This window comes from Myotis yumanensis, unplaced genomic scaffold, assembly GCF_028538775.1.
Source record: "Myotis yumanensis isolate MYYU_CA2020_CCGP unplaced genomic scaffold, mMyoYum1.0.hap1 SCAF_20, whole genome shotgun sequence".
Classification (NCBI taxonomy): Eukaryota; Metazoa; Chordata; class Mammalia; order Chiroptera; family Vespertilionidae; genus Myotis; species Myotis yumanensis.
The window spans coordinates 13,765,942-13,910,120 of record NW_027223771.1 but is presented as its reverse complement, the minus strand read 5'-3'; the positions used below and the strand labels follow the sequence as shown (position 1 = coordinate 13,910,120).

At 45.1% G+C, this 144,179-nt stretch overlaps 2 non-coding genes and 2 pseudogenes across 2 annotated transcripts; all 4 read left to right on the top strand.

Annotated features, from left to right (window-relative positions):
• The first annotated feature begins 54,663 nt into the window (after positions 1 to 54,663).
• LOC138998580 (ephrin-A2 pseudogene) lies at positions 54,664 to 79,458 on the top strand (annotated as a pseudogene).
• Positions 79,459 to 89,641: 10,183 nt separating this feature from the next.
• Positions 89,642 to 92,858, top strand: LOC138998579 (zinc finger protein 154 pseudogene; annotated as a pseudogene).
• A 21,526-nt stretch (positions 92,859 to 114,384) lies between these two features.
• LOC138998733 (small nucleolar RNA SNORA74) lies at positions 114,385 to 114,587 on the top strand. The gene has a single exon (XR_011469235.1). It is a non-coding gene; the product is annotated as a small nucleolar RNA SNORA74 (small nucleolar RNA).
• A 5,122-nt stretch (positions 114,588 to 119,709) lies between these two features.
• LOC138998671 (U6 spliceosomal RNA) lies at positions 119,710 to 119,819 on the top strand. Its single transcript, XR_011469186.1, has one exon. It is a non-coding gene; the product is annotated as a U6 spliceosomal RNA (small nuclear RNA).
• Positions 119,820 to 144,179: the final 24,360 nt, after the last annotated feature.

Here is a 144,179-nt window from a genome sequence, read left to right as displayed (position 1 = left end):
CTGACGTTACAATGGCTATGACATCACAATGGCTATGATGTTAAATTTGCAATCTTAACTATGTCTGTGTCATTATGGTTCCTGTGACATTACAATGGCTGTGACATTATCGTGGCTATGAAGATGCATTTCCTGTGGCATTGTAGTAGCTATGACTTTTCAATGGCTGTGACATTAAAGTGGGTATGACGTCACAATGGCTATGTGATCACTATAGCTCTGACCTTATAATGGCCATGACATCACAATTGCTATCAAGTCACACTTGATATGACTTCACAATTATATGACGTCACAACGGCTATGATGTTACAATTGCTATGTCACAACTGCTACAACGTCACAATGGCTATGACATTACAATGGCTGTGACATTATCATGACTATGACGTTACAAAAGCTATGACATTATAGTGGGTAGGACGTCACAGTGGGTATGACGTTACAATGGCTCTGATGTTATGATGGCTATGACGTGACGATGGCTATATTGAAAATGGCTATGCCAAAACAATGACTATGATATTACAAATATTATTACTTTACAATGTCTATGACCTTACAAAGGCTACGACGTTTCAATGGCTGTGAGATTAAAGTGGCTATGAGGTTACAGTGGCTATGACGGCACAATGCCTATGACATCACAATCACAATGACGTTAAAATGGCTATGATATTACAGTGGATATGCCTGAAAATGGCTATAAGTTCACAATGTCTATGATGTTATAGTTGCTATGACGTCACAATGGCTATGACAATACAGTGGCAATGACTCTACTATATCGATGACGTTATAGTGCCTATGGTATTACAATGGCTGTGACATTATAGTGGCTATGACGGCACAATGTCTATGACGTCATGATGGCAATGACGTCAATGGAAATGACGTTTCAATGTCTATGATACTACAGTGGCTATGATATTATAATATATATGATAATATAGTCACTGTGATGTCACAATGGCTATGCCATCACAATGGCTATGACATTACAATGGCTATGAAATCACAATGGCTATGACATTGCAAGAGCTACAACATTATAATGGTTATGACATTACAATATCTATGACATCAAACTGGATATGACATCCCAATGGCTATGACGTTGTAACGGCTATGACGTCAAAATGGCTATAACTTTAAATTTTCAGTGACTTAACTATGTCTACGTCATTATGGTGCCAATGATGTTACAATGGCTGTGACATTATAGTGGTTATGACTTCACAAAATCTACAATTTTAGGATGGATATGATGTCAGAAAGGCAACGACGTTACAATGTCTATCACATTATTGTAGCTATGACGGTACAATGCCTGTGGCATTATAGTAGCTGTGACTTTTCATTGGCTGTGACATTAAAGTGGCTGTGAGGTTACAATGGCTATGATGTCACAATGTCTATGGAGGCACAATGGTTATGACACTAGTGTTGCTATGCCATTACTATGGATGTGATGTTTCAATGGCTATGACATTACAATAGCTATGACTTTAAAATAGATATGATGTTATAGTGGCTATGATAACACAATGGCTATGCAATTATGGCTATAACATTCCAATTGCTATGAAGTCACAATAGATATGACTTCACAATGACTATGATATCACAAGGGCTATGATGTTACAATGGCTATGACATCACAATGGCTATGACATCACAATGGCTATGACAAGACAGTGGCAATGACTTTACTGTATCTATGACATTATAGTGCCTATCATGTTACAATGGCTGTGACATTATAGTGGCTATGACGTCACAATATCTATGACGTTATGATTGCTATAGTCAATGGCAATGACGTTACAATGTCTATGAAACTACAGTGGCTATGACATTACAATATATGTGGTGTTATACTCACTGTGATGTCACAATGGTTATGCCATCACAATGGCTATGACATTACAATGTCTACGATATCACAATGGCTATGACATCACAATGGCTATGACGTTTGAATGGCTATGACGTCAAAATGTCTATGGCATTACATTTGCAGTGACCTATGTCTATGTCATTATGGTGCCAAAGATTTTACAATGGCTGTGACATTATAGTTGCTATGACCTCACAATGGCTATGATTTTATGTTGGATATGATGTCACAAAGGAAATGACGTTACAATGTCTATCTCATTATTGTGGCTATGATGGTACAATGCCTGTGGCATTATAGTAGCTGTGACGTTTCATTGGCTGTGACATTAAAGTGGCTGTGAGGTTTCAATGGCTATGATGTCACAATGGCTATGAAGGCACAATGGTATGATACTAGATTTGCTATTTCATTACTATGGATGCGATGTTACACTGGCTAAAACCTTACAATAACTAAGATGTTACAATAGCTATGACTTTACAATAGATGTTATAGTGGCTATGTCACAATGTCTATGCCATTATGGCTATAACATTACAATGGCTATGACATCACAATTGCCATGAAGTCACAATTGATATTACTTCACAATGACCATGATACCACAAGGGCTATGATGTTACAACTGCTATGACGTCATAATGGCTATGCCATCACAGTGGCTATGATGTTACAATTGTTCTGAGGTTACGATGGCTATGACATCACAATGGATACGCCATCACAATGGCTATTACATTACAATGGCTATGACATCAAAATGGCTATGACATCACAATGGCTATGACATTACATTTGCAATGACTTAACTATGTCTTTGCATTTTGTTCCCTATGATGTTACTATTGCTGTGACATTTTTGTCATTATGACGTCACAGTGGTTATGATTTCACTATGGCTATGATGTCACAAAGGCAATGACGTTACAATGTCTATAACATTGTGGCTATGATGGTACAATACCTGTGGCATTATAGTAGCTATGCCGTCTCAATGGCTGTGACATTAAAGTGGCTATGAGTTTACAATGGGTATGAAGGCACATTGGTTATGACACTAGAGTGGCTAGGCCATTACTATGGATACGATGTTTCATTGGCTATGATATTACAGTAGCTATGATATTACAAGAGATATGACTTTACAATAGATATGATGTTATAGTGGCTATGACATCACAATTGCTAGGAAGTCACAATTGATAAGACTTCACAATGACTATGATATCTCAAGGGCTATGATGTTACAGTGGCTATGATGTCACAATGGCTATGAAGACACCATGGCTATGACGTTACAATGTCTGTGACATTATTGTGAACATGACTTTACATTATAGTGGTTATGACGTCACAGTAGCTATGATGTTACCATGGCTCTGATGTTATGATGGCCATGACTTGACGATGGCTATGACAATGACTATGCTGACGGCACAATGCCTATGACATTACAATGGCAATGACGTCACAATGGTTATTACACTGCAGTGGTTATGGTATTTCAACTGCTATGTCATCACAATTGCAATGACGTTAAAATAGCTATGATGTTAGAGTGGATATGTCTTGAAAATGGCTATAAGTTCACAATGTCTATGATGTTACAGTTGCTATGACGTCACAATGGCTATGACAATACAGTGGCAATGACTATACTATATCGATGACATTATATTGACCATGGTATTACAATGGCTGTGACAATATAGTGGCTTTGATGTCACAATGTCTATGACGTCACGATGGCAATGATGTCAATGGAAATGACGTTTCAATATCTATGAAACTACAGTGGCTATGATATTATAATATATATGATAATACAGTCGCTGTAATGCCACAATGGCTATGCCATCACAATGTCTATGACATTGCAATGTCTACGACATTATAATGGCTATGACGTTACAATATCTATGACATCACAATGGCTATGACATTTGAATGGCTATGATGTCAAAATGGCTATAACTCTAAATTTGCACTGACTTAACTATGTCTATGTCATTATGGTGCCAATGATGTAACAATGGCTGTGACATTATTGTGGTTATGACCTCACAATGGCTACTATTTTACGATGGATATGATGTCAGAAAGGCAATGACGTTACAATGTCTATCACATTATTGTAGCTATGACGGTATAATGCCTGTGGCAATATAGTAGCTGTGACTTTTCATTGGCTGTGACATTAAAGTGGCTGTGAGGTTACAATGGCTATGATGTCACAATGGCTATGAAGGCACAATGATTATGACACTAGAGTTGCTATGCCATTACTATGGATGCGATGTTACAATGGCTATGACATTACAATAGCTATGACTCTACAATAGCTATGACTTTAAAATAGATATGATGTTATAGTGGCTATGATGACACAATGGCTATGCTATTATGGCTATAACATTACATTCTCTATGACATCACAATTGCTATGAAGTCACAATTGATATGACTTCACAATGAATATGATACCACAAGTGCTATGATGTTACAATGCCTATGACGTCACAAGGGCTATGATGTCACAATGGCTATGACATCACAACGGTTTTGACAAGACAGTGGCAATGCCTTTACTATACCTAGGACATTATAGTGCCTTTCATGTTACAGTGGCTGTGACATTATAGTGGCTATGACGTCAAAATATCTATGATGTCATGATGGCTATGAAGTCAACGGCAATGACGTTGCAATGTCTATGAAACTACAGTGGGTATGACATTACAATATATAGGATGCTATACTCACTGTGATGTCACAATGGCTATGCCATCACAATGGCTATGACATTATACCAGCTATGATATCACAGTGGCTATGAAATCACAATGGCTATGACGTTTGAATGGCTATGACATCAAAATGTCTATGACATTACATTTGCAGTGGCCAAACAATGTTTATTGCATTATGGTGCCAATGTTTTTCCAATGGATGTGACGTTATAGTTGCTATGACCTCACAATGGTATGATTTTATGATGGATATGATGCCACAAAGGCAATGACGTTACAATGTCTAGCACATTATTGTGGCTATGATGGTACAATGCCTGTGGCATTATAGTAGCTGTGACGTTTCATTGGCTGTGACATTAAAGTGGCTGTGTGGTTACAATGGCTATGATGTCACAATGGCTCTGAAGGCACAATGGTATGACACTAGAGTTGCTATTTCATTACTATGGATGCGATGTTACACTGGCTAAGACATTACAATAGTTAAGATGTTACAATAGCTATGACTCTACAATAGTTGTTATAGTGGCTATGATGTCACAATGTCTATGCCATTATGGCTATAACATTAGAATGGCTATGACATCACAACTGCGATGAAGTCACAATTGATATGACTTCACATTGACTATGATACCACAAGGGCTATGATGTTACAGCTGCTATGATATCACAAACGCTATGACAAGACAGTGACAATGACTTTACTATACCTATGACGTTATAGTGCCCATCATGTTACAATGGCTGTGACATTATAGTGGCTATGACGTCAAAATATCTGTGACGTCATGATGGCTATGAAGTCAACGGCAAAGACTTTACAATGTCTATGAAACTACAGTGGCTATGACATTAAATATATGTGATGTTATACTCACTGTGATGTCACAATGGCTATGCCATCACAAATGCTATGACATTACAATGGCTATGACGTTTGAATGGCTATGATGTCAAAATGTCTATGACATTACATTTGCAGTGACTTAACTATGTCTATGTCTTTATGGTGCCAATGATTTTACAATGGCTGTGACATTATAGTTGCTATGACCTCACAATGGCTACGATTTTATGTTGGATATGATGTCACAAGGGAAATGACGTTACAATGCCTATCACATTATTGTGGCTATGATGGTACAATGCCTGTGGCATTATAGTAGCTGTGACGTTTCATTGGCTGTGACATTAAAGTGGCTGTGAGGTTACAATGGCTATGATGTCACAATGGCTATGAAGGCACAATGATTATGACACTAGAGTTGCTATGCCATTACTATGGATGCGATGTTACAATGGCTATGACATTACAATAGTTAAGATGTTACAATAGCTAAGACTCTACAATGGTTGTTATAGTGGCTATGATGTCACAATAACTATGCCATTATGGCTATGACATTAGAATGGCTATGACATCACAACTGCTATGAAGTCACAATTGATATGACTTCACAATGACTATGATACCACAAGGGCTATGACGTCACAATGCCTATGACATCACAAAGGCTACAAAGTTACAATGGCTATGCCATCACAGTGTTTATGACGTTACAATTGTTCTGAGGTTACGATGGCTACGCCATCACAATGGCTATGACATTGAAATGGCTATGACATCACAATGGCTATGACATCACAATGGCTATGATGTTTCAATGGCTATGACGTCACAATGGCTATGACATTACACTTGCAATGACTTAACTATGTCTTTGCATTATGTTCCCTATGATGTTACAATGGCTGTGACATTTTAGTGGTTATGACGTTACAATGGCTATGATTTCACTATGGCTATGATGTCACAAAGGCAATGATGTTACAATGTCAATAACATTGTGGCTATGACAGTACAATACCTGTGGCTTTATAGTAGCTATGATGTCTCAATGGCTGTGACATTAAAGTGGCTATCAGGTTACAATGACTATGATATCACAATGGGTATGAAGGCACAATGGTTATGACACTAGAGTGGCGAGGCCATTACTATGGATACGATGTTTCATTGGCTATGACATTACAGTAGCTAAGATATTACAGGAGCTATGACTTTACAATAGATATGAGGTTATAGTGGCTATGACATCACAATTGCTATGAAGTCACAATTGATAAGACTTCACACTGACTATGATATCACAAGGGCTATGAAGTTACAATTGCTATGATGTCACAATTGCTACGACGTCACAATGGCTGTAACATCATGATGGCAATGACATCGCAATTGCTATGAAGTCACAATTGATATGACTTCACAATGACTATGATACCACCAGGGCTATGATGTTACAGTGGCTATGATGATACAATGGCTATGAGGACACAATGGCTATGACGTTACAATGTCTGTGACATTATTGTGACTATGACTTTACAAAGGCTATGACATTATAGTGGTTATGATGTCACAGTAGCTATGATGTTACGATGGCTCTGATGTTATGATGGCCATGACTTGAAGATGGCTATGATGACAAAGACTATGCCTACACAATGGCTAGGATATTACATATGCTATGACTTTACAATGTATATGACATTACAAATGTTACGACGTTTCAATGGCTATGACATTAAAGTGGCTATGAGGTTACAATGGCTATGATGTCACAATGCCTATGACATAAAAATGGCTATGACGTCACAATGGCTATTACAAGACAGTGGAAATGACTTTACTATCTCTATGACATTATAGTGCCTATCGTGTTACAATGGCTGTGACGTTATAGTGGCTATGACATCACAATGTCCATGACATCATGATGGTTATGAAGTCAACGGCAATGACGTTACAATGTCTATGAAACTAAAGTGGCTATGACATTACAATATATATGATGTTATAGTCGCTGTGATGTCACAATGGCTATGACATTACAATGGCTATGACATCACAATTTCTATGACATCATAATGGCTATGTCGTTCCAATGGCTATGAGATCACAGTGGCTATCTAGTTACAATGGCCATGCCATCTGAGTGGCAATGATGTTATAATGACTCTGATGTTACAATGGCTATGACATCACAATGACTATGACATTACAATGGCTCTGACATCAAAATGGCTATGATGTTAAATTTGCAATGACTTAACTATGTCTGTGTCATTATGGTGCCTGTGACGTTACAATGGCTGTGACATTATCGTGGCTATGAAGATGCAATTCCTGTGGCATTGTAGTAGCTATGACTTTTCAATGGCTGTGACATTAAAGTAAGATGTCACAATGGCTATGTCATCACTATGGCTATGACCTTATAATGGCCATGACATCACAATTGCTATGAAGTCACACTTGATATGACTTCACAATTATATGATGTCACAAGGGCTATGAAGTTACAATTGCTATGTCACAATTGCTACAACGTCACAATGGCTATGACGTAACAATGCCTGTGACATTATCGTGACTCTGATGTTACAAAAGCTATGACATTATAGTGGGTAGGACGTCATAGTGGCTATGACGTTACAATGTCTCTGATGTTATGATGGCTATGAGGTGACGATGTCTATATTGAAAATGGTATGCCAACACAATGGCTATGATATTACAAATATTATTACTTTACAACGTCTATGACCTTACAAATGCTACGACCTTTCAATGGCTGTGAGATTAAAGTGGCTATGAGGTTACAGTGGCTATGACGGCGCAATGCCTATGACATTACAATGGCAATGACGTCACAATCGTTATTACACTGCAGTGGCTATGACATTTCAACTGCTATGACATCACAATGGCAATGACATTAAAGTGGCTCTGATGTTACAGTGGATATGTCTTGAAAATGTCTACAAGTTCACAATGTCTATGATGTTACAGTTGCTATGCCGTCACAATGGCTATGACAATACAGTGGCAATGACTCTACAATATCGATGACATTATAGTGCCTATGGTATTACAATGGCTGTGACATTATAGTGGCTATGATTTCACAATATCTATGACGTCACGATGGCAATGACGTCAATGGAAATGACGTTTCAATGTCTGAAAATACAGTGGCTATGATATTATAATATATATGATAATATAGTCACTGTGATGTCACAATGGCTATGTCATCACAATGGCTATGACACTACAATGGCTATGAAATCACAATGGTTATGACATTGCAATGGCTATGACATTATAATGGCTATGACGTTACATTATCTATGACATCAAAATGGGTATGACATCACAATGGCTATGACGTTTGAATGGCTATGACATCAAAATGGTTATAAATTTAAATTTGCAGTAACTTAACTATGTCTATGTCATTATGGTGCCAATGATGTTACAATGGCTGTTACATTATAGTGGTTATGATCTCACAATGGCTACGATTTTACGATGGATATGATGTCAGAAAGGCAACGACGTTACATTGTCTATCACATTATTGTAGCTATGATGGTACAATTCCTGTGGCATTATAGTAGCTGTGACTTTTCATTGGCTGTGACATTAAAGTGGCTGTGAGGTTACAATGGCTATGATGTCACAATGGCTATGAAGGCACAATGGTTATGACACTAGAGTTGCTATGCCATTACTATGGATGCGATGTTACAATGGCTATGACTTTACAATAGCTATGACTTTAAAATAGATATGATGTTATAGTGGCTATGATGACACAATGGCTATGCTATTATGGCTATAACATTACAAACGCTATGACATCACAATTGCTATGAAGTCACAATTGATATGACTTCACAATGACCATGATACCACAAGGGCTATGATGTTACAATGCCTATGACATCACAAGGGCTACAACGTCACAATGGCTGTGACATCACAATGGCTATGACAAGACAGTGGCAATGACTTTCCTATGTCTATGACATTATAGTTCCTATCATGTTACAGTTGCTGCGACATTATAATATATGTGGTATTATACTCACTGTGATGTCACAATGGCTATGCCATCACAATGGCTATGACATTACAATGGCTATGATACCACAATGGCAATGACATCACAATGGCTATGACGTTTGAATGGCTATGATGTCAAAATGTCTATGACATTACATTTTAAGTGACCTAACTATGTCTAAGTCATTATGGTGCCAATGATTTTACAATGGCTGTGACATTACAGTTGCTATGACCTCACAATGGCTATGATTTTATGATGGATATTATGTCACAAAGGCAATGACGTTACAATGTCTACCACATTATTGAGGCTATGATGGTACAATGCCTGTGGCATTATAGTAGCTGTGACATTTCATTGGCTGTGACATTAAAGTGGCTGTGAGATTACAATGGCTATGATGTCACAATGGCTATGAAGGCACAATGGTATGACACTAGAGTGGATATTGCATTATTATGGCTGCGATGTTACAATGGTTAAGACATTACAATAGCTATGATATTAAAATAGCTATGACTTTACAATAGATAAGATGTTAGTGGCTATGATGTCACAATGGCTATGCCATTATTGCAAAAACATTACAATGGCTACGATATCACAATTGCTCTGAAGTCATAATTGATATGACTTCACAATGACTGTGATACCACAAGGGCTATGATGTTACAATTGCTATGACGTCACAATGGCTATGGCATCACAAAGGCTATGAAGTTACAATGGCTGTGCCATCACAGTGGCTATGATGTTACAATTGTTCTGAGGTTACGATGGCTATGACTTCACAATGGATACGCCATCACAATGGCTATTACATTACAATGGCTATATCGTTACATTTGCAATGACTTACCTATGTCTTTGGAGTATGTTCCCTATGACGTTACAATGGCTGTGACATTATAGTAGTCATGATGTCACAATGGCTATAATTTCACAATGGTTATGATGTCACAAAGGCAATGACGTTACAATGTCTATAACATTGTGGCTATGACGGTACAATACCTGTGGCATTATAGTAGCTATGACGTCTCAATGGCTGTGACATTAAAGTGACTATGAGGTTACAATGGCTATGATGTCACAATGGGTATGAAGGCACAATGGTTATGACACTAGAGTGGGTAGGCCATTACTATGGATACGATGTCTCATTGGCTATGACATTACAGTAGCTATGATATTACAATAGCTATGACTTTACAATAGATATGATGTTATAGTGGCTATGACATCACAAATGCTATGGTGTCACAATTGATAAGACTTCACAATGACTATGATATCACAAGGGCTATGGCGTCACAATTGCTACGACGTCACAATGGCTATGACAATACAGTGGGAATGACTTTACTATGTCTATTACATTATAATGCCTAAGATATTACAATGACTGTGACATTATAGTGACAATGATGTCACAATGGCTGTAACGTTATGATGGCAATGACATCGCAATTGCTATGGAGTCACAATTGATATGACTTCACAATGACTATGATATCACAAGGGCTATGATGTTACAGTTGCTATGATGTCACAATGGCTATGAGGACACAATGGCTATGACGTTACAATGTCTGTGACATTGTTGTGACTATGACTTTACAAAGGCTATGACATTATATTAGTTATGACGTCACAGTAGCTATGACGTTACAATGGCTTTGATGTTATGATGGCCATGACTTGATGATGGCTATGATGACAATGACTATGCCGACACAATGGCTAGGATATTACAAATGCTATGACTTTACAATGTATATGACATTACAAAGGTTACGACGTTTCAATGGCTATGACATTAAAGTGGCTATGAGGTTACAGTGGCTATGATGTCACAATGCCTATGACATAACAATGGCTATAACGTCACAATGGTTATTACACTACAGTGGCTATAACATTTCAATAGCTATGGCATCAAAACGAATATGACGTGAAAAGGACTATCATGTCACAATGGATATGACGTTTCCATGGCCATGACATTATCATGACTAGGACCTTACAAAGGCTATGACATTTCAAACGCTATGATGTAATAATGGATATGACTTTAAAATGGCTATGACTTCACAATGGCTATGATGTTACAATGGCTCTGACGTCACAATGGCTATGACAAGACAGTGGCAATGACTTTACTATGTCTATGACATTATAGTGCCTAACATGTTACAATGACTTTGACATTATAGTGGTTATGACCTCACAATGTCTATGACGTCACGGTTGCAGTGATGTAAATAGCAATGACTTTATTTTTTTATTTTTTATTTTTTAAAATCTTTATTGTTCAGATTATTACATTTGTTCCTCTTTTTTCCCCCCATAACTCCCCTCCTTCCAGCTCCCACCCGACCCTCCACCCTCACTCCCCACCCACTGTGTTCATCCATAGGTGCATGATTTTTGTCCAGTCACTTCCCGCATCTCCCACACCCTTTTTCCCCCCAAGAATAGTCAGTCCATTCCCTTTCTATGTCCCTGATTCTATTATAATCACCAGTTCATTCTGTACATCAGGTTATTTATTCACTTGATTCTTAGATTCATTTGTTGATAGATGCATATTTGTTGTTCATAATTTGTATCTTTACCTTTTTCTTCTTCTTCCTCTTCTTAAAGGATACCTTTCAGCATTTCATATAATACTGGTTTGGCGGTGGTGAACTCCTTTAGCTTTTCCTTATCTGTGAAGCTCTTTATCTGACCTTCAATTCTGAATGATAGCTTTGCTGGATAAAGTAATCTTGGTTGTAGGTTCTTGGTATTCAGCACTTTGAATATTTCTTGCCATTCCCTTCTGGCCTGCAAAGTTTCTGTTGAGAAATCAGCTGACAGTCGTATGGGTATTCCCTTGTAGGTAATTGAGCCTCTTTCTCTTCCTGCTTTTAAGATTTTCTCTTTGTCTTTTGCTCTTGGCATTTTAATGATGATGTGTCTTGGTGTGGTCCTCTTTGGATTCCTTTTGTTTGGGGTTCTCTGCGCTTCTTGAACCTGTAAGTCCATTTCTTTCTCCAGGTGGGGGAAGTTTTCTGCCATTATTTCTTGAAATAGGTTTTCAATATCTTGCTGTCTCTCATCTTCTGGCACTCCAATAATTCTGATATTAGTCCGCTTAAAGCTGTCCCAGAGGCTCCTTACACTATCTTCACACTTTCGGATTCTTTTTTCATTTTGCTTTTCCAATTGGGTGTTTTTTGTCGAATCTTTGGTTTGATTCTTGTGCTCCTCTGGTCTGCTATTGGGTATAATATTCTTTATTTCAGTCCGTGTATGCTTACTTTCTAATTTCTTTATCGTAGCATCGAGGGTCTCATTAGTTTTCGTAAGGCTCTGCACAAATTTATGGCAAGCCCTCAAAATTGCGATTCTTAGCTCCATATCCTCCATTTCTGTCATGTTTTTTTGTCTCCGCATCTTTTATGCTTTCTTGGTGCACCCCCTTGTGGTCTCTGTGCTCAGTCTTGTTCTAGCCAAGCCTTAATTGTTGTAGTTAACACTAGAGGGGTTTGACCACCAGGCCAACTGGCTGTAGGAATCAGCTGTGCGGAAAACGTCTGTCTTCTGGGGAGGCGCTAATCCAGCCTTTGCCTGAGGCGATCGGCAAATGGCTGTGCGCAGGGCTTGGGCGGGCAGGATCAACAGGGGGGGGGGAGGGAGCCGCTATGGCCGCTCTCAGTCCGTCCCCAGGGGCTCTGCCTCTCTGTCCCAGTAACCGCTGCAAACCTCGGAGGGGCCGTAGCCAGACAGTCCCGCTTCTCCCGTTTGAGTCTGGGTCCCTAGAGACTCGCCCGGATCTGTAGCCCAGAGTCTGAGACTCACTCCTGATTGAAAACAACAACCGCGCCCTCAGCCGCCAGCCCGCTTTGCGCGCGCACCCTCACCACCGCACCACCGTACCTTTAAATTTTCCACACTACGCCTCCTCTGAGCGTCGGAATGCTGTTGTTTTTGCTTCTAGTTGAAGAGTCTCTCCTCAGCCAGCCTTCCTGTGGTTCTGGTTGATGTCCGTTCCGACTTTTAGTTGTATTTTTGAAGTGGTTGTTTACGGCGGCAATCTCCGGTGTTTACCTATGCCGCCATCTTCGATTCTCAATGGCAATGACTTTAAAATGTCTATGAAAATACAGTGGCTATGACATTAGAATATATATGATTTTATAGTCACTGTGATATCACAATGGCTATCTCATCACAATGGCTATGACATTACAATGGTTATGACATCTCAATGGCTATGACATCACAATGGCTATGACATTACAATGGTTATGACATCTCAATGGCTATGACATCACAATGGCTATGACATTATAGTGGCTATGATGTTCCAATGGCTATGATGTCACAATGCCTATGAAGGCACAATGGTTATGACATTGGAATGGCTAGGCCATTACTATGGATGCACTGTTACAATGGCTATGACGTTTCAATAGCTGTGATATTACAATTCCTTTGACCATACAATGGATATGATGTTACTGTGGCTATGATGTTACAATGGCTATGCCATCACTATGGCTATAAGATTACAATGACCATGACATCACAGTTGCTATGAAGTCACAATTGATATGACTTCACAATGACTATGATCTCACAAGGGCTATGATGTTACAATAGCTACGACATCACAATGGCTATGACATTACGATGGCTGTGAGATCATGACTATGATGATACAAAGGCTATGACATTATAGTGGGTAGGATGTCACAGTGGCTATGATGTTACAATGGCTCTGATGTTATGATGGATATAACGTGATGATGGCTATGATGAAAATGGCTAAGCTGACACAATGGCTATGATATTAAAAATGCTATGACTTTACAATGTCTACAACCTTTCAATGGCTGGGCCATTAAAGGGCTATGAGGTTAAAATGGCTATGACGGTACAATGGGTATGACATCATAATGGCTATGACAATACAGCGGCAATGACTTTACTATGTCTATGACATTATAGTGCCTATCATGTTACCATGGCTGTGACATTATAGTGGCTATGACTTCACAATGTCTATGATGTCATGATGGCCATAAATTAAACAACAATGACAATACAACGTTTATGAAACTACATTTGCTATGACATTTTAATATATATTATGTTATAGTCTCTGTGATGTCACAATGGCTCTGCCAGCACAGAGCCTATGATATTACAATGGCTATGACATCACAATGGCTATGACATTATAGTGGCTATGATTTTACAATGGCTCTGAGATCACAATTGCTATCTAATTACAATTTCTATGCCAACAAGGTGGATATGACTTTACAATGGCTCTGATGTTACCATGGCTATGACATCACAATGTCTATGCCATCACAATGGCTATGACATTTAAATGGCTATGACATCAAAATGGCTATGACGTTAAATTTGCAATGACTTAACTCTGTCTGTGTTATTATGGTGCCTATGATGTTACAATGGCTGTGACATTATCGTGGCTATACTGGCACAATGGCAATGAATTTCACGATGGCTATGACATCACAAAGGCAATGACATTACAATGTCTAAAACATTATTGTGGCTATGACGATACAATGCCTGTGGCATTATAGTTGCTATGACTTTTCAATGGCTGTGACATTAAAGTGGCTATGAGGTTACAATGGCTATGAGGTTCTAATGGCTATGAGGTTAGAATTGCTATGATGTCACAATGGTTATGAAGGCACAATGGTCATGACACTAGATTTTCTGTAACATTCCTATGGATATGATGTTATAATGGCAATGACATTACAAATGCTATGATATTACAATAGCTATGACAATACAATGAATATGATGTTATAGTGGCTACGACGTCACAATGGCTATGTCATCACAATGGCTAAGACATCACAATTGCTATAAAGTCACAATTGATATGACTTCACAAAGACTACGATGTCACAAGGGCTATGATGTTACAATTGATATGACATCACAATTGCTAAGACATCACAATGGCTATGATGTAACAATGGCTATGATTTTACAATCGCTATGCCATCACAGTACCTATGATGTTACAATGGTTCTGATGTCACAATGGATATGACATCTCAATTGCTATGCCATCACAATGGCTATGACATTACAATGGCAGTGACACCAAAATGACTATGACATCACAATGGCTATGATGTCACAATGGCTATTACAAGACAGTGGAAATGACTTTACTATCTCTATGACATTATAGTGCCTATCATGTTACAATGGCTGTGACATTATAGTTGCTATGACATCACAATGTCTATGACATCATGATGGTTATGAAGTCAACGGCAATGACGGTACAATGTCTATGGAACTACAGTGGCTATGACATTACAATATATATGATGTTATAGTCGCTGTGATATCACAATGGCTATGGGATCACAATGGCTATGACATTACAATGGCTATGACATCACAATGGCGATGACATTGCAATGGCTATGAAATCACAATGGCGATGACATTACAATGGCTATGACATCACAATGGCTATGACATTACAATGGCTATGACATCACAATGGCGATGACATTGCAATGGCTATGACATTATAATGGCATTGACGTTACAATATCTATGACATCAAACTCTCTATGACATCACAATGGCTATGACGTTTGAAAGGCTATGATGTCAAAATGGCTATAACTTTAAATTTGCAGTGACTTAACTATGTCTATATCATTATGGTGCCAATGATGTTACAACGGCTGTGAGATTATAGTGATTATGACCTCACAATGGATATGATTTTATGATGGATATGATGTCAGGCAACGACGTTACAATGTCTATCACATTATTGTAGCTATGATGGTACAATGCCTGTGGCATTATAGGAGCTGGACTTTTCAATGGCTATGACATTAACGTGGCTATGAGGTTACAATAGCTATGATATCACAATGGGTATGAAGGCACAATGGTTATGACAGTAGAGTTGCTATGCCATTACTATGGATGCGATGTTACAATGCTTATGACATTACAATAGCTGTGACTTTACAATAGCTAAGACTTTAAAATAGATATGATGTTATAGTGGCTATGATGACACAATGGCTATGCTATTATGGCTATAACGTTACAGTCGCTATGACATCACAATTGCTATGAAGTCACAATGGATATGACTTCACAATGACCATGATACCACAAGGGCTATGATGTTACAATGGCTATGACGTTCCAAGGGCTACGGCGTCACAATGGCTATGACATCACAATGGCTATGAAAAAACAGTGGCAATGACTTTACTATCTCTATGACATTATAGTGCCTATCATGTTACAATGGCTGTGACATTGTAGTGGCTATGACGTCACAATATCTATGACGTCATGATGGCAATGAAGTCAATGGCAATGACGTTACAATGTCTATGAAACTACAGTGGCTATGAAATTACAATATTTGTGGTGTTATACTCACTGTGATGTCACAATGGCTATGCCATCACAATGGTTATGACGTTTGAATGGCTATGACGTCAAAATGTCTATGACATTACATTTGCAGTGACCTAACTATGTCTAAGTCATTATGGTGCCAATGATTTTACACTGGCTGTGACATTATAGTTGCTAGGACCTCACAATGGCTACGATTTTATGTTGGAGATGATGTCACAAAGGAAGTGAAGTTACAATGTCTACCACATAATTGAGGCTATGATGGTACAATGCCTATGGCATTATAGTAGCTGTGACGTATCATTAGCTGTGACATTAAAGTGGCTCTGAGGTTACAATGGCTATGATGTCACAATGGCTATTAAGGCACAATGGTATGACACTAGAGTTGCTGTTTTATTACTATGGATGCGATGTTACACTGGCTAAGACATTACAATAGCTAAGATGTTACAATAGTTATGACTCTACAATAGATGTTATAGTGGCTATGATGTCACAATGTCTATGCCATTATGGCTATAACATTACAATGCCTATAACATTACAATGGCTATGACATCACAATTGCTATGAAGTCACAATTGATATGACTGCACAATGACTATGATACCACAAGGGCTATGATGTTATAACTGCTATGACGTCACAATGGCTATGACATCACAAAGGCTATGAAGTTACAATGGCTGTGCCATCACAGTGGCTATGACGTTACAATTGTTCTGAGGTTATGATGGCTATGACACAACAATGGATACACCATCACAAAGGCTATGACATTGCAATGGCTATGACATCAAAATGGCTATGACATCAAAATGGCTATGACATTACATTTGCAATGACTTAACTATGTCTTTGCATTATGTTCCCTATGATGTTACAATGGCTATGACATTTTAGTGGTTATGACGTCACAATGGCTATGATTTCACCATGGCTATGATGTCACATAGGCAATGACGTTACAATGTCTATAACATTGTGGCTATGAAGGTACAATACCTGTGGCATTATAGTAGCTATGATGTCTCAATGGCTATGACATTAAAGTGGCTATGAGGTTACAATGGCTATGATGTCACAAGGGGTATGAAGGCACAATGGTTATGACACTAGAGTGGGTAGGCCATTACTATGGATGCACTGTTACAATGGCTATGACATTACAATAGCTATGATATTACAAGAGCTATGACTTTACAATAGATATGATGTTATAGTGGCTATGACATCAAAATTGCTATGAAGTCACAATTGATAAGACTTCACAATGACTATGATATCACAAGGGCTATGACGTCACAATTGCTACGATGTCACAATGGTTATGACAATAGAGTGAGAATGACTTTACTATGTCTATTACATTATAATACCTAAGATATTACAATGGCTGTGACATTTTAGTGGCTATGACGTCACAATGGTTGTAACGTCATGATGGCAATGATATCGCAATTGCTATGAAGTCACAATTGATATGACTTCACAATGACTATGATATCACCAGGGCTATGATGTTACAGTGGCTATGATGTCACAATGGCTATGACAATAGAGTGAGAATGACTTTACTATGTCTATTACATTATAATACCTAAGATATTACAATGGCTGTGACATTTTAGTGGCTATGACGTCACAATGGCTGTAACGTCATGATGGCAATGATATCGCAATTGCTATGAAGTCACAATTGATATGACTTCACAATGACTATGATATCACCAGGGCTATGATGTTACAGTGGCTATGATGTCACAATGGCTATGAGGACACAATGGCTACGACGTTACAATGTCTGTGACATTATTGTCACTATGACTTTACAAAGGATATGACATTATAGTGGTTATGACGTCACAGTAGCTATGATGTTACCATGGCTCTGATGTTATGATGACCATGACTTGACGGTGGCCATGATGACAGTGACTATGCCGTCACAATGGCTAGGATATTACAAATGCTATGACTTTACAGTGTATATGACATTACAAAGTGCTGGGGTCCAATCCCAGCAGGTCCAGGGGTCCCCAAAGGTGTGGACGGAGTCGGCGAAGAAGGAATGACATGAAGACAGCCTTCAGTTGGTCAGCAGCCTAGTCAGGACCTATAGCCAGGATCTCCAGCCAAAGTTCTGGTCGGAGTTCTGGTCAGGAACTGATGAGGATCTGACGTTTATTGTCTTATTACATCCGTATTTATACCAGCCGATTCCAATCCCATCAATTTCTATTACAAGGGTTAAGGTGTTTCTCATCTCCATTCCAGGGAGTAAAGACCATGTAGCTTAATTACCCGCCTGGCACTTAATTAAGGGGTTGTATCCCCTCCCTAACCTCAGGGAAAGATCCCCACCTGTGGAAACAACCTTTCTCGGAGAGGTGACCTTGGTTAAAACACATGGCGCTAAAGGGAGCAAACATATTAAAAACAGTATGCTACATACACCAGGTCCACTGAAACACATGCTGTGCAGATGCCTCTTTCCTGCAGCGACTGCATCAAGCAGCAAGGATGGACCGGCCTCCGGCAACAAAGGTTACAACGTTTCAATGGCTATGACATTAAAGTGCCAATGAGGTTACAATGGCTATGACGTCACAATGCCTATGACATAACAATGGCTATGACGTCACAATGGCTATTACAAGACAGTGGAAATGACTTTACTATCTCTGACATTATAGTGCCAATCATGTTACAATGGCTGTGACATAATAGTGGCTATGACATCACAATGTCTATGACATCATGATGATTATGAAGTCAACGGCAATGACGTTACAATGTCTATGAAACTACACTGGCTTTGACATTTCAGTATATATTCTATTATAGTCGCTGTGATGTCACAATGGCTATGCCATCACAATGGCTATGACATTACAATGGCTATGACATCACAATGGCTATGACATCATAGTGGCTATGACATTCCAATGGCTATGATATCACAGTGGCTATCTAGTTACAATGGCTATGCCATCAGAGTGGCAATGACGTTATAATGACTCTGACGTTACAATGGCTATGACATCAAAATGGCTATGATGTTAAATTTGCAATGACTTAACTATGTCTGTGTCATTATGGTGCCTGTGACGTTACAATGGCTGTGACATTATCGTGGCTATGACGATGCAATTCCTGTGGCATTGTAGTAGCTATGACTTTTCAATGGCTGTGACATTTAAGTTGGTATGACTATGATATCACAAAGGCTATGTCATCACTATGGCTATGACCTTATAATGGCCATGACATCACAATTGCTATGAAGTCACACTTGATATGACTTCACAATTATATGATGTCACAACAGCTATGATGTTACAATTGCTATGTCTAAACTGACGTGACGATGGCTATATTGAAAATGGCTATGCCGACACAATGGCTATGATATTACAAATATTATTACTTTACAAAGTCTATGACCTTACAAATGCTACGACGTTTCAATGGCTGTGAGATTAAAGTGGCTATGAGGTTACAGTGGCTATGGCAGCACAATGTCTATGACATTACAATGGCAATGATGTCACAATGGTTATTACACTGCAGTGGCTATGGCATTTCAACTGCTATGACATCACAATCGCAATGACGGTTAAATTGGTATGCTATTACAGTGGATTAGTTTTGAAAATGGCTATAAGTTCACAATGTCTATGATGTTACAGTTGCTATGACGTCACAATGGCTATGACAATACAATGGCAATGACTCTACTATATCGATGACATTTTAGTGCCTATGGTATCACAATGGCTGTGACATTATTGTGGCTATGACGTCACAATGTCTATGACGTCACGATGGCAATACCGTCAATGGTAATGACGTTTCAATGTCTATGAAACTACAGTGGCTATGATATTATAATATATATGATAATATAGTCGCTGTGATGTCACAATGGCTATGCCATCACAATGGCTATGACATTACAATGGCTATGATATCACAATGGCTATGACATTGCAATAGCTACGACATCATAATGGCTATGACGTTACAAGATCTATGACATCAAACTCGCTATGCCATCACAATGGATACACCATCACAAGGGCTATGACATTACAATGGCTATGACATCACAATTGTTATGACGTTTCAATGGCTATGACGTCACAATGCCTATGACATTTCATTTGCAATGACTTAACTATGCCTTTGCGTTATGTTCCCTATGATGTTACAATGGCTGTGACATTTTAGTGGTTATGACGTCACAATGGCTATGATTTCACGATGGCTATGATGTCACAAAGGCAATGACGTTACAATGTCTATAACACTGTGGCTATGACGGTACAATACCTGTGGCATTATAGAAGCTATGCCAACTCCATGGGTGTGACATTAAAGTGGCTAAGAGGTTACAATGGCTATGATGTCACAATGGGTATGAAGGCACAATGGTTATGACACTAGAGTGGCTAGGCCATTACTATGGACACGATGTCTCATTGCCTATGACATTACAGTAGCTATGATATTACAAGAGCTATGACTTTACAATAGATATGATGTTATAGTGGCTATGACATCACAATTGCTATGAAATCACAATTGATAAGACTTCATAATGACTATGATATCACAAGGGCTATGATGTTATAATTGCTATGATTTCACAATTGCTACGACATCACAATGGCTATGAATATACAGCGGGAATGACTTTACTATGTCTATTACATTATAGTGCCTAAGATATTGCAATGGCTGTGACATTATAGTGGCTATGACGTCACAATGGCTGTAACGTCATGATGTCAATGACATCGCAATTGCTATGGAGTCACAATTGATATGACTTCACAATGACTATGATATCACAAGGGCTATGATGTCACAGTGGCTATGATGTCACAATGGCTATGAGGATACAATGGCTATGACGTTACAATGTCTGTGACATTATTGTGACTATGACTTTACAAAGGCTATGACATTATAGTGGTTATGACGTCACAGTAGCTATGATGTTACCATGGTTCTGATGTTATGATGGCCATGACTTGATGATGGCTATGATGACAATGACTATGCTGACACAATGGCTAGGATATTACAAATGCTATGACTTTACAATGTATATGACTTTAAAAAGGTTATGACGTTTCAATGTCTATGACATTAAAGTGGCTATGAGGTTTCAATGGCTATGACGTCACAATGCCTATGACATAACAATGGCTATGACATCACAATGGCTATTACAGGGCAGTGGAAATGACTTTACTATCTCTATGACATTATGGTGCCTATCATGTTACAATGGCTGTGACATTATAGTGGCTATGACATCACAATGTCTATGACATCATTATGGTTATGAAGTCAACGGCAATGACATTACAATGTCTATGAAACTGCAGTGGTTATGACATTACAATATATATGATGTTGGGAAAATGGGAGAAAAAATGGTGGAGGTTTAGACGGACGTGTTGGTGCTTTGTCCCGGAGCAGATAAGGGCGAGCAGCTGAAACGGGTAACATACAGCCCGAACAAGCAGAGGAGACTCAGCTGAGAGACAGTCTGCAGCCAGGAGAGACAGAGAACTCCTAGAAAATGGGGATGGTTAGAGATTGAGGCTGAAACCTATCCGTGGGCGCCAGCTCAGCGCGAGACCGTGCCATCTTGAGTAGCTGTTATCTGCATCCAGAGATCGGCTACTAACCTGGAGGCAATGGCTCTCAAGCAGCTCAACTACATGAACTCAGAAGAGACCTGCTTCTCCCCAAGGAAAGGTTAGACTTCCCCCAAACGTGCGGTTTGCAATTCAGGTTGGAGTGAGAAACGCACGTGCGTGTGCGTGCACAGAGGGAAATCTGTGCCCCCCAAAGTCCGCGCCCGTTGAGGCCAGCGTGACCCGCAAGTGGGGAGGGCTCCCGCAGGGCTGCTGGCAGAAGGTAACACTATAAATAAGCCCATAGTTGGACTGGATGCAAAGGGGAAACCTTAGATTTTCCCAACTGGCCGGCTACTTGGTGCCAGGGGCAAGAGCGCGCGCAGACTCCGCGCAGATCTGGAAGGTGGAGCCCTGCGAGTTCGCACAGCTTCCCAGGCTCTTGATTACACACTTCCTCTTAAATCTGTGAGTTTGATTGTTGAACCCAGTGCATGGGATTGCCCAGTTGGGGTCGCTAGCAGAGCTTGTAGGGGAAGATTGTTTTTGGGGAGCCTGGGAAACAGAGCTTGGAGTGGCATCTGGGGAGCCAGCTCTGGGCGGAGCTGGTTCAGGTACAATCGAGAACTCCTGGTCAGAGAAGGCTTATAGCCTCAGAGGTCAATCCAGACACACTGCCACCCAGAGGCAGAGCCACAAACTGACTCTTCTGTAAATACATATAAGGCAGTAAGGGGAACCAATACGGCCTGCCTTAAACTCAGGACTGTGGCTTACAACACGGAGGAACAGTGTATCAGAGGGAAATTCAACATTCTCCTGAATTCCGGGCGTGCCAAAAGAAGAGTAGAAGATCTGAAGCACCTGCATTACTGCAAATTTTTATTTTTATTTTTTTAATTACTTTTACACCTTTTAACTAAGAAAACATTTTTTCTTTTTTTTCTGTTTTTCTTTTCTTTTTTCCCATCACCTGATTTTACCCTTTCAATTACTACATTTTTATTTTTAACTAGTATTATTACCGCTACCATTTTACCATTTTTTAAAGTGTCATTTTATTTTGTCTTTATTTTATTTTGGGACTAATGTTCTCCATTCTATTTTCATAGTTCCTTTAGCAACATTTTTCTCTACCTCAATTTTGCCTCTGTGCTAAACCCTCTTCCCCACTTTTTCCCTTTTGTTGTCCTGATTCTCTTACCCTACTCCAGCTTTAGATTTTCCCTATTTTTTTTACCCCCTGTCAAAATTTCCCCTACTTATATATCCTATGTCTAATCCCCTGATCTAAATCCTTATACACCTTTCCCTTATCTTCCTTCACTATCCAAATTTTTTTTTTCTTCTTCTTCTTTTCTCTCTCTATTGTTTTATTGTTGTTTGCTTGATTGACAAGTATATTGGGGTTTTTTTAGGATTGTTTGTGAGGTTATTCTGCTTATTCTTTTTATTTTTTCTGCCCCCCCCCCCCCCGGTTATTTCTGTGCTTCTGTTTTCCCTTGTGTCGCTTGATATTATTGATTGTTTGTAGTTTGTATTCATCTCCAGGAATCTGTTGCTGTAATTTGTTGGTATTAGTGGCGGTTCTATAGGAGTTTTCTCCTCATATAAATAGTCTCTTCCCCTCTTATACTTCATTCTCTTTTCTATCTTACTTTTTTTTCCTCTTCTTTTTTCCCCTCCCTTTTTCCAATTTCATTTTTGCACTTTTTTTCTTTTCTTTTCTTTTCTTTCTTTCTTTCTTTCTTTCTTTCTTTCTTTCTTTCTTTCTTCTTTCTTTCTTTCTTTTTTCTCTTCTATCTTTTTCTCTTCTTTCTTCCTTATCTCCTAACTCTCTTAACTCAGGTGGCCACCTTTATTTGGGGTTATTAATATTGTAAATACATTCGTGTTCAGTGCCTTGTATGGTGTGCCTTGTTGTGTTGTATTTTGTGCCTTTAAATCAACGCAACAGATCCAAGCAACAATGGCCTCCTGATCACCACATGCTCTGTCTGGGGAACAGTTACTGTGTGTGAAGCCTCCCTCCACCAGCCAGAAGAGCCACCACAGCTGTGAACAGCATCGACCAGAGGCCCTGCTACCAACAGAAGAGCAGCTGCTACCACTACCACCCAAGGAGCAACCACAGCCCGAGGAGCCACTGCCACCCAGGGAGCAGCCACTGAATGACTCAACAACTAGATATGTCAGTGAGATCAAACATGAGTAGACAAAGAAACCCCCAAAGGAAAGAAAAGGAGGACTCGCCAGAAAAGCAGCTAAGTGAGACAGAGGCATGCAACACTATGGAAAGAGAATTCAGAATAAGGGTCCTAGAGTGCATGCACTGGACGGAGAAAAAAATAAATACCATTTTCAAGAAGCTAGAAGAAACAGATGAAAAAATCAACTACCTATGCAAGAAGCAAGAAGAAACATGAAAAAATCAACAACTTAAGTAAGTCCCAAGAAGAAATGAGGAGTGATATAGCTGCAATAAAAAACACCATTGAAAGTATCAACAGTAGACTAGGAGAAGCGGAGGACTAAATTAGTGAATTAGAAGATAAGGAAGCAAAACACACCCAAACTGTACTGCAATTGGAGAAAAAAATTAAAAGACAGGAGGAAAGCCTAAGGGAGCTTTGGGACAACATGAAACGAAACAACATACGAATAATAGGGGTGCCAGAACAACAGAAAGAGGAACAAGGGTTAGAAAACCTACTCGAAGAAATAATATCAGAAAACTTCCCTCAGGTGGGGAAGAAAAAAGTCACACAAGCACAGAGAGTCCCAAACAAAGTGAACCCAAAAAGACCCACACCAAGACACATCATAATTACCATGGCAAAAGATCAGGACAAAGAGAGAATCTTACAGGCTGTAAGAGAGAGACGGAAAGTTACATACAAGGGATCTCCCATTAGATTATCAAATGATTTCTCAACAGAAACACAGCAGGCCAGAAAATAATAAACGGAAATCTACAAAGTGATGCAAAGCAAAGGACTGAATCCAAGAATACTCTATCCAGCAAGGCTATCATTCAAAATTGAAGGGGAAATAAGAAGCTTCACAGACAAAAAAGGGCTAAGGGAGTTTATCACCACCAAGCCAGCCATGCAAGAAATGCTAAAGAAACTGATGTAAAAAGAAGAAATAAAAAGCTCAGAAAGAAAACAGCCACACACAAAAAAAGAAATGGCTACAAACAAGTACCTTTCAATAATAACTTTAAACGTAAACGGACTAAACGCTCCAACCAAAAGACATTGAGTGGCTGAATGAATAAAAAAATATGACCCATTAATCTGCTGTCTACAAGAGACCCTCCTCATTAGAAGGGACTCACACAGACTGAAAGTGAAGGGATGGAAAAATATCTTCCAGGAAAATGGAAAGGAAAAGAAAGCTGGGGTAGCAATACTTATATCGGACAAAATACACCTCAAAGTGAAGGCCATTACAAAAGATAAGGAGGGCCACTTCATAATACTAAATGGATCAATACAACAAGAGGATATAACCCTGATAAACATATATGCACCCAATGCAGGAGCACCCACATACATAAGAAAACTCCTGGAAGATATCAGGGGAGAGTTTGACACCAATACAATCATAGTAGGGGACTTTAATACACCACTGACATCACTGGATAAAACCGCTAGACAAACAATCAGCAAAGAAACAGCAATCCTAAATGACTCACTAGACCAGATGGACTTAATTGACATCTTCAGAACACTCCACCCCAAAGCCATGGAATATACATTCCTCTCAGGAGCTCATGGGACATATTCAAAAATAGACCACATATTGGGTCACAAGCAAAGTCTCCACAAATTCAAGAAGATTGAAATCATAAAAAGTATCTTTTCATACCACGATGGCATAATATTAGAAATAAACTACAATAAAAACAACCCAAAATACTCAAACACTTGGAAGCTGAATAGCAGGTTATTAAATTCTGATTGGGTTACCAATGAGATCAAAGAAGAAATTAAACACATCCTGGACACTAATGACAATGAAAACACAACAATCCAAAACCTATGTGACACAATGAAAGCAGTCCTGAGAGGGAAGTTTATAGCTCTACAGGCCAATCTCAAAAAACAAAAAAAAAATGGTAGTAAAACATCTAACTATTCAACTCAAAGAATTAGAAAGAGAGCAACAAGAAAACCCCAGAGTGAGCAGAAGGAAAGAGATAATAAAGATTAGAGCAGAAATCAATGACATAGTGACCAAAAAAACAATACAGAAAATCAATGAAACCAAGAGCTGGTTCTTTGAAAGGATAAACAAGATTGACAAACCCCTAGCCAGGCTCACCAAGAAGCAAAGAGAGAGGCCCCAAATAAACCAAATAAGAAACGATAGAGGCGAAATAACAACAGACCCCACAGAAATACAAATGATTGTTAAACAATACTATGGACAACTCTACTCCAACAAACTAGACAACCTGGAGGAAATGGACAAATTCCTAGAAAAATACAACATTCCAAAACTCAATCAGGAAGAATCTAAAAATCTCAATAGGACAATAACTATGGAAGAAATTGAAGCAGTCATCAAAAAGCTTCCAGCAAACAAAAGCCCAGGACCAGGCGGCTTCTCAGGGGAGTTTTACCAAACTTTCAAGGAAGAACTAAAACCTATCCTCCTCAGACTATTTCAAAAAGTTCAAGAGGAAGGAACACTACCAAGCACATTCTATGAAGCCAGCATTACCCTAATACCAAAACCAGGTAAAGACAACACAATGAAAGAGAATTACAGGCCAATATCCCTCATGAACATAGATGCCAAAATCCTCAACAATATCTTAGCAAATCGGATCCAGCAGTACATCAGAAGGATCATACACCGTGACCAAGTAGGATTTATCCCAGGGATGCAAGGATGGTACAACATCCGTAAATCAATAAACATAATACATCACATAAACAAATTGAAAGAAAAAAACCACATGGTCATATCAATTGATGCAGAAAAAGCATTCGACAAAATCCAACACCCATTTTTGATAAAAACTCTCAGCAAGGTGGGAAAAGAAGGATCATACCTAAACATAATAAAAGCCATATATGACAGGCCCACAGCCAACATCATACTGAATGGACAAAAACTAACACCATTTCCCCTAAGAACAGGAACAAGACAGGGATGCCCACTCTCACCACTCCTGTTCAACATAGACCTGGAAGTATTAGCCATTGCAATTAGACAAGAAGAAGAAATAAAAGGCATCCAAATTGGAAAAGAAGAAGTAAAACTGTCCTTATTTGCAGACGACATGATATTATACATACAAAACCCTAGAGACTCCATCAAAAAACTACTAGACTTAATACATGAATTTGGCAATGTAGCAGGATACAAAATTAAACCCAAGAAATCTGAGGCATTTCTATACACCAATAGTGAACTTTCAGAAAGAGAGATTATAAAAACAATCCCATTTACAATCGCACCAAAAAAATTAATATACCTAGGAATAAACTTAACTAAAGAGATAAAAGACCTCTACTTAGAAAACTACAGGACGTTGAAAAAAGCGATAGAGGAAGACATAAAGAGATGGAAGAACATACCATGTTCTTGGATTGGTAGAATCAACATCATTAAAATGTCCATACTACCCAAAGCAATCTATAAATTCAACACACTTCCCATTAAAATAGCAATGGCCTACTTCAAAGATCTAGAACAAACTCTCCAAAAATTCATCTGGAATAAGAAAAAGACCCCGAATAGCTGTAGCGATCTTGAGAAAGAACAAAGTAGGTGGGATCTCAATGCCAGACATCAAGCTGTATTACAAAGACATATAGATCAGTGGAATAGAATAGAGAGTCCAGAAATTAGCCCGAACCAATATGCTCAATTAATTTTTGACAAAGGAGGTAAGAACATACAATGGAGCCAAGATAGTCTCTTCAATAAATGGTGTTGGGAAAATTGGACAGATATATGCAAGAAAATGAAACTAGACCACCAACTTACACCATACACAAGAATAAACTCAAAATGGATAAAGGACTTAAATGTACGACAGGAAACCATAAAAATTCTAGAAGAATCCAAAGGCAAAAAAATCTTAGACATATTCCAAAGCAATTTCTTCACTGATACAGCTCCTAGGGCAGTTGAAACTAAAGAGAAAATGAACAAATGGAACTACATCAAAATAAAAAGCTGCACAGCAAAAGAAACCATCAACAAAACAATGAGAAAACCCACTGCGTGGGAAAACATATTTGCCAACGTCATATCTGATAAGGGCCTAATCTCCAAAATTTATAGGGAACTCATACAACTTAACAAAAAGAAGATAAACAATCCAATCAAAAAATGGGCAAAGGATCTAAATAGACACCTTTCAAAAGAGGACATTCAGAAAGCCAAGAGACATATGAAAACATGCTCAAAGTCACTAATCATCCGAGAGATGCAAATCAAAACAACAATGAGGTACCATCTCACACCTGTCAGAATGGCCATCATCAACAAATCAACAAACGACAAGTGCTGGAGAGGATGTGGAGAAAAAGGAACACTTGTGCACTGCAGGTGGGAATGCAGACTGGTGCAGCCACTATGGAAGGCAGTATGGAGGTTCCTCAAAAAATTGGAAATGGAACTCCCATTTGACCCTGTGATCCCACTACTAGGAATATATCCCAAGAAACCAGAAACACGAATCAGAAAGGATATGTGTACCCATATGTTCATAGCAGCACAATTCACCATAGCTAAGATTTGGAAACAGCCTAAGTGCCCATCAGTAGATGAATGAATTAGAAAACTGTTGTACATCTACATGATGGAATATTATGCTGCTGTAACAAAGAAGGAACTCTTACCATTTGTAACAGCATGGATAGAACTGGAGAGCATTATGCTAAGTGAAACAAGCCAGTCAATGAAGGAAAAATACCACATGATCTCACTCATTCATGGATAATAAAGACCATTACAAACTTTTGAACAATAACAGATACAGAGGCAGAACGGCCTCAAACTGATTGTCAAACTGCAGTGGGAAGACCAGGGAGGGTTGGGGGGAAGGAAGGAGGGGGGTAAGAGATCAACTGAAGGACTTGTATGCATGCATATAAGCATAACTAATGGACATAAGACACTGGGAGGTAAGGGAGGGCCGGGGATTGTCAAGGGTGGGGGGGAAAAAAAGGACACATATGTAATATCATTTGTAATACTTTTAGCAAAAAATAAAAATTAAAAAAAAACAATATATATGATGTTAGAGTCGCTGTGATGTCACAATAGCTATGCCATCACAATGGCTATGACATTATAATGGCTATGACATCACAATTTCTATGACATCATAGTCGCTGTGACGTTCCAATGGCTATGAGATCACAGTGGCTATCTAGTTACAATGGCTATGCCATCAGAGTGGCAATGACGTTATAATGACGCTGATGTTACAATGACTATGACATCACAATGGCTATGACATTACAATGGCTATGACATCAAAATGGCTATGATGTTAAATTTTCAATGACTTAACTATGTCTGTGTCATTATGGTGCCTGTGACATTACAATGGCTGTGACATTATTGTGGCTATGACGATGCAATTCCTGTGGCATTGTAGTAGCTATGACTTTTCAATGGCTGTGACATTAAAGTGGGTAGGACGTCACAATGGCTATGTCATCACTATGGCTATGACCTTATAATGGCCATGACATCACAATTACTTTGAAGTCACACTTGATATGACTTCACAATTACTATGATGTCACAAGGACTATGATGTTACAATTGCTATGTCACAAATGCTACAACTTCACAGTGGCTATGTTACAATGGCTGTGACATTATCGTGACTATGATGTTACAAAAGCTATAACATTATAGTGGGTAGGACATCACAGTGGCTATGACGTTACAATGGCTCTGATGTTATGATGGCTAGGACGTGACGATGGCTATATTGAAAATGGCTATGCCGACACAATGGCTATGATATTACAAATATTATTACTTTACAATGTCTATGACCTTACAAAGGCTACGACGTTTCAATGGCTGTGAGATTAAAGTGGCTATGAGGTTACAGTGGCTATGACGGCACAATGCCTATGACATTACAATGGCAATGACGTCACAATGGTTATTACACTGCAGTGGCTACGACATTTCAACTGCTATGACATCACAATCGCAATGACGTTAAAATGGCAATGGTGCTACAGTGGATATGTCTAGAAAATGGCTATAAATTCACAATGTCTATGATGTTAGTTGCTATGACGTCACAATGGCTATGACAATATAGTGGCAATGACTCTACTATATCGATGACATTATAGTGCCTATGGTATTACAATGGCTGTGACATTATAGTGGTTATGACGTCACAATATCTATGACGTCATCATGGCTATGAAGTCAACGGCAAAGACTTTACAATGTCTGTGAAACTACAGTGGCTATGACATTACAATATATGTGGTGTTATACTCACTGTGATGTCACAATGGCTATGCCATCACAATGGTTATGACATTACAATGGCTATGATATCACAATGGCTACGCCATCACAATGGCTATGACTTTACAATGGCTATGATATCACAATGGTTATGACATCACAATGGCTATGACGTTTGAATGGCTTTGACGTCAAAATGTCTATGACATTACATTTGCAGTGACCTAACTATGTCTATGTCATTATGGTGCCAATGATTTTACAATCGCTGTGACATTATAGTTGCTATGACCTCACAATGGCTACGATTTTATGTTGGATATGATATAACAAAGGAAATGACATTATAATGTCTATCACATTATTGTGGCTATGATGGTTCAATGCCTGTGGCATTATAGTAGCTGTGACGATTCATTGGCTGTGACATTAATGTGGCTGTGAGGTTACAATGGCTATGATGTCACAGTGGCTATGAAGGCACAATGGTATGATACTAGAGTTGCTATTTCATTACTATGGATGCGATGTTACACTGGCTAAGACATTACAATAGTTAAGATGTTACAATAGCTAGGACTCTACAATAGATTTTATAGTCGCTATGATGTCACAATGTCTATGCCATTATGGCTATAACATTACAATGGCTATGACATCACAATTGCTATGAAGTCACAATTGATATGACTTCACAATATCTATGATACCACAATGGTTATGATGTTACAACTGCTATGACGTCACAATGGCTATGACATCACAAAGGCTACGAAGTTACAATGGCTATGCCATAACAGGGGCTATGACATTACAATTGTTCTGAGGTTACGATGGCTATGACATCTGACGCAACTCCTGTGGCATTGTAGTAGCTATGACTTTTCAATGGCTGTGACATTAAAGTGGGTATGACTACGAGATCACAATGGCTATGTAATCACTATGGCTATGAACTTATAATGGCCATGACATCACAATGGATACGCCATTACAATGGCTATGACATTACAATGGCTATGACATCAAAATGGCTATGATAGCACAATGGCTATGACGTTTCAATGGCTATGACATCACAATGGCTATGACATTACATTTGCAATGACTTAACTATGTCTTTGCATTATGTTCCCTATGATGTTACAATGGCTGTGACATTTTAGTGGTTATGACGTCACAATGGCTATGATTTCACGATGGCTATGATGTCACAAAGGCAATGATGTTACAATGTCTATAACATTGTGGCTATGACGGTACAATACCTGTGGCATTATAGAAGCTATGCCAACTCCATGGGTGTGACATTAAAGTGGCTAAGAGGTTACAATGGCTATGATGTCACAATGGGTATGAAGGCACAATGGTAATGACATTAGAGTGGCTAGGCCATTACTATGGATACGATGTTTCATTGCCTATGACATTACAGTAGCTATGATATTACAAGAGATATGACTTTACAATAGATATGATGTTATAGTGGCTATGAAATCACAATTGCTATGAAATCACAATTGATAAGACTTCATAATGACTATGATATCACAAGGGCTGTGATGTTATAATTGCTATGATTTCACAATTGCTACGACGTCACAATGGCTATGAATATACAGTGGGAATGACTTTACTATGTCTATTACATTATAGTGCCTAAGATATTGCAATGGCTGTGACATTATAGTGGCTATGACGTCACAATGGCTGTAACGTCATGATGGCAATGACATCGCAATTGCTATGGAGTCACAATTGATATGACTTCAGAATGACTATGATATCACAAGGGCTATGATGTCACAGTGGCTATGATGTCACAATGGCTATGAGGACACAATGGCTATGACGTTACAATGTCTGTGACATTATTGTGACTATGACTTTACAAAGGCTATGACAATATAGTGATTATGACGTCACAGTAGCTATGATGTTACCATGGCTCTGATGTTATCATCGCCATGACTTGACGGTGGCTATGATGACAATGACTATGCCGACACAATGGCTAACATATTACAAATGCTATAACTTTATAAAGTATATGACATTACAAAAGTTACGACGTTTCAATGGCTATGACATTAAAGTGGCTATGAGTTTACAATGGCTCTGATGTTATGATAACTATGAAGTGACGATGGCTATATTGAAAATGGCTATGCCGACACAATGGCTATGATATTACAAATATTATTACTTTACAATGTCTATGACCTTAAAAATGCTACGACGTTTCAATGGCTGCGAGATTAAAGTGGCTATGAGGTTACAGTGGTTATGATGGCACAATGCCCATGACATTACAATGGCAATGACGTCACAATGGTTATTACACTGCAGTGGCTATGACATTTCAACTGCTATGACATCAAAATCGCAATGACGTTAAAATGGCTATGATGTTACAGTGGATATGTCTTGAAAATGGCTATAAGTTCACAATGTCTACGATGTTACAGTTGCTATGACGTCACAATGGCTATGCCATCACAATGGCTATGACATTACAATGGCTACGACATTATAATGGCTATGACGTTACAATATCTATGACATCAAAATGGCTATGACATCACAATGGCTATGACGTTTAAATGGCTATGACGTCAAAATGGCTATAACTTTAAATTTGCAGTGACTTAACTATGTCTATGTCATTATGGTGCCAATGATGTTACAATGGCTGTGACATTATAGTGGTTATGACCTCACAATGGCTACGATTTTACGATGGATATGTTGTCAGAAAGGCAATGACGAGACAATGTCTATCACATTATTGTAGCTAAGACAGTACAATGCCTGTGGCATTATAATAGCTGTGACTTTTCATTGGCTTTGACATTAAAGTGGCTGTGAGGTTACAATGTCTATGATGTCACAATGGCTATGAAGGCACAATGGTTATGACACTAGAATTGGTATGCCATTACTATGGATGCGATGTTACAATGGCTATGACATTACAATACCTATGACTTTACAATAGCTATGACTTTATAATAGACTAGAGGCCCGGTGCACAAAAATTTGTGCACTTGCGGGGGGGGGGGGTCCCTCAGCCCGTCCTGTGCCCTCTCACAGTCTGGGACCCCTCTGGAGATAACGACCTGCTGTCTTAGGCCTGCTCCCGGGTGGCAGAGGGCAGGCCCAATCCCTAAGTGCAGCCCTTGGTCAGGCTCAGAGCAGGGCTGGTTGGGGAGTTGGGACGCTGCCCCGTCATGCACAGAGCAGGGCGGATCGGGAGGTTGCAATGCCACCCTCAGGGTAGACTGATTGGGGGGTTGGGACACAGCCCCCTGTTACACTCAAGGCAGGGTCGATGGGGAGGTTGCGGCACCACCCCCTGTCACTCACAGAGCAGGGCCCATCAGGGGGTTGGGGCGCTGCTCTCTGTCACTCACAGAGCAGGGCCGATCAGGTGGTTGGGGCGCTGCCCCCTGTCACTCACAGAGCAGGGCCAATCAGGCGGTTGGGGCGCTGCCCCCTGTCACTCACAGAGCAGGGCCAATCAGGGGGTTGGGGCGCTGCTCCCTGTCACTAACAGAGCAGGGCCCATCAGGCGGTTGAGGAACTCCCCCCTGTCACTCACAGAGTAGGGCCGATAGGGGAGCTGGGGCACCGTCCCCTGTCACGCACAGAGTAGGGCCCATCAGGGGTGTTGGGGCTCTGTACCTTGTCACGCACAGAGCAGGGCTGATCAGGGGGTTGAGGAGCTCCCCGCTGTCACTCACAGAGTAGGGAAGATAGGGGAGTTGGGGCACCGCCCCCTGTCACACACAGAGCAGGGCGGATCAAGGGGTTGGGGCTCTGCACCCTGTCACACTCAGGGCAGGGCCAATGGGGAGGTTATGGCTCTACCCTGTCACACACAGAGCAAGGCCCGTGGAGGGGGGTTGGGGCGCCACCCTCTATCACCCACAGAGCAGGGCCGATCAGGGGGTTGGGGCACCACCACTGTCACACTCAGGGCAGGGCCGATGGAGAGGTTATGGTTCTACCCTGTCACACACAGAGCAGGGCCAATCAGGGGGTTTGGGCGCTGCCCCCTGTCACGCTGATCCTGGTGCTGGGAGCCTCATTGCTCCGCTGATCCCGGTGCTGGGAGGCATATTACCCTTTTACTATATAGAATAGAGGCCTGGTTCACGGGTAGGGGCTGGCTGGTTTGCCCTGAAGGGTGTCCTGGATCAGGGTGGGGGTCCCCACTGGGGTGCCTGGCTAGTCTGGGTGAGGGGCTGAGGGCTTTTTTCCCACAGGCAGTTGACTAAAAGCTCCCAACCGCTCCTTGTTTTCTTTTTCTTTTTTTTACTCTGGGCCAGCTTTAGCTCTGAGGCCTCGCTGCTGAAAACGTGGATACAATGTTGCGGTCTGGGGCTGACTGAAAGCCGGTTTTGTTTAGCTTCTTATTTGCAACATAGTAATAGTTGCTTAGAGTTGCAGTTGAGAGTCCGGCAAGTGAGGCGGGGAACGTTGGAGTCTGCAGTCCCTGGAGGAAGCAAGCCTCCCTACTCGCTTCAGTGCATGGCTGCCGGCTGCCATCTTGGCTGGCAGTTAATTTGCATAAGGATACGCTGATTAGCCAATGGGAAGGGTAGTGGTCGTACGCCAATTACCATGTTTCTCTTTTATTAGTGTAGATATGATGTTATAGTGGCTATGATGACACAATGGCTATGCTATTATGGCTATAACATTACATCACTATGACATCACAATTGATATGAAGTCACAATTGATATGACTTCACAATGACTAGGATACCACAAAGGCTATGATGTTACAATGGCTATGACGTCACAAGGGCTACGACGTCACAATGGCTATGACATCACAACTGCCATGACAAGACAGTGGCAATAACTTTACTATACCTATGACATTATAGTGCCTATCATGTTACAATGGCTGTGACATCATAGTGGCGAAGACGTTACAATATCTATGACGTCATGATGGTATGAAGTCAACGGCAATGACGTTACAATGTCTATGAAACTACAGTGGCTATGACATTACAATATATGTGATTTTATACTCACTGTGATGTCACAATGGCTATGCCATCACAATGGCTATGACATTACAATGGCTATGATATCACAATGGCGATGACATCACAATGGCTATGACGTTTGAATGTCTATGATGTCAAAATATCTATGACATTACATTTGCAGTGATCTAACTGTCTATGTCATTATGGTGCCAATGATTTTACAATCGCTGTGACATTATAGTTGCTATGACCTCACAATGGCTACGATTTTATGTTGGATATGATGTCACAAATTAAATGACTTTACAATGTCTATCACATTATTGTGGCTATGACGGTACAATGCCTGTGGCATTATAGTAGCTGTGACGTTTCATTAGCTGTGACATTAAAGTGGCTGTGTGGTTACAATGGCTATGATGTCACAATGGCTATGAAGGCACAATGGTATGACACTAGAGTTGCTATTTCATTACTATGGATGCGATGTTACACTGGCTAAGACATTACAATAGCTAAGATGTTACAATAGCTATGACTACAATACATGTTATAGTGGCTATGATGTCACAATGTCTATGCCATTATGGCTATAATATTACAATGGCTATGACTTCACAATTGCTATGAAGTCAGAATTGATATGACTTCACAATGACTATGATACCACAAGGGCTATGATGTTACAACTGCTATGACATCACAATGGCTATGACATCACAAAGGCTACGAAATTACAATGGTTATGCCATCACAGTGGCTATGACGTTACAATTTTTCTGAGGTTACGATGGCTATGACATCACAATGGATATGCCATCACAATGGCTATTACATTACAATGGCTATGAAATCACCATGGCTATGAAGTTTCAATGGCTATGACGTCACAATGGCTATGACATTACATTTGCAATGACTTAACTATGTCTTTTTTTTTTATTAAATCTTTATTGTTCAGATTATTACATTTGTTCCTCTTCCCCCCCCCCATAACTCCCCTCCTTCCAGTTCCCGCCCCACCCACCGCCCTCACTCCCCACCCACTCTCCTCATCCATAGGTGCACGATTTTTGTCCAGTCTCTTCCCGCATCTCCCATTCCCCTTTCCCCCCCAAGAATAGTCAGTCCATTCCCTTTCTATGTCCCTGATTAATTATAATCACCAGTTCATTCTGTACATCAGATTATCTATTCACTTGATTCTTAGATTCACTTGTTGATAGATGCATGTTTGTTGTTCACAATTTGTATCTTTACCTTTTTCTTCTTCTTCCTCTTCTTAAAGGATACCTTTCAGCATTTCATATAATACTGGTTTAGTGGTGATGAACCCCTTTAGCTTTTCCTTATCTGTGAAGCTCTTTATCTGACCTTCAATTCTGAATGATAGCTTTGCTGGATAAAGTAATCTTGGTTGTAGGTTCTTGGTATTCAGCACTTTGAATATTTCTTGCCATTCCCTTCTGGCCTGCAAAGTTTCTGTTGAGAAATCAGCTGACAGCCGTATGGGTATTTCCTTGTAGGTAATTGAGTCTCTTTCTCTTGCTGCTTTTAAGATTCTCTCTTTGTCTTTTGCTCTTGGCATTTTAATGATGATGTGTCTTGGTGTGGTCCTCTTTGGATTCCTTTTGTTTGGGGTTCTCTTCGCTTCTTGGACCTGTAAGTCCATTTCTTTCACCAGGTGGGGGAAGTTTTCTGCCATTATTTCTTCAAATAGGTTTTCAATATCTTGCTGTCTCTCATCTTCTGGCACTCCTATTATTCTGATATTAGTCCGCTTGAAGCTGTCCCAGAGGCTCCTTACACTATCTTCACACTTTCGGATTCTTTTTTCATTTTGCTTTTCCAGTTGGGTGTTTTTTGCTTTCAAATCTTTGGTTTGATTCTTGTGCTCCTCTGGTCTGCTATTGGGTATAATATTCTTTATTTCAGTCTGTGTATGCTTACTTTCTAATTTCTTTATTGTAGCATCGAGGGTCTCATTAGTTTTCGTGAGGCTCTGCTCACGTTTATTGCAAGCCCACAAAATTGCGATTTTTAGCTCCATATCCTCCATTTCTGTCATGTTTTTTTTTGTCTCTGCATCTTTTATGCTTTCTTGGTGCACCCTCTTGTGGTCTTTGTGCACAGTCTTGTTCTAGTTAAGCCTTAATTGTTGTAGTTAATACTAGAGGGATTTGACCACCAGGCCGACTGGCTGTGAGAATCAGCTGTGGGAAAACTTCAGTCCTCTGGGGAGGTGCTAATCTAGCCTTTGCCTGAGGCGATCCGGGAAATGGCTCTGTGCAGGGCTTGGGCGGGGCGGGCTCAACAGGGCGGGTGGAGGGAGCAGCTATGGCTGCTCTCAGTCCGTCCCCAGGGTCTCCGCCTCTCTGTCCCAGCAACCGCTGCAAACCTCGGAGGGACCGTAGCCAGACAGTCCCGCTTCTCCCGTTTGAGTCTGGGTCCCTAGAGACTCGCCCGGATCTGTAGCCCAGAGTCTGGGGCTCCCTCCTGATTGAAAACGAAAACCCCGCCCTCAGCCACCAGCCCGCTTTGCGCGCGCACCACCGTACCTTTAAATTTTCCACACTGCACCTCTTCTGAGCCTCGTAATGCTGTTGTTTTTGCTTCTAGTTGAAGAGTCTCTCCTCAGCCAGCCTTCCTGTGGTTCTGGTTGATGTCCGTTCCGTCTTTTAGTTGTATTTTTGAAGTGGTTGTTTGCGGCAGCAGTCTCCGGTGTTTAGCTATGCCGCCATCTTCGATGTTCCCTATGATGTTACAATGGCTGTGACATTTTAGTGGTTATGACTTCACAATGGCTATGATTTCATGATGGCTATGATATCACAAAGGCAATGACGTTACAATGTCTATAACATTGTGGCTATGACGGTGCAATACCTGTGGCATTATAGTAGCTATGACGTCTCAATGGCTGTGACATTAAAGTGGCTATGAGGTTACAATGCCTATGATGTCACAATGGGTATGAAGGCACAATGGTTATGACACCAGAGTGGCTATGACATTACAGTAGCTATGATATTTTAAGAGCTATGAATTTACCATAGATATGATGTTATAGTGGCTATGACATCATAATTGCTATGAAGTCACAACTGATAAGACTTCACACTGACTATGATATCACGAGGGCTATGATGTTACAATTGCTATGACGTCACAATGGCTATGAGGACACAATGGCTATGACGTTACAATGTCCGTGACATTATTGTGACTATGACTTTACAAAGGCTATGACATTATAGTGGTTATGACGTCCCAGTAGCTATGCTGTTACCATGGCTCTGATGTTATGATGGCCGTGACTTGACGATGGCTATGATGACAATGACTATGCTAACACAATGGCTAGGATATTACAAATGCTATGACTTTACAATGTATATGACATTACAAAGGTTAAGACGTATCAATGGCTATGACATTAAACTGGGTATGAGGTTACAATGGCTATGACGTCACAATGGCTATTACAAGACAGTGGAAATGACTTTACTATCTCTATGACATTATAGTGCCTATCATGTTACAATGGCTGTGACATTATAGTGGCTATGACATCACAATGTGTATGACATCATGATGGTTATGAAGTCAACGGCAATGACATTACAATGTCCATGAAACTACAGTGGCTATGACATTACAATATATATGATGTTATAGTCGCTGTGATGTCACAATGGCTATGCCATCACAATGGCTATGACATTACAATGGCTATGACCTCACAATTTCTATGACATCATAGTGGCTATGACGTTCCAATGGCTATGAGATGACAGTGGCTATGTAGTTACAATGGCTATGCCATCAGAGTGGCAATGACGTTATAATGACTCTGACGTTACCATGGCTATGACATCACAATGGCTATGATGTTAAATTTGCAATGACTTAACTATGTCTGTGTCATTATGGTGCCTGTGACGTTACAATTGCTGTGACATTATCATGGCTATGACGATGCAATTCCTGTGGCATTGTAGTAGCTATGACTTTTCAATGGCTGTGACAATAAAGTGGGTATGACATCACAATGCTATGTCATCACTATGGCTATGACCTTATAATGGCCATGACATCACAATTGCTATGAAGTCACACTTGATATGACTTCACAATGATATGATGTCACAATGGCTATGATGTTACAATTGCTATGTCACAATTGCTACAACGTCACAGTGGCTATGACGTTACAATGGCTGTGACATTATCGTGACTATGACGTTACAAAAGCTATGACATTATAGTGGGTAGGACGTCACAGTGGCTATGACGTTACAATGGCTCTGATGTTATGATGGCTAGGACGTGACGATGGCTATATTGAAAATGGCTATGCCGACACAATGGCTATGATATTAGAAATATTATTACTTTACAATGTCTATGACCTTACAAATGCTACGACAATTCAATGGCAGTGAGATTAAAGTGGCTATGATGTTATAGTGGCTATGACGTCACAATTGCTATGACATCACAAAGGCTACAAAGTTACAATGGCTATGCCATCACAGTGGCTATGAATTTACAATTGTTCTGATGTTACGATGGCTATGACATCACAATGGATATGCCATCACAATGGCTTTGACATTGCAATGGCTATGACATCAAAATGGCTATGACATCACAATGGCTATGACGTTTCAATGGCTGTAATGTTTTGATGGCTATGACATGACGATGCCTATATTGAAAATGGCTATGTCGACATAATTGCTATGATATTACAAATATTATTACTTTACAATGTCTATGACCTTACAAATGCTACGACATTTCAATGGCTGTGAGACTAAAGTGGCTATGAGCTCACAGTGGCTATGACAGCACAATGCCTATGACATTACAATGACAATGACGTCACAATGGTTATTACACTGCAGTGGGTATGGCATTTCAACTGCTATGACATCATAATCGCAATGACGTTAAAATGGCTATGATGTTACAGTGGATATGTCTTGAAAATTGCTATAAGTTCACAATGTCTATGATGTTACAGTTGCTATGGCGTCACAATGGCTATGACAAAACAGTGGCAATGACTCTGCTATATCGATGGCATTATAGTGCCTATGGTATTACAATGGCTGTGACATTATAGTGGCTATGACGTCACAATGTCTATGACGTCATGATGGCAATGACGACAATGGAAATGATGTTTCAATGTCTATGAAACTACAGTGGCTATGATATTATAATATATATGATAATATAGTCGCTGTGATGTCACAATGGCTATGCCATCACAATGGCTATGACATTACAATGGCTATGAAATCACAATGGCTATGACATTGCAATGGCTACGACATTATAATGGCTATGACGTCAAAATGGGTATAATTTTAAATTTGCAGTGACTTAACTATGTCTATGTCATTATGGTGCCAATGATGTTACAGTGGCTGTGACATAATAGTGGTTATGAACTCACAATGGCTACGATTTTACAATGGATTTGATGTCAATAAGGCAACGACGTTACAATGTCTATCATATTATTGTGGCTATGACGATACAATGCCTGTGGCATTATAGCAGCTGTGACTTTTCATTGGCTGTGACATTAAAGTGGCTGTGAGGCTACAATGGCTATGATGTCACAATGGCTATGAAGGCACAATGGTTATGCCACTAGAGTTGCTATGCCATTACTATGGATGCGATGTTACAATGTCTATGACATTACAATAGCTATGACTTTACAATAGCTATGACTTTAAAATAGATATGATATTATAGTGGATATGATGACACAATCACTATGGTATTATGGCTATAACATTACAATCACTATGACATCACAATTGCTATGAAGTCACAATTGATATGACTTCACAATGACTATGATACCATAAGGGCTATGATGTTACAATGGCTATGATGTCACAAGGGCTACGACATCACAATGGCTGTGACATCACAACGGCTATGACAAGACAGTGGCAATGACTTTACTATGTCTATGACATTATAGTGCCTATGACATTATAGTGCCTATCATGTTACAATGGCTGTGACATTATAGTGGCTATGACGTCTCAATGTCTATGATGTCACGATGGCAGTGATGTAAATGGCAATGACTTCACAATGTCTATGAAAATACAGTGGCTATGACATTAAAATATATATGATTTTATAGTCGCTGTGATTTCACAATGGCTATCTCATCACAATGGCTATGACATTACAATGGCTATGACATCTCAATGGCTATGACATCACAATGGCTATGACATTATATTGGCTATGATGTTACAATGGCTATGATGTCACAATGCCTATGAATGCACAATGGTTATGACACTAGAATCACTAGGCCATTACTATGGATGCACTCTTACAATGGCTATGACCTTTCAATAGCTATGATATTACAATTCTTTTGACTATACAATGGATATGATGTTACAGTGTCTATGATGTCACAATGGCTATGCCATCACTATTGTCATAAGATTAGTGACCATGACATCACAATTGCAATGAAGTCACAATTGATATGACTTCACAATGACTATGATCTCACAAGTGCTATGATGTTACAATAGCTACGACGTCACAATGGCTATGACATTACGATGGCTGTGACATTATCGTGATTATGATGTTACAAAGGCTATGACATTATAGTGGGTATGATGTCACAGTGGCTATGATGTTACAATGGCTCTCATGTTAGCATGGCTATAACGTGAGGATGGCTATGATGAAAATGGCTAAGCCGACACAATGGCTATGATATTACAAATGCTATGACTTTACAATGTCTACAACCTTTCAATGGCTGGGCCATTAAAGTGGCTATGAGGTTAAAATGGCTATGATGGTACAATGGGTATGATTTTAAAATGGCTATGACTTCACAATGGCTATGATGTTACAATTGCTATGACATCACAATGGCTATGACAATACAGCGGCAATGACTTTACTATGTCTATGACATTATAGTGCCTATCATGTTACAATGGCTGTGACATTATAGTGGTTATGACGTCACAATGTCTATGACGTCATGATGGCCATAAATTAAACAACAATGACATTACAATGTCTATGAAACTACAGAGGCTATGACATTTCAATATATGTGATGTTATACTCACTGTGATATCACAATGGCTATGCAAGCGCAATGGCTATGACATTACAATGGCTATGACATCACAATGGCTATGACATTATAGTGGCTATGATGTTACAATGGCTCTGATATCAAAATTGCTATCTAGTTACAATTTCTATGCCAACAAGGTGGATATGACATTACAATGGCTCTGATGTTACCATGGCTATGACATCTCAATGTCTATGCCATCACAATGGCTATGACGTTTAAATGGCTATGACATCAAAATGGCTGTGACGTTAAATTTGCAATGACTTAACTCTGTGTCATTATGGTGCCTATGATGTTACAATGGCTGTGACATTATCGTGGCTATATCGGCACAATGGCAATGATTTCATGATGGCTATGACATCACAAAGGCAATGACATTAAAATGTCTATAACATTATTGTGGCTATGACGATACAATGCCTGTGGCATTATAGTTGCTATGACTTTTCAATGGCTGTGACATTAAAGTGGCTATGAGGTTACAATGGCTATGAGGTTACAAGGGCTATGATGTCACAATGGCTATGAAGGCACCATGGTCATGACACTAGAGTTGCTGTGACATTCCTATGGATATGATGTTACAATGGCTATGACATTACAATTGCTATGATATTACAATAGCTATGAGTATACAGTGGATATGATGTTATAGTGGCTATGATGTCACAATGGCTATGTCATCACAATGGCTATGACATCACAATTGCTATGAAGTCACAATTGATATGACTTTACAAAGACTATTATGTCACAAGGGCTATGATGTTATAATTGCTATGACATCGCAATTGCTAAGACGTCACAATGGCTATGACGTAACAATGGCGATGAAGTTACAATGGCTATGCCATCACAGTAGCTATTACGTAACAATGGTTCTGATGTCACAGTGGATATGACATCTCAATTGCTATGCCATCACAATGGCTATGACATTACAATGGCTGTGACATCAAAATGGCTATAACATCGCAATGGCTATTATGTTTCAATAGCTTTGATGTCACAATGGCTATGACATTAAATTTGCAATGACTTGAATATGTCTGACATTATGCTGCCTATGATGTTACAATGGGTGTGACAATATAGTGGCTATGACGTTTTATTGGCTGTGAAATTAAAGTGGCTATGAGGTTACAATAACTATGATGTCACAATGGCTATGAAGGCACAGTGGTTATGACACTAGAGTGGCTATGACATTACAATATCTATGATACTACTATAGCTATGACTTTATAATGGACATGATGTTATATTGGCTATGACATCACAATTGCTATGAAGTCACGATTGATATGACTTCACAATGACTATGATGTCACAAGGGCTATGATGTTACAATGGCTATGACGTCATTAAGGCTATGATGTTACAAAGGCTATGACATTATAGTGGCTATGACGTCACAGTGGTTATGACGTCATGATGGCCATAAAAGTAAACAGCAATGACGTTACAATGTCTATGAAACTATCGTGGCTATGACATTACAATATATATGATGTTATAGTTGCTGTGATGTCACAATGGCTATGCCATCACAATGGCTATGACATTGTAATGGCTATGACATCACAATGGCTATGACATTATAGTGGCTATGATGTTACAATGGCTATGACATCACAATGGCTATGTAGCTACAATGACTATGCCATCACTGTGGCTATGCCGTTACAATGGCTCTGATGTTACAATTGCTATGACATCACAATTGCTATGCCATCACAATGGCTATGACATTACAATAGCTATAACATCAAAGTGGCTATGACATCGCAATGGCTATGACATTTCAATTGCCATGACTTTTCAATGGCTATGATGTCACAATGGCTATGATATTAAATTTGCAATGACTGTCACTTTTAGCAGAAAAATCTGGAAGCACTGAAAGTGCCGCTGTCGCTGTCCATCTCTGATATATGTAGGAGGTATCTACGTGATGGATTCCATTTATACCAGTCCCAGGAGAACCAGGGAGGACATGTAGTATGACCAAGAAAGATACCTTTTTTAATATAATCTACCAAAGCTTTGGGGCTGTTTGTTATCCACAACAATATCTAGCCCATCCTAATGGTTATGCATTACCAACTCTACTCTCTAGGAGGCAGCAGAGCCTAACATTAGAATCCAGAGCTCTGTTGTTGGAGATACAGGGGTTTGACTTCGAGCCCTGCCTTTTATTAACTCTACAAGCATTTGATTTACCTTGAAATAATAATGCATGTGAAGCATTGAATCCAGGGCCTGGCACATGTAGTAAACATTCAATAACTCTTAACTCCATAGCTTGAAGAAATAATATCAGAAAACTTCCCAGAGGTAGGGAAGAAAAAAGTCAGCTGAGCCTCCTTAGCTTGATTGGGCTGATTGTTACCCGTTTCAGCTGCTCGCCCTTATCTGCTCCGGGACAAAGCACCAACACGTCCGTCTAAGCCTCCGCCATTTTTTCCCTCTGACCCAGATCTCATTAGACTCCTTGTGGCTACAGCATGATGAACAATATGCCTGTGAGGTAGGAGATAGAAAGACTAGGAAGGAAGCAGCTGTGATAGACTGGGTGAGTGTGATGGTAATTGGCTCATGATGGTGGCTGTGGAGATGGAAGGAGCAGTGGCATTCCGGATCGGTGATTTAGGTGTGGCCACCTGGATTTTCTAATGTTGGGGTTGAGAGAGACAGAGAGGTAATAGTCAGAGTTGACATTAAGGCTTGGATTTAGCACCTGAATGTATGAAAGCACCATAAACTCAGATGGAGAAATTCATAATAGTGTTATGTTCATAGGAGATACAAAAACTTTTATTTTCTGGCCTCTTAGGGTATTTCAGAGAGCAGTTCAAGAGCATCTAGAATTCTGATGAGCAATTCAATAGGAATACTTCCTTAAATGTAGTGGAAAATGTATAGACCAGATAGGAGGTGTAGATCACCATTTTCTGTTTGTTTGTTTTGAATTGGATGCCAAAGAATATTGTAAGTAAGATGAGACTGTGGTTGGTGTTTTTTTTCTAAACACTTACTGGGGTTTCTGATTACCATTGCTGTGGCTGAGTTGTTGCAGTCAGTTTGGTGGAATTGCTTAGGGCCATGGTCGTCAAACTGAGGCTTGAGAGCCACATGTGGCTTTTTGGCCTCTTGAGTGTGGCTCTTCCTAAGCCTAGGAGTACCCTAATTAAGTTAATAACAATGTACCTACCTATATAGTTTAAGTTTAAAAAAATTGGCTCTCAAAAGAAATTTCAATCATTGTACCATTGATATTTGGCTCTGTTGACTAATGATTTTGCTGACCACTGGCTTAGGGGCATGAGTGATCCTCTCAGAGACTCACTGGGCATGGTTAGAGGGCCATAAGTGATGAAAGGTTGTGACTGGTAAAGAGACATCAAGTGTAGTAACAGTGAAGGTGAGCTCTGAATATCTGAGATCTCATGTGGTTCACATTAGGTGAGGTTGAAGGAAAAAAACAATCAGGGACAGAGGCCTTCATAGCAGGACACAACCCTTCCTCTATGGTTGTGGACTATGATTTGCAGGTAGTACATCACTAAGTTTTAATATTCTAGGCATTCTCTGGGTCACACATACTCAATAATGTGTATGAGGCCAAGGAGATGACATGGGTGCTTAGGATGTGGGAGTGCTGGTGTGAGACAGGTGTGGTAGAAAAAAATGGTGTGCACTTGGAGAGGGTACGTGAATTCAAGGCTGCAAGGCCCTGACATTAAAATAAGAATGAAAGAAGGGTGAGTCCATTTCTGGTGGGGACTGGATGATATATGGGGAATTTTAGGGTAATTCCTGAAAAGAACAGTTGTTGTGGTTCGACATGCCAGATGAAGAGCTTAAACTATATATGCTTAACTGCCGTTTCTTGTTGAGGGCTGCCTCACTGATCAATAGGAATGAGATAGCAGACATCAGTGTCACCTGTGCTTGAAAATCTCCACTGCCACACTAACCGGTTTGGCTCAGTGGATAGAGCATTGGCCTGTGAACTCGAGTCCCAGGTTCGATTCCGGTCATGGGCATGTACCTTGGTTGTGGGCACATCCCCAGTAGGAGGTGTGCAGGAGGCAACTGATCAATGTTTCTCACTCATCGATGTTTCTACCTCTCTGTCCCTCTCCCTTCCTCTCTGTAAAAAAAAAATAAATGAAATATATATTTTTTTTAAAAAAAGAAAATCTCGGGATCACAAATAAGGCCTGCTTTAAAATCAGGACTGTGGTTTACAACACCGAGGAACAGTGTATCGCAGGGAAATTCAACACTCTCCTGGATACCTGGCAGGACTAAGGCGAGCCAGACTGACGAGTACAAGAACCAAAGGACCTTCACTACAGCAATTTTTTTTTTCTTTTTTCACCTTTTAACTAAGAAACCAATTTTTTTCTTCTTCTTCTTCTTTTTCCATCACCTGATTTTACCCTTGTAATTACTACATTTTTATTTTTAACCAGTATTATTACTGCTACCATTTTACCATTTTTTAAAGTGCCATTTTATTTTCTCTTCTGTTGCTGGAATTTGTTGGAATTAGTGGCAGTTCTATACGAGTTTTCTCCTCATATAAACAGTCTCTTCCCCTCTTCTACTTCATTCTCTCTTTTCACTCTTTTTTTTTCTCTTTATTCCCCCTCCTTTTTCCCATTTTCATTTTTGCACTCCTTTTTTTTCCATACATTTCTTTTCTTTTCTTTTTTCTCTTTTATATTTTTCTCTTCTTTCTTCCTTATCCCCTAACTCTCTTAATTCGGGTGGTCACCTTTATCTGAGGTTATTAATATCGTGAATATATTTGTGTTCAGTGCCTGGTACGTGGTGCCTTGTTGTGTTGTATTTTGTGCCTTTAAATCAACGCAGCAGATGCAAGCAACAGCAGCCGCCTGAGCACCACACCCTCTGTCTGAGGAACAGCAGCTGTACGTGAAGCCCCCCCCCAGAAGCCAGAAGAGCCAGAACAGCTGTGAACAGCACCCACCAAAGGAGATGCTGCCAACTGAGGAGCAGCTGCCACCACAACCACCCGAGGAGCAACCACAGCCCAAGGAAGCCACTGCCACCCAGGGAGCAGCCACTGAACAACTCAACATCTAAATATGTCAGTGAGATCAAACATGGGTAGACAAAGAAACCTCCAAAGGAAAGAAAAGGAAGACTTGCCAGAAAAGCAGCTAAGTGAGACAGAGGCATGCAACATGACAGAAAAAGAATTCAGAATAAGGGTCCTAGAGTGCATAAACCGGATGGAGGAAAAAATCAACAACTTATGCAAGAAGCAAGAAGTAACAGATGAAAAAATCAATAACATATGCAAGAAGCTAGAAGAAACAGATGAAAAATCAATAAATTATGTAAGAACCATGAAGAAATGAAGAGCAACATAGCTGCGACAAAACACACCATTGAAAGTATCAACAGTAGACTAGGAGAAGCAGAGGACCGAATTAGTGAATTAGAAGACAAGGAAGCAAAACACACCCAAAATGTACTGCAATTGGAGAAAAAATTTAAAAGACAGGAGGAGAGCCTAAGGGAGCTTTGGAACAACATGAAACGAAACAACATACGAAAAATAGGGGTGCCAGAACAACAGAAAGAGGAACAAGGATTAGAAAACCTACTTGAAGAAATAATATCAGAAAACTTCCCAGAGGTAGGGAAGAAAAAAGTCACACAAGCACAGAGAGTCCCAAACAAGGTGAACCCGAAAAGACCCACATGAAGACACATCATAATTACCATGGCAAATGTTCAGGACAAAGAGAGAATCTTACAGGCTGTAAGAGAGAGACGGAAAGTTACATACAAGGGATCTCCCATTAGATTATCAAATGATTTCTCAACAGAAACACAGCAGGCCAGAAAAGAATGGACGGAAATTTACAAAGTGATGCAATGCAAAGGACTGAATCCAAGAATACTCTATCCAGCAAGGCTATCATTCAAAATTGAAGGGGAAATAAGAAGCTTCACAGACAAAAAAAGGCTACGGGAGTTTATCACCACCAAGCCAGCCATGCAAGAAATGCTAAAGGGACTGGGGTAAAAAAAAAGAAATAAAAAGCTCAGAAAGATAACAGCCACACAAAAAAAAGAAATGGCTACAAACAAGTACCTTTCAATAATAACTTTAAATGTAAATGGACTAAATGCTCCAACCAAAAGACATCGAGTGGCTGAATGGATAAAAAAACATGACCCATACATCTGCTGTTTACAAAAGACCCACCTTATTAGAAGGGACTCACACCGACTGAAAGTGAAGGGATGGAAAAATATCTTTCAGGCAAATGGAAAGGAAAAGAAAGCTGGGGTAGCAATACTTATATAGGACAAAATACACCTCAAAGTGAAGGTCATAACAAGAGATAAGGAAGGACACTTCATAATACTAAAGGGATCAATACAACAAGAAGATATATCCCTGGTAAACATATATGCACCCAATGCAGGAGCACCCAAATACATAAAAAAAACTCCTGGAAGATATCAAAGGAGAGATCGACAACAATACAATCATAGTAGGGGACTTTAATACACCACTGACATCACTGGATAAGTCCTCTGGACAAACAATCAGCAAAGAAACAGCAATCCTAAATGACTCACTAGATCAGATGGACTTAATTGACATCTTCAGAACATTTCACCCCAAAACCACGGAATATACATTCTACTCAAGTGCTCATGAGACAGATTCAAAAATAGACCACATATTGGGACACAAGAAAAGTCTCCACAAATTCAAGAAGATTGAAATCATAAAAAGCATCTTCTCAGACCACGATGGCATAATATTAGAAATAAACTACATTAAAAACAACCCAAAATACTCAAACACTTGGAAGCTGAATAGCATGTTATTAAATATTGATTGGGTTACCAATGAGATCAAAGAAGAAATTAAAAACATCCTGGAAATTAATGACAATGAAAACACAACAATCCAAAACCTATGGGACACAATGAAAGCAGTCCTGAGAGAGAAGTTTATAGCTTTACAGGCCTATCTCAAAAAACAAGAAAAAAATGGTAGTAAATCATCTAACTCTACAACTCAAAGAATTAGAAAGAGAGCAACAAGAAAACCCCAGAGTCAGCAGAAGGAAGGAGATAATAAAGATTAGAGCAGAAATCAATGACATAGAGACCAAAAAAACAATACAGAAAATCAATGAATCCAAGAGCTGGTTCTTTGAAAGGATAAACAAGATTGACAAACCTCTAGCCAGGCTCACCAAGAAGCAAAGAGAAAGGACCCAAATAAAAAAGATCAGAAATGATAGAGGCGAAATAACAACAGACCCCCCCAAAATACAAATGATTGTTAAAAAATACTATGGACAGCTCTACTCCAACAAGCTAGACAACCTGGAGGAAATGGACAAATTCCTAGAAAAATACAACATTCCAGCATTCAATCAGGAAGAATCTAAAAATCTCAATAGGCCAATAACTATGGAAGAAATTGAAGCAGTCATCAAAAAGCTCCCAGCAAACAAAAGCCCGGGGCCAGACGGCTTCACAGGGGAGTTTTACCAAACAATCAAGGAAGAACTAAAACCTATCCTCCTCAGACTACTACAAAAAATTCGAGGAAGGAACACTTCCAAGCTCATTCTATGAGGCTAGCATCACCCTAATTCCAAAACCAGGTAAAGACAACACAATGAAAGAGAATTACAGGCCAATATCCCTCATGAACATAGATGCCAAAATCCTCAACAATATCTTAGCAAATCGGATCCAGCAGTACATCAGAAGGATCATACACCATGACCAAGTAGGATTTATCCCAGGGATGCAAGGATGGTACAACATCCGTAAATCAATAAACATAATACATCACATAAACAAATTGAAAGAAAAAAACCACATGGTCATATCAATTGATGCAGAAAAAGCATTCGACAAAATCCAACACCCATTTTTGATAAAAACTCTCAGCAAGGTGGGAATAGAAGGATCATACCTCAACATAATAAAAGCTATATATGACAGGCCCACAGCCAACATCATACTAAATGGACAAAAACTAACACCATTTCCCCTAAGAACAGGAACAAGACAGGGATGCTCACTCTCACCACTCCTGTTCAACATAGTCCTGGAAGTATTAGCCATTGCAATTAGGCAAGAAGAAGAAGAAATAAAAGGCATCCAAATTGGAAAAGAGGAAGTAAAACTGTCCTTATTTGCAGATGACATGATATTATACATACAAAACCCTAGAGACTCCATCAAAAAGCTGCTAGACTTAATAAACGAATTTGGCATGTAGCAGGATACAAAATTAATGCCAAGAAATCTGAGGCATTTCTATACACCAATAGTGACCTTTCAGAAAGACAGATTATATAAACAATCCCATTTACCATCGCACCAAAAAAAATTAAGATACCTAGGAATAAACTTAACTAAAGAGGTAAAAGACCTCTACTCAGAAAACTACAGGACGTTGAAAAAAGCGATAGAGGAAGACATAAACAGATGGAAGAACATACTATGTTCATGGATTGGTAGAATCAACATCATTAAAATGTCCATACTACCCAAGGCAATCTATAAATTCAATGCACTTCCCATTAAAATACCAACGGCATACTTCACAGATCTAGAATGAACTCTCCAAAAATTCATCTGGAATAAAAAAAGACCCCGAATAGCTGCAGCAATCCTAAGAAAGAACAAAGTAGGTGGGATCTCAATACCAGACATCAAGATGTATTACAAAGCCACTGTTCTCAAAACTGCCTGGTACTGGCACAAGAACAGGTATATAGATCAATGGAATAGAATAGAGTGCCCAGAAATCAGCCCGAACCAATATGCTCAATTAATATTTGACAAAGCAGAAAAAAAGTTCAATGGAGCCAAGATAGTCTCTTCAATAAGTGGTGTTGGGAAAATTGGACAGATATATACAAGAAAATGAAACTAGACCACCAACTTACACCATACACAAAAATAAACTCAAAATGGATAAAGGACTTAAATGTACGACAGGAAACCATAAAAAATCTAGAAGAATCCAAAGGCAACAAAATTTTAGACATATGCCAAAGCAATTTCTTCACCGATACAGCTCCTAGGGCACTTGAAACTAAAGAGAAAATGAACAAATGGGACTACATCAAAATAAAAAGCTTCTGCACAGCAAAAGAAACCATCAACAAAACAATGAGAAAACCCACTGCGTGGGAAAACATATTTGCCAATGTCATATCTGATAAGGGCCTAATCTCCAAAATTTATAGGGAACTCATACAACTTAACAAAAGGAAGATAAACAATCCAATCAAAAAATGGGCAAAGGACCTAAATAGACACCTTTCAAAAGAGGACATTCAGAAAGCCAAGAGACATATGAAAACTTGCTCAAAGTCACTAATCATCCGAGAGATGCAAATCAAAACAACAATGAAGTACCATCTCACACCTGTCAGACTGGCTATCATCAACAAATCAACAAACGACAAGTGCTGGAGAGGATGTGGAGAAAAAGGAACACTCCTGCACTGCAGGTGGGAATACAGACTGGTGCAGCCACTATGGAAGACAGTATGGAGTTCCCTCAAAAAACGAAAAATGGAACTCCCATTTGACCCTGTGATCCCAATTCTAGGGATATATCCCAAGAAACCAGAAACACCAATCAGAAAGGATATATGCACCCATAGCAGCACAATTCACCATAGCTAAGATCTGAAAACAGCCTAAGTGCCCATCAGTAGATGAATGGATTAGAAAACTGTTGTACATCTACACGATGGCATACTATGCTGCTGTAAAAAAGAAGGAACTCTTACCATTTGCAACGGCATGGATGGAACTGAAGAGCATTATGCTAAGTGAAATAAGCCAGTCAATGAAGGAAAAATACCACATGATCTCACTCATTCATGGATACTAGAGATCATTATAAATTTTTGAACATTAATAGATACAGAGGCAGAGCTGCCTCAAACAGATTGTCAAACTGCAGCGGGAAGGCCAGGGAGGGTTGGGGGGCAGGAGGGAGGGGAGTAAGAGATCAACCAAAGGACTTGTATGCATGCATATAAGCATAACCAATGGACATAAGACACTGGGGGGTAGGGGAGGCCAGGGGAATGTCAAGGGCGGGGGGAAAAAAAGGACACATATATAATACCCTTTGTAGTACTTTAAGCAATAAAAAAATTTTAAAAAAAGAAGAAGAAGAAGATAAATAAATCCCAGGAAAAAAAAGAGAAAAAGGAGAGGCTGGGAGCTTGGGTCACCGAAGGGTAAAAAAAAAAAAAAAGAAAGAAAATCTCCACTGGCATGAGGAAGGGAGACAGTAAGAGGGAAATACATTATAGAGATAATAAATTGGAATTTTGAAAAACAAGCTAATTGGTTTGGATTAGCACCTGAATGTATGAAAGCACCATAAACTCAGATAGAGAAATTCGTAGTAGGAAGTGTTACGTTCATAGGAAAATCATCTCTTTTATTATTTACCTTGAAATAATAATGCATGTGAAGCATTGAATCCAGGAACTGGCACATGTAGTAAACATTTGGACTGAGGCCCTGGGAGTGAAGATGTCACTTCCAGCAGAAAAATCTGGAAGTACTGAGGGCCTCAGTCCAATTTTTAACTTATATGAGGACACTTCACAGTCAAACATTTGCAGAACAATACATTTTAACATTTTAGAACAATACAAGCTAATTAGGAAACAACCTGTCGTTTTCACAGCATATTTGTGTGAAAAGAGCAAGGAACATCCCCAGTAGGGAGTATGCAGAGCAAGTGAAGTTGTGCCTCTTGGAATGAAGCTGCATGAGAGGAGTGTGGTTCAAAGAATTATGTGGGAAAAAAATGATGTAGTGAAATGTAATGGCCTCAGCAATCTGGGTTTGGACTCAGAAGGCTGAAGTGTGACACCATGTTTTTTGGTGTCCTGGAGGGAAAATTGAGAGAAAAAAAGCATATTACTTAAAAAGACCAGTGACAAATCACTCACACTCCCTTTATGTGCAACAGCTCTCATTACCCTAACACGTGACACCCACTGTTATCGAGTAGGGGCAATGTGACTCACATTGAGACCCAGAGTACCGGTATCTTCTATCTGCTCAACTGTCTTTATTGTTGTGGGAAGACACAGCATCAGAAGGAATGTAAGGAGAGTTTGACTTTGATGGGAACAAGGCCTGCTATCTTCTCTGATGTGAGGAGTAGAGGGAGCAGATGGATGTGCGGTTAAGAGTTTGACAGACGTGGAATATTAGGAGAGAATCTGATCATGGTCTGTCCTGTCCCCACTATGACAGGATATGAACTTTGAGGACGTGGTCATTGCCTTCTCTCAGGAGGAGTGGGAGCTTCTTGATGAGGTTCAGAGACATCTGTACTGCGATGTGATGCTGGAAATGTTTGCACTTGTAGCATCTGTAGGTAAGACCTTCACATCTCTCCTTGTGTCCTGAGGTGATGTTCTCTCTTACTTTATTCTCCAGGCATAGCACTCTATCTCTCACAGCCAGACCATGGGTTCTGCAAATATTCCTCACTGTCTTTTCAAATGTGCTATGGCTGCCAGTGCTGAGCACTGTGGAGAGCCCTGAGCAATAGACTCCACAAACTTCTCTTACAACATTTGCCTCAGGAAGTGCAGGAAATTTCTGGAAGTCAGGGGTCTTACAGACAGCTTAATGGATCCCACCTGTTGTTTCTCTTCCTGGGAAGGTGACTATATTTGGATCCATGGTTGCCACCTCTGCTCCTTTCCTATAGCTAAACTCCTGGGTGACTGTCTGTGCCAGACTATGGTCTTTACTTGCATTAACCATGGGTTGTTCTTGTAAGACCCTCCTTCATACCAGGAACCAGCTCTTTCCCATCAGTGTTCAGATGCAAGTGCCACTTGCTACACCACATTCCTACCTTATCTTTTACCTACTTTCCTCTATCTGACATGTCACTTCACCTGTGACTTCCTGGCTTTGTGCTATGTTAACATTGTGGCATTTTTACATCACCTGTTCCTCTGGATTGCTGCCTCTGCAGTATTCTTTAACACTGACTTACACATGTGTTATGAAGTGCACATATATGCTTAAGCAGGTTTCAAACACCAGCTACTCATTTATTGAATTTTTCTTTAAATAAGACATAAGCAAAAATCTGCACAGTTTGCCTATGTCACCTGCAGACAAGCCCTACTGAACACTGTTAGCCTAAGAAAGGGCTGGAAGTCTTACCTCTCTCCCATGTGATGCTTTTCATCTTTGTGTCATATTCCCAGGGTAGTCTTCCTTCTTTTATGATCTGCAGAGGCCCAGAACTTCACAGAAGCCTCTTATTAATGCTTCCTGCACATCTCTTCTTTTCTGAAAATTGCATGGAGCCCAGCTGTCATAGGCCACCTACTTTGTAATGGAACTTCCCCCTGTCACTGCAGTCTTCATTCATTTCCTCACCTTTTTTCTGTTTTCAGGTTGTTGGCATAAAATGGATAATGAGGAGGCCTATTCTGATCAGAGTGTTTCTGTTCAAGGAGAGTCACGTGTCAGGGCTTCTAAGACAGCTCCAGCAACCCAGAAGTCACATTCCTGTAAGCGGTGTTTCTCAGTGTTAAAAGATATTTTGCACCTGACTCAGTCACAAGTGGAATACTTTGAGCACAAATGCTTCTTCAGTGAGGCATGTGTGAGAGACTTCTGTTTCAGTGAAAACCCTCACCAGCAACAGAAGGATGTCAGTGGAGAAACATCCTGCAAAGAAGCTATGGACATGCCCTCGTTTGTGACCAGGTGCAGCTTCTACTTCTCAGAGGTGACTTCAAAGAGCAAGGAGGTTGGGAAAGACATCCAAGCTCCCTCAGAGCTTCTCCAGCCCCAGGCTTCTCAGAACACTAAAGAACCACACTGTGGCAGTGAGGTTTCACAAGAATATCTCAGTGGAAAATGTCATCACCAGTGGGCTGAATGTGAAATAGCTGCCAGACAGAAACAGAAAATTGTTGAATCTCAGGATGTCTGTTCTGGAGAACTGGTTTATGAGTGTGACACATGTAGGAAAGTTTTCAGACGAAACTTTAACCTCATTATACATAAGAGAGTTCACACTGGAGAAAAGCCATATGAGTGTACAGACTGTGGGAAGTCCTTCAGTAACAGTTCCACCCTCATTCAACATCAGAGAATTCACACTGGAGAAAAGCCTTATAAATGTAGTGAATGTGGGAAGTCTTTAAGATATAAGTCTTATGTCAATCAACACCAGCAAGTTCACACTGGAGAAAAGCCATATGAGTGTACAGGTTATGAAAAGTCCTTCCATGAGAGTTCTACCCTCATTCCCCATCAGAGAATTCACACTGGAGAAAAGCCTTATGTGTGTAGTGATTGTAGAGAATCTTTCAGATATAGGTCTGATGTCAATAAGCACCAGCGAGTTCACACTGGAGAAAAGCCATATGAATGTACAGATTGTGGGAAGTGATTCAGTAAGAGTTCCACCCTCATTCAACATCAGAGAATTCACACTGGAAAAAAAGCCTTCTGAGTGTACAGATTGTGGGAAATCATTTACCCAAAAATGTAACCTTATAAGACACCTGAGACTTCACAGTGGAGAAAAGCCTTAAATGATTAGGGAATGTTTCCTTTTTCTTACTCAGAATAACAACACTGAAGTTGACGTTTCAGTGCACTGGATGACACCCACCCAGATGAGGTACACGGTTAAAGCAGAGTTTATTCTGCTATATTTACATATTATTTATTTTTCATACCAACAACTCTAATCCTACATTTCCCACACTCTACATTTTTCTCCCTCCCTTTTATAATCTCTCTTTCTGACTTACCCAGTCTTCCATGCAATCATTCATTTTCCATCCTTTAGATTAGTTCATATTTTTTATAATTTTTTGTGCACTATATGGTGTATACTTTTTTTTTTTACAAATACTGCTTTCCTTAATGCCACAGATATTTTGAGATCCAATAAATATTTATTATGTGAATATTGAATTAGTTTTATTGCTGAGTATTGTGTTCTATTGATAACAACTTTATATATTGATCTCTCTATAAAATTGGTTATTTCCAGATTTGGTGTATTATAAATAAATCTGTTTGGAATATTTGTGTTCAGTTATTTAATAGATCTTTTGCTAGTCAAACATTTGCAATCTAGGTTAATATTTCACATTTTAATGTCTGCAGAACTGTGATCTAAAATGGTCATGCACTTTGCCTTCCCACCCAGGCACAGTATATAAAAATTCCAGTTTTTTCAACCCTGCCATCACATTTGGTGGTTAATCCTTTTAAATGGTAGGCCTGGAATTGCCTATATGTGAAATTGCTTTCGTTTTAATTCTGTTCCATAAGAATTTTTGATGGTGAACATTATTTTATATTGTCTTTATCTCCTTTGTTAAAATGTTGGCTCAGGATTTTTGCCTTTTTAAAAATAACTTATTATTTTTACCTATATGAGGACACTTCACAGTCTGAGATATATATTTGAATTTCACTCATTCCTCTATAACTCAACTGACTTCTTTCCTGTATGCAACTATAGGTTTTTAATACTGTAAGGAAAACTGATTTTCTCAATTTTTATTCTATGTACAATTTAAGCCCACGTGTACCTTATACTTACAGGTTTTATATGCATGGTTAACATTCTCCACCATTCTTCTATAAGTCTAAGCATTCAAAAATACATTAAGTGAATTCTAAGTTCATAGTCTTTGTTAATTTCCATCATATAAATACCCTCATTGTGGTTAGTTTCAAACTGCCAAAATGATGGCACTGAACAAGGATATATTTCAGTAGCAAATCATTATATTTTACTAGAGGCCCAGTTTATGAAATTTGTGTACAGGGCAGTGAGGAGGGAGCAGGTCCCTCAGCCCAGCCTGCACCCTTTCACAATCCAGGACCCCTCCGGGGATGTCCAACTGCCAGTAAGGTCCAATTGGGCCTAAACTGGCAGTTGGGCATCCCTATTGCAATCCGGGACTGCTGGCTCCTAACCGCTTGCCTGCCTGCCTGCCTTATCGCCCCTAAACCCTCTTCCTGCCTGCCTGATGCCCTTAAATGTTTGCCTTCCTGCCTGAGTGCCCCTAACCACTCTTCAATCCTGATATTATGACCTCTGAAATAGTGGTGTCCTGGGACTGTCTTACATCTCTTCTAGTCCTTGGACCTGGGGCACTGGAACCTCTTATTAATATTTCCTGTACACTGCTTACTTTCAGACAATTGCATGGAAACAGTGTATTTTGTAGAATACATGTTTGAATCAGATCATCCCCATGGGACCACAGTCAACATTCATTTCCTTATCATTCTGTGTTTTTAGGTTTTTGTCAGAAAATGGAAGATAAGGTGGCAACTTCTGTGTAGAGTGTATCTGTGGAAGGTCAGTCACAGGTCAGGGCTTCTAACACAGCTTCGGCAAGACAGAAAGCCCTTCTGTGTAAGTGTTGTTTCTCAGTGGTAAAATATACCATGCACCTGACTTAATTAGAAGCAGCATTCTTTGGGGATTCATGTGTGAAACTATTCTCTTTGAGTGACAAGCCTCACCAGTACTCGACACCATAGTATTCATATGGGAGAAAAGCCGTATCAGTGTAGTGATTGTGGAATGTTCTTTAGAAAAAAAGTTACCCTAATTCAGCACCACAGAGTTCACACTGGAGAAAAGCCTTAGGAGTGTAGTGATTGTGGGAAGTACTTCCGTGATAGCTCTAACCTCATTAAACACCATAGAGTTCACACAGGAGAAAAGCTTTAAATGGGCAGGGAGTATTTTATCTTTCTGACTCAGCATAACAACAACTACAGAGAAGGTTTTAGACCCATTTACCTAAATATAAAAACCTTTTTGTCAGAACATACACTCTGCTAGATTCCTCATAAGTTTCAGGATCTAGTGGGACTTTAAGGAGCTGTGTTGCACTTGCTAACCTCCTTGGGCCCACAAGCCTACTGATGTCACTGTGAGTATTTGTGCAGAAGCTATTTCACCTCTACCACCTGGCTCACCCGAAGAGTATGCAGCATTCACAACCCCTCCTTGTTCAGAAGTTGTGCTTGAGAAAATTATGAATACTCAGCTCCTGGCTGGATCTTAATTCCTTTCTCTATGACTAGAGGATTGTTCTGACCCAAGTTTCGTCCAGGGCACCTGTCCTTAGCCAGGAAGTGCTACCTCTGTCAAGGACATTGTGCTTCTCACATCATGTGATGAATTGTTTCAGATTCCAATTCACTAACTTGCAAACCGCTTGCTGTCCTTTGCTCTGGTTTATGATCTTTTTGTAAAGGTGTTTTTTCTTTTGTACCATTAGTTTTGTTGGTTCTATTCACACCCTGAGATGAATGGAAAAACTTGTGATCTGTCAGCATGTAGGGTAAACAAATATAGTGGCTCCTAAACTTTCTGTGCTTTGGAAGGCACAGCATGATAACAGAACATTTCTCTTTGTCAAATGTTGGCTTATTTTGTATTGCTGCCCAAGGTCTTAAAAGAAAGACTGCAGTACTTTCTGGTTCTAATTTGCAGTCTGGTGCCTCTTTTATTGGTGAGGTCAATGTTTTCCATGAAGAGAAGGCCTTCGCTATTGTTCCGTGAACAATGTGAATTATATTCTCCATCACAGTATGTATTACCTCATTCCCAGCAATGTTAGGGGAAATCCTCCCCACATGCTGTAAAGGTGCCATGTGCCGTGATGTATGAAATTTCATATGCTGGTGTCATTTGTTGTAAGACTCTGATGTTTAGATGGAACCAACATTAGGACAGAAACACTGTATTCATAGTGAATGGGAAAGACTACAGTGACTTAGATGAAAAGTGCCTCTTCTGAATATTTTCCACAAATGATCAAAGGTCTGTGGTGTTGGGGTCAAACCCCAACAGGTCCAGGGTCCTTAAACGTGTGGGCGGAGTTGGAGAAGAAGGAATGACACGGAGACAGCATTCAGTTGATCAGCAGCCTAGCCAGGATCTCCAGCCAAGTTCTGTCTAGGTTCTCCAGCCAGGTTCTGTCGCCAGGTTCTGTCTTTTATTATCTTGTTACATCTGTCTTTATACCAGTTGATTTTAATCCTATCAATTTCTATTCCAAAGGTCAGGGCATTTCTTATCTCCATTCCAGGGAGTAAAGATTATGTAGCTTAAGCATGATTGTTTGTAGTTAAAGTGATTAACTACCCGCCTGGCACTTAGTTAAGGGGTTTTATTCCCTCCTTAACTTCAGGGAAAAATCCCTGCCTGGGGAAACAACCTTTCTCAGAGAGGTGACCTTGGTTAAAACACATAGCGAAAAGAAGGTGAGCAAACATTAGGAAGAGTATGCCATATACACCCAGTCCCTTGAAACATACGCTGTGCAGATGTTTCTTCCCTGCAGGGACTGTGTCAAGCAGCAAGGATGGACCGGCTTCCAGCACTGTGGCTTATGTGACCTTTGTGTACAGTTCTCAGGACCTCCATACCTGTTTCCTGTGGCTGACGTCATTGGCAGAAAAAAAATAATCTAACAGGTTTTTTCTATTCCTCTGGCCCTTCTGGGTTGTTCAGCTCAAAATTTGCTCATCAGTCAAGACCTAAAAGATACGGAAAGGATAATCCTGTAATCAGTCTAAAAATGTGTCTTTTATAACCAGTCAGAATTCCTGTTGATTCTGATGGCTATGGTCTTCACTGCTTGCCAGTGTTTGCTGCCACTGAGACAAGGCTGTTCTGCCCAGGAAATGAGAATTGACATGCAACAAAGCGCACTTTTCTAATGTGTACTACTTGGTGAGCTTTGACATAAGGATAAAACTGTGAAACTGTCACACATTAAATATGATTATCTGTCACCAATATTACCAGGTGAGGCAAAAATTGATTTAACAGTTCTAAGAATACTAAACAGAGATTCTTTTAAAAAATATTTGAATAGCCCTGACCGGTTTGACTCAGTGGATAAAGCGTCGGCCTGCAGACTGAAGGGACCCAGGTTCGATTCCAGTCAAGGGCATGTACCTTGGTTGCGGGAATATCCCCAGTAGGGGGTGTGCAGGAGGCAGCATATCGATGTTTCTAACTCTCTATCCCTCTCCCCTCCTCTCTGTAAAAAATCAATAAAATATATTTTTAAAAAATATTTGAATAATTGTTTTATTGTTTGTTTGTTTGTTTTAGGGAGAGGAAAGGAAAAGGGAGAGGGAGATAGGATGTTCTCTTGCCTCTTCCCTGCCACCTACAGGTGATGGAGATGGTCATGTGCCCTGACCTGGAATGGAACCAGCGACCTTTCAGTGAATGGGACAACGCCCAGTCAACTGAGCCATATTGGCCAGGGCCGAGTATATTCTCGTATTATTATTTGTTCATTATATTTGTTCATACCATCAAATCTAAACCTATTTTTGATACCTCCTGCCCTTTTATAATCTCTCTGTTTTCCTCAGGCCTCAATGCAGTCATTGATAGTCCTTCCTATACAATAGATTCGTTCATATTTTTCATAATTTTATAGGCACTATAAGGTGTGTTGTTTACCAAATAGTAGTTTTCTTCATGCAACACAGTTATTTTGAGATCCAACACTTATCCTTACTTGTATAGTTATTTTTTGATTGGTGAGTAGAATTGTGTTCTATGGATAATGACTTTGCCTTTGATATGTCTATGATGATGGTTATTTCAAGGTTTCAGGTATCATAAATAAATCTTCTGGGAATATTATTGTTCAGTTATTTCTATTTATGTATATGTTTTACTTATCAAACTGTTGTTGTGTAGGTGAATGTTTCACACCTTAACATATGTGGAAGTGTGACCCAAAATGGTCATTGTTTTTGCCTTCCACAAAACCACAGTATAAAATAAATCCAGTTTTTATGCAACTCTGCCAGCACATGCAATGGTTAATCTTTTGAAAGAGAACCCAAAATTGAGACTAGTGTTAACTCACTTTTGTTTTAATTCTATTTACCTAAGAATTTTTGATGGTGAACAGTTTTTCACACATTTATTTACACTGTCTTTATCTCCTTTGTTAATAAAGTCAGCTTCTAATCTCTTTCAAATTGTTTAAATAAATTCATTATTTTAACCTGAAGGTGGACTGTGTAGAATCTAAGACAGATGTTTGAATTTCACTCATTCCTCAATGAGTCAAGTGACTTCTTTGCTATATGGAACCACAGGTTTTGAATACTGGAAGGAAACTTGTTTTTCTTCATTTTTATTTTATGTTCAATTTAAGCAAACTTGTAGCATATACTTATACATTTATTCTACATTGTTTACATTCTACGGTACCACTTTTTTAAGTTTAAGCATTGAATAATACATTAAGTGAAGAGTAGCTTTATAATCTTTGTTAATTTTCCTGTTGTAAATACTATCATCATTATCAGTTGCAAACTGCTAAAATGATGGCATTGAACATAGACATGTTAAGATATATCAGTAGCACATCATTATATTTTACTTGCAACATACTGATACAGTAGCAACAAATATGCTCAAGAACTCTCAAAGTAAAATAGAATTATTGGGAACTGTCAACTTTTAATACTTTCCTAAAGTTTGATGTAAGTATATCTGATTTAATGTATATATTTTTAAGCATATGCCTTTGGTGTTTCCATGCATTCCTGCATGGCTGAAACCAAGTTCCTCCTGCCCTTACCAGTGCCTCATTCTCGGCATATAAAAAACAGATGCAAAAATGCAGTCTGCCTTAGAAATCGTTTACCTGAAATATACCCATGTAAAAGACACTTATGAAACCCCATGAATCCTAGCTTGCCTTCCACCACTCTCTGTCATCATGATGGTTTTTGTATCTATCTACTCACACATTATTGGGTAATATACATAAATTGCTACATATGTCTTGCTGTGGCCAAATTGTTCAGTGGGTTGGAGAATCATCTCAATGATATGCCAAGGTTACAAGTTCTATCAGAGGTCGGGCAATTACAAGAATCAACCGCTGAAGGTATGAAAGTAATGGAACAAAAGAACTGTGTGTGTCTCTGTCCCTATTTTCCTCTCACTCTAAAATCAATATATGTGTTTATTCACCCAGTCAGTCCACACACATGTGAACACCAGCACAGCCCAGGGGCCCCATAGTGACCAGCAGCCAGGGTTCACATGAGGGTAGAGCAGGCAATGGTCCAGAGAACAGTATGCGAGGTGCTGTTGCTGTAAGTGTGGCAGGTGGGGATCCTGGGCTAAGCTGCACAATCACCCACAGGGGATGATGGCATCCCTGGGACTAAAAACAAGCTGGAAAAAGCTTTGGTCTAAGACAGTGGTGGGCAAACTGCGCTCAGCAAACCGAGGCTCGCGAACCACATGAGGCTCTTTGGCACCTTCAGTGTGGCTCTTCCACAAAATACCGGCTCTTCCACAAAATACCGACTTCTGCCCATGGGCCACGAAGTTTCGATCACACTGTATGTGCGCGCCCGCACATGGTATTTTGTGCAAGGGGCCAAAGAGCTGCATGTGGCTCACAAGCCGCGGTTTGCTGACCATGGGTCTAGGACATGCCACTTGTGGTTTCGGCACCTCCAGTCAGGGGCTGAGACTGGGTTATTTCACAATCAGATGGTTGAGAAGCCCAGAACCTTTCAGGTGTCAAGGCTGGGAGCAGCAGTGGTAGCTGGGCTGGTGGGTGTGTGTGGGCAGGAATAACCCAGGGCAGTTGCCAGGGAGAGTTGGTGCTGGGCCGAGTATGTGGCTCTCAGTCCCTCCCTAGTCCTAGTCCAGGCTGGTGGCTGCTCTGTTCTTTGGGGCCATGATTAGTGGGAAATGGAACAAGCTCTGTTGCAGGTGTTCCTGGGATGTAGTGACCTGGGATCAGCATGTGCTACAAGAAAACTTTGACCCAGGCAGGGCCAGCCTAGTCCACTGTAATGAGTTGACCCCGACATTGCCATGCCCAGGGAGGGAGAGGAGCTGTCTCTGCAGAGGCTGATTCCCTATCTGCCCAGCAGGAGGGGTGCAGATTGCTGAGCCAGGTGGTCCTGTCCTGGGTTACCAGTGTCTTGAAGTTTAGCCACTAAGGAGGTTCCAGATATTTATCAATCCAGAGAGAGAAAGTGTCCCTGATCTTTCCTTCATGGGTAAGCATCCACCCTGCTGCACTGAGCCTGCTCTACTGCCTGCACAGCCCACCCCTCTACACCCTTTCCTGGCTGTGCCTGTGATGTTCCCACTGAAGGTGAGACATGCTCATGAAGTGAGTTGATGGACCCTGAACTCTGGGCATAGTGTGCTGCTGGGGTGTGTGGGTGAAGGAGCAGAGAGGTTGGGGTCTGGGACAGGGCTCTAGAGGGGCAGGGTCCTTGAGTGGTTGGGCTGAGGAAAGGCTCTAGGAATGATAATTGGAATCAGACTGGATATAGAGGCAGCAGCAAGGGCGGGCACAGCTGAAACATGTAAGGACCGGGGGCATGGACACTGTTGACCCCAACTGTTCCAGACTCTGGAGATACAGAGTCCCCTTCCCTTAGGAGCTGGAGTCCTAGTGGAGGACAGCCCACAGAGAGTGAACAGGACAGCTGTGACAGGCGACAGGAGCTCAGGCATAAGATGAATGATGGTGGTGGTCAGTGGGGCCTCCCTGAGAAAATCTGGGAAGGGGTGGCAGAGTCCAGTTGGAAGGCCTGCTGGATTTAGGCTTCCATTTGGGAGATGCCCCAACACCGGTTGGGGCAATTACAGGAATCAACTACTGAAGGTATGAAAGTAATGGAGCAAAAGAACTGGTGTGTGTGTATCTCTCAATCCCCATTTTAATCTCACTCTAAAGTCAGTATATGTGTTTATTAACCAGTCAGTCCACACACATGTGAACACCAGCACAGCCCAGAGGCCCCATGGGTTGTGCTGGTGTTCCCCCAATTTGGGAGATGAAGGCAGGTCACTGTGGCTGCTTTGGACAACTGGAATTAGAAAGGGGGATCCTGGCTGGCATGTGGGCGCTGTGGCAGGACTTGACCTTCTCCTCAGGAGGCCTCAGAGTTTGCCTCCAGCCCCAGGCTGTCCTCAGAAGAGCTTATGGGCAGCCCCATCAGAAAAATTATTGCCAGAGGGAAATTCACAGTCCTGAAAGCACATAAAAAATCCAGGGGCTTAAACATGTTTGCTTATTTATGAGTAAAAGTGCATTTGCAAATTGCTTTAGTTTACTCACCACAAGGATAGTTCTCCAGGGCAAAATGACAAAGACAGAAATGTACAAGGAAACAGTGATGATGGTAAGCTTCCACAGAATTTCAAAAACTGGCTGGAGGACACTGTAATGGGGCAGGATATACAATAGGTGAAATACTATGTGAGATAATGCCTTAGGCATTTACAATACATTTGTCTCAGGAAATCATCTTTATAATCCCAACACCAGCCTCCAACAGACTGTCAAACTTCAGAAGGAAGTCAGGGGAAGGAGGTGATAAGGGATCAACCAAAGGACTTATATGCATTCATATAAGCATACTCAATGGACACAGGCACTAGTGGGTAAGGGCATGTGCTGAGGCGTGGGGGTGGCTGGGCAGAACTCCATGGGGGAAAAAGGAGTTATATGTAATACTATATGTAATACTTTACACAATAAATTATTTAAAAAATAGGGATAAAATAAAAGGAACCATGACCTCCTGATTCTAGGTTGAAGCTCAACCACTGAGCTACACCAGCTGGACTGCATTATTTTAAAATTTACCAAAATACATATTTTTTTATTGTTGACATATTATCAATGTCTCCCATTTCCCCCTCTGTGTATATTCTTTGGTGGATCTCTTGCATTTCTCTCCACTCCTTCCCCTCAGAGATCCGTTAGTCGACTCCAGTTAGCCAGGCCTCTCGTCCCATCTAGTCCCTTCCCAGGAGTCACTTGCTGGTCCACAACACCTTAATTCACCTAAGTCAGGGGTAGGCAACCCCTGGCATGCGTGCCAAACATGGCACGCCAGTAACTTCCTGGCACACAAAACGCTCTCTTATAATCTATTTACAATTTTTTTCTTAATATCGACTTTTTTATTTTTCAGATAAATTCATTGTAGGTGCATCTTAGATAAATAAATAATTTTACATAACAAGTTATCTTAAAGACCATAGACATGGATTGACGAGAGAGGGGAAGAGCAATTTCAATAGTGTCAAAAACAAACTATTGAGGACTTGGAATGCCATTCCAGAAAATTTTTTCTGTTTAAAATACTTTGCAACAGCGTTACTCTCCATGTTTTCATCCAAATACGCTTATGAATCTTTGTTCTCAGTGATGAGTTTTGTTAAGTCTCGTAATAGGAGTAGCCTGATGGATGAAAGTAGTAGCTCATGAGAGAAACCAGGATGGCGGCATAGGTAAACAGTGGAAATTGCTGCCTCGCACAACTACTTCAAAAATCCAACTAAAAGACAAAACGGACATCATCCAGAACCACGGGAAAGCTGGCTGAGTGGAAATTCTACAACTAGAAGGAAAGAGAAAAGCACACTGAGACTCAGAGGAGGTGTGGAAGTAAAGGTCAGAGGTACGGAGGTGCACACTGAAAGGGCTAGCAACTGAGGATACAGTTGTCTTTTTCAATTGGGAGGGAGACACAAGCTTCTGACTGTTCTGAACTCCAGTTCCAGGCGAGTCTCTGGGAACCCAGACTCATATGGGGAGAAACTGGACTGTCTGGCATCGGTTGGAACTCGAGGGCAGCTTTCTCTCAGAGGTGCTTGCAGTGATTACTGGGACACTGAGACCTGTGGCCTCTTAGGGTAGGACTGAAGATCAGCCATAGCTGTTTGCTCCACCCTGCTGATTCCATGAGATCCTGCCCCACCCAAGCTGTGAGCAGAGGCTTTTGCATATGAAAGGCCTGGCCCTTTGCAATCTGAATATTACCTGACAAACTGCAGCTGGGCCAGAGAGACCCAGAATTTCCAAGAGAAGGCCCAAGGCCCCACAGCAGCTTGCATTGCTTCACAGCTGGGCCTCATCTGTGCACCTCCAAACCCCAAACAAAGAAGAGAAATCTGCACATCTCTCCATAACTCCTGCTGGGTAGCCTCAGACAGAGGCTAAATTAGCACCTCTTCAGAGATCCAAGAGCCAGTTTACCCAGTGGTCAGAGTGGGACCATCCAGATTACAACTCCTCAGATCCATAAGGGACACACTCACGGAGCAGACTCAGTGAGCACCAAAGCCCCACTGAAGCAAGTATCACCCCTAAGAGTGTCTCCAGCACAGAAGTTATCCCACTGTAGACACAGCTGATCTTCATAGCCAATTGGCCTGGAGGTAAATTTCTCCCAGTGATGCCTACAACAATCAAGGCTTCATTACAAGACTGTTCACAAAGCCCACAAAGGGGAGCATCAAGAGTGTCCACGTCAGGTAATTGGGGAGGCTGAGCCACTGGGCCCTATAGGACACCTAGCACAGAAAGCCACTCTATCAACACAGGGAAGCAGCCAAAATGCAGAGACAAAGAAATGTTATGGGTTGGCTCAGCGAGATAGACCACCGACTCCGAATTTAAATTTGAAAGCCTTTTTATTAAGCTGGCCAGCTGACCACAGCCCGTACCTTCCCCCTCTGGGAAGCCTCGCGGCATGTGGCAAAGAGCAAGTGTGCATTATGATTTTTATAGCAAAAGTGTTACCTTAGAAGCAAAACAGTGTTACCTTAGAAATTCACAGAAAGTTCATAAACACAAAAAGGGGGGTAAACAGAGTCACACCTGACTGGTCTAAGACAATCTAGCAATTTTTCTTCCATGGTTCCTAACCCTGCAACTCCCCTCCATACGTCAGTCCCTCCTCCCAGCACATACACAATCCTCATATCCTGGCAACACAATCCTTCTCCATACGTCAGTCCCCCCTCCTAGCACATTCTGTAACATTCTGTAACCCTTCCATGGCGCAGTCCCTCACCCTAGCACATTCCCTACTGGTCTTATGCCCGAATCAAATCTTTGATTCAGTATCCTCCTCTACGATATGAAATTGAGGAGGCATTTGGCAATGTAGGGATCAAGCCACCAGGGAAGAGTCTGGCATTTGATGGTGAAGAATTGGCCAGGGTCTTGGCCACTGACATAGAGTCTTAGTTACCATGTCTTTCTCCTTCCCATTGGTCAGTTCATCAGGCGAGAGGCATGAGGAGGACGGGGTTACAATTTCTAGTGCCTCTTTCCTGCGACTTTGATGGCGGTTGGAGTGCTCAGCACCAGCTGGTAGGGTCCATCCCATCTAGGTTCCAGGCTGCTAGGGTTGTGGCGCTTCACCCAGACGAGATCACCCAGAGAGAAGGCAGGCTGTGTTGGACTGGATCTCAGCACGTCCTCCTCCTGTACAGCTCTCACCACCCGTCGTGCTGACCTGGCGCTGCTCTGCAAAGCCTGTAAAGACTTAAGCAAATTTCGGGTAGAGAGACGGGCGACTTCCTCCTCCCCCAACCTGGGCACCAATGGGAGCGGTTGCCCAAACATTATCTCAAAAAGGAGTTAGCCCTTGGATATATGGGGTGTACCTAGCTCTGAGGAGAGCAAAAGGAAGGAGGCTTACCCAGTTTTCGCCAGTCTCTAATTTTAACTTAGTTAATGTTTCCTTTAAGAGCCAATTTATCCTCTCTATCTGTCCAAAACTCTGTGGTCTATAAACACAATGCAATTTTCAAGTAACTCTTAGGGCCTTAACTATGGATTGTAACTTTGGTGATAAACGCCAGGCCATCTTTGGACCCTATGTATAGTGGCAGGCTAAACCGGGGGACAATTTCAGTGAGGAGTTTTCTAATTATTACCTGTGCTGTCTCTGCCTTGGTTGGGTATGCCTCAGGCCAGCCAGAGAAGGTATCAATGAAAACCAGCAGGTACTTATACCCTCCTTGTCCTCCTGGTATCTCGGTGAAGTCCACTTCCCAGTGTTTTTCAGGGTTCTGACCTTGGAATCCCTGTCCCAGTGCGGCCACAACAGGGGCCCTTGGTTCACCTGGGCACACACTTGGCACCTTCTAGCCAACTCTTGAGATATTTTCTGGAGCCCTGGGATGTAAAATTCTCTTCCCAGTAGTTCTGATAGCTTCATTCCCCTCAGGTGGGTGCTCTGGTGGGTTTGGAAAGCGATGGTCCGCCCCAGGGCTTCTGGCATTATAGGCCTCCCATCTGGCAGAATTAGCCATCCAGCCTCTCCTTCCCGGGCCCTTAGTTTCTCAGCTAGCCTCTGCTCCTCTGGCAGATGAGTAGGCTTCTCTGGGAGCCTTCGTGCTGGCAGGGCTACGAGAACTTCTAGGGGTCCTACTGGTCTTTTAGCCAATTCCTTGGCACCTATATGGCTTCCAGGTGGTTAAGTATCTCAGGAGCTTTTTCCTTTCCTCCTGAGGTCAGGAGACTTCTTTAAGGTGGCTCCCGTGTCCTCCTGTAAGGGCAGTGTGAGGAGATATATCCCTGTAGTCCTGGGTAGGTCTGGCAGGGCCAGTGCCGGGGCGCTTACCAAGGCTTCTTAGATCTCCCCTGGCTTCTCCTCATGTGCCCCCCGCTACTGGGTACCTTCCTCTACGAAGCTGCTCCCGTTGTCCGTGTAGAGGGTCTCATCCGGATTCTGCAGGGCTGGTCCACAAGGTCCTCACGGAGGGAAGTGAGGGTAGTCAGTGTCTCCTCGCAGTCAGGCAAAGGGGCCTCTGCCTTCTTGTCAGGGAGGAGTATGGCAGGGTTCAAGGCGGCTGTTTTCAGGAAGCTGAAATGTTTACTCTTTGTCCCTTTCCCTACCACAGGGCCTGAGTGAGTGCTATGAGTTCCACAAGGAAGTCTACCTTTTGGCCCCCCACTGTCAGGGTCATTCTGGGTTCCTGGGGGCCAGCTGAGCCCCGACAACCCCAATCCACCTCCTCCACCAGCATGGGAGGGAGTCGGTTCCCTCGCATGTTCAGGGCACTCCCTTTTCCAATGTCCTTCCTTTCTACAAAATGCACATTGATTTTTCCCAAGCCTGGGTTGGACTCCTTTTCTTCTGCAAGGCTTTTCTTTGCCCTTGTTGTCTCTCCGGCCCCCTGGGCCTTCCTCCTCGCTCAGGGCCAGGAGGACCTTGGCCATCCAGGTGTTTAAACCTGCTGTCGGGTCCTCCTGATTGTCAAAAACCTTCTGGGCCACCTCAACCAACTTTGAGATTGATTTCCCCTCAAAGCCGTTTAACTTTTGTCATTTTTCCCTAATATTTGGGGCCAACTTGGAAACAAATGCAACATTGACAGCCCTCCGACTTTCCAGGGCATCAGGGTTAGGCCCCTGGACTGTCTCTGTCACCTTAGAGAGGTTTGTGGGTCTCCAAGCAGCAGCTCAGATGCCCCCTAGTAGAGTCTGGCAATACCAATCGAGAGCCTCCTTTCCCCTGTCACTATAGGGGTTCCAGTTGGGTTGCCTGGAGGGAAACACAGCCTTTAATCTGTCTTTTATTTGTTCTTTCAGAATGGACTAAAGGAGCTTTATTTCCCTACAGGGTCTTATATGTCACAGGACCTCATAGGGTCTGTAATTCCTGTAACAGAGGGCTAGTATTCACCACTTTATTAACCCCTCTGTTCTAGAAAGGCCTTCCCCAGTTTCCTACAGTTGAGGTTTTGTGCCACCCCTGACATGGGCATGGTCACACAGGCCTGTAAGACAGTATACAGGTTGCTAACTGTCAACTGTCTCTCAATAGAGACCAAAATTTAATGGGTATTCTTCTTTGCTCACCTGGGCAACTGCCCTCTCGGCAGCTAGACACCCTTTACTTTTTGGGTTCATTCCACATAGCTTTTTTCCAGGACAGTTAACACATAGGCCAGTTCTTTCTAGCTACAAATACAGTTTGTCCAATTTCCTTAAAATGTATTCTGGCACAGGAGAAAGTTGTTTTGCTGTACATAGGTAGCTTAATCCCTATACAACTGGGCTTGGACCTCTGCCTAGCAAATTGCAGTCTATAAGTTCAATATGCAGCCTCCGGTCCTCCTAACCCAACGAGGTTTCGGCTAGTCTCTGAGTCAGACTTCTCCTCTCTTGGAGAATTTCAAAGTCCTGATGGCTCCCAGGTCTAGGGAGAGTGCCCTTTTCTTAACTCTGTTTATTAGTTACAGGACCCTGCTTTCCTTGTCTTCCCACCAGTCCCCTTTATGGCAGAGCAGTAACCAGGCCTCTTTCAAGGGAGTGCACTGGAAGGGGATATTAGCCCCTCCTCTTCCAGCAGCAACAGGCACTAAACCCTTTCAGTACATTTGCAAGCAGGGAGCTTTTACTAGCTTCATCTGCAGCTTTCATAGATCCTAGGCTTGCTGCTCTATTTCTGGGGCTGTAGGAAGGCTAGTACCAATCACTGGCTTACGGCTTAACTGCTGTAGCCTGCAAGCCAAAGGCCTAAGTCTTATATTGCTTGTTGTAAAACACTCATTTCTCACTGGGCAGCAGCATTGAGGCAGCTCTAGTGTCAGGTAAATTTCTGCTGTTCTCCACTTTCTTGCTGCTTCTGCTGCTTCTTTTTTCAGGGCCACTGCAGGCAGCTCAGGCATCCAGCCCCCCTTCTTTTTTCATTAACTCCACAATCTGGTCTGGAGCTGGGAAATAGCGTCTCGATCTGCCTTGCATCCCCAGAGGGCTGCTTGTTTGGCCCCAGATCTATAGAGGGCCTGCCTGCCATAGTGGCAACATAGGAACTGCAGGACTGGCGGATGTCGCAAGGTCCTGCAGGTTCTCCCCCTCTCTCCCTGAAGGACCGGGGGAGCCTTTCCCTTCTGGGGCCCGGCCAAAAGAATTGTCTGTTTCTGTCCCAATTTTCCCTCGGGAGGCAAGCCCTCATTTACCGGGTTTCTTGGACAATATGTCAACCCAAACCTGAATATAAGGAATTTGATTAGGATGCCCCGGGCAGCCATGTATGACATAATGGACCCGGTAGGCAGTGGTCAGATCAAAAGACCCTGCATCCGGCCACCCTTCCTGGAAAGTGGGCCACTCCCATTCACAGAATCGCTGTAAATCAAAAGCATTAACATTATAACCTTTAAATCTACCCTAGAACTTCAGTTTAATACAGTAAATTACAACCTAGGTAAGAGCAGCTGATAGACAGAAATCTTTATTAACTAAGTGAGCTGATTCTCCTTAACAGTGAGCAAAAGACTCTGAGAAAAATAATTCTCGCAGCTGCCGAGAGACTTTGCAGACTGCCAAGGGGCCAGCCCAAACGTTCAGCCAAGCGTATGAACAGAAAGCAGAATAAATCAAAGTAGCTCTTACTTCACACAGACCAGTAATGATTTACACTTTCTTAATAGACCAGCCCAGGCTGGAGCTGTATCCAGTCTCCCTTCTCTGTAGTAATTTGGCCAGTCCCACACAAACAAACTTTGCCCGGACCCCATGATGATCGGTGGTGAGAGACAGACAAAGGAAGGGGTGACCTGTTTTCACAGATCCTCACTCAGATGCCCACCTGGCCGCGTCCCTTGGGAGCTTAGATTCGTCGTAGCTAAGGTGCACCCGTATAAACCCCGGGCCTGGTCACCTCCACATGGGGGTGAGTCACCGTTATGCCATATGACGAATCGCGGAACCGCAGGTTGGGGCCCACTCGGACTCCGTAACCGAAGTCGTGGAGCCACATAAAGGAGAGGAGAGGGCAGGCCCCCTCCCTCTACACTCACACACTTTCACCAGACATTCACTCAGAGTTTAAACAATCCACCCAATTCCTAACAAATTCCTAATTCTTGAGGGAGCTCTATAGCTTCCCGGGAGGTGATCAAGCTCCCCTTCCACTCACCGGAATGGGCCTGACTGATAGGGGGTCGACAAAGATGACTGACCCTATCCCATTTGACAAAGACAAAGACAAAGACAACAAGGAACAAAGACAAAATAAATCAGCCAAATGCAACCTAAGGTTGCCCGGAACCTGCAGCTTGCTCCTTGAAGTCCTGAAAATTTCCAAAAAACATTGCAGCAGGGTGCACACAGATGCAGACAACTTTTTGACAACAAATACCAAGACAAACAAATACCAGACAGACAAACTCAGTGCAGCCTACAGCCGCACGAACCAGGGACTCCGGCCACCGTCGTGGCCGTGGGTCAGGACCAGGAGTACCGCTGCGTCCAGCCCTCCGTATAGGTCCTTCCGTGGGACGTCCCAATTCCTGTTTAACGACCGGTCCCTTACCTCTCTCGAGAGTCCAGGTGGCTCGGTTTCTGAATTGAAAGTTTTGGGTGGACTGGAGGCCTCCTTGGTAGTCATTCTCCACAGGTGTGGGGTATCTTGCTGAGTGCCCGGCGACCAGTGGGGGAGAGCCTCCTGCCTTGAATAGGGAGTCCCTCTCCTCCCTTCTGAGGGAGAGCCTCCTGCCCTAAACAAGGGGTCCCTCTCACCCCTGCCAGGGGAGAGCCTCCTGCCTTAAATAGGGGGTCCCTCTCACCCTTGCCAGGGGAGAGCCTCCAGCCCTAAATAAGGGGTCCCTCTCCTCCCTGCCGGGTATCTCGCTGCGGGCCTCCAAATGTTATGGGTTGGCTCAACGAGATAGACCACTGACTCAGAATTTAAATTTGAAAGCCGTTTATTAAGCTGGCCAGCTGACCACAGCCCATACCTTCCCCCTCTGGGAAGCCTCGCGGCATGTGGCAAAGAGCAAGTGTGTATTATGATTTTTATAGCAAAACAGTGTTACCTTAGAAGCTCACAGAAAGTTCATAAGCACAAAGGGGGGTAAACAGAGTCACACCTGACTGGTCTAAGGAAATCTAGCAAGTCTTCTTTCATGGTTCCTAACCCTGCAACCCCCCTCCATACGTCAGTCCCTCCTCCCAGCACATACACAATCCTCATATCCTGGCAACACAATTCTTCCTCATACATCCCCCTCCCTCCCAGCACATTCAATTTCTCATGTCTTATTTCCTCCCCTTAGCACATTCTGTAACATTCTGGTACCCTTCCATGCCGCAGTCCCTCCCCCTAGCACAGTTCGAGGCAGCAAGCTCCGGCGTTAACTTATGCCGCCACCTTGGTTCTCCCTGTTTCAGGTTCTGATTCACCCACCTGCAAACCACTTACTGTCCTCTGTTCTGGATTATGATCTTTCAGTAAAGGTGTTTTTTTTCTTTTGTACCTTTAACTTTTGGGGTTATATTCACTGCCTTAGATAATTAGAAAGGAAAGTTGTGATCTGTCAGCATGTAGAGGTGAGCAAATATAATGGGGTCCCAAATTTCTGTGCTTTGTCAGGCACATAGTAATGACAGAAAATTACTGTTTGTCCAATATTGGCTTTTTATTTTTTGAATTGCTGCCAAGGCCTTAAAAAATGTCTGCATGACTTTGTGGTTCTAATTTGCCTCTATTATTGGTGAGGTCAGTGGTCACCCTGGAAAGGAGGATTTTGTTGTATTTCTGTGGACAATATTCATTATAGTCTCCTGTCACATTCTGTATTACATAATTATCAACAATGTTTAGGGTAGGGGTTCTTAACCTGTGGGTCGCGATCCCTCTGGGGGTCGAATGACCCTTTCACAGGGGTCGCCTAATACCATCAAAAAACATATATAATTACATATTGTTTTTGTGATTAATCACTATGCTTTAATTATGTTCAATTTGTAACAATGAAAATACATCCTGCATATCAGATATTTACATGACAATTCATAACAATAGCAAAATTACAGTTATGAAGCAGCAACGAAAATAATTTTATATATATATGGAGAGAGAGAGAGAGAGAGAGAGAGAGAGAGAGTCTGGCCAGTAACTTTTGCCATTTTTCAAATGAATTTATGATTTAACCAATAAGAGGACAGTTCAGCATCTAAGACATCTGTATTCAATTCATTCATTCCCTAAGGATTCAGTTGATTTCTTTGCCATTTGTAACTATGTTTTGAATGTTGGAAACAAAATTGTTTCCTCAAATTTTATCTTATGCACAACTTAATGCCCACTTGCATGATACACTTTTAAGTTTAATCTACATTGCTAACATTTTACACCATTCATTTTAAGTCAAAGCATACAATAGTAAATCAAGTGAAGTTAAGTTTTGTATTATTTGTCAATTTTCCTGATGGTAAATACTCTCATTATGATCAGTTTCAATCTGACAAAATGATGGTACTGAACATTGGCCTGCTAAGATATTTCAATAGAAAATCAATATACTTTAATTCCAACATTCTGTTGTGGTAGGTACAAATATACTCAAGAACATTCATGATAAAAAATAGTAAAATAATAGAAAGTGGCATTTTAATCATTTTTAAGCTTTTATGTAAGTATAATTTATTTAAAACATACATTCAAACAGTATTTTCTTATTGATTTCAGAGAGGAAGGAAGAGGGAGAGAGAGAGAGAGAGAGAGAGAGAGAGAGAGAGAGAGAAGCATCAATGATGAGAAAGAATCACTGATAGGCTGCCTCCTGCATGCACCACAATATGAATCCAGCCCTCCACCTGAGCATGTGACCTGACCGAGAATTGATCAGTGACCTGCAGGATCATAGGTTAGCACTCAACCAGTGATCCACACCAGCCTGTCTCTCCTATGATTTTCAGGAATCCCACTTGACCTGTAACCAGGGTAGCAATGAGCAGTGACAGCTCATCCAGTGCTCACCCCCTGAATCTGCACTCAAGGCCTCTTTTACTCTGAATGCCCAGTGAGCTAACAGGAGTCTCGCTTGGGCTCATTTATTTCCCACTATATTTCTAGAGAGCTAAAGGAGCCACACCTAGTCTCTCTGCTCTTTCTTGTTCTATCATAAGGCCTACATTTTTTCATTATCCCCAGTTTCAATTAATGTGCCCTCAAAATCTTCTGAACTTGTGTTGTGAAATCTTTTCTAACATGAAGTAAAAACTCAAACACTACTGACCAAGCTGAGGCAGACCCACTCTAGGCTCCTGTTCCTGTTCCTGAACACAGTTATGCCTGGGACATCCTATCTAATAATAGACAAACAGGGTAATTGACCATACCTGCCTACGCTCCCATTGGCTAATCAGCATGATATGCAAATTAACCACCAACAAAGATGGTAGTTAATTTGCATACATAGGCACCCACTGGCTATCGGCTATCGAAGCCTGCAATCAGAGCTGAGAGGTCCCCTGCCCAAGCCTGATGCCTGCGTCAGAGCCATTAGGCCCGGGCACGGGCGGATCAGGCAATCATGGGTAGCAGGGGCAGAGCCTTGATGGTGGGAGCTGGGGGTCCTCTGCCCAGGCCTAATGCTTTGGCCAGAGGCTTAGGCCTGGGCAGGGGTAGAGCCAGCAATCACGAGAGTTGGGGGTCCCCTGCCCAGGCCTAATGCCTGGGCCACAGGCATTAGGCCTAGGAAGAGGTGGAGTGAGAGATCGCGGAGAGCTGGGGTTCCCCTTCCCAGGCCTAAAGCCTTGGCCAGAGGCATTAGGCCTGGGCAGGGGCGGTGCCAGCAATCACAGGTAGCAGGCTTGGAGCCAGCGATGGTGGGAGCTGGGGGTCCTCTGCCAAGGCCTAATGCCTTAGCCAGAGGCATTAGGCCTGGGCAGGGGCGGAGCTGGCAATCTCAGGGGGCTGTTGGTCCCCTGCATTAGGCCTGGGCAGGAGAGGAGCCTGCATTTGCGGGGAGCAGTGTGTCCCCTGCGCATGGTATTAGGCCTGAGCAGGAGTGGAGCCGGCATTTGTGTGGAGCTGGGGTCCCCTGCCCAGGCCTAAGGCCTTGGCCAGAGGCATTAGGCCTGTGCAGGGATGGAGTCAGCGATGGCAGGGAGCAGGGGCAGAGCCAGGGATCATGGGGAGCAGGAGCTGAGCCAAAGATTGAGGGAGCTGGAGATCCCCTGCCCAGGGCTAATGACTCGGCCAGAGGCGTTAGGCCTGGGCAGGGGCCAAGCCGGCAATTGGTGTGAACTACAGAGGAGACACCTTTTCTGACTGCTCATTGGCTTAGCTCCCTGTATGCCAGTGGTAATATTCTTAGTAACTTGTGTAATAAGAATCCAAATAGGTGATCTAGGGTTTTTTACCATACTCCTGGAGAAAAAAAGGAAGGTCCACAGCTGGAGGGTTAAGAAATGTCATATCCTGTCCTAGCTGGTTTTGCTCAGTGGATAATGCCCCAGCCTGCCCACTGCTGGTTCTGGGTTCAATTCTGACTAAGGGCATGTACCTAGGTTGTAGGCTCTTCCCTAGCCTGGGCCCAGGTCAGGGCTCATGCAGGAGGCAACCAATCAAAGTGTTCCTCTCACTTTAATGTTTCTCTGTCTTTCCCTTTCTCTTCCACATTCTCTAAAAATCAATGGAAACATATCCTCAGGTGAGGATAAAAAAAGAAAGAAAGAAATGTCATATCCTATGAAAGACACATCTTGAAAATGCCTATAGAAAGTTGTCATTTTTCATGGTAAAGGGACTGGAGTCCGTGTTGATGAAAACACCTTGGTGGCTGCGGTGACCGGCAGTGGCTGCAACAGCAGGGTGATGGGGCTGGTACCTTCCCCTGATCAGCCCGTCGCCTCCCACAAAGGGAGGCCAGACTGTGGCTTAGGTCTGCTCCCCAAGAGGAGCAGGGAGCAGGGAGTAGGACATCCCCCTAGGGCTCCCAGTATGTGATAGGGGGCAAGCTGGGCTGAGGGATGCTCCCCTCCAGTGCACAAATTTTTGTGCACTGGGCCTCTAGTTCTCTATAAAGACAGACGAAGGCATAATTTTGCTTAGAGGCCTTGGGAAACCTGATGGCCCTAATTCACCTTGTGCTCCCTAATCAAATCAATCTTAACAGTATTCCTTTTTTAATTGATTTTTTAGAGAGAGAGAGGGAGATGAGCTCCCTGCTGGGATGGAGCCCCCAACCTGGGCAGGTGCCCTGTCCTGGAATTGAACCAGAGATACTTTGGTTCATGGGTCCACGCCAAACCACTGAGCCATACCATGTGGGCAAACTATCTTTATTGTTGACTCTGTTACAAATAGACCCAATTCCCCCATCTTCATCCACCTTTGCCTCCCTCTGCCCTGTCCCCACCATATCTAGGCCCTCACCACACTATTGTCTCTATGTCCATGGACTATGCATATACGTATATACTTTTAAAATGTATTTTTATTGATTTTAGAGAGAGGAAGGAAGAAGAATAGAGAAATACATTAATAATGAAGGAGAATCCATGATTAGCTGTCTCCTGCACGTCCCCAACCCCAGCCAACTGAGAATTGAACCTACAACCCAGGTGTGTTCCCTGTCCAGGAGTAAAACTGTGACCTCATGGATCATAGGTCAATGCTCAAGCATTGAGTCACAACAGCTGGGCTATATTACTAGTATTTAAATTTTTTTAAAAAAAATGGCTCGGCGGTTGCAGCGGCGGCGGTGGCAGCAGAGGAGGAGATACGGCTGGCCGGTGGTGGCTGGACCTGGCCATGGCGCCCGCTGCTGCCTGTGCTTACTTCTGCTGCTCCTGCCGCCGCTGCCGAGGGCGCCTCAAGAGCCAACTCGGACCGCTACACAGTCTACTGGAACCGCAGCAACCCCAGGTTCCACACGGGTTCGGGGGACGACCGTGGGGGCTGCACGGTGGAGGTGAGCATCAGTGACTACCTGGACATCTACTGCCCGCGCTACGGGCGCGGCTGCTTCCAGCACTATGTGCTGTACATGGTCAAGGCGAGGGCCACGCCTCCTGTGACCACCTGCAGCGCGGCTTCAAGCCCTGGGAGTGCAACATGCTCGCAGAGCCCGGGGGCCGCTCAAGTTCTCCGAGAAGTTCCAGCTCTTCACGCCCTTCTCGCTGGGCTTCGAGTTCCGCCCGGGCCACGAGTATTACTACATCTCTGCCACACCACCCAATGCTGTTGACCGGCCCTGCCTTCGGCTAAAGGTTTATGTGCGGCCAAGCAATGAGACCCTGTGTGAGGCCCCTGAGCCCATCTTCACCAGCAATAATTCGTGCAGTAGCCTGGACAGTTGTCAGCTCTTCCTCAGCACTGTCCCGGTACTCTGGACCCTTTTGGGCTCCTAGTTCTGGCCCACATGATGCCGGCCCCACCTGGACGACCGAATCCAAGACCAAATAGAGGCGCCTGGCTCTCCCTCCACTGGTGCTGCCCCCACCTACAGGGGGTTTCTGCCCGCTCCAGAACCAGCCCCAGTGACGGGGACAGCCAACAGCCCCTGATGCCTGAGGGGCAGGGTGTCAGTACAGCCCCTGAGCAGACCATCTCCTCAGGGGCACTGGAGATCCTGAGAAACTATCAGTGATGTTGGGGTTTTTGTTTGTTTATTTTTCATGGTTGGATCAGAAAGGCTTGAATTTTTAATTTAATTTATTCCTTGCTGTTGCCAGTGACTTTGAAAGGAAACACATTAGTTTTGGGGGAGGTCCTTGGCCCCCTGGGGGATGGGGATGGGTGACCCCTAGACTGGTTGCTCCATTTGTTGGGTCCTGGCTGGAGACCACTGCAGACCCCCCAGATGCCCCAGGACTGGCCCGCATGAGGCAGGAGGGTAAAGGTGAGACCCCTGGATTCTGGCCCAGGACTCTGAACCCACCTCAAATTCTCATCCCCTCAGCCCCACTCTCCGCATGCATGGTGATTGTCTCCCAGAGTGGAAACCCACGCTGTTTCACCAGAGGCCCCTGGAGTTCCAGCCATTCCGAATTACAGCTCCCCACTGTGCTCCACAGCCTCTCTCCATCACCCCTGAGCCCAAGAAGACCTTACATTTCTGTAAATAGGGCCAGGAAGTATATACTGTGGTTTATTTTTACTGTATTCCTGAGGACGAACTGGACAGTTCCTTCTTTTCTCACATCTTCAGGGGCATCTTTTATTTTGGTGGGAGGGTGGGTGGACTTTTTAGAGTAGAAGCCACACTTTGCAATAAGCTTGTTCATCTGTCAGAGCCCTCTTACTCTACTCCGTGACTAAGAATGTTTATAAGAAAACAGAAAACAGGACACTACAAGATGGGGGGTGGGCCTGCCAAAAAGAAACCCCCCTCCCAAAGACACTTTAATGAAGTAAACAGCACATTCATACAGATTTCATATTTCTACCCACCTTTCCTGGTCTGTGTTTTATATATTTATATATAAATACATATCGTGCACAGCTGCTTGGAGACCACCAGGCATTCCAGCTGGCAGGGGGTGGGGTGTGGGGTGGGGGGGATTTTTGTAGGGGTTGGCGTGGGTGGTGGGGTTGCCACGCCTGGAGCTGGTGACAGGGCCTCCCCCCTCCCGTCACAATCAACTTTGGATTCTGTATTTTTTAATAATAAAATAAGCAAAAACCTCAAAACCAAAAAAAATTTAATGCATTTATTATCGTTGATAGTATTGTTATGCCCAGATTACAAGATTCCCAAGAAACCACATCAGGGAGCCAATTTGATGTAAAAGCATAAGAACCTGTATTCAAGCTAGCTTGAGCTCTCCATCCACCAGACCCACCGACACATCGGCTAGCCAAGTGGCCAAGAGAGAGAGAACCCCTCCCAGAGACCGGTTATATAGGGGGGGGGGGTTGGAGTAAGGGAGGAGAAAGGACTGTGCTTTGCCGATTGGCCAGGCACAAGTCAATGTCCCGTTCCTGGGTGTGGCTAGCAGAGTCTTAGACTTCCGTGAAGAAGCTCCTTGCCCAACACGTGGCCAAGGTAAGATGGAGGACGTAGCCCTTACCCTGGGGGAAGGTGGAGGGCGTAGCCTTCGCCCTTTCATTCCCCCCTTTGTCTTGGAACTTCCGGCTCAATCATGAGACGGACTGCACTTTTATTTCACCGTTGCTAGAGGCCCGTACTGGGCATATCTTAACAAATGGTCTGGTGGAAGGGGAAGAAATTATTTTAGCTTTAACAACTTTTATTGAAATAGGATTTTTCTTCTTAAAATTCCTCCATGGCTATCAAAAAGCCAAATCAAGATTAATTTATCTACTGTCCTGATGTTTGCATAAACACAACAAGAATGGTAACTGACTACCTTTGCTGGAATCTCATGGTTAAATCTTAATGTGCCCCGTAGGGCCAGGAAGCCACGCCACCCAGCTGCCATCAGGCCCGCCTGCAGTATCTGCTGAGTTAGGTGAATTCGTCACCTGTAGCAATTCTACCTGAGCCCATGCTCCAGGCTTTAAGCCCATCTCAGTAGCCCTCCTACTTGTTGCGGCCCAGAGCGTGTGGGGGCTCCGCAGGAATGCAGAGGCATCCCTACTGCTCCTCTTTTACTCTTACCAACCGCCAGTGATGGTAGGGCATCGGCCTGACACTCCAGCGCCAGCCATCTTCAGGGCTTCCAAGCAGAATACCAGGCTTTCTTCGTGGCATTTTTACTGGCTTCAAGTCTTTAGAGCTCAGACAGGGCTTTTTAAAACATGATACTCCAGTCAAAGTTTTCCGTTAATAAAACCACTATTAGGAACCGTTCTTATTGAATCTATGCAAAGAAATGTATTGCCATGTTAGCATTGCCAAATTTCGGAGGAATTACATAAGAAGAAAGACATACTGATCTACTCTAAGATTTTCTGACTTTCCTTGCCAATTCCTTTTAATTGTTGGCATTAAACTTTCTTTCTATGCATAACCATGCCTCAGACCTTCTACTCTAAACAGGCTTTTTTCAGACTACCCCTGACATGGGCATGGTCACAAAGGCCTGCAAGCAGTACACAGGCTGCCAACTGTTAGCTGTCTCTCAACAGAGACCAAAACCTGATGGGCACCGTTCCCTGCCCAGGTGGGCACCTGCCCTCTTGGCAGCTAGGCACCCTTTACTTTTTGGGGTTCACCCCATATAGTTTCCTTCCAGGACAGCTAACATACATTCAAACCTGCAAGAGAACTAAAGGTCAATATAACACATCAATACAATGAAACATAATATTGGCATCATGGCCGCTTCAGGCAGCCACATCTTCTGCTACTAAACATGTGATCCTATAAATTGTCCTTGTCTCTTTGGAGCCATGTCCATGAAGATGCAGGCATTATCTAAGTCTATTCAATGTTACCAGCATCAGGCAGGTCGATCACGCCGTAGCTTGACGAAGTCTTTCCGGATCATGGATGGGTCCGCTGACCGGACGTGGGTGTGATGGACCCAGGTCACGACGCCGTCTATCTTGAGAGCGGTGGGGGTCGTCAGCACCACGGAGTTGGGTGTAGGGACCTTTCCATCGCGGCTCCAGGAGGTGCCTTTTGCCTGGGTGGCGCCAAGGCGCAGCCAAATGTCCTTGTGCGCCCTCTGGAGCCCTCTCAAGGAAAGAGACAATTCTTGCAGCAAGAAAGTCAGGAATGATAGGGGGTGGGGCCTGACCAGCTTCATTCTTGCCTATCTTTACAGATTTCAAGGCCCATTGTCTTCCTTCACAGGCAGGGGGAAGGGCCCATTAAGTCTTTGCCTTGAGGAACTGTGAGCCCCATCCTTAAATGTTACTAGAAAAGCCACAAAATACCTTTTAAATTACCCCAGAATTCCAAAATCCCAACCCAGCACAGAATATCACATAGAAAATTAAAGTTCCCAGTAAACAACAGAGATGCTTATAAACATCAAATAAACATTTACACTTACACCTTTTCAGTGAACAAGTATTTTTACAGCCTTGGGCTCTTGAGCAGATAACAGGAACATCATCCAAGTCCCCTGATGGGGGCCTGACAGGAACAGATGTGGGGGCCTTTCCCACATCCCAGGACAGGATTCTTGACCTATGTCTTGTTCAGATAGAAACGGTTTTTATCACAAACAAACAAACAAATCCAAAACCAAGAAAATCAAGGCCAGAAGTACCCTCTGATGTTTTAGGGGTACCAAGGAAGGAGAAGTTAGGCAGTGTCCAGCCCTTCTCACAATCTACCACCAGTGACCAGTTCCAGCTTACTGGTCTATTATTCATTTAACATTCCTTTTCTTCCATCACACCAAAGCCATGCTTTCCAGTTAAAACTTTTAGCCTTAAATTTTAGGTGACATGTAAATAATTAACATTCCTCAGATTAACAATACATTCAAATTTAACAACAAGGATACATATTTAAGCAATAAGGATAGATCAATTTACAGAAACCAGTTTCTACCTGAAATAATCGTACTTTAGAAATTAGATTACTGCTATCAGACCCTCTTAAAGACTTTGACATAACCTTTGATTGTCCTTAGTTTAAGGAAAGCAGGGTTTTCTAGATTTAAGAGATTAGTTTAAAAATAAATCCTTGAAGCAAGCACGCTTGCAGCCCCATAAAACTCCGCCTTAAAGCTCCACCCCTGAGTAAATCAGAGGGCGGGGCCTTTGCTGTTTCAAGATGGCGGCCCCCAGGGGAGCAGCAAACCATGCGGCCACGGCTGCCAAGGCTTGGAGCCCAAAATGGTGGCTGTACCAATAAGCAAAGGCATTTAGTTACCACAATAACACAATTTTTCCCAATTCAATCCAAACATTTCTTTGTCAGGTTCATCTCTGCCATTTTTAAGGCCAAAACAGTCTCGGGTTTTTATTCTGTACTTTCCCTTTACACGTGCACAGAAATCCCACATGCATTTTAAAACTTTTACATTTCTAGCTGGGGCGATCTCCATGGGAAGAGGCCAGCTCGCATCCAGAGCTGCCGCCGCCCCCGGCCTCCCGGGTGTCCGGCCCTCAGGCTCCGCGGGGGACCTTCCCCCGACCCGATGCCGACTGGGGCCTCGCTGCTCCCGCCTCCCGTGAGCGACGCGCCGGCCCTGCCCCCCCCCCGCTCCACCTGGCTCCACTCACTCGCCACAAGCCCGGGGCCAACGCCGGCCAACGCAGGCTGCCGCCGCCGCCGCCAGGCTCTGCGAACGAGCTTGTCCGCGCCCGGCCCGAGCCCCCAGGGCCGCCCCCCGAAGGCGCGCCGCCGCCCATGGCACCGAGCGCAGGCCCAAGCTGTGGGGCTCGGGCTGCCTGGGCTGCCGCCGCCTCTCCCGTCTCATCCCCGGGGCGCGACCCCGCGCACGACTTGGCCTCGGCGCGAGCCACAACCCCGGCAGGACCGGGGCGGGGAAGGGGACCCCATGCTGCAACGGGCCCCGCGACCCCAACCCTTTCGACCGTTGGCCGCGTGCAGGGCGAGGAAGCTCCCGAATGGGAAAAACCGTGGCCTCGGGGTCTCTCCCAGCACCCGCCACCGACCGGGCCGGAGGCCGAGACCCCAGGGCCACTGCCGCAGCCGCAGCCGAGCCGCCTGGGCTCGAGGCGCGGCCGGGCTCCGGGGCAGCCGCGCGCCGGCTTCAGCCTCCACATCCAGGTGCATCTTTCCTTTCCTGCGGCCCGAGGCACAGTGATCCCCTGCCTTTAAACTCACATACTTTCACCAGACATTCATTCAGAGTTTAAACAATCCATCCAATTCCTAACAACTTCCCAATTTCTGAGGGAGCTCTAAAGCCTCCCGAAATCTCCTTGAACTGATCAATCACAATACCCAAAGGAGCAGTCTGAGTCTGTCCCATAACATCCGTCCACTAAGTCCACAGTAAACAAAAACACAGACAGACAAACAGGGCCCCAAAGAACAGCCTTCCACTTCCATGGAAGAGACAGATGATGGCTTACGCCAAACCGGCGGGAACTACCCACCTCGTCTCAGATTGGGGTTTCTACAGACCTTCCGCCTTTTCGGAAGCAAAATTACACCCCTACAGATACAGATGGAGGATCTAGGCGTCCCCCGACTCCTCCCGCCCTTTGACCCCCTTGTGCATCCACGGTCAATGTGGGCGATACAGATTTCAGAAGTGAGCTCACACAGAACAGATAAAGCACACAGAACAGACAAACACAATACACAGACACTTACCGCGGCCATGCAGATTCTACGAATTGGGGGAGTCCCTACATGGTCTTGGGAACCCCGGGCGAGCCCCCAAATGTTATGCCCAGATTACAAGATTCCCAAGAAACCACATCAGGGAGCCAATTCGATGTAAAAGCATAAGAACCTGTATTCAAGCTAGCTTGAGCTCTCCATCCACCAGACCCACCGACACATCGGCTAGCCAAGTGGCCAAGAGAGAGAGAACCCCTCCCAGAGACCGGTTATATGGGGGGGGGGTTGGAGTAAGGGAGGAGAAAGGACTGTGCTTTGCCGATTGGCCAGGCACAAGTCAATGTCCCGTTCCTGGGTGTGGCTAGCAGAGTCTTAGACTTCCGTGAAGAAGCTCCTTGCCCAACACGTGGCCAAGGTAAGATGGAGGACGTAGCCCTTACCCTGGGGGAAGGTGGAGGGCGTAGCCTTCGCCCTTTCAGTATTACAGATGTCTCCCATTTTCCTCTGTGCATATATTCTTTTTTTTTTTGTAAATATATTCTATTGATTTTTCACAGAGAGGAAGAGAGAGAGATAGAGAGTTAGAAACATCGATGAGATAGAAATATCGATCAGCTGCCTCCAGCACACTCCCCACTGGAGATGTGCCCGCAACCACGGTACATGCCCTTGACCGGAATCGAACCTGGGACCTTTCAGTCCGCAGGCCGATGCCCCATCCACTGCGCCAAACCGGTTTCGGTTGTGCATATATTCTTAGGGGGATCTCTCCCAGTCCTCCCGCACCCCTCTCCCAGGAGATCTTCCAGTCTGTTCCTGTTAACCAGGTCTCTGGTCCCACCTTGTCCTTCCCAGGGCCACTTGCTGAACCACATCACCTTTATTCACCAATGTCATTGGCTGGGATGCTAGCCCGCCCCTTGAACTTGGAGAAAACTACATTACCCAGGAAGGAATGCGTGCACGTGGGCAGAGCTAAGAGGCACATTTGGTGTGAGAAAACTACATTACCAGATAGTAATGCGTACACGTGGGCGGAGCTAAAAGGCACTTTGGTGTCAGTGCATCCGGTTAGGGCGGGACTTCCGCCTTCCTCCTCCTGGCGGGCATTTTGACCTCTTTAGTTTCTTCAAGGACTCAGAGGCTTCAGCCCACTGGTCGTGAGTAAGAGGAGGCCTAGGAGGCAGCGTCCTTGCTGTGCAGGGTGTGTCTGAGATTTGTTGAGCATCAACAGGCGGGGATTGGGGCCTCCGTGCCTCCCAGACTCCTCTGCTTACAGCCTTCCCGCAGCCTCACCCCACTTAACCCTCCAGCCTTGGGGACTGGAGCCTCTCAGTTACTGCAGCCCAGGAAGCCGCATCCAGAACAGTGAGTCGATCGTGGATGACACAGGGTGTGATGGGAAAGGGCCACAGGCTGCAATGCCACCTTCTAAGGACACGGGGGTGGGGCTGAGCCTGGAGGCGTAGGAGACCCCTTGCCTGTTTGGGGTCTAAAGGCAACAGAGAAGATGAGGTGTGGTTTTGCACGAGGAGTTTTAATTTCATTCTCAGAATGCTGGGGCCATAGATGGTTGTGAAAATAGAGGGACATTTTCTGAGGTAGGATTCTAACTTTTCCTAACATTGCTCAGAGGAAGAACAGACTAGAAGACAGAGGACAGCACTGTGGACAGGAAGGAGAAGTCCTGTGAATGATAAAGGAACTGGCCAGAGTGAGCACTGAGCCCTGAGATAATTCAGGCATCTGGAGGGCACCTGGCCTCTGGGCTGGGCAAGGGTTAGGGTTGAGCAGCCTGAGCCCATAGAGCCTGGTTTTTGCCAGGCTCTCACAGACCATTTTCTTTCCACAAATTGCTGCAAATGCAGAATCGATTAGGTGTACGGGTTTGTGGAACTTGTTTCAGGGTCTCACACACTTGTGGCCTCTGATAGAGTGGAGTCCTTGGCCTATCCAAGCTGCTCTTGTAGCTTTGGGTCCTGGATACTTTGAACAGACACTAAGCCCAGAATCCTAATTCCACGACGAGGGCTTTATGAAGTGGACCTTGTTTCTGGCAACCAGTGTAATGAGTGGGCGGTCCTTCAGGGCATAGGTTCCAGAATATGCCAAGACTGGGAGTAAAGAGTAAGCTGATTCAGGAACTGACAGGTGTGGTTCATATATATATTAGATGTAGAAAGGAAGGGAGAGGTAGAGTGACAGAGAAACAGTGATGAGCAAGAAAGAAGGATCAGTTGCTGCCTGCACAACCCCTACTGTGGCTCTAGCCCACAACCCAGACATGTGACCTCACCAGTGCATGTGACTATGCTCAACCGTCTCAGACAGCAGCCAGGACTGTCGATCACTTTAACACAGGGAAGGGAATCATGGTCAGGTTGGTAATGGTAGTAGTAGCTCAGAAGGGACAGTGTGAGCCTGAGTGCTAGCTTTCCTGCTGGATCCACTGTTTGTGGGAGGTGGGTGTCACAATACAGCATAGTGACAGGGGTGTCATATAGAGTGTCGGGGAGAGAGAATGGTTTTGCAGTGGGCAAGGCCTTTAAAAGATGAGTGGACCTGAAATTAATTGGAGGCCAAAGAATAATTTAAACAAGATGAGATTGGGTTGGTACATATTGATTTCTCTAAACCCTCTCCAGGCTATTGTTGTGTCCCTCAATGTGGCCTAGCTGGTGGAATAACAGTCACTCTTGTGCATTAGCTTAGTGGCTTGAATGGTCATCTGTGAGACTCACTAAACATGTATAGAGGGCTAGCGCAGCTGGGACTGAATAACAATTAAGTGGAGAGATGTTGTCTGTGACTGGTGAAGGGACATCAAGTGCAGCACCACGGGAGGTGGGCTCTGGGTATCTGAAATCTGACTGTTGGTCTTCATAGTTTAGATTGCAGGAAAAAATAGTCATGGAGAGAAGCCTTCATAGCAGGACTCAAGGCTGCCTCTATGAATGTGGGGCAGTACTTGATCCTGTTTGAATTTAGCAAGCATTCTCTGGACCACACATGCTGAGTAGTAAGTAAGAGGGTGAGCAGATGACTATGGAGGCCGGGACTGTAGGAGTGCAGGTGTGAGAGAGGTGTGGAAGACAGAGTGATGTGCACTTGGAGAGGGAATGTGACTTCATAGCCAGAGCACCCTGACATTGACATAAGAGTGAATGAAGGGAGAGTCCATTTCTGGTGGAGTCTGGATGATAAAACAAGGGTAATTTTAGGGTAATTGCCTGAAAAGAGGGGTGTTTGGGGCTATCTGCAAGATGTCATGTATGTACCTACCTGCCTTTTGTTGTGGGGGGTGACATACTGATGGTTACAAATAAGATAGTATTCATCAGTGTTCCCTGGGCTTGAAAATCTCCACGAGCCTGGGTAAGGGAGCAGGGTCAAAGAGAAATGGGTGATGGAGGTGGTAATCTGTAATTTTGGAAAATAAGGTAATTAGGAAACAACCCGTCTTCGCTACGGCAAATTTGTGTTACCTTTGTAGTTGTGCCTCTGGGAACGAAGCTGTGTGAGAGAAGTGTTTTTCAAAGAACTGTGTGCAGCAGGTAGTAAAAACAATGGCCTAAGCACTAACACTGACAGATGAGTGAATGAAAAGGGAGTCCATTTCTGATGGTGTCTTCATGATATGATATGGGAAATTTTAGGATAATTTCTAACAAGATGGGCTGATGTGGTGCTACATGCCAGGTCCAGAGCTTAGGTGACATATATGTGCCCACTTGTCATTTCTAGTTGAGGCCTGACCCAGTGAGCAATAGGAATGGGATAGCATACATCAGTGTCACCTGCACTTGAAAGTCCCCACCGGCATGGGGAAGGGAGAACAGAGAAGGTTGAGAGAGAAATACATTACAGAGGTGGTGAACGAGAATTTTAGAAAAGAAGCTGGTTAGAAAACAACCTGTCCTTGTGATGGCTTATTCATGTCACTAGTGAAGATGTGCCTCTGGGAATGAAGCTGTGAGACAAGTGTGGATCCAAGAACTATGGGCAGCAGGTAATGCAAAGTGATGGCCTCAGCAAACTGGGATTGGAGTCGGAAGTGTAATGGGCATTACCATGTTGGTGTCTTAGAGGGACAATAGGAGGACAACATGGGTATTGCCTGACAAGACCAGTGTCAAGTCACTCACACTCCCTTTATGTGCAACATCTCTTCCTACCCTACGTTACTGACACCCACTGTTATTGAAAAGGGGCAGTGTGACTCAGATTTGAGGATCAGAGCACAGGTATGTTCTAACTGCTCATCTGCCTTTATTGTTGTGGGAGATACAGCATCAATAGGAATATAAGGAGAGATTGACTTTGATGGGACCAAGGCCTGCTATCTTCTCTGATGTGTGGAGTAGAGGGAGCAGATGGATGTGCAAGGTGAGGAGTATGAGAAGCTTGGAATCTCAAGAGAGAATCTTATCATGGGATGTACTGTCTCCATTATGACAGGATATGAACTTTGAGGACGTGGCCATTGCCTTCTCTCAGGAGGAGTGGGAGATCCTTGATGAGTCTCAGAGACGTCTATACTGTGATGTGATGCTGGAAGTGTTTGCACTTGCATCATTTGTAGGTAAGATATTTTCATCTCTCCTAGTGTCCTGACATGATGCCCACTCTTTATTTATTCTCCAGACATTACTCTCTCTCTTAAGGCAAGAACATGGGCTCTGCTCATTTCCCCCACTGTCTTCTCTAATGGGCTGTGACTGCCAGTGCTGAGCCCTGCAGAGAGCCCTGAGCAATAGACTCCATAAGCCTCCCTAACACCAGTTGCCTCAGAAACTGCAGGAAATGTCAGGGTGTCAGCAGTCTTACAGACAGCTTAATGGGTCCCTCCTGCTCTTCCTCTCCCAGGGAGGGTGACTGTATCCAGATCCATGGCTTCCAGTTCTGCACCTTTCCTGTAGATAAGGACCTTGGTGAATGCCTGTGCCAGGTATCTTCTTTACTTACATGAACCAGGAGCTGTTCTTGTAAGACCCTCCTTCCATTGTTGTTTGTAATATTACCTTCTGTGAATATTATTGCAAACCGAATGATATGGGCAAGTGATGGCCACTCAACTCTGTTGTCTTTCATTGATTCTCAGAATATTTAGTTTGTAGATATTTCTAGAGAAGGAGGTGCAGGGAGAACCCTGGGTTTCTCCAGGGTGAATGTACAGGATGATCTCAGAGGATGAGTGTCAACCGGGGGGAGGTATGACATAAGGATGGTGTTCAGATTGTACCAGGAACCTGCTCCTGTCCAGTGGTGTTTGGTGCCGGTTCTAATGGCCACCCCTCATTTATACATTTCCCTTTCCATACTTGACCCTTTGCTGGCTTCTCATTCCATTAATGACTTCTTAGCTTTGGCTATCTTCGCCTTTGTGTCCTTTTTACATCACGTATTCCTCTGCACATCTCTTTCTGCAGTATACTACAACATGGACCTGTGCAAGTGTTATAAGGAGCACATACACTGAGTGGCCAGATTATTATGACCACCCCATCAGTACTTCATTGACACTTCCAAAATACTGAATATTGAAAACTTCCTAAGCAGATACTCTCAAAGTTTTATTATTATTATTATTTGCATAACTAATTCATTTCATTATACTGATGGGGTGGTCATGATAATCTGGCCGGTCATAATAATCTGGCCACTCAGTGGACATGCTTAAATACCCCGAAAATACCAGCTGCTTGTTTATTGAGTTTTACTTGGAATGAGATGTAACCAACCTTCTGCACAGCTTACCCATGTCACCACCAGAGGAGATGTACTGAATGCTGCTGGCAGCAGGATGAGCTGGACAGTCCGCTTCTCTTCCATGTGGTGCTTGCCATGTTTTTGCTCTATTTCTCTTGAAGTCTCCTTTGTTTTGTGATCTTCAGTGGTCAAGTACTTCACAGTGGCCTCTTATTTTTTTTAAAATATATATTTTATTGATTTTTTACAGAGAGGAAGGGAGAGGGATAGAGAGTTAGAAACATATATGTGAGAGAAACATCAATCAGCTGCTTCCTGCACACCTCCAACTGGGAATGTGACCGCAACCCAGGTACATGCCCTTGACTAGAATCGAACCTGGGATCTTTCAGTCCGCAAGCCAACGCTCTATCTCCTGACACAGGGGCCTCTTATTAATCCATCTTTCAGGTCTTTTATTTTCAGCCAGTTGCATGAAACCAATGTAGTAGGAGCAACCCACGTTTATAATGGGACTTCCTCCTATCACCAAAGTCAACATTCATTTCTCATCATTTCTCTATTTTCAGGTCCTTGGCATAAAATAGATGATGTGGAGGCCTATTCTGAACACAGTGTATCTGTAGGAGATTCTCACGTCAGGGCTTCCAAAACAGCTGCAGCCACCCAGAGGACCCATCTGTGTAAGCCGTGCTTCTCAGTGTTAAAAGATATTTTGCACCTGAGTGAGTTACAAGTGGTTCACTTTGAGAAGAATGTGTTCTTAAGTGATGCGTGTGTGAGAGACTTGTGTTTCAGTGCAAACCCTCACCAGCAACAGAAGGATGCCAGTGGAGAGAAGCCCTGGAAAGAAGATATGGAGAGTGCCTTGCTCGTGACCAGTTGCTGCTTCTACTTATCTGGGGTGCCTGAAGCCAATATGGAGGTTGGTGAAGACTCCCCAGCCATCTCAGGGCTTCTCCAGCACCAGGCCACTCTTAACACTGAGGAGCCACACAGTAACAATGAGATTTCACAGGAATTTCTCAGTGGAAAAAGGCGTCACCATTGGGTAGAATGTGAAACAGCTGCCAGCCAGAAACAGAAAGTTGCTTATCAGAAAGGTCTCTGCTCTGGAGATATGATTGATGAGTATAATAAATGTGGGAAAGTGTGTAGACGAATATTTAACCACCCTCAACATGGGAGAGTTTACACTGAAGAAAAGCCCTATGAGTGTACTGATTGTGGGAAGGTCTTCAATGAAAGCACTGCTCTCATTAAACACAACAGAGTTCACATTAGAGAAAAGCAGTGTGAGTGTAGTGACTGTGGGAAGTCCTTCAGGAAAAGGTCTCACCTCACTATGCACCACAGAGTTCACACTGGAGAAAAGCCATATGAGTGTAGTGAATGTGGGAAGTCCTTTAGTCAAAGGTCTTCCCTCACTCTACACTACAGAGTTCACACTGGAGAAAAGCCATATGAGTGTAGGGAATGTGGGAAGCATTTCAGTGAAAGGGCTTCCCTCACTAAACACCACAGAGTTCACACTGGAGAAAAGCCATATGAGTGTAGTGAATGTGGGAAGTCCTTTAGTAAAAGGTCTTACCTCACTCTACACTACAGAGTTCACACTGGAGAAAAGCCATATGAGTGTAGGGAATGTGGGAAGCATTTCAGTCGAAGAGCTAACCTCACTAGACACCACAGAGTTCACACTGGAGAAAAGCCATATGAGTGTAGGGAATGTGGGAAGCATTTCAGTGAAAGGGCTTCCCTCACTGAACACCACAGAGTTCACACTGGAGAAAAGCCATATGAGTGTAGTGAATGTGGGAAGCATTTCAGTGAAAGGGCTTCCCTCACTGAACACCACAGAGTTCACACTGGAGAAAAGCCATATGAGTGTAGTGAATGTGGGAAGCATTTCAGTCGAAGAGCTAACCTCACTACACACCTCAGAGTTCACACTGGAGAAAAGCCTTAAATGTGCAGGGAATGTTTTATTTTTCTCACTTATAAGAACACTTACGGGGCTCTATAGGACCATTCCCATGAATGTAAACCCCTTTTATGGGAACATACATGCTGCTAGATTCCTCATAAACTTGAGGTACAAGTGAAACTTGAAGGAGCTGCATTGTACTTGTTAACATGCCTAGACCTACAACCCAAATGATGTCACTGTGAGTGTTTATCGCTGAAGAGATTTCACCTCTAACACCTGGCTCACCTGAGGATTGTGCATCGGTCACAGTCCCTGGGTGCTCAGGGGAATGTATTCTGTGTTCTCACTTCTGCTTGAGGGAATTTGGCAGTATCTTCATTCATTTCTCTATGACTAGAAAATGGACCTGACCCAGGATTCCTTCAGAGCACCCCTTCTCAGCTAGGAAGTGCTACCTCTTTCAGGGACATAGTGGAACTCACATTGTGCTTTGATACATTTTGGGGGTTTCTTATTCACTAACCTGCAATGTCCGTGCTCTCCTCTGCTCTGGTTTATGATCTTCTTTTAAAGGTGTTTTTATATTTGTGTTGTTATTCACTAGTGTATTATTTTCAATACCAACATCTCTAAACCTACTTTTGCCACACTCTGTATTTACCTCCAGTCATTTTGTAATATTTCTGCTTCCCCAACCCTCCGTGCAGACATTGATTTACCTTCCTTTACAATAGAGTAGTTCATATTGTTCATAATTTTATTGGCACTATAAGGTGAATTCTCTTTAACAAACACTGGCTTCCTTCATGCTACACAGATAGTTTGAGATTCAACCCAAACATTTATATAAATAGTGAATTTTTTATTTCTAGAAAATATTGTATTCTATGGATAATCACTTTAACTATTGAGCTGCCTATGATTTCAGTTATTTCTACTTTTGTTGTTTTGTAAATAAAACAGTTTGGACTATTGTATTCCATTCTTTCTACGGGTGTATGTCATACTTATCAAACTGTTCCAGTGTCAGTGAATGTGGTACATTTCAACATATGGAACTGTGACCTAAAATGGTCAATCACTTATGAGTGTACTGTTAACTCACTTTTGTTTTAACTCCATTTCCATAAAAATGTTTGATGGTGATCATTTCTTCATGCATTTCTTTCGCTGTCTTTACCTTCTTTGTTAAAATGTCTGCTTGGGATTTTTTGTTTACTTTTAAAGTTAATTTATTATTTTATTCTAACCAATAGAAGGGCAGTGCAGCCTATACGACATATGTTTGAGTTTCCCTCATTCTTCAGTGACTCGACTGACTTCTTCGCTATATGGAATTCTTGGTTTTTGAATTCTATAAACAAAATAGTTTTTCTCAATTTTTACCCTATGTACGATTTATAGCCCACTTGTACCATACACTTATAAATTTAATCTGCATTGTTAACTTTCTCCGCCAGTGTGCTTTAAGTCTAAGCATTTAATGATGCATTAAAAGAAGTCTAGGTTCGTAGTAGTTGAAAGTTTCTCTGGTGTAGATACTCATCATCACCACGTTCAAACTGCCAAAATGATGGCATTGAACATGGACATAAGATATTTCAGTAGTACATCATTATATTTTACTAGAGACTGGGTGCATGGACTGTGCACATTGAAAGGAAATTAATTAGAAAGTGACCAGTGGGGTGGGACTGGCTGAGAGGGGTCCCCCACACCCTAGTGCCAACCTCCCCCAACCCCTCTCCCAGTAGGCCGCACCTGGAGCAGCGCCTTGGCTTCAAGGGTGTCTGTGGAGTGAGTGGGCTCCCTCTGGCAGGTGAGGTCCCTCAGCCTGGCCTTCAGGGAATCGGGCCAAAACCGGCTCTCCTATATCTGCCGAGGTGTCCTGGATTATGAGAAGGCAGTTCTCAGGTGATGCAACCCAGAATCAGGCTCCCTCCTTTCTGGCTCCAGGATGGTCATCAGAGAATCGCCGTTGCCTTCCATCACTATCTCTGCGCACACTGATGCTGAGGTCACTCCCAGACCTGCCGAGACACAAGTGAGGTCTGAACTTTATAGGCCCCACAGCCTTACACAGTGGGCTCTGGGCTCTGCCACTCAGTGGTGGGAAGACAGACTGGGAAGCTTGTCCGGTAGGGGCAGCACATCCATCCCCAGTGTCATGTGAAGTCTGGGGGGAGAAAGGAACTGCATGTGAACAGGCACAAGGGTCAAGTGCAAGAGGCCAGGGCAGTAGAGCCCCAGCCTGCAGACCCACCACACCCTGCACTTTAGTGCAAAGTACAAGCTCTTTTTGGCAATAGTAAGAATTGTAGATTTGACTTTGAAGAAAAAATAACTCACAATACATTAGAAATTTCAATTTTGGTTTGTCACATCTTCAATAGATGTTAGCTGAACCCATTGTGGTAATCATTTCACAATGTAGGTCAATCAAACCATCGTTCTGTCTGCCTTAAACTTATACCGTGGTGTATATTGATTATTTCTCAGTAAAGCTGGGAAAAATAAACAGTGCCTTAATAAATGGGAAAAAAGTGGTTATAGATGCAGTGGAGTGAATACACCATAACTAAGAGAAAACAAGTCAGAATACACACATAACAAATAGTATCATCTTGTCTTGGAGGCGTGCTCAGTGGTTGAGCATTGATCTATGAACCAGGAGGTCATGCATGGAGTCCCTGTCAGGGTACATGCCCTGGTTGTGGGCTCCATCCCCAGTAGGGGGCATGTAGGATGCAGCTGATGAATGATTCTTATCATTCATGTTGCTACCTCTCTCACCCTCTCCTTTCCTCTCTGAAGCCAATACAACATATATTAATATAAATCAATTAGTAGTATCACCTCAAAAAGGTATCGAATATATAAATGTACGAAAGACAAAAGGAAATCCTTTGAATTGTTGCCAATGGTTAACCTTGGATAGTGGAAAGAAGTGATTTCTTTTACTTTATACTATTCTTTTTAAATTTCTACTAATAATCCTATATATTTTGATAATGAGAAAAAATCTTCTAAAAAACATTTCAGTAACTTTTTCTGGGTGTAAAATGCATTTTGCATCCTTGTTCAGTGACCATCCACTTAACTTTGAGAAACTTCAAATGTGCTTTGGGTTGTGAAATACCTTTAAAATGCATTCTTGGTCTATGGTTCTCCAGGGCGCGGGCCGGGCCGCCTGGATCCGCGCTCCCTGCCTCTCAGCGGGCGGCCGCCCCACGGGCTCCCCTCAGTCCCCGGCCTCAGGGCGGGCGCGGCCAGGCCGCCGGGGCGCTTCTTTCGGGGGTCGGAGCCTCGAGGTGTCGGGCGCCGCGGGGCTCCCGGCGGGGAGAGCGCGAACCTCCTCCCCGGCGTTTCCCCGCAGCGCGGCCGGCGAGCGGGCGATGGGAGGGCGGCCGGGCGCCCGGGGCGGGCATGTTCGGCGGGGCGTCCGCGGCGCCCCCGCCCCAGCGCCCCCTCCGCGCCGCCGCCCCGGGATCAAAGCGGCGGCCGCGCTTCCTGACCTGAGCCCCGCGCTGCCGCCGTCCGCCCGCCCGCGCGCCCGGGCGGCGAGGACACGGCGCTGGCGGTGGCCGCGGGCGCCGGGCGGGCCGTTTGCTGACCGTTCGCTGAGCGGAGAGCGGCCGCCGCCAGCATGGGCTGCGCAGCGAGCATCGCCGATAACAAAACGCATATTGTGTCCCTGGACACCCGGGAGGCCGAGGACGCGCAGGACCCGCGGCGCTGCTGCCCGCGCAGGTCGGCCTGCTCCGTCCGGAGCCCGAAGCCTTGGCCACCACCAGCGACGCCCTCCCCGCGGACCCGGACTCGAAGGTAAGGGCGCCGGGCGGGCGGGAGCTCTCCCTCCGGGCCGGGCGGGGCCGCCCCCGGGCCTCGGTGCCCAGGCCGGGCTCTGGGTGACGGATGGACGCACACCGGGCAGGGACCGGTCCGGGGCCCCGATGAAGGGTGTTGTGGGGTGAGGACGCGTCCGGGCCATGGCAGCGGTTTCCGGGAGGCACAAAAAAGAAAAAGGGAAAAAAATGCGTTTTTGAATTCCAACAGCTCCTGAATGAGACACTGGGCTTTGGAGATGCTGCATCTGCTTGGGAAAAATAATAGGGCAGGGCTTGGAGGCGCGGTAGGGGATGGGGCGGGTCAGGGACCCTGAAGAGAGGCTCCTAGGCAGGATGCCTCAGGGTCCATAGCTCAGGCTGTATTTGAAGAATTCCTCTTTGGAAGGCTGACATCTACAGTCAAGGTTCAGATTTGATAAACTTCAGACATGAGCCGCAGTAAATTTTTTTTAAAACGGTTTTTGCCGTTCTAATTGCAAAATCTATATATATAAAAGGCTAATGTGCTAAGGATTCCACCATCTGACCACTTGCTATGATGAGCACTGACCACACCAGGGGCAGACGTTCAATACTGGAGCTGCTGGGACGTGAACTGGCCATTTATAGAGAAACGGCACTGCGCTCCCCGAGTCTACAAGCAACACTCCACTTTCCCCAAGTGGGACACAGGCCCCCACCACCACCCCATGGCACTAAGCCCACAGCCCAGCCCAGCAGGGAAATGGTGGCTGTGGGCACCAGGTAATGATGTCACATAGCAATGCCAGGCTTCCTCTCCCTAACCCAGGGGTGGGCAAACTTTTTGACTCGAGGGCCACAATGGGTTCTTAAACTGGACCGGAGGCCGGAACAAAAGCATGGATGGAGTGTTTGTGTGAACTAATATAAATTCAAAGTAAACATCATTACATAAAAGGGTTCGGTCTTTTTTTTTTTTAGTTTTATTCATTTCAAATGGGCCGGATCCGGCCCGCGGGCCGTAGTTTGCCCACGGCTGCCCTAGCCGCTAGCCTCCTTGGAGTTTCTTCATCCCACTTGCTTTACAGCCAGGTGCAAACATTTTACACTTTAGCCAAATGTTTTTGAAGTGTTTTCTTGTGCCTCATCTCATTTGATCCTCACAGAAGTCCTGGAATAGGTAGAGAGGAGACTCAGTAGAATCCTCTTTTCATTTCATTAGCCAGAAAATGGAGATTTAGAATGTCTAAAAAGTGACCCAACTGAAAAAAAAACAAGAAATGGTAGAACTTGAACATGACTTCAGGTTTCCTCACTGCACAGAAAATATAGTCAAACAGTGCTATAGTTAAATATTTCTCCCTTTGTTCTCCCTGCATGATCCACAATAATAATCTGCTTTCATAGTGGTGTTCACTGCTGTTTTCCAGTCAATATCCTAAAAAAAAATTGGGGCACTTCACTAGGCTGGAAAAAGTTTAGCTAAATCAGAAAGCAGGTCTCAGTAAGCAAGTATATATATATTTATATATATATATCACTGGTGCCAGTTGCATGTTTTTCCATCAGTCATTGTTGATCATGAATTTGGTATACACTTCTATTATAGAGAAAGGGCAACTAGTAATCTTAAAATATTTCTTCAAATTTCCTTTCAATGTGCATGAATTCATGCAGCCAGCGTCTAGTAATTAAATAATACTATCAAGACTCATAAGAGGAGCATATTTATACAGAAAATATTTTTAAAGGATTAAGATCTCCTAAGTCACAGCTCTATGGTTCTAACCTCAACTGGCTCTACAGAGGCCGCCAGGAAAAGTAGAAGGAGCATTGGCCCTGGGTTCTCATTTGATCTCTGCTACTAATTAGCTTTGTGGTCTTAGGGATTTCACTTCAACTTTCTGGGACTCCAGGATACATCTGTAGAATGAGGGTAAAATTAGACCTTTTCAATAAGGTTTCTACAAACTCTTCAAAATAATTGTAGGTTCAGATTTCTACAATCTTCCTAAATATCTCAGCAATAATAAACTTTTCCTTGTTTTAAACTTTGTGGTACAAAACTTCACAAAAATGTAAACACATTTTTATAATACTACTCATTTCAAAAATATACAATCTCTATAAACTTATCCTATAACATTTTGGTAGTTACTATTCAACATTTCTTAGTAACTGTCCTATAACCCAAATTAGTAAATTTAGCTTTATCTTTTTAAAACGTCAATTGCATATTCTTTGTATTGGTGTGAAAAGGCTCAGAAAATACAGATGTGTTGAGCACTGTATGTCACTTTTATTAAATTTCAACAAGTACCTTCCCAGGTATGAAAAACTTCAGCTGAAGCCAATTTTGCGGGGGGTGAAAATGAACTCTTGTAAACATCAAATTAAAATGTGGCTTTATCTTCTGCCTTAAAAGTTAAAAAACATGATGTTATTTAACTCCCTCAAATGGCTTGTGAAGCTGAAATACTTCCATGTAGGGTCTGCCCCATCCTGACATTAGCTTAGTGCAAGAACTGAGAGCCACAAGTCACCTATTGTGTCCAGTGAGGAAGGGAGCTGTGTGTGAATCATTCCTGCTACTGAGCCCGTTGGGCAGACAGCCTGCGAGGCAGCCAGGATGCCAGCCTCAGCTCTCAGCTGGGAGAAGTGTTATGCCCAGATCTCAAGTTCCCCAAAAGACCACACCAGGAGCCAGCCAGTCCGATGCAAAAGCAGAAGGTCCTTTATTGAGCTAGCTTGCCCGACTCCCTCCCCTGGCCGACGCAGTGACCGGAAGCAGAGTGTAACCCCCTGGGAAAAACGGTTTTAATAGGGGGTGGAGTGAGGGAAGGGGAGCTGACTGTGGGCCCTGCCGATTGGCCAGGCACAAGTCGGGTCTTGTTACACAGGATGTGGTCATCTCTATGGTGCGCACGTCCCTTGATTGTCATTGGTTAGTTTAAAATCCCCGGTGTGGCCAGCAGAGGCCTGGGCTTCCGGGAAGAAGGTAGCACATGGCTGCTGCCCCAACATGGAGGATACGGGCAAGATGGAGGGCATAGCCCGCGCCCTTTCAAGAAGTGCTGCCATCTCTCTCAGAACAGTTCCAAACTCAGCCTGAGAAGGACAAGCCCTACCAGCCAAGACCCAGTCAGGCCAGTGCTGGGCTCTAGTAAAGACAGACGATTGTCTCTACCTCTTATTTCTTCTGAGACCAAACCAAACAACCTCCCAGCCAACCAACCAACCAACCAACCAAAATTTAATTATCATCCTTGCACTGAAGCCACTGCTGAATAAACACCAAGTTGTATATGGGCTCACGTGGTGACTACCCTCCAAGACACATATTCCCAAGCCTGGAATAAGCTCTACCCCTGCCCATTCCCTTCCCTCAGCTCTCCTCTCCACCCTCACCCGCTCACACCCTCACCCCCAACACACACACACACACACACACACACACACACACACAACACACACCCTGTTGGATCAGGTAGTTAAAACTTTCTGGGAAGTAGAGATTCGTCTTATCTCCTGGCTTGAGACACAAGCCCTGGAGAAGCAGGACCCCTCACTGCCTGGCTTAATAGACAGGGGGCCCTGCTGTGGTCTGGCTGAAACTCTGTCCCCAGCTGCCTCCTGTCAGCTCAGCAGCCACCACTCCTCCAGGTCCAGGGAGCACATGCAACCTGCACCAGAATGACAGGGGACCAGCCAAGCACAGGGAAGGAGCCCACACTGCCACACTGGGGCTCTTGGTCTCCCACTGGGGCTCTTTTTCCCAGGTGGCGACTTTGATGGGGCCTCTCCACTCTCCTGCTTTCTCCCAGGACCCAGGGGCTCTCCAAGTCCCACCCTTTGGGAAAGTGACTCCTTGGCTGCCCCTACAGAACCAGTCCCAGGGAATCCCCGATCCGCCAAGTGTTTTAAATACGTGGCAAGCCCAAGTTCACCCTTGGAATGAGCCTTTTATGCCCACAACAGCCACTACCACGTGGGACACTCCAAGTCCAGGCCCGGGGAGGTGCCAGATAGACTGGAACACGCACTCAGTTGCGCAGAGGAAGGGGGCGGGGGGCGGGGTTCGACAGGGCTTTTAGGCAGGAGGGTCTGGGCAGATGAGCAGGAGGGCACTCACCTTGGTGACATTGAGGAAGGTGGTCTGGTCCAGCACTGCCCCTCACCAGCTTCAGCTCCAGCTCCTTCCTTAAATGAGCAAGTGGACTCAGCCCACAGGCTGGAGAGGAGCGCCTGCAGGATGGTGGCCTGGACTCCAGGCAGATGCACTTGGTCTGGCGGCGGGGGCTCCATCCACACCAACTGCGTTCGGCCTCCAATGGCTCCTCCGCCCGCGGGACCCTGGCGGACCCGCACGAGGCAGCAGAGCGAGCCAGGAAGCCCAGTGTGTCCTGTGACTCGCTGCTGGGGTCCAATCCCAGCGGGTCCAGGGGTCCCCAAAGGTGTGGACGGAGTCGGCGAAGAAGGAATGACACGAAGACAGCCTTCAGTTGATCAGCAGCCTAGTCAGGACCTCTAGCCAGGATCTCCAGCCAAAGTTCTGGTCGGAGTTCTGGTTAGGAACTGATCAGGATCTGATGTTTATTGTCTTGTTACATCCATATTTATACCAGCCGATTTTAATCCTGTCAATTTCTATTACAAAGGTTAGGGCGTTTCTTATCTCCATTCTAGGGAGTAAAGATTATGTAGCTTAACTACCCGCCTGGCACTTAATTAAGGGGTTGTATCCCCTCCCTAACCTCAGGGAAAGATCCCCACCTGGGGAAACAACCTTTCTCGGAGAGGTGACCTTGGTTAAAACACATGGCGCTAAAGAGAGCAAACATATTAAGAACAATATGCTATATATGCCAGGTCCCTTGAAACATATGCTGTGCAGATGTTTCTTTCCTGCAGCGACTGTGTCAAGCAGCAAGGATGGACCGGCTCCCGGCAACTCGCGGTCCAGGCTTGTCCCCCTCACCCTCGTGGGCGCCTGTGGGAGATCTGCCAGGCTCACCTGCCAGGTGCGTCTGATGCTGCTGCGCCCCCTCGTGGCGCCTCTGCGCAGTACCAGGAGGCCACCCTGGGCTCCTTGCTGCCATCCTCCTGTGCTCAGTAGTGGGGTTAGTTCATCCACCCAGCATTGCTTACTGACAGTCTGTCCCTGCAGAATAACTTCAACATAGGACATTTCTGCATTCTGACCAAGTCAGTGTCGAGAGCCAGAATTTTTCATTAGGTCACTGGTTTGCTCATCATCATGTAGGATATCTGAGCTTTTAATTTTTGACTTATTTTATTCAATGTCTTATATTAAAGAAGGAAATACTTTTTCTAGATGTTATAAAGGAGGGTATGTCATTATATTATCTGTATACCAGGTGTCAGGAAGTTATAGTCAGTGGGTGAAATCTGGACTATTGCCTGTTTCTATATGTCACATGAGATAAGAATCATTTTTATTCACTTTTTAAAAGTTAGAAAACAATGAAAAGAATATTTTTGATACATAAACATGAAATTAACATTTTGGTGTCCATAATTACCGTTTCACTGGAAGACAGACATGTACATTCATTTACACATTGTCTTTGGCTACTTGCGGGTTACAATGGCAGACTTGAGTAGTTATGACCAAGATGGTATTGTCTACAGAGCCCAAACCATTTACTACCAAACCCTTTACACAGGAAGTTTGTGGACCCTTGTCCTACACAGAGTACATGAAGGCCATGTGCGTTATTATTGGCACTGTATTTGGATTTCAAATGATTTTAAATGTCGCATATTACACATTTTAAAATCTACAAAATATGGCTAGCTAGTGTTGCTCAGTTGTTGAGCATCAACCAATGAACTAGGAAGTCACGGTCTGCTCTGAAACCTAGTCATGTGCCTGGGTTGCAGGCTCAATCCCCAGTGTGAGGTGTGCAGGAGGCAGTCAATGAATGATTCTCTCTCATCATTGATGTTTCTCTCTATCTCCCTTCCTCTCTGAAGTAAAAAAAAAAAATTTAAACAATAATAAACAAAATCAACAAAATATGGTAAATATTCACCAGAGAAGGAATACATACATAGTTCTGAAATAAATATATGAGTAAATATTACAGAGCAGTTAAAATCAATAAAGAACTATTTGTTTCAAAGTAGATAGATTTTAAAATTTATGATAATATAAAAACAAAAAAGTTCCAGAATGTTACATAAAATATACCTGTATATAAATCCAGAAAGATGAACTAATACTACATATGGTTGATTGATATATTTCTATAATAATAGAGCATAATATGCCAATTAGAGCAAACATCCTTCTGGAAGAGCTTCCGGACAAAGCCAGTGCTGCAAGGGATGCCCGGGTCTGGGTGCCTGATGGTGGCTGCGGAGGGGGGCGGGGCGGGGGTGGGGGGCGGAAGCCTGGTTCCCGGGTCCCAGAGGGAAGCTGGTGCTGGCAGCTGGGGGAAGGAAGGCCTACTCTTGCTGAATTTCATGTATCGGGCCTCTAGTATATGTAATAAATGATTAAATACCTAAATTAGAAAAATGATTAGAAAATTTATAATGTAAATATAAAGAAATTGAACTGAAAATGATATAGACTATTACTGTATTATATTATTTCTTTATTATTGTATTATGTTTTTTATTTTTCTTTTAATTCTCACCTGACAATATGTTTATTGATTTTAGAGGGAGAGAAAGAGAGAGAGGGGCAGAGGGAGAGAGAGAAACATCTATGTGAGAGAGAATCATTGAACGCTGCCTTCTGTATGTGCCATGACTGGGGATTGAACAGCAACCTAGGTATGTGCCCTGACTGGGAATCGAACCTGAAACTTTTTGGTGTATGGAACGATGTTCCAAACAACTGAGCTACCAAGCCCTACTATTTCCTTATTTCTTAAAAAATGAAAATAGAAAGAAAGAGGGCAAGATATGATCACTGTTTATTCTACACTGTTTATTCTACATCTATTAAATGTTTTCTTTACCATAAATATAACTTATTATAAAAAAGGAAGGCAACATGGCTATGGAAGTATTTATTTTTATTTGTTGACAAGAGAAATGTGAATAGTGTAAATGCAGATCAAATCTTCACATACCACCAAAAAATAAATAAAATTGATGGTAATCATTGGGTTCTGATTATTTATCAGAGAATCACTAATTTGTTAAGGGCTGTTAGAATACACTTGGCTTAATTGACATCAGCTGGGACTCAGGGCGAGGTCGGAGCCATGCCCCGAGGGTGGGACCAGTCAAAAGATTGGATGTCACTCAGTCTGACTCTCCCGCCCAGTGTTAAGGGGATGGATCTCATGATGTCACAGGCCCAGCCAGATGTGATGTAACTTCCTGTAATTCGAGTCTGTAATAAACAGCTTTCAGAGCTGGGTCTCTCTGTGCCTGTCCCTCCAGAGGGCAGACTCTCTCCCTCTGTCCCTGGAGTCAGAGGGCAGACACCACACCCAGCCCAAGCTTTTCATCTATTCTATGTCTGTCTTTCATTATTCTTTAAACCCGAAAGAGCCTCCTAACTTGCTCGAACCGGTTCAAGTCTCCCCCTCCGTGTGGGATGCGGAGAAGAGACCACAGCCCCAGCACGCCCACCATACTAATTTATGACTAGCTTATCCTAAAAGAAAAATAAATAACAGCCAATAGCTTCTATAGAATACACAATAGATATATTAGTCCTTCTAATGCAACAGGGAACTGTTCCAAGGCCAATGTGAAACATTGAAACCAAATAAAAACTGAGCTTTCTTATAAAAACTTTATTGTTCCCAATAATTACACATCACAAGATAGTTGCTGCTCATTACTTACATATGGCTAAATAAATTCCAGTAACTAGCTATGGGATTAGCTCTCCAATGCTTGATAATTTACCTTATTTGTTTCAGGGAATTTGAGGTTTGGCCATTCTGCCTTGTTTCACAAAGTACATTGGCCTCATTTTATTGCCCTTTTCCCATGTCTTCTGCTAAGCTCAGGATGAGCCCAAAGGACTAAAGTAGCATCCTGGATATTTGGTTAACATGCCCCAAAGCAGTGTGCTTTAGGGATAAATCTCCAATAAAATAGGTTTCAAGGGTACTTCAAGGATGAACCAACTTTCAGGAACTCTTCACATTTTGCCATTCTTGGAAAAAGATATCCTCAATGCCTAAAAGTGATCATTTCCCAATTGTACTAATTTCTAGGACTAACCATACAGAGCCTTATCTGCAAATAGTAATATTGTTGGACTTGGAAGATACCAAGGTCCCTCTGTTTAAAATCCTCCCTGTGTCCCAATCAAAAGAGTGACTCTATTCTTAGTGTTTTTCTAAATATTTACTGTCCCCTGCAATTCATTTGCCCTGTGTGCTGACTGTCTTTTAGCCACGCCAGTCTTTAAACATTCAGATAATTTATACAATCTACCAGATGACTCTTATGGTTTATGAACATTCTGAAGTTACAAGAAAAAAATACTTGCTTATACTTGCGAATACACCTTAGTTCCCAATATTTCAGAAGCAATATTCTAAAAGACCACAAGATGGGGGTATTCCTGCATACAAGCAAATTCTCAAAGCAGTGCACTGAGCTCCCAAGTTTCAAGTTCTGCTTTGTTGTTTGTTTGTGTGTCTTTCTAAAATTTCTTTATTGATTAAGTTATTACATATGTGTCCTTATCCCCACATTACCCTCCCCATCCTCCCCACTCAGGCCCTCAACCCCCTGTTGTCTGTGTCCATTGGTGAGGCCTACATGCATGCAAATAAGTCCTTTGGTTGATGTCTCCCTCTTACCCCCACCCTCCCCTACCTTCCCTTGGAGGTTTGATGGTCAGATAGATGTTTCTCTGTCTCTGGATCTGTTTTTGATCATCAGTTTATGTTGTTCATTATATGTGCCACAGTCCCTGGTGGTCTAGTGATTAGGATTCGGCGCTCTCAAGTTCTGCTTTGACCAATAAGGTAGTCATTACCCACATGTGGCTAACTCAAAATGAAGTAAAAGGAGAAATCACGCTCCTAAGTTACACTAACCACCTATCAAGAGCTCAGTAGCCATATGTGGCTACTGGCTACTCTGCTGAGCAGTGCAAAATAAAACAGTTCTATTCTCACAGGATTTTCTAGTAATTTTAAAATTAGTTTTCTTTAATTTAAAAAATGAAGAAAGTTTTAGGAAGTGCTGATTCCTCCTATTATTTATAACGCTGAACAAGTGGAAAAAACTGAAATGTCCAGTGATAGAATTTTGGTTGTCTGAATTGTGATTTAAACATATGCTGGAATAATACAAAGCCATTAAAATAGTCTTTTATTAGAATGTGGGGGAAGGTTTATGGTATAATTTTAAGAACAAGAGGAAGCAAAAAGTATGTATACATATATTTTTATAAATACATATATATACACATTTGAAAATATAATTCCAAATTTAGCAATTTTATACTACACACACACACACACACACACACGTATATGAAACAAAGGAAAAAGATCATACTATTATCTGGTAGCTGAGGGATGTGAAATTATGGAGCATTTTATGTTCTTCTTTCAACATGCCTTTATTTTTTATCTTTTTCCAATATCACGGAGAAAAAAAATCAATAAAAGAAGAAACTATAAAAAGAATGTAGAATTTTTTGAACTTTTGCAAAAGCCAAAATAAGTTTCAGAAGATTCAGTAATGCACTTAAAAAAAAAAACAACTAAAATTTTTTTCGATTTATACAAAGTTTTGTATATCTGCTCAAGCATCTGCATAATTCTTGTCACTAAGGCAGTTGTCAAGGCAAGTGTCATTCGTAGGATGCTCCCATGTCTACAGAGCAGCTGAGCGGTCTCTGGATTCTCTCTGTCGCTACACCTGTCTAAACGCTGAGCCCAGTGTAGCATTCATTCATTTATTGGGAAGCAGACCTGTCAAACGTTTTCTATGCTCGAATTGTTCTGAATGAGAGTCTCTTCTGTGTCCCTATTGCTAGTCCTTAACCGTAAACATTCTTTTCCCACTGGTGCTTTTGGAAATTGGTTGAAATTCATGAAAGCACCAGTATGTGTCTTAGGAACGGAAGCTCCGACTCTCCATCAGGGAGGACGAGGAAACTCCTGGACACAGGAGGCAGCTTGTTGTGGGGGAGCCGACTTGGCTGGATTTGGAGCCCCACCAATTCTGGCCTCCTGTCTTCAGTTCTCTGCTTTCTAAAATGGGAGGCACATGGGGACCATTGTGGGATTAGAACAATACATGTAAAGTGCCTGACTTATGGGAGAAAGCTAGGTTTTTTTAGTTCTTATTATGCAGATGTTTATTTAACAAAATAATCCATTTTTCCCTGTTATCAACCATTTTGAGTACTGAGAGATTTTACACTGTCTGGCCAGGTGTCAGGCTGTGTTTAACATTTGTGTAGCTGGAAGTGTCAGACGCTCCGACTTCCTCTGAAGTCTGGCCTTTTGTTTTCCCTGCTGCCTTCAGATTACCCTAAGAATTCCTTCTCAGATAGGGTTGGCTTCATGCCATGGCGATTAGTTGGCATGCAGTCATAGTCCAGAGGGCTGGAGAGTGTCACACCCAGGAACATTGGTAAGATTTCTGGGAGGAGGTGGGAAATGCATGGTTTTCTTTACTAAAATGAGAGAAGAGACTGTGAAAGGTGAGATGGAAAACAAAATCACAGGTGACTCCTCAGGCAGATCAAATTTGAAAAGAGCACCTAAAAGAAATGGAGAATTTGAAAATTAATTTTCTCAAATACTTTGTATACACTTACATACTCTTGAAAAGTCTTTAGGTGCCCTGTTTTTCAATGTTGTTGAATTTTCCATCAGGGAAGGTCTGCATGGATAGGAAGTAGAAGCAACGCCTTCTGAGCTCTGGTAACTGTGGGAACAAATAAAGAGACTGAGGACAGAGAACTGCAGATGCCTCCAATTCCCTCCTCTGCAGCCAGGACTCTCAGAGGGGAGAGGGGGACATGCAGACACTGGGGTTACTATTGGAGGGCTGAAGACTGCTCCCCTGAGATTAGCGGGGCAGACTGGGAGCCCCCAGGAAGGATGCTGCATGTCCTCACTCTCTCTGGGTGAGTAGAACCCCAGAGGTAAACTTGGAGTAGGACCCCAGGCATGGACCCAGGCTACCTACTCCCTGAGAGACAATAGGAGATAAAAAGACTCTGCCCCTGTTGCCATAACAACAAAATAGCTCCGCCTCCAGTCCCATATAACACCAATGGAAAATGCACTGGGTTCATTTATAGACAGGATTCAGTTCATGAGGCTGAACTCAGATATTAAATTGGGCTAAATATTATCTTTTGCTCCTCTCCCCTCTATCCTCTGGTGGGGAACTCAAGAGAAAGTTCATTTAGAAATAAATGAATAAGCTATGTTTCCTCTGCACATTTAACATACTGAGCACATTTGCCACTTTGATCCTTACTTATCCTTATTCATACAAAACTGTAACTATATCTGGCATTTCTTCTTAAACGTTTTTCTTCTTAAACGTTTTTCTTCCTCGCTACAATGTGCAAAGGACATTTCTTATTATAAACATAGTGCTGTGATTTCAGCTATTGTATTTCTGAGAAATAAGCTGAGCTTCCTTTCACCAGATACTGACCAGGGATCTTGTGAAAATAGCATAAAGGTTCTTGGGAGGAGAGAACACTTCCTAGTATCTAGTGATAAAAGTAAACTTCCGAATTTGTATATATTTCTTAAAAAGAAACCTTCAAAAGTAATTGCTGAATTGCCACTCAGCACTGGGGACACTTTGGTCCTAGCACAGGCCTAGGCACTTACTGAGAAAGTCAGTTCTAGAAATGTCTGTAAAATAAACATTTGGCAAATGAATGAACAAAGAAGCAAAGAAACACTGATAGAGAAGATGCTCCACTCTGCTGATTTAAAGTTTGTATTCAAAAGGAGGTTTGAAGCTTCCTGCCGTGTTTTTTAGCTTCTTTGGATTTTTAAGAGGCAGGACCTTTGAAGTCTAATGGGAGAAAGACAAGAAAGTGCTGAGTTCAGAACCATGGGCAGTGGGAATATCGGGGAAGCTCAGACCAGTCATTTCATCTCCCTGAACCAGTTTCAATCTGCAAAACAAGTAATGCGTGTTTTTTAAAAAGATATTTTTATTTATTAAATCCATTGGGGTGACATTGGTCAACATGAACATATAGGTTTCAGGTGTGGGTTTCTATGTTACAGGATCTGTATATTGCACCCTATGCCCAACGCAGGAAGCAACACCAGGCTGGTGAACAGGAGATGAGGTGTAAAGGCGAATCATAGGTCAACAGGCCACCAGAGGCCAGAGGGCTGGCCTGTGAAGGACCAGGGACAGGAGCAACACCCTGGGGTGAACCTGGTCTGCAGTCAGAAGCCTCTCCTCCCTGAGGCAGTTCACAAAGCAGCTCCTGCATTTCTGAATAAAAAATTGAGACACAGGTTTTGACAAAAAAAAAATTAATAATAAGATATTTTAAAACTTTGTGAATCCATGTGGGATGTCCTAAAGTGGATTAAGATATCATATGTATGTACCTGTTAATGAATCAGGTTTATTACAAATATAAAATATATGAAATCTGAAAAGAGCTCCTTGCGCAGGAATTCACTCAGCAAGTGTGTGCTGTCTACCTGGGTCTCAGGGGCGGGGCCTTCACAGGTCACCTTTCAGGCTCTGAGAGGGACTGAGAGACAGACAGGTGAACAAGAACCAAGACAACACTTTATTTCAGAAGACAGGAAGAGCCATGAAGAAAACAGACTGAGCTTACATGACTAGGGAGCCACAGGGACACAAAGGATTTCTATTGGTGCCCTGACCAATGACCTTAAACGCAGTGGTTCACAGGACAAAGTGTGGGATCTCAGGTGCTGTGGGTCAGAAACCCGAGGCAGTTCATTGGGTTGCCCTCCTCCCAGGAGGCCTCCAGGGGGCGGGGGATGCTCAAGGGGAGGAGCCAGAACCCATTCCTTATGGGACAGTTCCCTTCTGTGTCCCTGCCAATGGCACTCCCAGCTTCCTGGAGGCTCCCAAACATGTTGGCCTTTGATCCCTTCCTCCAGCCTCAAAGCCAGAAACTCACGTGGAGTCCCTCCCTGGCTTCTCTAACCCACCCTCCCACCCAGTTTTCACTGTCAAGAACACCTGGTTATGGAGGGCCAGGACCTGGAGGTGAGCCACACCTCCTGTGCTTTCTGTAGAGGCCTGGGGTGTGTTGGTGTCAATAATGTTTATTCACTGATTTTCAACAACAAGAACACAAGAAAGCTGAAGAGGTTGGCCCACATGGCTGACCTGGCAGGGTTGCTAGGTTACCTCTATGACCTGTCTTACTTTTCTGACCTCTGTTAGTACTGTGACCTAATGCCAGGTATACCCCTTAGGTCTGGATGGGGATTCCCCAGTAGGGTGACTCCCAAGCAGGCTCAGGGAAGAGGTCCCCAATATATTTAAACTCAAACATGGCTGTTGAGATATACCTAGCCCCATGGAGACCTGGGGAAGCCACCCCCAAAGGACAGGCAGTGCCCCAGGGCGAGGAGAGCCAGGCTGGATGGGAACAGCAGAAGGCAGGGGGCACATAGAGTGCCCTAGTGTGGGTTGAAATTACTGCCACAGCATGAAGGATTTTAGGCACCAGAATAGGGGGATCTGATTTATATTTTTTAACGATCACTCGGTGATTTGACATTTGAAATGATATTTGACATGTGTCCTGAGAGTCCGGGAGGATTTGGGCAGAAGAAGATGGTGAGATGTGCTTCAGGTGAAGACAGTGGACACAGCCTCGAGGCAGGACAGATGAACACTGGGGACCGGAGCACATGCCTCTCGGAGCCTGTGAGTGATGGGACAAGGCAGGGAAACAGAAGACCCTGCATGGAGGGGACAGGGCAGGGGGAAGGGGACCTTCCATGGAGAAGGCAGAGCAGGGGAGGCAATTAACCCTCCATGGAGGGGGCAGGGCAGGGAGGAGAGGGGACCCTCCATCGAGGGGTCAGGGCAAGAAGGAGAGGGAACCCTCAATGGAGGGGACAAGAGTGGGAGAAGAGGGGACCTTCCATTGAGGGGACAAGGCTGGGAGAAGAAGGGACCCTCCATGGAGGGGAGACTGTACGGGGATGGAGACCCTCAATGGATGGGATTGGGCTGGGAGAAGTGGGGACTTTCCATGGAGGTCATAGGTCACGGAGGAAAAGGGACTCTCCATGGAGGGGAGACCGTAGGGGGATGTGAACCCTCCATGGAGGGGACAGGTATAGAGGAGAGGGGGCCCTCCGTGGAGGGGAAGGGCAGGTAGGAGATGAGACCCTACATGAAGGGACAGGTAGGCAGTAGAGGGGGACTCCATGGAGGTGACAAGGCTGATAGGACAGGGGACCCTCCATGAAGGGGACAGGGCAGGGATGAAAGGGGACCCTCCATGGAGGCCGTGGGTCAGGGAGGAGAAGGGACCCTCCCTGGAGAGGGGACTGTAGAAGGATGGGAACCCCCTATGGAGGGGACAGCAGCCAGGAGAGGAGACCCTCTATGGACGGAATGGGTCATGGAAAAGAGAGGACCCTCCATGGAGGGGGACTGTAGGGGGATGGAAACCCTCCATGGAGGGGACATCGCAGGGAGGAAAAGGGACCCTCAATAAAGGGGACTGTTGAGGGAGGAGAAGGATCCCTCCATGGAGAGGAAGAGCAGGGAGGAGAAGGGACCTCCATGGTAAAGAAGGGCAGGGAGGAGATGGGACTCTCCATGGAAGGGAAGGTTAGTGGGAATGGGTACTCTATATGGAGAGCGAAGTGCAGGGGGTGTGGGGAACAGGGAACTCTCCATTGATGGGGCAGGGCAGTGGGGATGGGCAACACAGGACCTTCCATGAATTGGCCGGTCAGGGAGGAGAGGGGACTCTCCATAGAGGAGTGAGGAAAGAGAAAGTGGGGACCCTCATTTGAGGGGATTGGGCAGGGAGTAGAGGGTACCCTCCAGGGAGGGGGCAGAACAGTGGGGACAGGGAACACTCTATGGAGGCTAGAGGACAGGTGGGGCAGGGAACCCTCCATAGAGGCGGCAGGGCGAGGTGGGGACAGGGAACCCTCCATGGAGGGGACAGTGTAGGAAGGAGAGGGAACTATCCATGGAGGGGACAGGGAAGGAAGGAGAGGGAACCATCCATGGAGGGGACAGGGCAGGAAGGATAGGGGACCCTCCATGGAGGGGACAGGGCAGGAAGGAGAGGGAACACTCCATGGAGGGGACAGGGCAGGAAGGAGAGGGGACCCTCCATGGAGGGGACAGGGCAGGAAGGAGAGGGAACCATCCATGGAGGGGACAGGGCAGGAAGACGAGGGAACACTCCATGGAGGGGACAGGGCAGGAAGGAGAGGGAACACTCCATGGAGGGGACAGGGCAGGAAGGAGAGGGGACCCTCCTTCGAGAGGACAAGGCAGGGAGGAGAAGGGACTCTCTATAGAGGGTGGAGGGCATGGGAAGAGGGAAACTTTCATGGAGGGGACAGGGCAGGGAGAAAAGGGGACCCTCCATGGATGAGGTAGAACATGGAGTAGAAGGGACTCTCCATACAGGGTGGAGGGCAGCAGACAGAGAAACCTTCATGGAGGGGCAGGGCAGGGGGACAGGGAACCCTCCTGGGAGGGGGAAGTGCAAGGGGACAGAGAACCCTACAGGCAGGGGGACAGGACAGTGTGGACAGGGAACCCTTCAGAAAGGAGTTAGAGCTGGGGGACAGGGAACTACACTTGGAGGGAGAGACGGAATAGTGGGTACAGAAACCCCTCCGTGCAGTGGGGAGGGCAGGAGTAAAGGGAACCCCAATTAAAGGGGGGCAGGGCAGGGAGGAGAGGGAAGACCAGGAACCCTCTATGGGGAGGGAGCAGGGTAATTGGACAGGGAACCCCATGCATGGGGAGGGCAGGAGAAAGGGAAACCTCACTTTGAGAGAGCAGGGCAGGGAGGAGACAGATCTATCCATTTTGGAGCAGGGCTGGGGAACAGGGATCCCAACTATAGGGGGAGGGGCATGGAGAAGAAGGTACCCTCCATGGACAGGGCATGGCAGGGGAGTAGAGAACCCCACGTTGAGTGGGAGTGTCAGGGAGGAGAAGGTTTCCTTTATGGAGGGGGCAGGGCAGGGGGACAGAGAACCTCACTTGTATGGGGCAAGCAGTGGGGAAAGGGAACCCCGGTTTGAGGGAGAAGGGCAGGGAGGAGACAGAAACCTACATGGAGGGACAGGTCATACAGGAGAGGGAACAGAGAATCCTTCATGGAGGGGAGAGACTGGGGGGATAGGGAACCCTACTTTGAGACAGCAAGGATTTTGGCACATGTCCTTAAATAGATGGCAGGGCAGCGGGGAGAGGGCGTCCTCCATGGAAGTAGCAGAGCAGGGAGGACAAAGGACCCCACATAGTCTGAGCAGGATAGTGGGGTGAGGGCACCATCCATGGAGCGGCCAGGGAAGGGGGGACATGGGAGTAGAGATAGGTAACAGGGGAAACAGACCCTCCTTGGAGAGTCCCCTGTTCCCCCACGGTGGGGCCCTTGTTCCCCAGCCCTGCCCCTTCGCAGCATTCCCTGTCCTACCTGTCCATCGGCCCCTCCCATGGTCCCCTACCCCCGCTGCCCTGCCTTCCCATGGAGGGGCTGCTGTCTCCCCTGCTCTGACCACTCTGTGGTTGGTGCCCTTATCCCTCTGCCTTTCCCTCCATGGAGGGTCTTCTGTTTCCCTGGCCTGACCCCTCACTCACAGGCATCTGAGGGGCATATGCTCTGGTCTCTCCAGTGTTCGTCTCTCCTGCCTCCAGGCTGCGTGTTCACTCTCTGTACCTGAAGCACATTCTCACCTTCTTCATCTGTCTACATCCTACCCTTGCTCTCAAGACACATCTCAAATATCATTTCAAATGTCAAATCACAAACAGGGAAGGGGTTTGGGGAGTGGGTGGTGGGGGTTAGGACGTGGGGGTGGGTGGTGTGGGGTGTGGGATGTAGGGTGGTGGGTGGGGGGTAGGAGTGGGGAGTAAGAGTGGGAGGTAGGGGTGAGGGATAGTGGTGGGGGATGGGAGCTGGTGGGTGGGGGGTCGGGGTGGCAGGTTGGGGCAGTGGGTGTGGAGTGTGGTGAGGCAGATGGGGGCTGGAAGTGTGGGGTGTGGGGTATGAGGTGGCAGGTGGGAGCTAGGGGAGTGGAGTTTATGGTGGCAGGTGGGGGTGGCATGTGGGGAGTGGGCGCGTAGGGTTGGTGGGTGACCGGTGGGGGAGGAAGAAGAGGGCATAGGGAGGATAAATGATGATGGAAGGAGACTGGACTTGGAGGCAGTGAACACACAATAGAATATACTGATAATGCATTATAGAATTGCACGCCTGACCTATGCAATTTTATTAATGAATGTCACCCAAATAAGGTTGTTTAAAAATAAAGAAACGGTGGGACTTTTGTGGTTGCTTAGGTTATGAGGGTGGACCCCACATGAATAGGATTAATACCCTTTTCAAAGATATCCTATTCTAAGCTTATCAGGAGATGACTTTGTATGTTATATAAATGTCTAACCACTATTTTGTACACTTGAAACTAATATTGAATGTCATCCCTAATTGAAAAAAATAAATTAGTAAAACAATTTTTAATACAAATAAAAATGAAAATCAGAGTGATCTTTAAAAAATATAAATCAGATCATTTCACTCTGTGCCTAAAAGCCTTAAGCGCTCCAGCAGGGGTCAGCTCTCCAGACAGAATCATACCTGTGAGGGTGTTACACTGCTGGGAGAGGAACGCCTTGTCTTCTTCCTCCAGTTGCTCCCTTCACTGCTCTGGTGACGCGTGGCACTGGTGCAAGGCAGTACTGTGCTTCCTTGAGAGTGAGCTAAGCAGCACTCTGGCTGCTCAGTTGTTGTGTGGGAGCAGACACAGGAAAAATAAATTTAAGCCTTAAAGGTTCTAACAGCATTTCAACCCACCAAACGGACCTCTATCCTCCCTTCCCTACACTCCAGCCAGCCTGGCTCATCCAGCCTTGAGGAAAGAAGGCAGGGACAGTGCTGCTCAGGAAGCCCGTGAGCGTGCATGTGGTCAGAAGTCTGGAGGGAGCTCCAGTTCTCTTAGGATAGAAATGGAGGGATGAATCTGCTGAAATCAGCCACCCATGAGGGGACTCTACTTTTCACTACTTGAGGAGGACATCACACCTGCATGATCCGCCATGCTCTTGCTCCCCTGTGGCATCCCAGGGGACCCATGAATCATCCACCACAGGAAGCAGTTCTCTGGCCTCTGAGAATGCACAGACCCTCTGCAAAGCCCTTCAGCTCACACGGCTGATCTCAGACTACAGATCCCAGACATCTTCATCCTGGGAAGCAGCCTCTTTTGACTTTTTCATTCTCCTCCTACAAACAATGCTAGGTCTGTGTCTTCTGTACACTGCTCAAAGATGTGTGAGGACCCAGTGGGTGGCAGCTGGACCTGGTATACAATGGGGAATTTGCTGAGTGACCTCACACCCAACACTGACACTGAGCTTGAACCTGCATTAATCTGGTGAACACCACTCACCTCTACCTAGGGACTCCCTGAGAAGCTACCTTATGTAACTTGAGTGCTTCCAGAGACTCTTTCATTAACTGAGACTCACAGGTACCCAGCAGATGGAGGCAGACAGAGAGGCAGAATGTGGTGTGCTCTGGGACTTTTGCTGACCTGTCCCCAGGCTCAATGCTAGTAAAAGCCAGCTTTGGTGCTCTGCTTGGAACTTCCAGTGCTCACTCAGCCTCAGCAGAGGCTGTCACAAATTGTGAATTGCTTTGTAGATCCAAATAGATTGCCCTGCGCCAGTCACATAAAGCATCTGACATTGTTCAGCACCAGAGTCCCTCCCAGGAAGCCCCAGGACCAACAAGCCCAGTGGCCAGCTTCAGAGCACATCAGAGCAGGATACAATTAGCCTTACAAGAGGCATATCCAAAGAGAGATCTAGGCAGGCACCATAACCTGCTGAGATGAATTGCGCTCCACCTGGTCAACACCTGTCAGCAGCTCATACACTACACTGTAGGCAGGGTAACTGTGGTCCCAGCCAACTAGCCTGAGCATCGACTCAATACATGCATGAGCCAATAGCCATCATGAATCAACTACCACAGGAAGGTTCACATCACACACAGGGCACATCCCTGGAGCACTCAACTCAGGTGATCAAGAAGACCTTGCCACTGGGTTCCACAAAACATCTACTACACAAAGCCACACTACCAAGACCTGGATTTTAATACAAAGAAACAAACACACAGAGGCAGCCAAAATGCAAAGAAATATGCCCCGAATTTAAGAACAGGAGACACATCCAGAAAAAATGCTAAACAAAGTGAAGGCAAGCAATATTCCAGATACAGCATGTTTAAAAAAAGTGGTTGTAAGGATGTTAATAGAAGTTAGGCAAAGAGTGGATGAAATCAGTGGGACTTGAAAACTGGTAGTAGGCATGACAAAGAACATTTAAGCCATATAAAAGATCCCGTCAGAAATAAAGAGTACAATCTCTGAAATGAAGAATACACTACAGAAAATAAATAGTTGAATGAAGCAGAGAATCAAATTAGTGATTTGGAAGACAAGGTCAAAGAAGACAAAAGCATCAAAAAGAAAACTTTAAAAATGAGGACTGTCTAAGAGACTTTTGGGACAACAGGAAACATGAACAACATCCACCTTATAGGAGTACAAGGAGAAAAGAGAGATTCAGGGACTACAGCCTATTAAAAGAAATAATGACAGAACACTTCCCTAACCTGGTGAAGGAAGAGACACACAAGTCCAGGAAGCCCAGAGTCCCAAACAAGATGAACCCAAAAAGGCCCGCCACCAGGACACATCATAATTAAAAGGACAAAGATAAAAGACAGGACATTTTAAAAGCAACAAGATAAAGATGGTCAGTTACCTAAAAGGGAGGTCCCATAAGATTGTCGGCTTATTTCTCTACAGAAACATACCATGCCAGTAGGGATTGGCACAAAATATTCAAAGTAATGAAAAGCCTAGGACTTTCAACCAAGACTACTCTACTCAGCAAGGCTATCATTTAAAATTGATGGAGAAATAAAGAGCTTCCCGACAAGAAACAGAAAAAGAGGTGTATTACCACCAAACCATTAGTATAAGAACTATCAAGAAGGAATCAAAGGGAATCAGAGTTAAAAGAATAAAACATATCTATGAATAATCACTTTAAATGTAAGTGGCTTAACTGCTGCAATTAAAAGACATGGCAGCTGAATCGATAAGCAGACAATAACCATATATATGCAGTCAACAAGAGACCTACCTCAGAATGAAAGATATACAGACAAAAAGCAAGGAGATGGCAAAAGATATTTCATGCAAATACAAATAGAAAAAAAAAGCTGGGGAGGTAATACCTACAGCAGACAAAATAGACTTTAAAACAAAGACTATAGCCCTAACTGGTTTGGCTCAGTGGATAGAACGTCGGCCTGCAGACTGAAGGATCCCGGGTTCGATTCCCGTCAAGGGCATGTACCTTGGTTGCAGGCACATCCCCAGTAGGGGCTGTGCAGAAGGCAACTGATCTGATGTTTCTAACTCTCTGGCCTTCTCCCCTCCTCTCTGTGAGAAACCAATGGAAAATGTTTAAAAACAACAACAACAACAACAAAGGCTATATTGATCGATAAGGAAGGCTACCACATAATGATAAAGAGAGCAATCCAACAAGAGGATTTAACCCTTGCAAACATGTGTTTCCACAACATAAGAGCAAGTAAATGTGTAACCTAAATCCTGATGTACATAAATGGAGAGGTCAACAATAAGAGAGTCATAGTAGGGGATTTTCACACCCCCTTGGCATCAATGGCTGGATCTTCCACACAGAAAATGAAGAAGGAAAGAGTGGCCTTAAATAGCACACTAGATCAAATGGATTTAATTGGTATCTTCAGAGCATTTCACCCTGAAGCAATAGAATATACATTCTTTTTAAGTGGACGTTCCACATTATCCAGATAGACTACATGTTAGGGCACAAAAACAGTCTCAGTAAATTTAAGAAGATTGAAATCATATCAGGAAACTTTTCTGGTCATAACTGGATATAACTAGAAGTCAAATAGAAAAAAACTGATCTACCAGTGATCTATTACTGAATTGTACACACCTAAAACCACCCTGCCCCGATAAATTTATTAACAGAGAAATAAAATCAATGAAAAGCAAAATATATATAAATCGGGAGATACATGGTGGTGAGAATTGCTGTCAATATACTTCATGTATACTTAACTGTGGTTAAAACTCTAAATCTCATATTTATTTGACCACAATAAAAATTAGTAATTATCGGATTTAAAAGAAAGAAAAAACTGTAAAACACAGAAAGTCTTGGAGGCTAATTAACATGTTACTACACAATGAGTGGTTAACAATGAGATCAAGGAAATAGTGAAATAATACCTTAAAACACATGGAAATGAGAGCACAACAATCCTAACTCTATGGAGCACAGCATAAGCAATCCTAAGAGGGAAATTCATAACATTACAGGCCTACCTCCAGAAACAAGAAAAATCTGAAATACATCATCTAACTTTACACTTAGAGAAACTAGTGCAAAAGAAAAACAAAGATACCACAAGTAAGAAGAATAAAGGAAATAATAAATATCAGAGTAGAAATAAACAAAACAGTAAAAAACAAGAGATCAATGAAGCACCAGCGATTGTAAGTCAGTGGTTAGAGCTATGGTCCATGCACCAAAGCATCATGGGAATAATTCCCAGTCAAGGGCACATACCTGGATTTCAGATTCACCCCAGACCTCTGTTGAGGGGGGTGTGTGTGAGACAACCATTTGATGTGTGTGTCTCACATTGATGTCTCTCTCTCTTTCTATTTCCCCTCCCTCAGCCCTTCCCTCCCTTACTCCCTCTTCTCTAAAAAAAAATAAAAAAAAATAAAATTCATTGGAAAATATATCCTTGGTGAGGATTAAAAGAAAAAATAACTTCTCAACCAACGCAGGTGATGGACTGGATAGTTTCACAGTGCATTTCATCAAACAGTCAGAGAAGAACTAGTACCTGTTCTCTTCAACCTCCTCCAAAACACTCAAGGCAAGGGAAGACTCCCAAGCTCATTTTATGAGTCCAGCATTATCCTAATTCCCAAATCAGAATAAGACTTTACAAAGAAAGAAAATGCTAGGCCAATATCCCTGATGAATGTAGATGCTAAAATCCTCAACAAAATATTGGCAAACTGGATCCAGTAATATATTCAACAGATGACACAACCATGATGAAGTGGGATTTATTCTAGGGATGCAACTTTGGTACAGTATCTGCTCATAAACAACATGATACAGCATAAACAAAATAAAGAATAAAAATCACATGGTTATAACAATAGATGCAGAAAGAGCAGTCAACAAAACACAGCACCTATTCATTGTAACAACTCTCAGCAAAGGGTGAATGGAATGAATACACGTCAACATAATAAATATCATGTAGAAAGAAAGAAAGAAAAAAGAAGGCAGGAAGAAAGAAAGAAAGAAAGAAAGAAAGAAAGAAAGAAAGAAAGAAAGAAAGAAAGAAAGAAAGAAGAAGAAAGAAGAAAGAAGTAAGAAAGGAAAAGAGAGAAAGAAGAAAGAAAATGAACGAAAGGAAGGATGGAAGGAAGATGTTGAAGAAGATACAAATATGTCAAAGCATAAATGATGTTCTAAGATAGGAAGAATTAACAACATTGAAATGTCCAATGACGTACTTCAGAGAGCGACTACAAATATCAGAAATATTTATATGGATGTACAAAAAAAACCCCAACACATAAACAAATACACACACACACACACACACACACACACACAACAAAAACAAATAAAAGAAAACCAAACCAATAGCCACAGTAACCATGAGAAAGAAGAACAAAGTTGGAGGAATCATGCTACCTGATATCAAACTATACTACAAGGCAATAGTAAGAAATATAGTACGGAACAGAATAAAAAGCCCAGTCTTCGACTCGGCAACAGCACATATACTAAAGTTGGAATGATACAGACGAGATTGGCATGGCCCCTGCGCAAGGGTGACACACAAATTCCTGAAGCCTTCCATATTTCCTGGGCTGGGGGCGGGGACTAGGGCTGGGGGGGTGAGAGACAGGCCGGCCTGGCTGGGTGGGCGGGAGACGGGCAGGACTCGGGCTGGCGGGGGAGGGAGAAGGGCGGGAAAGGGTTGGGGGGGGGAGGGAGACGGGCGGGACAGGGTTGGGGGGGGAGGGAGACGGGCGGGACAGGGCTGGGGGGGGGGAGCGAGACGGGCGGGCCTGGGCTGGGTGGGAGGGAGATGGGCGCCACTTCGGGGTTGGGGCGCGGCAGTTTGGCGGGACTCGCGCTGCGGGGGAGGGAGATGGGCGGGACTGGGCTGCGGGGGGAGGGAGACGGGCGGGACCGGGCTGGGGGGGGAGGGAGACGGGCGGGACCGGGCTGGGGGGGGAGGGAGACGGGCGGGACCGGGCTGGGGGGGGAGGGAGACGGGCGGGACTGGGCTGGGGGGGGAGGGAGAAGGGCGGGATTGGGCTGGGGGGGGAGGGAGACGGGCGGGACCGGGCTGAGGGGGGAGGGAGACGGGCGGGACCGGGCTGGGGGGGGAGGGAGACGGGCGGGACCGGGCTGGGGGGGGAGGGAGATGGGCGGGCCTGGGCTGGGTGGGAGGGAGATGGGCGCCACTTCCGGGTTGGGGCGCGGCAGTTCGGCGGGACTCGCGCTGCGGGGGACGGAGATGGGCGGGACTGGGCTGCGGGGGGAGGGAGACGGGCGGGACCGGGCTGGGGGGGGAGGGAGAAGGGCGGGACTGGGCTGGGGCGGGGAGGGAGACGGGCGGGACCGGGCTGGGGGGGGGAGGGACACGGGCGGGACCGGGCTGGGGGGGGAGGGAGAAGGGCGGGATTGGGCTGGGGGGGGAGGGAGACGGGCGGGACCGGGCTGGGGGGGGATGGAGATGGGCGGGACTGGGCTGCGGGGGGAGGGAGACGGGCGGGACCGGGCTGGGGGGGGAGGGAGAAGGGCGGGACTGGGCTGGGGCGGGAGGGAGACGGGCGGGACCGGGCTGGGGGGGGGAGGGACACGGGCGGGACCGGGCTGGGGGGGGAGGGAGAAGGGCGGGATTGGGCTGGGGGGGGAGGGAGACGGGCGGGACCGGGCTGGGGGGGGAGGGAGACGGGCGGGACCGGGCTGGGGGGGGAGGGAGACGGGCGGGGACTGGGCTGGGGGGGGAGGGAGATGGGCGGGCCTGGGCTGGGTGGGAGGGAGATGGGCGCCACTTCCGGGTTGGGGCGCGGCAGTTCGGCGGGACTCGCGCTGCGGGGGACGGAGATGGGCGGGACTGGGCTGCGGGGGGAGGGAGACGGGCGGGACCGGGCTGGGGGGGGAGGGAGAAGGGCGGGACTGGGCTGGGGCGGGAGGGAGACGGGCGGGACCGGGCTGGGGGGGGAGGGACACGGGCGGGACCGGGCTGGGGGGGGAGGGAGACGGGCGGGGACCGGGCTGGGGGGGAGGGAGACGGGCGGGACCGGGCTGGGGGGGAGGGAGACGGGCGGGGACCGGGCTTGGGGGGAGGGAGACGGGCGGGCCTGGGCTGGGGGGGGAGGGAGAAGGGCGGGATTGGGCTGGGGGGGGAGGGAGACGGGCGGGACCGGGCTGAGGGGGGAGGGAGACGGGCGGGACCGGGCTGGGGGGGGGAGGGAGACGGGCGGGACCGGGCTGGGGGGGGGAGGGAGATGGGCGGGCCTGGGCTGGGTGGGAGGGAGATGGGCGCCACTTCCGGGTTGGGGCGCGGCAGTTCGGCGGGACTCGCGCTGCGGGGGACGGAGATGGGCGGGACTGGGCTGCGGGGGGAGGGAGACGGGCGGGACCGGGCTGGGGGGGGAGGGAGAAGGGCGGGACTGGGCTGGGGCGGGGAGGGAGACGGGCGGGGACCGGGCTGGGGGGGGAGGGACACGGGCGGGACCGGGCTGGGGGGGGAGGGAGAAGGGCGGGATTGGGCTGGGGGGGGAGGGAGACGGGCGGGGACCGGGCTGGGGGGGGAGGGAGACGGGCGGGACCGGGCTGGGGGGGGAGGGAGACGGGCGGGACCGGGCTGGGGGGGGAGGGAGATGGGCGGGCCTGGGCTGGGTGGGAGGGAGATGGGCGCCACTTCCGGGTTGGGGCGCGGCAGTTCGGCGGGACTCGCGCTGCGGGGGACGGAGATGGGCGGGACTGGGCTGCGGGGGGAGGGAGACGGGCGGGACCGGGCTGGGGGGGGGAGGGAGAAGGGCGGGACTGGGCTGGGGCGGGAGGGAGACGGGCGGGACCGGGCTGGGGGGGGAGGGACACGGGCGGGACCGGGCTGGGGGGGGAGGGAGACGGGCGGGACCGGGCTGGGGGGGAGGGAGACGGGCGGGACCGGGCTGGGGGGGAGGGAGACGGGCGGGACCGGGCTGGGGGGGGGAGGGAGACGGGCGGGCCTGGGCTGGGGGGGGAAGGAGACGGGCGGGCCTGGGCTGGGGGGGGGAGGGAGACGGGCGGGACCGGGCTGGGGGGGGGGAGGGAGATGGGCGGGACCGGGCTGGGGGGGGAGGGAGACGGGCGGGCCTGGGCTGGGGGGGGAAGGAGACTGGCGGGCCTGGGCTGGGGGGGGAGGGAGACGGGCGGGACCGGGCTGGGGGGGGAGGGAGATGGGCGGGACCGGGCTGGGGGGGGAGGGAGACAGGCGGGCCTGGGCTGGGGGGGGGAAGGAGACGGGCGGGACCGGGCTGGGGGGGGAGGGAGACGGGCGGGACCGGGCTGGGGGGGGAGGGAGATGGGCGGGACCAGGCTGGGGGGGGAGGGAGACAGGCGGGCCTGGGCTGGGGGGGGAAGGAGACGGGCGGGCCTGGGCTGGGGGGGGAGGGAGACGGGCGGGCCTGGGCTGGGTGGGAGGGAGATGGGCGCCACTTCGGGGTTGGGGCGGGGCAGTTCGGCGGGACTCGCGCTGCGGGGGGCAGGGATGGGCGGGACTGGCTGGGGGGGGAGGGAGACGGGCGGGACTGGGCTGGGGGGGGGGGGGAGAAGGGCGGGACCGGGCTGGGGGGGGAGGGAGAAGGGCGGGACCGGGCTGGGGGGGGAGGGAGACGGGCGGGACCGGGCTGGGGGGGGAGGGAGATGGGCGGGCCTGGGCTGGGTGGGAGGGAGATGGGCGCCACTTCCGGGTTGGGGCGCGGCAGTTCGGCGGGACTCGCGCTGCGGGGGACGGAGATGGGCGGGACTGGGCTGCGGGGGGAGGGAGACGGGCGGGACCGGGCTGGGGGGGGAGGGAGAAGGGCGGGACTGGGCTGGGGCGGGAGGGAGACGGGCGGGACCGGGCTGGGGGGGGAGGGACACGGGCGGGACCGGGCTGGGGGGGGAGGGAGACGGGCGGGACCGGGCTGGGGGGGAGGGAGACGGGCGGGACCGGGCTGGGGGGGAGGGAGACGGGCGGGACCGGGCTTGGGGGGAGGGAGACGGGCGGGCCTGGGCTGGGGGGGGAGGGAGAAGGGCGGGATTGGGCTGGGGGGGGAGGGAGACGGGCGGGACCGGGCTGAGGGGGGAGGGAGACGGGCGGGACCGGGCTGGGGGGGGAGGGAGACGGGCGGGACCGGGCTGGGGGGGGAGGGAGATGGGCGGGCCTGGGCTGGGTGGGAGGGAGATGGGCGCCACTTCCGGGTTGGGGCGCGGCAGTTCGGCGGGACTCGCGCTGCGGGGGACGGAGATGGGCGGGACTGGGCTGCGGGGGGAGGGAGACGGGCGGGGACCGGGCTGGGGGGGGAGGGAGAAGGGCGGGACTGGGCTGGGGCGGGAGGGAGACGGGCGGGACCGGGCTGGGGGGGGAGGGACACGGGCGGGACCGGGCTGGGGGGGGAGGGAGAAGGGCGGGATTGGGCTGGGGGGGGAGGGAGACGGGCGGGACCGGGCTGGGGGGGGAGGGAGACGGGCGGGACCGGGCTGGGGGGGGAGGGAGACGGGCGGGACCGGGCTGGGGGGGGAGGGAGATGGGCGGGCCTGGGCTGGGTGGGAGGGAGATGGGCGCCACTTCCGGGTTGGGGCGCGGCAGTTCGGCGGGACTCGCGCTGCGGGGGACGGAGATGGGCGGGACTGGGCTGCGGGGGGAGGGAGACGGGCGGGACCGGGCTGGGGGGGGAGGGAGAAGGGCGGGACTGGGCTGGGGCGGGAGGGAGACGGGCGGGACCGGGCTGGGGGGGGAGGGACACGGGCGGGACCGGGCTGGGGGGGGAGGGAGACGGGCGGGGACCGGGCTGGGGGGGAGGGAGACGGGCGGGACCGGGCTGGGGGGGAGGGAGACGGGCGGGACCGGGCTGGGGGGGGGAGGGAGACGGGCGGGCCTGGGCTGGGGGGGGAAGGAGACGGGCGGGCCTGGGCTGGGGGGGGAGGGAGACGGGCGGGGACCGGGCTGGGGGGGGAGGGAGATGGGCGGGGACCGGGCTGGGGGGGGAGGGAGACGGGCGGGCCTGGGCTGGGGGGGGAAGGAGACTGGCGGGCCTGGGCTGGGGGGGGAGGGAGACGGGCGGGACCGGGCTGGGGGGGGAGGGAGATGGGCGGGACCGGGCTGGGGGGGGAGGGAGACAGGCGGGCCTGGGCTGGGGGGGGAAGGAGACGGGCGGGACCGGGCTGGGGGGGGAGGGAGACGGGCGGGACCGGGCTGGGGGGGGAGGGAGATGGGCGGGACCAGGCTGGGGGGGGAGGGAGACAGGCGGGCCTGGGCTGGGGGGGGAAGGAGACGGGCGGGCCTGGGCTGGGGGGGGAGGGAGACGGGCGGGCCTGGGCTGGGTGGGAGGGAGATGGGCGCCACTTCGGGGTTGGGGCGGGGCAGTTCGGCGGGACTCGCGCTGCGGGGGCAGGGATGGGCGGGACTGGCTGGGGGGGGAGGGAGACGGGCGGGACTGGGCTGGGGGGGGGGGGAGAAGGGCGGGACCGGGCTGGGGGGGGAGGGAGAAGGGCGGGACCGGGCTGGGGGGGGAGGGAGACGGGCGGGACCGGGCTGGGGGGGGAGGGAGAAGGGCGGGACCGGGCTGGGGGGGGGGGAGGGAGAAGGGCGGGACCGGGCTGGGGGGGGAGGGAGAAGGGCGGGACTGGGCTGGGGGGGGGAGGGAGAAGGGCGGGACTGGGCTGGGGGGGGAGGGAGACGGGCGGGAAAGGGTTGGGGGGGAGGGAGACGGGCGGGACCGGGCTGGGGGGGGAGGGAGACGGGCGGGACCGGGCTGGGGGGGGAGGGAGACGGGCGGGGACCGGGCTGGGGGGGGAGGGAGATGGGCGGGACCGGGCTGGGGGGGGGAGGGAGAAGGGCGGGACCGGGCTGGGGGGGGGAGGGAGAAGGGCGGGACCGGGCTGGGGGGGGAGGGAGAAGGGCGGGACCGGGCTGGGGGGGGGGGGGGGAGACGGGCGGGACCGGGCTGGGGGGGGAGAGGGAGACGGGCGGGCCTGGGCTGGGTGGGAGGGAGATGGGCGCCACTTCGGGGTTGGGGCGCGGCAGTTCGGCGGACTTGCGCTGCGGGGGACGGAGATGGGCGGGACTGGGCTGGGGGGGGAGGGAGACGGGCGGGACCGGGCTGGGGGGGGGAGGGAGAAGGGCGGGACCGGGCTGGGGGGGGAGGGAGAAGGGCGGGACCGGGCTGGGGGGGGGAGGGACACGGGCGGGACCGGGCTGGGGGGGGAGGGAGAAGGGCGGGACCGGGCTGGGGGGGGAGGGAGACGGGCGGGACCGGGCTGGGGGGGGAGGGAGACGGGCGGGACCGGGCTGGGGGGGGAGGGAGACGGGCGGGCCTGGGCTGGGGGGGGAGGGAGAAGGGCGGGACCGGGCTGGGGGGGGAGGGAGACGGGCGGGACCGGGCTGGGGGGGGAGGGAGACGGGCGGGCCCGGGCTGGGGGGGGAGGGAGAAGGGCGGGACCGGGCTGGGGGGGGAGGGAGACGGGCGGGACCGGGCTGGGGGGGGGAGGGAGACGGGCGGGGCCCGGGCTGGGGGGGGAGGGAGACGGGCGGGACCGGGCTGGGGGGGGAGGGAGACGGGCGGGACCGGGCTGGGGGGGGAGGGAGACGGGCGGGCCTGGGCTGGGGGGGGAGGGAGAAGGGCGGGACCGGGCTGGGGGGGGAGGGAGACGGGCGGGACCGGGCTGGGGGGGGAGGGAGAAGGGCGGGACCGGGCTGGGGGGGGAGGGAGACGGGCGGGACCGGGCTGGGGGGGGAGGGAGACGGGCGGGCCTGGGCTGGGGGGGGAGGGAGAAGGGCGGGACCGGGCTGGGGGGGGGAGGGAGACGGGCGGGACCGGGCTGGGGGGGGAAGGAGACGGGCGGGCCTGGGCTGGGGGGGGAGGGAGACGGGCGGGACCGGGCTGCGGGGGGAGGGAGAAGGGCGGGACAGGGCTGCGGGGGGAGGGAGAAGGGCGGGTCCGGGCTGGGGGGGGAAGGAGACGGGCGGGCCTGGGCTGGGGGGGGAGGGAGACGGGCGGGACTGGGTTGGGGGGGGAGGGAGACTGTCGGGACTAGGTCTTGGGGGGAGGGCGGTGTTGGGACTTGGGCTGCTGGTGGCGGGAGATGGGCAGGACTTGCGCTGTGGTGTTGGGACATGGGCTGGCTGAGGGGAGACTAGGGTTAGGGAAATCACTGTGTCATCCTTGTGCAGGTGACCTGTGCCTTCTGGGAAATAAAAAAGCCCAGAAATAAACCCATAAATTTATGGTCAATTAATATTTGACGAAGGACCCAAGAACATACAATGTTGTGGGATAGATTACTCAATAAATGCTGTTGGGAAAATTAGAAATGTAGAAAAATAAATGAATGCAGATTACCTTCTTACACCACATTGAAGAATAAACTCAGAATGGATGAAAGACTTAAAATGAGATTTGAAAATGTACAAATTCTAGAAGAAAGTAAAGGCTATAAATTTTCATAGAAAAACTTAACAAATGGGACTACATCACTTTATAATATTGTTGCACAGCAAAGGAAATCGTCAACAAAATGAAAAGACACCCCTCAGAATGGGGGAACATATTTGCCAAGGATACATGTGATAAGGGCTAAATATACCAAATTCATGAAGAACTTCAAAACTCAATATCAGAAAAAATTAAACAATCCAATTTAAAAATGAGCAAAGAACCTAAATAGACACTTTTCCGACGAGGATCTGCACATGAGTATTACACAAATAAAATATGCTGAGCATCACTAATCGTCACAGAAATAGAAATTAAAATCACAGTGAGGCATGACCTCACATCTGTCAGGATGGCCGTCATCAATAAATCAATAAACATCAAGTGCTGGTGAATATGTGGAGAAAAGGGAACTCTCGTGTACTCTTGGGAAGAATGCAGATTGGTGCAACCACTGTGAAAAGCAGTATGAAGTTCCCTCAAAAATTAAAAATAGACCTAACATTTCCACTTCTGAGAATATATCTGCAGAAACCTGAAACACTGATTGGAAATGATATATGCAATGCTATGTTCACTGCCGCATTATTTACAATAGTGAAGATTTCACCGCAGCCCAAGGGCCCAGCAGCAGATGAGTGGAGAAGAAGCTGTGGTACATTAACACAACAGAATACTACTCACCCACACACGAGAAAGAAAATGAAGGAAATCTTACCTTTTACAACAGCGTGGACGGAGCTGGTGAGTATTATGCTAAGTGAAGTGAAGTAAGCCAGTCAGAGAATTACAAGTTCCTTATGGTTTCACTTATATGTGGAATCTAATGAACAAAATAAACTACAATCAAAATAGACACAGGCTCATAGATACAAAAAACTGACTGACAATTGTCAGAGGGGAGGGAGGTTGGGAAACTAGGGGAATAAGGTGAAGGGATTAAGCAAAGAAAAGACTTATAGACACAGACAGCATTTTGGTGATTATCAGAGAGAGAGGGGTGTGGGTAGAAGAGGGTTTAGAAAGGATAAATTGTGATGGAAGGAGACCTGACCTGGGAGCGGGGGGGTGGGTGGGGGGGAGGGCGGTGAGACATAATTCAACATTCAGATGATGTACTATAGAACTGTGTACCTGATAGCTACATGATTTCATTACCAATCTCACCCCAATATATTCAATTTAGAAAAATAGGCCATTGTGACACATGCTACAACCTGGATGGACCCTGAGTGGCTCAATGAAATAAGCCAATCACAAAAGGACAAATGTCACTCACATGACATCCCTAGAGCCATCAGAGTCATAGAGACAGAGGTAAGATGGAGGGTATCATTATTGGGGGAGTGGATGCAGAGTTGTTGTTTAGTGGGGACAGAGCTTCAGTTGGAGAAGATGAGAACAGTGATGGAGATGATGATGGTGAGGGCAGCACAACAATATGAATGTACTTACCACCATTGGACAGCGCTCTGAAATAGTTAAAATGGTAAATTACATTGTGTATAAATTACTGTGATAAAAGTATACAAAAAATAGAAGGCACTCTCCTGGGTGCAGGAGAATCGGGTAGAGCTGTTGTCTATTCGCCCTACATGGGTGGTTGGGCCACTGTCAATATCCTGGTTGTGAGATTTTTATAAGATATTATTGAGGGAAAACAGGTCAGATTCCATGGGCCACCTCTGCATTATCTCTTACAAATAATGTGAATCTACAATTATATTTTTTAAAGGTTAAAAAATAAAAGGGGGGACCCAGATTTGGTTGTTTTGCCCCACAGAATCTGGTCCTGCAGGTCCAGTTGGGGTCAGGGCTGAGTATAAGGAATTACCCACAGGAACTGGTGGTCAGTGGGATTGAGGGCCACCATCCAGACCAGTGACCTACACAGCTACGTTTTCCTCCCATCACGGAGCTTCCACAGCCTTTAGTACAGCTGCTGTGTCTCAGCCGTTTCTAAGGCGATCACTAGGGGGAGCAGCTCCTTCACTGTACCACCTGGTTTCTTAAAGGAGCTTCAAACCTTTTAAGCATCTCACAAAACACAACATGGGCAGCGCAATCCTCCCACAGTGACCCCCTGCTTCATTAAACCACATTCACCAAGTGACAAGGATGGGCCTATGGTGCCATTTCAGGAACGCTGGACCAGGGTCTTGTCGACAGAGCAGATTCACTTCTCGGTGTCTTGTTTGTGACCTGGGCCCAGGGCCCAGGAGTGACGCCACCCAAGGACAAGGATCAAGAAAGGCAGCACTGTCATTGGAAGCACGTGCCTTTTAATCATCTACAGATCTCAACTGCAGAAAAGACACCTATGCTCTGCTAAAAGTCAGGAAAATAAATAATTTTTCTCTTTGTACTCGACAGAGTGGTGCTTAAAATTAAGGTAAAAATAATACCCTGTCTTCATATGCTCTCTCCTTCCAGAGATGGCTCCAATTTTCCTGTCAACCTGATTGCGAGATGGAAGAAGTAATGCTGGTGAGTGAAATCAACACATCCCATTTTGAAGGGGTTAAACGAAGATGAGAGACAGAGTGTCACTCACTAAAGGTTTGATACTTTACTCTGTGGTCAAGTAGGGAGTTTATAATTGTCCATCAAAACCTGTATCATTAGGGTAATGATGTAGGGCTGCCATGAAGGCCTTTTCATTGTCTGTACCCCATAAAATCTTGCTCTTTTTGGTCCATGATGTGGGCCAGGGGGCCACCAAAGCACATCCTCTCCACACAGTGACTCAGGGCTCCAGGGCTCCCCTGGCTTGTGGATTCAGCTGGCAATGAGCACAGATGAGTGGTGTCAAGATGGCCTGGGAGCAGCCACTCATGGCTGTCCTTGCCTCTGGCCAGACCTCACTCACATGGTGAGAGAGGCTCAGAAATGCAGAACAGCACAAACTCCATGCTACTTGGCACATAGGACAGCACACTCACCCTCTTGTTCCTGTACCTGTGCAGCCAGCCAACTCAGTCACCTCCAGGAAGAACATCCAGAAAGAATAATAAAATAAAAGTACCTCATGCCAATCCACATAGCACTTCAAAGGACTATGACTGAAATAACTCACTGTCCATGTTTTTCTACAGAAAGGCTACCTGCTGTCCAGACCCATATTCTTGCTCTTTATTCTTCTTCTCAAAAGAAGAAAACACATCATTCTGGAGCCACCGAGATGGAGCAGGTCAATGGCCAGCTGTCCACCCAGTGATGACAACCACGGTCTCAGAGAGAATAGTAACTGTGGACTCCAGAGAGAGCAGCAGTGGGCTGAGTGGGGAGAGAAGTGAGAACTTGACAAGTGACCAGCATGGTGGTGAGCTGATTTGTCTTGAAGGCAGTGAGTCTTATCCCTGCACTGTGAGCAGGACAGGAATGACTCAGAGAGGCCTGGTCCAGGGGCCTGTCGGAGTCAGAGTGGGGGCTACACTGGACCCTTCCCCCTTCTCTCTTGACTGGGCTCTAAAGCCATGGCCTGTGTATAAGCCCCTCAAATGCTGAGGAAAAGCCCATCTATGACGAGAACCTGGGAAAATGGGGCCCTGGACTCCAAAGTATTGGGGGGAATCCTGCTTAGTTTTTTCTTCTTTTTCTCTTGCCAGTTTTCCCTGAAAGCCATCCTGTAATATGAAGCTTCCACACAGCTCATGGGGGGAGAAGAGTCTAAGGTTCTGAGAGAACCAGAGCTTCTAGCAGAAGAACTGGGAAGGAGGCTGAGATTCAGGGGGAGAGGAGCCATGCGTGAGCTGGACCCGCACAGAGCACACCCCAGAGGCCAGCATAGGCTCTGCGCACGCTGATGCTGAGGTCACCACCAGACCCGCCGAGACAAAAGTGAGGTCCGAACTTTATAGGCCCCACAGCCTTACACAGTGGGCTCTCACCTCTGCCACTCAGTGGTGGGAAGTCGGACTGGGGAGCTTGTCCAGTAGGGGCAGCACATCCATCCCCAGCCTCATGTGAACTCTGGAGGGAGAAAGGAACTGCATGTGAACAGGCACAAGGGTCAAGTGCCCCAGCCTGCAGACACACCACATCCTGCACTTAGTTCCAAGTACAAGCTCTTTTTTGCAATAGTAACAATTGTAGGTTTGACTTTGAAGAAAAAAAAAACACCTCAAATTGCATTAGAGATTTCAATTTTTGTTTGTCACATCTTCGATGGATGTTATCTGAACCCAATGTAATCATTTCACAATGTATGCAAATCAAACCATTGTGATGTCTGCCTTATACTTTTACAGTGGTGTATATCAATTATTTCTCAATAAAGCTGGGAGAAATAAACACTACCTTAATAAATGGGGGGGATAGTGATTATAGATATAGTGAAATGCATACACCATAAATGAAAACAAATCAGGATACACATGTAATAAATAATATCATCTTGCCCGAAAGGTGTGCTCAGTGGTTGAGCATTGATCTATGAACCAGGAAGTCATGCATGGAGTCCCCCTCAGGGCTCATGCCCTGGTTGTGGGCTCCATTCCCAGTAGGGGGCATGTAGGATGCAGATGATGAATGATTCTATCTCATCATTGATGTTAATATCTCTCTCTCCCTCTCCCTTCCTCTCTGAAGTCAATACAACATATATATTTTTATTTTTTTTAATTATTATTAATATATATTTTATTGATTAAGATACTACATATGTGTCCTTATACCCACGTTACCCCCTAAACCCCCCCCTCAGCTCATGCCCTCAGCTCCCCATTGTCCGTGTCCATTGGTTAGACCTATATGCTTGCATGTAAGTCCTTTGGTTGATCTTTCCCCCTCACCCCCACCCTCCCCTACCTTCCCTCCAAGGCCTGACAGTCCAATCAATGCCTCTCCGTCTCTGGATCAGTCCTTGTTCATCAGTTTATGTTGTTCATTATATTCCAGGAATGAGTGAGATCATGTAGTATTTATCCTTCTCTGTCTGGCTTATTTCACTTAGCATAATACTCTCTAGTTCCATCCATGCTGTGGAAAATGGTAAGAGTTCCTTTTTCTCCTTCCTCTTCTTAAAGAATACCTTTCAGCATTTCATATAATGCTGGTTTGGTGGTGATGAACTCCTTTAGCTTTTTCTTATCTGTGAAGCTCTTTTTTTTGATAATTAAATCTTTATTGTTCAGATTATTACATTTGTTCCTCTTTCCCCCCCATAACTCCCCTCCTCCCAGTTCCCACCCCACCCTCCGCCCTCACTCCCCACCCACTGTCCTCATCCATAGGTGCATGATTTTTGTCCAGTCTCTTCCCGCATCTCCCACACCCCTTTCCCCCCCAAGCATAGTCAATCCATTCCCTTTCTATGTCCCTGATTCTATTATAAACACCAGTTCATTCTGTTCATCAGATTATTTATTCACTTGATTTTTAGATTCACTTGTTGATAGATGTGTATTTGTTGTTCATAATTTGTATCTTTACCTTTTTCTTCTTCTTCCTCTTCTTAAAGGATACCTTTCAGCATTTCATATAATACTGGTTTGGTGGTGATGAACTCCTTTAGCTTTTCCTTATCTGTGAAGCTCTTTATCTGGCCTTCAATTCTCAATGATAGCTTTTCTGGATAAAGTAATCTTGGTTGTACGTTCTTGGTATTCATCACTTTGAATATTTCTTGCCACTCCCTTCTGGCCTGCAAAGTTTCTGTTGAGAAATCAGCTAACAGTCGTATGGGTACTCCCTTGTATGTAACTGAGTTTCTTTCTCTTGCCGCTTTTAAGATTCTCTGTCTTTTGCTCTTGGCATTTTAATGATGATGTGTCTTGGTGTGGTCCTCTTTGGGTTCCTTTTGTTTGGGGTTCTCCGAGCTTCCTGGACTTCTAAGTCTATTTCTTTCACCAAGTAGGGGAAGTTTTCTGTCATTATTTTTTCAAATAGGTTTTCAATATCTTGCTCTCTCTCATCTTCTGGCACCCCTATAATTCTGATGTTGGTACGCTTGTAGCTGTCCCAGAGGCTCCTTACACTATCTTCGCACTTTCGGATTCTTTTTTCATTTTGCTTTTCCGGTTGGGTGCTTTTTGCTTCCTCGCATTTCAAATCTTTAACTTGATTCTTGCACTCCTCTGGTCTGCTGTTGGGAGTCTGTATAATATTCTTTATTTCAGTCAGTGTATGCTTACATTCTAGTTGGTCCTTTATCACACCATCGAGGGTCTCATTAGATTTCCTGTACATCTCATCAAGTTTATCAACAGACTCTAGAAGCCTCTTGAGAGACCTCAAAATTGTGGTTTTGAATTCTATATCCAGTAGCCTGCTTTCCTCCCGTTCTGTCCTTTGTGGCCTGTTTTTTTGTCTCGGCTTTTTTTTATGCTTCGCTGTGTCAATAGAGTGGCTTTCCATGTTAAGTGTCGCAATTACCTGAGGGAGACACTCTTGGTGCACCCCCTCTGGTCTCTGTGAGCAGTCTTGTTGTAGTCAAGCCTTGATTGTTGTACGTAATTACTACTTGACCTCCAGGCCAACTGGCTGTGAGAATCAGCTGTGTCTGCAGTGGGAGAACTTCTGTCCTCTAGGGAGGTGCTAATCTAGCCTTTGCCTGAGGCTATCCGGCAAATGGCTCTGTGCAGGGCTTGGGCAGGGCGGGTCCCACAGGATCAACATGGCGGAGGAGGGAGCAGTTATGGCTGCTCTCAGTCAGTACCCAGGGGGCTCTGCCTCTCTGTCTCAGCAATTGCTGCAAACCTCGGAGGGACCAAAGCCAGACAGTCCCGCTTCTCCCGTTTGAGTCTGGGTCCCTAGAGACTCACCCGGATCTGGAGCTCAGAGTCTGAGGCTCCCTCCAGATTGAAACAGACAAGTCCACCCTCAGCCACCAGCCCGGGCCATGCACACTCCGCACCTTAGTATTTTACTTCAGCACTGCGCCTCCTCTGATTCTTGGTTCCTCCTAGTTGTAGAACTTCCACTCAGCCAGCCTTCCTGTGGTTCTGGATGATGTCCGTTCCTTCTTTTAGTTGTATTTTTGAAGTGGTTGTTCAAGGCAGAAAACTCTGGTGTTAACCTATGCTGCCATCTTGGTTTCTCTCGAAAATATTATTAATTTTAATACTTTCTTGCCAATATTGTATTTTTAAGTAAAATTTATTGTGTCACACATTTAAAATATATTTTTGGCCCAGCCGGTGTGGCTAATATGAACAAAGAGGTCACAGTTCAATTCCCAGTCAGGGCACATGCCCGGGTTACTGGTTCGATGCCCAGTATCGGGTGTGCAGGAGGCAGCCGATTAATCATTTTCCCTCATCGTTGATGCTTCTGTCTCCTTCCCTTTTCCTTCCTCTTTAGAGTGTCGTCCTCTTAGCTGACCTCCTGCTCCACAGAGTGTGTGAAGCTCTTTATCTGACCGTCAATTCTGAATGATAGCTTTTCTGGATAAAGTAATCTTGGTTGTAGGTTCTTGCTATTCATCACTTTGAATATTTCTTGGCACTCTCATCTGGCCTGCATGGTTTCTGTTGAGAAATCAGCTGACAGTCGTATGGGTATTCCCTTGTAGGTAACTGACTTTTTTTTCTCTTGCTGCTTTTAAGATTCTCTCTTTGTCTTTTGCTCTTGGCATTTTAATTATGATGTGTCTTGGTGTGGTCCTCTTTGGATTCCTTTTGTTTGGGGTTCTCTGCGCTTCCTGGACTTGTAAGTCTATTTCTTTCACGAGGTAGGGGAAGTTTTCTGTCATTATTTCTTCAAATAGGTTTTCAATATCTTGCTCTCTCTCTTCTTCTGGCACCCTTATAATTTGGATGTTGGTATGCTTGAAGCTGTCCCAAAGGCTCCTTACACTATCTTCGTATTTTTGGATTCTTTTTTCATTTTGCTTCCCCGGTTGGGTGTTTTATGCTTCTTTGTATTTCAAATCTTTGACTTGATTCTTGCAATCCTCTGGTCTGCTGTTGGGAGTCTGTATAATATTCTTTATTTCAGTCAGTGCATGCTTAATTTCTAGTTGGTCCTTTATCACAACATCAAGGGTCTCACTAGATTTCTTGAGGATCTCACTACATTTATCGGCGGTTTCTAGAAAATACTTGAAAAACCTTAAAAGTGTGGTTTTGAACTCTATATCCAGCAGTTTGCTTTCCTCCATTTCTGTCATTTGTGTCCTGTTCCTTTGTCCCCGCATTTTTTATGCTTCCTTGTGTTGATAAAGTGGTTTTCTGTGCTAAGTGTCTCTGGGGCCCAGTGGTTCAGCCTCCCCAATTAGCTGAGGAGGACACTCTTGGTGCTCTCCCTTGTGGTCTTTGTGCATAGTCTTGTAGTTAAGCCTTGATTGTTGTAAGTAACACTGGGAGGGATTGGCCTTCAGGTCAATTGGCCATGAGAATCAACTGTGTCTGCAGTGGGTGAACTTCTGTCCTAGAGCTCTAGGGAGGTGTTAATCTAGCCTCTGCCTGAGGCTATCCAGCAAATGCCTCTGTGCAAGACTTGGGCGGGGCAGGTCCCAGGGGATCAACAGGGCGCGTGAAGCAAGCAGTTATGGCTGCTCTCAGTCCTGCCTTCAGAGGCCCCGCTTCTCAGTGTCCCAGCAATTGCTGCAAGTACCTCCGAGATAAAGCTGCCCTAGAGTTCCAACCAATGCCAGACAGTCCCGCCTCTCCCATATGAGTCTAGGTCCCCAGAGACTCGCCCGGAACTGGAGCTCAGAGCCTGAGACTACCTTCCAATTGAAAAAGAAAACCGCGCCCTCAGCTGCCAGCACGCTCTGCATGCGCCTCTGTACCTTAGTATTTCACTTCCGCACCGCACCTTCTCTGAGTCTTGGTATGCTTTTCTCTTTCCTTCTAGTTGTAGAATTTCCTCTCAGCCAGCCTTCCTGTGGTTCTGGGTGATGTCCGTTCCGTCTTTTAGTTGTATTTTTGAAGTGGTTTTGTGAGGCAGCAAACTCCGGTGTTTACCTATGCTGCCATCTTGGTTTCTCTTATAATACTCATTTTAAAACTATACAATCTCTATAAAACTTATCCTATAACAGTTTGGTAGATACTATTAAACATTTCTTAGTAACTGTCCAGTAACTCAAAATAGTAAATTTAGCATTATCTTTTTAAAACATCAATTGCATATTCTTCATGTTGGTATGAAAAGGTTGTTTGAAAAGGCTCAGTAAATACAGATGTGTTGAGCATTATATGTCACATTTATTAAAATTCAATATGTAACTTTCCAGGTATGAAAACATCAGGTGAAGTCAATTAATTTTCTTTGGGTAAAAATCAACTGTTGAAAATATCAAATTAAAATCTGACTATATCTTCTTCCTTAAAAGTTAAAAACATAATAGGTGTGATTTAACTCACACCAATGGTTTGTGAAGCTGAAATACTTTCATGTAGGGTCTGCTCAATGCTGACATTAGATTAGCGCAAGGATTGAGAGCCACAAGTCACCTATTCTCTCCAGTGAGGAAGGGAGCTGTGTGTGAATCATTCCTGCCACTAAGCCCGTTGGACAGCCAGCCTGTTAGGCAGCAAGGATGCCAGCCTCAGCTCACAGGTGGTAGAAGTGCTGCCATCTCTCTCAGAACAGTTCCAAACTCAGCCTGAGAAGGACAAGCCCTACCAGCCAAGACCCAGTCAGGCCAGTACTGGGCTCCAAGTAAAACTGACAATTGTCTTTCCCTCTTATTTCTTCTGAAACCAAACCAACCACCCTCCGAACCAAAATTTAATAATCACTCTTTCACTCAAGTCACTGCTGAATGAACACCAAGTTGTATATGAGCTCATGAGGTGACTTCCCTCCTAGACACACATTATAAGAGTCTGGAATAAGCTCTATCCTTGCCCAGTCCCTTCACTCCACCCCCTTAACACAACCCCTCCCTTCCAAACACATCTACATCCTGTTTGACCAGGTAGTTAACTTTCTTGGGACTACAGATCGGTCTTGTCCCCTGGCTTGAGACACAAGCTCTGGAGAAGCAGGACCCCTCACTGCCTGGCTGAATAGACATGGGGCCCTGCTGGGGTCTGGCTGGAACTCTGTCCCCAGCTGCCTCCTGTCAGCGCAGCAGCCACCACTCATCCAGGTCCAGGGAGAACATGCAACCTGTACTGGAATGACAGGGGCCCAGCTGTGCACAAGGAAGGAGCCCGCACTGGGGCTCTTGGACTCTCACTGGGGCTTTCGGTCCCAGGTGGGGACTTGATGGAGCTTCTCCACTCTCCTGCTGGGCCTCAGAGCCACACACCTGGCCAGCACCAATTCTCCCAGGCCACTGCCCTGGGCTTTTGCCTGCCCACACCCACCCACCTGCCCAGGTGCCACTGCTGCTCCCAGCCTTACAACCTGAGAGTAATCTGGGATTCTCAACCATCTGAATGTGAAATGTCCCAGCCTAAAACCCCTGACTGGAAGTTGCAGAGATCACAGGGGCATGTCCTAGCTCAAAGCTTCTGTCAGCTTCTTGGCTTTAGTCCCAGAGATGTCATCATCCCCTGTGGGTTATTGTGCAGCTCAGCCCAGGTTCCCTACCTGCCACACTTACGGCAACTGCACCTCCCATACTGTTCTCTGGACCATTGCCTGAGAATCCTGGCTGCTGGTCACCATGGGGCCCTGGGCTGTGCTGGTGTTCACACAGGTGGACTGACTGGTGAATAAACACATATATTGATTTTAGAGTGAGAGGAAAATAGGGATAGAGAGACAGACACACACAGTTCTTTTGTTCTGTTACTTTCATACCTTCAGCGGTTGATTCTTGTAATTGCCCCGACCGGTGATGGAACTTGCAACCTTGGCGTATTGAGATGATTCTCTGACCCACTGAGCTATTTGGCCATGGCAAGACCTACGCAGTAATTTAGGTAAAATACCCAATCATGTATGAATAGATACATACAAAAACCATCATGATGACAGAGTGGTGGAAGGCAAGATAGGATTCATGGGGTTCCATAAGTGTCGTTTATATGGACAAATTTCAGGTAAGCTATTTCTAAGGCAGGCTGTATTTTTGCATCAGTTCTATGTGCCAAAAATGAAGCACTGATAAGGGCAGGAGGATCTTGGTTTCAGCAATGCAGGAATGCATGGAAACACCAAAGGCATATGCTTTAAAATATATGTACTTTAAATCAAATATTCTTACATCAAACTTTAAGAAAGTTTTAAAAATTGACAGTTCCCAATAATTCTATTTTATTATCAAAGTTCTGGAGCGTATTTGTTGCTACTGTATCAGCATGTTGCAAATAAAATATAATGATGTGCTATTGATATATCTTAACATGTCTATGTTCAGTGCCATCAATTTAGCAATTTGCTACGGACAATGATGAGAGTATTTACACCACGAAAATTAACAAATATTATAAACCCAGACTTCACTTAATGTATTATTCAATGCTTAAATGTAAAGAAAGGGTACTGGAGAATGTGAACAATGAAGATTAAATGTATAAGTATATGCTACAAGTTTCCTTAAATTGAACATAGGATAAAAAAATGAATAAAAACAAGTTTCCTTCCAGTATTCAAAATCTGTGGTTCCATATGGCAAAGAAGTCACTTGAGTCATTGAGGAATGAGTGAAATTCAAACATATTCTTAGATGCTACACAGTCCTCTTTCAAGTTAAAATAATGAATTTATTTAAACAATTTGAAAGAGATTAGAAGCTGACTTTGTTAACAAAGGCGATAAAGACAGTTTAAATAATGTGTGAAAAACTGTTCACCATAAAAAATTCTTAGGTAAATAGAATTAAAACAAAAGTGAGTTAACACTAGACTCAATTCTGGGTGCACTTTAAAAAGATTAACCATTGCGTGTGCTGGCAGAGTTGCATAAAACTGGATTTATTTTATACTGTGGCTTTGTGGAAGGCAAAAACAATGACCATTTTGGGTCACATTTCTGCATATCTTAATGTGTTTAACATTCACCCACACAAGAACAGTTTGAGAAGTAAAACATATACATAAATAGAGATAACTGAACACAAATATTCCCAGAAGACTTACTTATAATACTCCAAACCTGGAAATAACCATAGTCATAGACAGACCAATAGGCAAAGTCAAATTTCCCTCTGGCAATGATTTTTCTGAAGGGGATGCCCATCAGCCCTTCTGAAGGCAGCCTGGGCCTGGAGGCAAACTCTGATGCCTCCTGAGGAGAAGGTCAATCCTGCCACAGCGCCCACATTCCCCAGGACCCCCTTTCTAATTTCAGTTTCCAAATCAGCCCCAGTGACCTCCCTTAATCTCCCAAATGGGGGGAGGGGGCATGCTCCCAGCAGGCCTTCCAACTGGACTCTGCCACCCCTTCCCGGATTGTCTCAGGGAGGCCCCCACTGACCACCACCAGCTTCATCTTATGCCTGGGCTCCTATCGCCTGTCACAGCTGTCCTGTTCACTCTCTGTGGGCTGTCCTCCACTAGAACTCCAGCTCCTAAGGGAAGGGGACTCTGTATCTCCGGAGTCTCGGACAGTTGGGTCAACAGTGTCCATGCCCCCGGTCCTTACAGGTCTCAGATGTACCCGCCCTTGGGTGCTGCCTCTACATCCAGTCTGATTACAATTCTCATTCCTAGAGCCTTCCCTCAGTCCACCTTCTCAAGGACCCTGCCCCCTAGCCCTGTCCCAGACCCCAACCTTTCTGCTCCTTCACTCACACACCCCAGCAGCACACTATGCCCAGTGTTCAGGGTCCATCAACTCACTTCAGGAGCATGTCTCACCTTCAGTGGGAACATCACAGGCACAGCCAGGAAAGAGTGTAGAGGGTGGGCTGTGCAGACAATAGAGCAGTCTCAGTGCAGCAGGGTGGATGTTTACCCATGAAGGAAAGATCAGGGATACTTTCTCTCTCTGGATTGATAAATATCTGGAACCTCCTTAGTGGCTAAACTTCAAGACACTGGTAACCCAGGACCACCTGGCTCAGCAGCCTGCTCTCCCTCCTGCTGGGCAGATAGGGAATCAGCCTCTGCAGAGACAGCTCCTCTCCCTCCCTGGGCAGGGCAATGGCTGGAGCACCTCATTACTGTGGACTAGGTTAGCCCTTCTGGGTCACAAGTTTTCTTGAAGGACATGCTGATCCCAGGTCATGACTACCCTGGTAACTTATGTTCCATTTCCCACTAACCATGGCCCCAAGGAACAGAGAGGACACCAGACTGAACTGGGACTAGAGGAGGCCTCAGTGCCACTCATATGGCCCAGCACCAACTCTCCCTGGAATCTGTCCTGGGCTTTTTCCTGCCCCCAAACACCTTCCCAGCTGGCATGGCTGCTCCCAGCCTTGACACCTGAGAGGAATATGAGCTCTTCTACTACCTGAATTCTGAAACAGCCCAGTCTCAACCCCTGGCTGAAGGTGCAGAGACCACAAGAGGCATGTCAAGACTCAGATCTACTCCCGGCTCCTTAGGTTTCAGCTCAGGGAGCACAGATGTCATCATCCCCTGGGGAGGATTATGAAGCTCAGGTTCCCACCGTCCACCCTGACAGCAAGGGCACCTCCCACACTGTTCTCTGGATCATTGCATGCATGACCCTCACGAGGACCCTGGCTGCAGGTCACCATGGAGTCCCAGACCTGTGCTGGTGTTCACATGTGTGTGGACTGACTAGGTGAATGAAACATGTATATTGATTTGAGAGAGAGAAATAGGGAGACAGAGAGATTTACTAATTTTTGTTCCTGTAATTTCCTACAGTAGATTAGATTTGGCCTTCCTGGGTCAAAAATTTTCTTTCATGTGCCCTGACTGGAGATGGAAGCTGTAATCTTGGTGTTATTGAGATGATTCTCTGACCAACTGAACTATCTGGGCACAGCCCGACATATTGGGGATTTTATGTTAAGTAACCCACTAATGTACGTATGGATAAATAGAAACAAGAATAACCATCATGGTAGATAATGTTGGAAGGCTAGAATAGGATTTATGGGCTTTCATAAGTGTTTTCCTCATACGGATATATTTCAAATAAGTTATTTCAAAGGCAGAATGTGTCCATGCATCAGATATTTTATTTGCCAAGAAAGAAGCACTGAGGAGGGCAGAAGGAACTTGGTTTCAGGAATACAGGCATGAGTGGAAACATCAAAAGGGCATGTTTAAAAAGTGTACATGTGAGCCTTCCCTCGTTTGGCTCAGTGGATAGAGTGACGGCCCTAGGACTAAAGGGTTGTGGGTTGATTCCGGTCAAGTGTATGTACCTCCATTACAGAGCTCCTCACAGGTACTGGTTAGGATGCGTACAGGAGGCAACCAGGTGATGTGTCAACCTGAGATGGTTTAAAAGTCTATTTCTAGTGAGGAAATCCAGGTTCAGAGACTCAATGTAGATTGCCTGATTGTAGAGTAAATAAAAGACAGGACTAGAAGTAAAAATCATGTGTCTATAACAACAGACTTTAAAGTTAGGCTGACATTAACATCAATGCCTCCTAGAGAGTAGAGTTGGTACTTCATAACCATTAGGATTGGCTAGATGTTACAGTCCCAAAGCTTTAGTAGCTTAGCATAAAGAAGGTATCTTTCTTGTTCATACCATATGTATACCCGGTTCTCCAGGGACCGGGATAAAGGAGGATCCACCATGTAGGTACCTGTTGACATTATCAGAGATGGACAGAGAGGGTGGCCAGTCTCAGTGTTTCCAGAGTCTTGTGTTAGTGGTGACAGGCTTCACTCCCAACACATTTCATTGGTCAAAGCACATCACAGAGCTGCAGCCAACCTCAGGGGGTTGGCTGCAGAACCAGGTATACTTGATGGGCCTCATTAAGGTGAACATATGGTGCCAACCTCTTGGGCTGTGCAAGGGCAAAAGAGAATAGTGGGACAGGTAGGAAATGACAGTAGTAATGAGTCAGGATAGTCCGCTTTCTCCTCATTGAGATGGATTTTCTCCCCAAGCTGCCCCAAAACCATCACTTTCAAGATTCAAAGGGGTGAACTTCCAAAAAAGGAGTTTGGTAAGATCTCAAGGGCAGTAACCTCAACACCAATTCTGAGTGTGACTTTGGGTAAATCCCTGGCTGCCTGGATTCCAGCACTATGGTCAAGGTGAAGACCCACATGTTGAGTGTTTACTGGGAAGGGTACAGGACTGTGAGCATCCCAACACACCTGTTGTTTTTTTTCAATTAACATCAGTCAGTACCTGCTTCCAAGTTTCCTTATCTTGTGCATTGCCCTGGTAAGAGCTCCCAGTGAGGATGATGGTGAAAAAAAGCTGACGTTAACATCAATGGTGATCCTGTGCTTTCCATTTGTTCTGTGTATGAATGTGTGCTACACGGTCCCTGGATGGTTCTACACACTGGTCCTAATTCTCCCTCCTGGCCCCAGTGTTGGGTGGGCCATGCACACCCAGTTAATGACCAGAGCCCAGAAGTCCAGGAGTGACGCTTCATGGAGCCCAGGCAGCTTCCTGTATTAGTTGTCAGCCTAGCTTTGACATATCAAGGGACACCCCTCTCCTGGGATGTCCAGTTCCTCATTATCAGTGGGGACTTAGGAGCCCAGAAGTCTTCCCCCTCAGCTTCCCCCCACATGAACTCATCCTCATATTCCTTCACAAAAATCCTGGATCCTCCACCTCCTTCACAGAGACTATTGTCCTTACCAAATGATCCCAATCCACACTCTATATCTCCTGTCTGCAATCAGAGTCTTCTTCAATTCCCCATCTTCCCATAGGCTGGAATTCTCTGAACTGACATCATGCTTAATCCATCCTTGAGACTTAGATGAGACCTCCATAGGGAAACCAGATGCCTGGAAGAGAAGAAGGGGCTCACCTGGGGGTGGGGAAGAGGAACATATTGATGCAGAGGAAGGTGCCTCTACAACGCCTCACCGAAGATTGCCTATGCACTTGCCCATTGTGGGGGTGCACAGACTCAGAGAGAAACATACAGATAACCCAAGCACAGAAACACACAGGTACAGAACACTCCCAGCCTCTGCTGGGCACTCAGGTGCTGGGCTTATGTACAGGTTTACACAGACCCACACTGTAGACATGGGGAACACACACACACACACACACACACGCACACACACACAAATAATTGCGGCCACCCAGACAGTGCCACAGGATACACAGACAATGGACACACCCCCATATGCTGGCAGGAAATCCTATCACCAATCCTGTCCCAACACCCAAACTCCCTGCCCCCTCAACCTCACATCCCACAGTGCATTGTCTCTCAGAGCCCAGGCTCCATCACCTCGGGTGCAAGGGTCTGCTTTGCACAGGCCAAACTTGTGGAGGGTGGAGACCACATGTAATGCATCCCCCCAATGTGGTATCATGTTCAGACCAAGCCTCTCCTTCTGGAAATACTTAGATTGCAAAATGGTCTCACCATTGAAAAAACACAGCACCGTTTCCTGGAGAATCCGTGCTACACCCAGGACTGGTCGCGCAGTAGAATTTTTAATAAAATTGAAGTGGAAAATTACCTAGAAATGCAAAAGCAGAGAGATTCTAACAATGCCTGTGGAGCTCAGGTGAGTGTGTGCGCCGCTCAGAGGTAGGTGAGCTGATTTGAGGGCCTCAAGTATCAGGAACTGCTCTGGAACACCTGGGAAGGATCTGGGCTCTTCCACTACATGAATCCAAAATAGCCGCAGTCTCAATCCCTGGCTGGATGGTGCTGAGACCACAAGGCCCATGTCCAGGCTGAGCTTTCCCCAGCCCCCTAGGGGTTAGTCTCAGAAAGCACAGATGTCATAATTACTTGTGGTTGTCTGTGCAGCTCAGCCCCAGTTCCCCACCCTCCACACTGACAGCAGGGCCTCTCCCCTCCTGTTCTCTCCCTCACTGTGTGCTCTGCCCTCATGAGAACCCTTATGGTTGGTTCACCACAGGGTTCCTGGTCTGTGATGGTGTTCACATTAGTTGACTCATTTGGTGGGGGGAAAACCCACAAATATATTGATTAGGGAGAGATAGAATAGGGAGAGACATCCATTTGTTGTTCCACTAATTTTATATTCATTGTTTGATTCTTGCATTGTCCTTGAGGATGGAATCTGCAACCTTGGCATTATTGAGTCAACTGAACTATTTGGCCAGGGAAATACTTACCAGGGGTTTTAAGTAAAATAACTAATGTATCTATGAATAGGTAGATACTATAACCGCTGTGAGGAGAGATAGTGACTAAAATTCAGTATGTCTTGTGTTCTCTTTATATGGATATATTTGAAATAAGCTGTTACAAAGGTAGATTATGTCCTTGCATCAGTAATTTCATGTGCCAATTAGGAAGCACTGAAAAGGGGAGGAGGATTTGGTTTCAGGGATGCAGACATGTATGGAAACATAAAAGTGCATGTTAAGAAATGTGTTTTATCTGGCTGGTGTTCCTCAGTGGTTCAGGATCAAGCTATGAACCAGGAAGTTACAGTTGGATTACTGTCAGTGCAAATATCCAGGTTGCAGGCATGATACCCAGTGTAGGTCTTCAGGAGGCAGCTGATCAATGATTCTCTCACATCACTGATGATTCTCTCTTTTTTTTCTTAATTTCTTTTTTT